Source organism: Taudactylus pleione, unplaced genomic scaffold (assembly GCF_031769625.1).
Source record: "Taudactylus pleione unplaced genomic scaffold, aTauple2 ptg000085l, whole genome shotgun sequence".
NCBI classification, from domain to species: Eukaryota; Metazoa; Chordata; class Amphibia; order Anura; family Myobatrachidae; genus Taudactylus; species Taudactylus pleione.
This window is the reverse complement of record NW_028284487.1, coordinates 15,059,759-15,203,937: the sequence shown is the minus strand read 5'-3', so window position 1 is coordinate 15,203,937 and position 144,179 is coordinate 15,059,759. Positions and strand designations below refer to the sequence as shown.

General features: G+C 42.6%; 2 protein-coding genes across 3 annotated transcripts; both read right to left on the bottom strand.

The window, feature by feature from the left end:
* Positions 1-23,751: 23,751 nt before the first annotated feature.
* LOC148532067 (speedy protein C-like) lies at positions 23,752-77,136 on the bottom strand. Its single transcript, XM_088468290.1, has 4 exons — positions 77,113-77,136; positions 76,217-76,302; positions 26,386-26,545; positions 23,752-23,862 (listed from the first exon to the last, which is right to left on the bottom strand). The coding sequence occupies exons 1-4, from the start codon at positions 77,128-77,130 to the stop codon at positions 23,752-23,754; spliced, it is 375 nt and encodes a 124-aa protein (XP_088324416.1). The 5' UTR covers positions 77,131-77,136.
* A 15,583-nt stretch (positions 77,137-92,719) lies between these two features.
* LOC148532066 (galanin peptides-like) lies at positions 92,720-123,619 on the bottom strand. Of its 2 annotated transcripts, XM_088468440.1 has the most exons (9): positions 123,534-123,619; positions 116,252-116,372; positions 114,071-114,360; positions 110,521-110,601; positions 106,026-106,080; positions 104,664-104,735; positions 98,559-98,645; positions 94,525-94,602; positions 92,720-92,932 (listed from the first exon to the last, which is right to left on the bottom strand). In XM_088468440.1, exons 3-9 carry the CDS (start codon positions 114,152-114,154, stop codon positions 92,871-92,873), a joined length of 519 nt encoding a protein of 172 aa, XP_088324566.1. In that variant the 5' UTR covers positions 114,155-114,360; positions 116,252-116,372; positions 123,534-123,619; the 3' UTR covers positions 92,720-92,870. The 2 variants fall into 2 exon arrangements, with proteins under 2 accessions (XP_088324566.1, XP_088324567.1); XM_088468441.1 differs by lacking the exon at positions 104,664-104,735.
* Between the last annotated feature and the right edge of the window lie 20,560 nt (positions 123,620-144,179).

Here is a 144,179-nt window from a genome sequence, read left to right as displayed (position 1 = left end):
CAGTTGGAGAATAAGGGAAAGGTGATGCTGGCACAGTTGGAGAATAAGGGAAAGCGCATGCACAGTTGGACAATAAGGGAAAGGTCACGCATGGACAGTCGGAGAATAAGGGAAAGGACACGCTTGCACATTTGGAGAATAAGGGAAAGGTCATGCTTGCACAGTTGGAGAATAAGGGAAAGGTCACGCTTGCAGAATTGTAGGATCAGGGTAAGGTCACTTATGCACAGTTGGAGAATCAGGGTAAGGTCACTCAAGCACAGTTGGAGAATAAGGGAAAGATCACGCAGGCACAGTTGCAGAATAAGGGAAAGGACACGCTTGCACAGTAGGGAAAGGTCACACATGGAGAGTTGGAGAATAAGGGAAAGGACACGCTTGCACAGTTGGAGATAAGGTAAAGGACACACTTGCATAGTTGGAGAATGAGGGAAAGGTTGCACATCCACAGTTGGAGAATAAGGAAAAGCATACGCTTGTACAGTTGGAGAATAAGGAAAAAGACACACATGCACGTTGGAGAATTAGGGTAAGGTCACTCATGCACAGTTAGAGAAAAAGGGAAAGGTCATGCAGGGACAGTTGGAGAATAAGGGAATGTACACACTTGCACAGTTGGAGGATAAGGGAAGGGTCACACATGGAGAGTTGAAGAATAAGGGAAAGGACAAGCTTGCACAGTTGGAGATAAGGGAAAGGACATGCTTGCACAGGTGGAGAATAAGGGAAAGGTTGCACTTCCACAGTTGGAGAATAAGGGAAAGCATATGCATGTACAGTTGGAGAATAACGAAAAAGACACGCATGCACAGTTGTAGAATCAGGGTAAGGTCACTCAAGCACAGTTGGATAATAAGGGAAATGTCACACATGCACAGTTGGAGAAGAAGGGAAAGGAGATGCATATGAATTTGGAGAATAAGGGAAAGGACAAGGATGCGCAGGTGGAGAATAAGGGAAAGTTCACGCATGCACAGTTGGATAATCAAGCAAAGGTCATGAATGCACAGTTGGAGAATAATGGAAAGGACACACTTGCACAGATGGAGAATAAGGGAATGTACACGCTGGCACAGTTGGAGAATAAGGGAAATGTCACTTTTCCAAAGTTGGAGAGAAAAGAAAAGGGGACACTTGCACATTTGGAGAGTAAGGGAAAGGATACGCATGCACAGTTGGAGAATAAAGGACACGCATGCACAGTTGGAGAAAAAGGGAAAGGAGACACTTGCACAGTAGGAGAAGAACGGAAAGGTTGCACATACACAGTTGGAGAATAAGGGAAAGATTTAGCTTACACAGTTGGAGAATAAGGGAAAGATTGCGCATGCACAGTTGGAGAATCAGGGTAAAGTCACTCATGTACAGTTGGAGAATAAGGGAAAGGTGACGCAGGATTAGTTGGAGAATAAGGAAAAGGATACATTTGCACAGTTGGAGAATAAGAGAAAGCTCACGCGTGCCCAGTTGGAGAATAAGGGAAAGCACACGCATGCACAGTGGAGAATATCGGAAAGGACACGCATACACAGTTGGAGAATAAGGGAAAGGTCACTCTTGCATAGTTGGAGAATAAGGGAAAGCACATTCATGCACATTTGGAGATTCAGGGTAAGTTCACACATGCACAGTTGGAGAATCAGGATAAGGTCACTCATGCACAGTTGGAGAATAAGGGATAGGTCACTCATGCACGGTTGTAGAATAAGGAAAAATTTACGCATGCACAGTAGGAGAATCAGGGTAAGGTCACTCATACACAGTTGGAGAACAAGGGAAAGGTCACGTTTGCATATTTGGAGAGTAAGGGAAAACACACGCATGCACAGTTGGACAATCACGGTAAGGTCACTCATGCACAGTTGGAGAATAAGGGAAAGGTCATGCTGGCACAGTTGGAGTATAAGGGAAATGACACGCATGTACTGTTGGAGAATAAGGGAAAGGAGACAGTTGCACAGTTGGAGAATAAGGGAAAGGACACACATGCACAGTTGTAGATTAAGGAATGGAGACACTTGCACAGTTGGAGAATAAGGGAAAGGTAACGCATGCACAGTTGGAGAATAAGGGACAGCACACGCATGCACAGTTGGAGAATCAAAGTCAGGTCACTCATGCACAGTTGGAGAATAAGAGAAAGGTTACACACTTGCACAGTTGGAGAATAAGGTAATGGAGACACTTGCACAGTTGGAGAATAAGGGAAAGGTTTGCACATACACAGTTGGAGAACAAGGGAAAGGTCATGTTTGCACAGTTGGAGAATAAGGTAAAGCACACGCATGCTCAGTTGGAGAATCAAGGTAAGGTCACACATGCACAGTTGGAGAATCAGGGTAAGGTCACTCATGTACAGTTGGAGTATAAGGGAAAGGTCACGCTTGCACAGTTGGTGAATAATGGAAAGGAGACACTTGCACAGATGGAGAATAAGGGAAAGGACACGCATGCACAGTTGGAGAATAAGGGAAAAGACATGCATACACAGTTGGAGAATCAGGGTAAGGTCACTCATGCACGGTTGGAGAATAAGGGAAAGGACACGCATACACAGTTGGATAATAAGTGAAAGGAGAAACTTCCACAGTTGGAGAATAATGGAAAGGACACGCATGCACAGTTAGAGAATAAGGGAAAGCACACGCATGCACTGTTGGAGAATCAAGGTAAGGTCACTCATACACAGTTGGAGAATAAGGGAAAGGTCTCGCATGCACAGTTGGAGAATAAGGTAAAAGACACACATGCACATTGGAGAATTAGGGTAATGTCACTCATGCACAATTAGAGAAAAAGGGAAAGGTCACGCAGGGACAGTTGGAGAATAAGGGAAAGGACACACTTGCACAGTTGGAGAATAAGGGAATGGTCACACACGGAGAGTTGGAGAATACAGGAAAGGACACGCTTGCAAAGTTTGAGATTAAGGGAAAGGTCATGCTTGCACAGTTGGAGAATATGGGAAAGGTCACGCTTCCACAGTTGGAGAATCAGTGTAAGGTCACTCATGCACAGTTGTAGAATCATGGTAAGGTCACTAATGCACAGTTGGAGAATAAGGGAAAGGTCACGCAGGGACAGTTGCAGAATAAGGGAAAGTACACGCTTGCACAGTAGGGAAAGGTCACACATGGAGAGTTGAAGAATAAGGGAAAGGACACACTTGCACAGTTGGAGAATAAGGGAAAGCATATGCATGTACAGTTGGAGAATAACAAAAAAGACACGCATGCACAGTTGTAGAATCAGGGTAAGGTCACTCAAGCACAGTTGGATAATAAGGGAAAGGTCACACATGCACAGTTGGAGAAGAAGGGAAAGGAGACGCATATGAAGTTGGAGAATAAGGGAAAGGACAAGCATGCGCAGGTGGAGAATAATGGAAAGGTCACGCATGCACAGTTGGATAATCAAGGAAAGGTCGTGCATGCACAGTTGGAGTATAATGGAAAGGACACACTTGCACAGTTGGAGAATAATGGAATGTACACGCTGGCACAGTTGGAGAATAAGGGAAAGGTCACTTTTCCAAAGTTGGAGAGAAAAGAAAAGGGCACACTTGCACATTTGGAGAGTAAGGGAAAGGATACGCATGCACAGTTGAAGAATAAAGGACACGCATGCACAGTTGGAGAAAAAGGGAAAGGAGACACTTGCACAGTTGGAGAAGAACGGAAAGGTTGCACATACACAGTTGGAGAATCAATGTAAGGTCACTCATGAACAGCTGGAGAATAAGGGAAAGGTGACGCAGGATTAGTTGGAGAATAAGGAAAAGGATACATTTGCACAGTTAGAGAATAAGAGAAAGCTCACGCGTGCACAATTGGAGAATCAGTTAAAGCACACGCATGCACAGTGGAGAATATCGGAAAGGACACGCATGCACAGTTGGAGAATAAGGGAAAGGTCACTCTTGCATAGTTGGAGAATAAGGGAAAGCACATGCATGCACATTTGGAGAATCAGGGTAAGTTCACACATGCACAGTTGGAGAATCAGGGTAAGGTCAGTCATGCACAGTTGGAGAATAAGGGAAAGGTGACCCTTGCACAGTTGGAGAATAAGGGTAATGTCACTCATGCACAGTTGGAGAATCAGGGTAAGGTCACTCATGCACAGTTGGAGAATAAGGGAATGGTCACTCATGCACAGTTGGAGAACAAGGGAAAGGTCATGCTGGCACAGTTGGAGAATAAGGGAAATGACACACATGTACTGTTGGAGAATAAGGGAAAGGAGACAGTTGCACAGTTGGAGAATAAGAGAAAGGACATGCATGCACAGTTGAATATTGAGGAAAGGAGACACTTGCACAACTGGAGAATAAGGGAAAGGTAACGCATGCACAGTTGGAGAATAAGGGAAAGCACACGCATGCACAGTTGGAGAATCATGATAAGGTCACTCATGCACAGTTAGAGAATAAGGGAAAGGTCACACTTGCACAGTTGGAGAATAAGGGAATGGTGACACTTGCACAGTTGGAGAATGAGGGAAAGGTTTGCACATACACAGTTGGAGAACAAGGGAAAGGTCACGTTTGCACAGTTGGAGAATAAGGTAAAGCACACGCATGCACAGTTGGAGAATCAAGGTAAGGTCACACATGCACAGTTGGAGAATCAGGGTAAGGTCACTCATGTACAGTTGGGGAATAAGGGAAAGCACATGCATGTACAGTTGGAGAATAAGGGAAAAGACATGCATACACAGTTGGAGAATCAGGGTAAGGTCACTTGTGCACAGTTGGAGAATCAGGGTAAGGTCACTCATACACAGTTGGAGAATAAGGGAAAGGACACGCATGCACAGTTGGATAATAAGTGAAAGGAGAAACTTGCACAGTTGGAGAATAAGGGAAAAGACACGCATGCACAGTTGGAGAATAAGGGAAAGCACACGCATTCACAGCTGGAGAATCAAGGTAAGGTCACTCATACACAGTTGGAGAATAAGGGAAAGGTCTCGCTTGCACAGTTGGAGATTAAGGTAAAGGTTGCACATACATAGTTGGAGAATAAGGGAAAGGTCACGCTTGCACAGTCTGAGAATAAGGGAAAGGAGACACTTGCACAGTTGGAGAATAAGGGAAAGAACATGAATGCACAGTTGGAGAATAACGGAAATGCTGCACATACAGAGTTGGAGAATAACGGAAAGGTCACTCATGTACAGTTGGAGAATAAGGGAAAAAAGATGCTTATGAAGTTGGAGAATAAGGGAAAGGACATGTATGTGCAGTTGGAGAAACAGGGAAATGTCACTCACGCACAGTTTGATAATGAGACATAGGTCATGCATGCACAGTTGGAGAAATAGGGAAAGGTCATGCTTGCACATTTGGAGATAAAAGGAAAGGAGACACTTGCACAGTTGGAGAATAAGGGAAAGGACATGCATGCAATTTTGGAGAATAAGGGAAAGGTCATGCTTGCACAGTTGGAGAAAAAGGGAAAGGAGACACTTGCACAGTTGGAGAATAAGGGAATGGTCACTCATGCACAGTTGGAGAATAAGGGAAAGGTGATGCTGGCACAGTTGGAGAATAAGGGAAACCGCATGCACAGTTGGACAATAAGGGAAAGGTCACGCATGGACAGTCGGAGAATAAGGGAAAGGACACGCTTGCACATTTGGAGAATAAGGGAAAGGTCATGCTTGCACAGTTGGAGAATAAGGGAAAGGTCACGCTTGCAGAGTTGTAGGATCAGGGTAAGGTCACTTATGCACAGTTGGAGAATCAGGGTAAGGTCACTCATGCACAGTTGGAGAATAAGGGAAAGATCACGCAGGCACAGTTGCAGAATAAGGGAAAGGACACGCTTGCACAGTAGGGAAAGGTCACACATGGAGAGTTGGAGAATAAGGGAAAGGACACGCTTGCACAGTTGGAGATAAGGGAAAGGACACACTTGCATAGTTGGAGAATGAGGGAAAGGTTGCACATCCACAGTTGGAGAATAAGGAAAAGCATACGCTTGTACAGTTGGAGAATAAGGAAAAAGACACACATGCACGTTGGAGAATTAGGGTAAGGTCACTCATGCACAGTTAGAGAAAAAGGGAAAGGTCACGCAGGGACAGTTGGAGAATAAGGGAAAGTACACACTTGCACAGTTGGAGGATAAGGGAAGGGTCACACATGGAGAGTTGAAGAATAAGGGAAAGGACAAGCTTGCACAGTTGGAGATAAGGGAAAGGACATGCTTGCACAGGTGGAGAATAAGGGAAAGGTTGCACTTCCACAGTTGGAGAATAAGGGAATGCATATGCATGTACAGTTGGAGAATAACGAAAAAGACACGCATGCACCGTTGTAGAATCAGGGTAAGGTCACTCAAGCACAGTTGGATAATAAGGGAAATGTCACACATGCACAGTTGGAGAAGAAGGGAAAGGAGACGCATATGAATGTGGAGAATAAGGGAAAGGACAAGGATGCGCAGGTGGAGAATAAGGGAAAGGTCACGCATGCACAGTTGGATAATCAAGCAAAGGTCATGAATGCACAGTTGGAGAATAATGGAAAGGACACACTTGCACAGTTGGAGAATAAGGGAATGTACACGCTGGCACAGTTGGAGAATAAGGGAAAGGTCACTTTTCCAAAGTTGGAGAGAAAAGAAAAAGGGGACACTTGCACATTTGGAGAGTAAGGGAAAGGATACGCATGCACAGTTGGAGAATAAAGGACACGCATGCACAGTTGGAGAAAAAGGGAAAGGAGACACTTGCACAGTTGGAGAAGAACGGAAAGGTTGCACATACACAGTTGGAGAATAAGGGAAAGATTTAGCTTACACAGTTGGAGAATAAGGGAAAGATTGCGCATGCACAGTTGGAGAATCAGTGTAAGGTCACTCATGCACAGTTGGAGAATCAGGGTGAAGTCACTCATGTACAGTTGGAGAATAAGGGAAAGGTGACGCAGGATTAGTTGGAGAATAAGGAAAAGAATACATTTGCACAGTTGGAGAATAAGAGAAAGTTCACGCGTGCCCAGTTGGAGAATAAGGGAAAGCACACGCATGCACAGTGGAGAATATCGGAAAGGACACGCATGCACAGTTGGAGAATAAGGGAAAGGTCACTCTTGCATAGTTGGAGAATAAGGGAAAGCACACGCATGCACATTTGGAGATTCAGGGTAAGTTCACACATGCACAGTTGGAGAATCAGGATAAGGTCACTCATGCACAGTTGGAGAATAAGGGATAGGTCACTCATGCACGGTTGTAGAATAAGGAAAAATTTACGCATGCACAGTAGGAGAATCAGGGTATGGTCACTCATGCACAGTTGGAGAACAAGGGAAAGGTCACCCTTGCACAGTTGGAGAATAAGGGAAAGGTCATGCTTGTTCAGTTGAAGAATAAGGGAAAGGCAACGCTTGCACAGTTGGAGAATTAGGGTAAGGTCACTCATGCACAGTTGGAGAATCAGAGTAAGGTCACTCATGCACAGTTGGAGAATAAGGGAAAGGTCACTCATGCACAGTTGGAGAGCAAGGGAAAGGTCATGCTGGCACAGTTGGAGATTAAGTGAAATTACACGCATGTACTGTTGGTGTATAAGGGAAAGGAGACAGTTGCACAGTTGGAGAATAAGGGAAAGGACATGCATGCACAGTTGTAGATTAAAGAAAGGAGACACTTGCACAGTTGGAGAATAAGGGAAAGGTAACGCATGCACAGTTGGAGAAAAAGGGAAAGCACATGCATGCACAGTTGGAGAATCAAGGTAAGGTCAGTCCTGCACAGTTGGAGAATAAGGGAAAGGTCACACTTGCACAGTTGGAGAACAAGGGAATGGAGACACTTGCACAGTTGGAGAATAAGGGGAAGGTTTGCACATACACAGTTGGAGAACAAGGGAAAGGTCACGTTTGCACAGTTGGAGAATATGGTAAAGCACACGCATGCACAGTTGGAGAATCAAGGTAAGGTCACACATGCACAGTTGGAGAATCAGGGTAAGGTCACTCATGTACATTTTTTAGTATAAGGGAAAGGTCACGCTTCCACAGTTGGTGAATAAGGGAAAGGACACACATGCACAGTTGGAGAATAAGGGAAAGGAGACACTTGCACAGATGGAGAATAGGGGAAAGGACACGCATGCTCAGTTGGAGAATAAGGGAAAAGACATGCATACACAGTTGGAGAATCAGGGTAAGGTCACTCATGCACAGTTGAAGAATAAGGGAAAGGACACGCATACACAGTTGGATAATAAGTGAAAGGAGAAACTTGCACTGTTGGAGAATAAGGGAAAGGACACGCATGCACAGTTGGAGAATAAGGGAAAGCACACACATGCACAGTTGGAGAATCAAGGTAAGGTCACTCATACATAGTTGGAGAATAAGGGAAAGGTCTAGCTTGCACAGTTGGAGAATAAGGGAAAGGTCACGCTTGCACAGTCTGAGAATAAGGGAAAGGAGACACTTGCACAGTTAGTGAATAAGGGAAAGAACATGAATGCACAGTTGGAGAACAATGGAAATGCTACACATACAGAGTTGGAGAATAAGGTAAAGGTCACGCTTGCACAGTTGGAGAATGAGGGAAAAAAGATGCGTATGAAGTTGGAGAATAAGGGAAAGAACATGTATGTACAGTTGGAGAATCAGGGAAATGTCACTCACGCACAGTTGGATTATCAGAGATAGGTCATGCTTGCACATTTGGAGATAAAAGGAAAGGAGACACTTGCACAGTTGGAGAATAAGGGAAAGGACATGCATGCAATGTTGGAGAATAAGGGGAAGGTCATGCTTGCACAGTTGGAGAAAAAGGGAAAAGACATGCATGCAATGTTGGAGAATAAGGGAAAGGTCATGCTTGCACAGTTGTAAAAAAAGGGAATGGAGACACTTGCACAGTTGGAGAATAACGGAAAGGTTGCACATACACAGTTGGAGAATAAGGGAAAGGTCACTCATGCACAGTTGGAGAATAAGGGAAAGGTCATGCTGGCACAGTTGGAGAATAAGAGAAATGACACGCATGTACAGTTGGAGAATAAGGGAAAGGAGACACTTGCACAGTTGGAGATTAAGGGAAAGGACACGCATGCACAGTTGGAGAATAAGGGAAAGGAGACACTTGCACAGTTGGAGAATAAGGGAAAGGTCACTCGTGCACAGTTGGAGAATAAGGGAAAGCACACGCATGCACAGTTGGAGAATCAAGGTTAGGTCATCCATGCACAGTTGGAGAATAAGGGAAAGGTCACGCTTGCACAATTGGATAATAAGGGAATGGAGACACTTGCACAGTTGGAGAATAAAGGAAAGGACACCCATGCACAGTTGGAGAATAAGGGAAAACACATGCATGCACGGTTGGAGAATCAAGGTAAGGTCACTCAAGCACAGTTGGAGAATCAGGGTATGGTCACTCATGTACAGTTGGAGAATAAGGGAAAGGACATGCATGTACAGTTGAAGAATAAGGGAGAAGACATGCATGCACAGTTGAAGAATCAAAGTAAGGCACTCATACACAGTTGGAGAATCAGGGTAAGGTCACTCATGAACAGTTGGAGAATCAGGGTAACGTCACTCATTCACAGTTGGAGAATAAGGGAAAGGACATGCATGCACAGTGGTAGAATAAGGGATTGGTCACGCCTGCACATTTGGAGAGTAAGGGAAAGCACACGCATGCATAGTTGGAGAATAAGGGAAAGGTCACGCATACACAGTAGGAGAATAAGGGAAAGGACACGGTTGCACAGTTGGAGAATAAGGGAAAGGTCATGCTTGCACAGTTGGAGAATAAGGGAAAGGTCATGCTTGCACAGTTGGAGAATAAGGGAAAGGTCACGCTTGTACAGTTGGAGAATAAGGGAATGGAGACACTTGCACAGTTGGAGAATAAGGGAAAGGACACGCATGCACAGTTGGAGAATAAGGAAAAGGTTTTCCCTTGTTGTTGGAGAACAAGGGAAAGGTCACGTTTGCACATTTGGAGAATAAGGGAAAACACACGCATGCACAGTTGGAGAATCACGGTAAGGTCACTCAAGCACAGTTGGAGAATAAGGGAAAGGTCACTCATGCACATTTGGAGAAAAAGGGAAAGGTCATGCTGGCACAGTTGGAGTATAAGGGAAATGACATGCATGTACTGTTGGAGAATAAGGGAAAGGAGACAGTTGCACAGTTGGAGAATAAGGGAAAGGACACACATGCACAGTTGTAGATTAAGGAAAGGAGACACTTGCACAGTTGGAGAATAAGGGAAAGGTAACGCATGCACAGTTGGAGAATAAGGGACAGCACACGCATGCACAGTTGGAGAATCAAAGTCAGGTCACTCATGCACAGTTGGAGAATAAGGGAAAGGTTACACACTTGCACAGTTGGAGAATAAGGTAATGGAGACACTTGCACAGTTGGAGAATAAGGGAAAGGTTTGCACATACACAGTTGGAGAACAAGGGAAAGGTCACGTTTGCACAGTTGGAGAATAAGGTAAAGCACACGCATGCACAGCTGGAGAATCAAGGTAAGGTCACACATGCACAGTTGGAGAATCAGGGTAAGGTCACTCATGTACAGTTGGAGTATAAGGGAAAGGTCACGCTTGCACAGTTGGTGAATAATGGAAAGGACACACATGCTCAGTTGGAGAATAAGGGAAAAGACATGCATACACAGTTGGAGAATCAGGGAAAGGAGACACTTGCACAGATGGAGAATAAGGGAAAGGACACGCATGCACAGTTGGAGAATAAGGGAAAAGACATGCATACACAGTTGGAGAATCAGGGTAAGGTCACTCATGCACGGTTGGAGAATAAGGGAAAGGACACGCATACACAGTTGGATAATAAGTGAAAGGAGAAACTTCCACAGTTGGAGAATAATGGAAAGGACACGCATGCACAGTTGGAGAATAAGGGAAAGCAGACGCATGCACTGTTGGAGAATCAAGGTAAGGTCACTCATACACAGTTGGAGAATAAGGGAAAAGTCTCGCATGCACAGTTGGAGAATAAGGTAAAGGTTGCACATACACATTCTGAGAATAAGGGAAAGGAGACACTTGCACAGTTAGAGAATAAGGGAAAGAACATGCATGCACAGTTGGAGAATAACAGAAATGCTACACATGCAGAGTTGGAGAATAAGGTAAAGGTCACGCTTGCACAGTTGCAGAATAAGGGAAAGGAGACACTTGCACAGTTGGCGAATAAGGTAAAGAACACGCATGCACAGTTGGAGAATAATGGAAATGCTGCACATACAGAGTTGGAGAATAACGGAAAGGTAACTCATGTACAGTTGAAGAATGAGGGAAAAAAGACGCGTATGAAGTTGGAGAATACGGGAAAGGACATGTATGTGCAGTTGGAGAATCAAGGAAATGTCACTCACACACAGTTGGATAATCAGAGATAGGTCATGCATGCACAGTTGGAGAATAAGGGAAAGGATACGTTTGCAAAGTTTGAGAATAAGGGAAATGACATGCTGGCACAGTTGGAGAAAAAGGGAAAGGTCATGCTTGCACATTTGGAGATAAAAGGAAAGGAGAAACTTGCACAGTTGGAGAATAAGGGAAAGGACATGCATGCAATATTGGAGAATGAGGGAAAGGTTATGCTTGCACAGTTGGAGAAAAAGGGAAAGGAGACACTTGCACAGTTGGAGAATAACAGAAAAGTTGCACATACACAGTTGGAGAATAAGGGAAAGGTCACTCATGCACAGTTGGAGAATAAGGGAAAGGTCATGCTGGCACAGTTGGAGAATAAGGGAAATGACACACATGTACAGTTGGAGAATAAGGGAATCGAGACACTTGCACAGTTGGAGAATAAGGTATAGGACACGCATGCACAGTTGGACAATAAGGGAAAGGAGACACTTGCACAGTTGGAGAATAAGGGAAAGGTCACGCATGCACAGTTGGAGAATCAAGGTAAGGTCATCCATGCACAGTTAGAGAAAAAGGGAAAGGTCACGTTTGCACAGTTGGAGAATAAGGGAATGGAGACACTTGCACAGTTGGAGAATAAAGGAAAGGACACGCATGCACAGTTGGAGAAAAAGGAAAAGGTTGCACATACACAGTTGGAAAACAAGGGAAAGGTCACTTTTGCACAGTTGGAGAATAAGGGAAAACACATGCATGCACAGTTGGAGAATGAAGGTAAGGTCACTCATGCACAGTTGGAGAATCAGGTTAACGTCACTCATGTACAGTTGGAGAATAAGGGAAAGGATATGCATGTACAGTTGAAGAATAAGGGAAAAGACATGCATGCACAGTTGGAGAATCAGGGTAAGGCACTCATGCACAGTTGGAGAATCAGGGTAAGGACACTCATGCACAGTTGGAGAATCAGGGTAACGTCACTCATTCACAGTTGGAGAATAAGGGAAAGGACATGCATGCACAGTGGTAAAATAAGGGATTGGTCATGCCTGCACAGTTGGAGAATAAGGGAAAGGTCACGCATGCACAGTAGGACAATAAGGGAAAGAACATGCTTGCACAGTTGGAGAATAAGGGAAAGGTCATGCTTGCACTGTTGGAGAATAAGGGAAAGGTCATGCTTGCACAGTTGGAGAATAAGGGAAAGGTCACGCTTGCATAGTTGTAGAAGAAGGGAATGGAGACACTTGCACAGTTAGAGAATAAGGGAACGGACATGCATGCACAGTTGGTGAATCAGGGTAAGGTCACTCATGCACAGTTGGAGAATCAGGGTAACGTCACTCATTCACAGTTGGAGAATAAGGGACAGGACATGCATGCACAGTTGTAGAATAAGGGATTGGTCACGCCTGCACAGTTGGAGAGTAAGGGAAAGCACACGCATGCACAGTTGGAGAATAAGGGCAAGGTCACGCATGCACAGTAGGAGAATAAGGGAAAGGACACGCTTGCACAGTTGGAGAATAAGGGAAAGGTCATGCTTGCACAGTTGGAGAATAAGGGTAAGGTCATGCTTGCACAGTTGGAGAATAAGGGAAAGGTCACGCTTGCACAGTTGGAGAATAAGGGAAAGGACACGCATGCACAGTTGGAGAATAAGGAAAAGGTTGCACATACACAGTTGGAGAACAAGGGAAAGGTCACGTTTGCACAGTTGGAGAATAAGGGAAAACACACGCATGCACAATTGGACAATCAAGGTAAGGTCACTCCTGCACAGTTGGAGAATAAGGGAAAGGTCACTCATGCACAGTTGGAGAACAAGGGAAAGGTCATGCTGGCACAGTTGGAGTATAAGGGAAATGACACGCATGTACTGTTGGAGAATAATGGAAAGGAGAGAGTTGCACAGTTGAAGAATAAGGGAAAGGACACGCATGCACAGTTGTAGATTAAGGAAAGGAGACACTTGCCCAGTTGGAGAATAAGGGAAAGGTAACGCATGCACAGTTGGAGAATAAGGGAAAGCACACGCATGCACAGTTGGAGAATCAAGATCAGGTCACTCATGCACAGTTGGAGAATAAGGGTAAGGTCACTCATGTACAGTTGGAGAATCAGTGTAAGGTCACTCATGTACAGTTGGAGAATAAGGGAAAGGACATGCATGTACAGTTGAAGAATAAGGGAGAAGACATGCATGCACAGTTGAAGAATCAGGGTAAGGCACTCATGCACAGTTAGAGAATCAGGGTAAGGTCACTCATGCACAGTTGGAGAATCAGGGTAACGTCACTCATTCACAGTTGGAGAATTAGGGAAAGGACATGCATGCACAGTGGTAGAATAAGGGATTGGTCACGCCTGTACAGTTGGAGAGTAAGGGAAAGCACACGCATGCACAGTTGGAGAATAAGGGAAAGGTCACGCATGCACAGTAGGAGAATAAGGGAAAGGACACGCTTGCACAGTTGGAGAATAAGGGAAAGGTCATGCTTGCACAGTTGGAGAATAAGGGAAAGGTCACGCTTGCACAGTTGGAGAATAAGGGAAAGGTCACGCTTGCACAGTTGGAGAATAAGGGAAAGGACACGCATGCACAGTTGGAGAATAAGGAAAAGGTTGCACATACACAATTGGAGAACATGGAAAAGGTCACGTTTGCACAGTTGGAGAATAAGGGAAAACACACGCATGCACAGTTGGACAATCAAGGTAAGGTCACTCATGCACAGTTGGAGAATAAGGTAAAGTCACTCATGCACAGTTGGAGAACAAGGGAAAGGTCATGCTGGCACAGTTGGAGTATAAGGGAAATTACACGCATGTACTGTTGGAGAATTAGGGTAAGGCACTCATGCACAGTTGGAGAATCAGGGTAACGTCACTCATTCACAGTTGGAGAATAAGGGAAAGGACATGCATCCACAGTGGTAGAATAAGGGATTGGTCACGCCTGCGCAGTTGGAGAGTAAGGGAAAGCACACACATGCACAGTTGGAGAATAAGGGAAAGGTCACGCATGCACAGTAGGAGAATAAGGGAAAGGACATGCTTGCGCAGTTGGAGAATAAGGGAAAGCTCCTGCTTGCACAGTTGGAGAATAAGGGAAAGGTCATGCTTGCACAGTTGGAGAATAAGGGAAAGGTCACGCTTGCATAGTTGGAGAATAAGGGAATGGAGACACTTGCACAGTTGGAGAATAAGGGAAAGGACACGCATGCACAGTTGGAGAATAAGGAAAAGGTTGCACATACACAGTTGGAGAACAAGGGAAAGGTCACGTTTGCACAGTTGGAGAATAAGGGAAAACACACGCATGCACAGTTGGAGAATCAAGGTAAGGTCACTCATGCACAGTTGGAGAATAAGGGTAAGGTCACTCATGTACAGTTGGAGAATAAGGGAAAGGACATGCATGTACAGTTGGAGATTAAGGGAAAAGACATGCATGCACAGTTGGAGAATCAGGGTAAGGCACTCATGCACAGTTGGAGAATCAGGGTAACGTCACTCATTCACAGTTGGAGAATAAGGGAAAGGACATGCATGCACAGTTGTAGGATCAGGGTAAGGTCACTTATGCACAGTTGGAGAATCAGGGAAAGGTCACTCATGCACTGTTGGAGAATAAGGGAAAGGTCATGCAGGGACAGTTGCAGAATAAGGGAAAGGACATGCTTGCACAGTAGGGAAAGGTCACACATGGAGAGTTGAAGAATAAGGGAAAGGATATGCAAGCAATGTTGGAGAATAAGGGAAAGTCATGCTTGCACAGTTGGAGAAAAAGGGAAAGGAGACACTTGCACAGTTGGAGAATAATGGAAAGGTTGCACATACAAAGTTGGGGAATAAGGGAAAGGTCACTCATGCACAGTTGGAGAATAAGGGAAAGGACACGCATGTACAGTTGGAGAACGAAGGAAAGGAGACACTTGCACAGTTGGAGAATAATGGAAAGGACACGCATGCACAGTTGGAGAATAAGGGAAAGGAGACACTTGCACAGTTGGAGAATAAGGGAAAGGTCACGCATGCACAGTTGGAGAATAAGGGAAAGCACACGCATGCACAGTTGGAGAATAAGGGAAAAGTCATGCTTGCACAGTTGGAGAATAAGGGAATGGAGACACTTGCACAGTTGGAGAATAAGGGAAAGGACATGCATGCACAGTTGGAGAATAAGGAAAAGGTTGCAAATACACAGTTGGGGAACAAGGGAAAGGTCACGTTTGCACAGTTGGAGAATAAGGGAAAACACATGCATGCACAGTTGGAGAATCAAGGTAAGGTCACTCATGCACAGTTGGAGAATCATTGTAAGGTCACTCATGTACAGTTGGAGAATAAGGGAAAAGACATGCATGTACAGTTGGAGAATAAGGGAAAAGACATGCATGCACAGTTGGAGGATCAGGGTAAGGCACTCATGCACAGTTGGAGAATCAGGGTAAGGTCACTCATGCACAGTTGGAGAATCAGGGTAATGTCACTCATTCACAGTTGGAGAATAAGGGAAAGGACATGCATGCACAGTGGTAGAATAAGGGATTGGTCACGCCTGCACAGTTGGAGAGTAAGGGAAAGCACATGCATGCACAGTTGGAGAATAAGGGAAAGGTCACGCATGCACAGTAGGAGAATAATGGAAAGGACACGCTTGCACAGTTGGAGAATAAGGGAAAGGTCATGCTTGCACATTTGGAGAATAAGGGAAAGGTCATGCTTGCACAGTTGGAGAATAAGGGAAAGGTCACGCTTGCATAGTTGTAAGATCAGGGTAAGGTCACTTATGCACAGTTGGAGAATAAGGGAAAGGTCATGCAGGGACAGTGGCAGAATAAGGGAAAGACATGCTTGCACAGTAGGGAAAGGTCAAACAAGGAGATTTGGAGAATAAGGGAAAGGACACGCTTGCACAGTTGGAGATAAGGGAAAGGACACACTTGCATAGTTGGAGAATAAGGGAAAGGTTGCACATCCACAGTTGGAGAATAAGGGAAAGAATACGCTTGTAAAGTTGGAGAATAAGGAAAAAGACACACATGCACGGTTGGAGAATTAGGGTAAGGTGTCTCATGCACAGTTGGAGAAAAAGGGAAAGGTCACAAAGGGACAGTTGGAGAATAAGGGAAAGGAGACACTTGCACAGTTGGAGTATAAGGGAAAGGACACACATGCACAGTTGGAGATTAAGGGAAAGGAGACACTTGCACAGTTGGAGAATAAGGGAAAGGTCACGCATGCACAGTTGGAGAATAAGGGAAAGCACAGACATGCACAATTGGAGAATCAAGTTAAGGTCATCCATGCACAGTTGGAGAATAAGGGAAAGGTCACGCATGCACAGTAGGAGAATAATGGAAAGGACACGCTTGCGCAGTTGGAGAATAAGGGAAAGGTCATGCTTGCACAGTTGGAGAATAAGGGAAAGGTCATGCTTGCACAGTTGGAGAACAAGGGAAAGGTCACGTTTGCACATTTGGAGAATAAGGGAAAACACACGCATGCACAGTTGGAGAATCAAGATAAGGTCACTCATGCACAGTTGGAGAATCAGGGTAAGGTCACTCATGTACAGTTGGTGAATAAGGGAAAGGACATGCATGTACAGTTGGAGAATAAGGGAAAAGACATGCATGCACAGTTGGAGAATCAGGGTAAGGCACTCATGCACAGTTGGAGAATCAGGGTAAGGTCACTCATGCACAGTTGGAGAATCAGGGTAATGTCACTCATTCACAGTTGGAGAATAAGGGAAAGGACATGCATGCACAGTTGTAGGATCAGGGTAAGGTCACTTATGCACAGTTGGAGAATCAGGGTAAGGTCACTCATGCACTGTTGGAGAATAAGGGAAAGGTCACGCAGGGACAGTTTTAGAATAAGGGAAAGGACATGCTTGCACAGTAGGGAAAGGGCACACATGGAAAGTTGGAGAATAAGGGAAAGGACATGCATGCAATGTTGGAGAATAAGGGAAAGGTCATGCTTGCACAGTTGGAGAAAAAGGGAAAGGAGACACTTGCACAGTTGGAGAATAACGGAAAGGTTGCACATACACAGTTGGGGAATAAGGGAAAGGTCACTCATGCACAGTTGGAGAATAAGGGAAAGGTCATGCTGGCACAGTTGGAGAATAAGGGAAAGGACACGCATGTACAGTTGGAAAATAAGGGAAAGGAGACACTTGCACAGTTGGAGAATAAGCGAAAGGACACGCATGCACAGTTGGAGAATAAGGGAAAGGAGACACTTGCACAGTTGGAGAATAAGGGAAAGGTCACGCATGCACAGTTGGAGAATAAGGGAAAGCACACGCATGCACAGTTGGAGAATCAAGGTAAGGTCATCCATGCACAGTTGGAGAATAAGGGAAAAGTCATGCTTGCACAGTTGGAGAATAAGGGAATGGAGACACTTGCACAGTTGGAGAATAAGGGAAAGGACACGCATGCACAGTTGGAGAATAAGGAAAAGGTTGCACATACACAGTTGGAGAACAAGGGAAAGGTTACCTTTGCACAGTTGGAGAATAAGGGAAAACACACGCATGCACATTTGGAGAATCAAGGTAAGGTCACTCATGCACAGTTGGAGAATCATTGTAAGGTCACTCATGTACAGTTGGAGAATAAGGGAAAAGACATGCATGTACAGTTGGAGAATAAGGGAAAAGACATGCATGCACAGTTGGAGAATCAGGGTAAGGCACTCATACACAGTTGAAGAATCAGGGTAAGGTCACTCATGCACAGTTGGAGAATCAGGGTAATGTCACTCATTCACAGTTGGAGAATAAGGGAAAGGACATGCATGCACAGTTGTAGAATAAGGGATTGGTCACACCTGCACAGTTGGAGAGTAAGGGAAAGCACGCGCATGCACAGTTGGAGAATAAGGGAAAGGTCACACATGCACAGTAGGAGAATAAGGGAAAGGACACGCTTGCACAGTTGGAGAATAAGGGAAAGGTCATGCTTGTACAGTTGGAGAATAAGGGAAAGGTCATGCTTGCACAGTTGGAGAATAAGGGAAAGGTCACGCTTGCATAGTTGTAGGATCAGGGTAAGGTCACTTATGCACAGTTGGAGAATCAGGGTAAGGTCACTCATGCACAGTTGGAGAATAAGGGAAAGGTCATGCAGGGACAGTTGCAGAATAAGGGAAAGGACATGCTTGCACAGTAGGGAAAGGTCAAACATGGAGAGTTGGAGAATTAGGGAAAGGACATGCTTGCACAGTTGGAGATAAGGGAATGGACACACTTGCATAGTTGGAGAATAAGGGAAAGGTTGCACATCCACAGTTGGAGAATAAGGGAAAGAATACGCTTGTACAGTTGGAGAATAAGGAAAAAGACACACATGCACGGTTGGAGAATTAGGGTAAGGTCTCTCATGCACAGTTGGAGAAAAAGGGAAAGGTCACGCAGGAAGAGTTGGAGAATAAGGGAAAGGACACACTTGCACAGTTGGAGAATAAGGGAAAGGTCACACATGGAGAGTTGGAGAATACGGGAAAGGACACGCTTGCAAAGTTTGAGATTAAGGGAAAGGTTGTGCATACACCTTTGGACAATAAGGGAAAGGTCATGCTTGCACAGTTGCAGAATAAGGGAACGGTCACGCTTCCACAGTTGGAGAATCAGTGTAAGGTCACTCATGCACAGTTGTAGAATCAGGGTAAGGTCACTAATGCACAGTTGGAGAATAAGGGAAAGGTCACGCAGGGACAGTTGCAGAATAAGTGAAAGGTCACGCTTGCACAGTTGAATAAGGAAAAGGACACGCATGTAATATTGGAGAATAAGGGAAAGGTCACCCTTGCAAAGTTAAAGAATAAGGGAAAGGATATGCATGTACAGTTGGAGAATAACGGAAAGGTCACGCTTGCACAGTTGGAGAATATGGGAAAGGACACGCATGCACAGTTGGAGAATCATGGGAAGGTCACGAATGCACAGTTAGGGAGTCAGGGAAAGGTCAGAAATGCACAGTTGGGGAGTCAGGGAAAGGTCACGCATGTGCCATTGGAGAATCAATGGAAGGTCACACATATGCAGTTGGAGAATCAGCGGAAGGTCACGCATGTGCATTTGGATAATCAGCGGAAGGTTACACATGTGCATTTGGAGAATCAGCGGAAGGTCCTGCATGTGCAGTTGGAGAATCAGTTGAAGATCACGCTTGTGCAGTTGGAGAATCAGCGGAACATCACGCATATCCAGATGGAGAATCGGCGGAAGGTCATGCATGTGTAGTTGGAGAATCTGCAAAAGGTTACACATGAGTAGTTGGAGATTTAGTGGAAGGCCACGCATGTGCAGTTGGAGAATCAACGGAAGGTCACACATGGATTTTTCCTATGTATAGGAAGAATATGGGAGCCCAACAAGGCCACCATTATATACACTAGATCAGTGGTTCTCAAACTCTGTCCTCAGGACCTCACACAGGTCACATTTGCCAGGTCACCCGGCAGGTGCACAGGTGTATTCATAACTCACTGTTACACATTTTAAAAGATCCACAGGTGGAGCTAAATATTTTGCTTGTGATTCTGTGAGGAGACCTGGAAAACATGCACTGTTTGGGGTCCTGATGACCAAGTTGAGAACCTGTGCACTAGACAACCAACTGCATTAAATATAGGATCTTTTTTTTTTCTTAACACAAGATGGGAGAGATAAGGGATTTTGAACCTCATGAAGAGTCGGTCGAAGCGGCCGCTCGGTCGTATGGGAAAAGGGGCCAGATATGCAAATGATTCCCTCGCAAGTTGCGTCCCTAAGTTCGGATCGGTAGCTAGCCAACCAAGGGGAGGAAGCGGCCGGAAGACAAAAAAATACGCCCCCTTCTCGTACGCATTACACGTCATCTCTGGGCATATAAGGATTAATCGAGACCATCGGGAGCCATCGGAACTTGTCGTAGAGCTTAAGGTTGACCATACCCTCTCTTAAGCTCTACGATCATGTCAGTGTAAAAACCTCCCATGTCACATGTGCCATGACGCTACTTTGTTAATTATACACTCCCATAAACCGTATGCACTCCCATAAAACGCCGTTCGCATAATTAGGCACGCCTGTGTTCGGATCTCCACTCCCCTGTTTTCAAGCACCTTCCCCTGTTACCACCCACAAACGCCTCAATATGTCACTCAAACAACCGACCTTGCTGTGTTCAAGGAGAGAGAAATTTCTGATCGTAGCAGCTAGTTTGCGCACGTGCATTGTGAACTTTACGCATGCGCAGTATAGCAAACAACGGTGGCGTACGACCGTGCAGCCACTTCGACCGACTCTGAATGAGGTCCTTAGATCTGTAAAAATTGTTATTTTTTGTGTCCTGCTCTAGTTATGCCCCTTTTACACTGGAGCTAAAACCCGGGTTATTGCAGGGTTAACTCGAGCAGCTCACTGGTGTAAAAGGGGTGACGGTTGGATCGCTGGGTCGAGTGACCCGGCAATCCAATCCAGGTAAATCGCAGGGTTTAACATGGGCGTAGCCCTTGAAACCCTGCTGTGTGTACGGCGCACTCCGGGTCTTGATGACCTGCATTGGTCCGGCTTCAGTGGTGCTTGGAGATGACGTCATCTCCAAGCATCCACTTTCACACCAGAAAAGCCGGGTCTATGCAGACCCGACTGCGGTGTGAGCGGCGCCAACTCGGGAATATCCCAAGTCGGCCCCGGCTAAATTCCGTCTCTGATCCGGATAGGAACCCTGTTCCAACTCCGGGTCAGACCCGGAATTTTGGTGGAAAAGGGGTATAAGTGTCTGCCCACCGTCCCCCATGACCCTTTCCATCAGGTACAAAATGCTTTGCTCCTGGACTTCCCACCTAATTTGTGATTGCAGTCACCTGTGTTGAACTAGTTAATTGATGAGAAGGGTGTTTCACCACAGGTGTCTGCAGTGCAGTCATAAATTAAAAGGGAAGTCCAGGTGTAAAGCATTTTGTACCTAAAAGAATGGGTCATGTTGGAGGGTCTGTAAGACAATAACTAACTACTAAGGGGACACATTGTTTGAAAGAGGAGACTCTTCTCTTTCAACACTCAGTGCCCCATGTGTGTGTGGGCCAGTATCGGGGAGATAGGGCACAATGTGCCCTTCCTCCATCTTTGAAAACTATTTTTTCTGGAGCGCTGGGCGATATTGTCTGGTGATTACAGGTGTTCACCAAACAATAACGACTAAAGGGGCCACATAATTTTGAGCGACCCTACATTTACAGGTGTAATTATGGGCATGATAGGGCACATAGTGCCCTCTCCCCATATGTGAAAAATATGTTTTCTATAGCATAGGGCAGCGGATTAAGACTCTGGGGGGCCCTAAAGAACAATATATGAGATTCGGCGATTGGGTCCTCATGCACATTCTTTCAGCATGCACACAAAAAGGTGGCATGGCTACGTGTCACACTCCTATTTCCTGTCACGCTGGGAACATGCTCACCGCTTCCCCAGACAAATGCAGTGAGCCAGTATAGGGTCCCCGCAGCAATACTCAGTCACAGGCAGGTGCAGTAAGCTTGGCCTGTGGTTTCTGGATTCAGGATACAGTGGGTCATAAAACAGGGATCAGCAAAATGTTTCAGCCACTACTGTGACCTATTTCAAGCTGTATAGCTCCCAAATCATTGCTGGCCATATAAATAGTATGCACTTTGTGGTCATTGGATGTCAATTTCTCTTCAATTGATTCATTTTCTGCACTTAATTATAAGGCACGCATGTGTAAGTGCAGATCCAAAGGCTTTTGTTGAGAAAAAAAATAACACTCTTATTTGTATGAATAAATATTATTTTAAGAGCTGGAAAACTTGATTTTGTTACCCCAATAGGACACAGCAGCACAGTTTTTTCTTGTTTATTGTATGTAATGTGGAGCGGGCAATTGCCCCTTTACTACTGCTGCAGCTGTGCCCTTATACCTCTGCTATGTCAGGCGCTGGGTATAAATTGTTTAAGTTCATATTAATTTGTATCTGTATCTACATTTATCTTTATCCTCTATACTGAAAAATACTAATACATTTGTATATTGTAGCTGAGAAAACATATTTATTATATTGATGTTAAATATTCTTTTCCTCCTCCTTCAGCATTATACGTGGTAATTCTCAGCAAGCCATAGGGGAAATAAATTGGTGGCAGTGTTGGTTACATAGTTGTCATTGTTACATAGATGATGACGTTGGTACAAAGTTGATGACGTTGGTAGAAAGTTGATGGTGTTGGTGCAAAGGTGATGGCATTGGTACAAAGTTGATGGTGTTGGTACAAAGTTGATGGTGTTGGTACAAAGTTGATGGTGTTGGTACAAAGATGATGGCATTGGTACAAAGTTGATGGTGTTGGTACAAAGATGATGGCATTGGTACAAAGTTGATGGTGTTGGTACAAAGATGATGGCATTGGTACAAAGTTGATGGTGTTGGTACAAAGATGATGGCATTGGTACAAAGTTGATGGTGTTGGTACAAAGATGATGGCATTGATACAAAGTTGATGGTGTTGGTACAAAGTTGATGGTGTTGGTACAAAGATGATGGCGTTGGTACAAAGATGACGGTGTTGGTACAAAGGAGATGGCATTGGTACAAAGGTGATGGTGTTGGTACAAAGATGATGGTGTTGGTACAAAGTTGATGGTGTTGGTACAAAGATGATGGCGTTGGTACAAAGTTGATGGTTTTGGTACAAAGTTGATGGTGTTGGTACAAAGGTGATGGCATTGGTACAAAGTTGATGGTGTTGGTACAAAGATGATGGCATTGGTACAAAGTTGATGGTGTTGGTACAAAGATGATGGCATTGGTACAAAGTTGATGGTGTTGGTACAAAGTTGATGGTGTTGGTACAAAGATGATGGCGTTGGTACAAAGATGACGGTGTTGGTACAAAGGAGATGGCATTGGTACAAAGGTGATGGTGTTGGTACAAAGATGATGGTGTTGGTACAAAGTTGATGGTGTTGGTACAAAGATGATGGCGTTGGTACAAAGTTGATGGTGTTGGTACAAAGTTGATGGTGTTGGTACAAAGATGATGGCGTTGGTACAAAGTTGATGGTGTTGGTACAAAGATGATGGCATTGGTACAAAGTTGATGGTGTTGGTACAAAGTTGATGGTGTTGGTACAAAGATGATGGCGTTGGTACAAAGATGACGGTGTTGGTACAAAGGAGATGGCATTGGTACAAAGGTGATGGTGTTGGTACAAAGTTGATGGTGTTGGTACAAAGGTGATGGTGTTGGTACAAAGGTGATGGTGTTGGTAGAGAGGTGATGGCATTAGTTGGTGTGGATCGTCACTAGATGGCAGGGCTAATTTTCTTATTTTTTCCTGGATGCCTTATTTTTCCTTCTTTTTGCCCGGATGGCTGGATGTTGATGCGGGTCTTTCCGTTTCCTTTCCCAGGCATAGTGTGGGTCATTTCTCATAATCTAGTAAACATAAAGAAAACTGTTATCCAGCTATTGAGGGTCACATTCAGCTCACGGTCTGCTAGTTGAACTTCCGCACTCTATAATAAAGGCTCACGTCTTGTTGGACCCTGAATCTGTTTTTATAGCCTGTGACTGTCAGATATGTAACACATTCTTGAGCTGATGAAGAGTTGACCTAAAAATTAGCCTAATTCACTATTAAAAAAGTCACATGTAAAATATCATATTTCCACCCATATGTGAAGCTTGACATGCATTCTGCGCAGCAACAGTAACATAGGCACCTGGATTACACCAGGCACACATCACAGGCACTTACAGTATGTCCCATTTGCACCCATTCTTAAAGTAAACCATCTCCTTTATGTCTAATAAATGCATACACTCTTAGGTATAGGTACAGCTGCTAAAACCTCTCAAGAGGAAGTATCTGTGTACCTGGACACACCATGCTGCACTGCAAGGGGTGAACAAACATTTATTGGTTTTGCATGCAGGATAAATACTGGTTGCATAAAATGCTGAACAACGGGGGGGGGGGGGGACTATCGGAGGAAAACACCAGTCAATCACAAACAGTCTGCAAGTCCAGCTTCCATCATCATCAGCATCATACTTTACTGTACTTGGACAAAGTTATAACTCCATTGCCCCCTAATGCAGGAGGAAGGCATAGGTGGATATAGCATGTGTGCACCACTGTTCTGGGTACTCTCAGAGAAAATACATGCAAGACTCACTGTGGAAACTGGCGTAGTACTCGCTCAGCATCAGCCACTGGACTAGGAACCACCTTTGTAGGGTTGTAGAACAATGTGACATCAGCTAAGAATAGGCTGGCCACCAGTGCTCTGCAAAACACTGACTATAGCAGATTTGCCGACATTTAGCTCCCGGGCTTACACAGCAAGGGGGCGTGGTGCGGTCAAAGGGGGCACGACCTGGCAATGACTCATCATTGGGGGCGGAGCATGGGGGCATGACAGCGCAATCGCATCATCATGGCTTTGCCCCCTCTTTACAATGCCGATATTAATGGTACTGTGGAGCAGGGGGCAGAGCCACGATGACGCGATTTTTGGGAGGCTCCTGGCCGAATCAGGAGAGTAGGCAAGTATGTACTATAGTTCTTACTGACAATAGGGAAATGTACGAGGACAGCATCTATTTTATATTTAACCTCAGAGTAAACCTTTTGCCCTATGCCCTAGTGACAATATGCACAGCCCTTATAGCCAATGCTTTACCCTATAGACATTTAGAGCATGATGCTGGTAAACACAAAGGGGCCCATGTATCAACAGTTTTTTCACAATAAATGCAGTAAAAACATTTTCCCCATTTTCTTTGTGATATTTAATTACGGCTTTATGCATCATTACTGATATGTAGGAGATATTGCCAGTATCTCCTACATTATCATAACATAGGGAATGTATTGCATAATATCACTGGAAGCATAGAATACTATTGTTCTTGTGATATTATTGAAATGTATGTAGCTCAGGAAAAATATAATTTTGTAGTTTGCATGCGATTGATTACAGTATCTTGAGCTGCCATAATCTGTCTTTTATAACAGAGTCCAGAATGAGGGAGATCTGTCCTCCCTTGTCCTATTCCCCTGCTGTCTCCAGTTGTCTGCATTATAGCAGACTCTCCAGTTGTAAAATAAAAAAGTAAAAAATAAATAACAATCTTATTAAAATTATTATTTACCTATTTTCTTTTAAGACTTACCTCTCCACCCTTTCCACCGCTGTTCTTGGAGCTCCAGCTCTTCTGTGACATACACTGCGCATACCGGAACTGTGATCAGCGCATGCGCAGTGGTCATCTGACTAACGAGGATAACTCACAGCTGTGGTAAAGCAGCTTTGAAAGTCATAGGGACATTGCCGGGACAGCCTTTTATGCAACAGCTGTTTCAGCTGACCATTCTTATTACATTCTGCTGAAAAATAATTTCTGATTGTCTTGATTCGCAATGATAAGAATATAGGGTGATTGGGCTGACGATTGTATAGGTGCATATGCAGTAGCGTTGCAGGAATGTTCACCAAATAATGGCTTATAATGCTCCTGCAATGGTCATAATCGGGAGGTTGCATCTTATGGGCTGTTTAATATTTGTCAGCTCAATCTCCTTATCCCATAGAAGCCTGCACACACTGAGCTATATCTGCACAGTGTGTAAAGGCCTTGAAGGCAGCTGACAGGGAGCATTTACCCAATCAGCAGAGTGATGGATTAGGTGTGTACTCTACCTAGCTTAAGGCAGAGACTCCATACCCTACATCACTGATCACACATCAGTAATAACTAAGTTATATATGTTTTTGTGCAACACACAAAGCTCATTACCCTTCCCAAATGCTCTAGAATGGGATTATGTTGGTTGGAATGACATGTCTAACAGATACATTACACATTACACTGCTTACAGAGGGGTTTTCTTGATGACTCCCATTATGGTCCATGAAATTCTCCTACATTTACTTATTCTAATAAATTACTCACCACTTCCAGTTCTTCACGTGCAACAAATGTCCTGTGCTGCATCCTCACCCAAAACCTGTTCTTCAACATGTCAAACGTCTCGAGTGGAATAGGAATGTCAGCATCACAGTACATTGTAAAGTAAGAGAAATTCTCCTCTTCCATTTGATTAGCCAGGAACCTGTGGAAACAGAAGACCATGAGAAGTAAGTCTTTGCCATCTAGCCATCAAATGTGCAAATTATGTCTTAGTTTCCATTAATAGGACCTACCATGTCTGTCACAGGTCCCATTATGTTAAGTACAATGCAATAAAGTAGACTGTGGTGTGGAAGGGGGAAGAGGGTGTGTGTATCACTGGGTACAGCCCTTTGCTGGTGATAAAGTGAGGAATCATGTTTTAAAGCATGATTCCATTTTGTGTTCAAATGCTAAGAAGAAATGATATTCTGTGTGAGACATTGTGCCTGAGTAGGGCCTCAACCCTTATCTATCTAGTCTAGCTCTTAGGAATGTATTCATATAGAAATAACTTATGTTAGACAATTTAGACTATAGTAGAGTGTATTCATCCTTTGTATTCAAGTCTGAGTTATATGACAGCAAAGATAAGAGATTATATGGTCCTATTGAGAACAATGGTATATGTTGTCAAGAGACTGCCGTATACCAACGATGTATTGTTTCTAAGATTAGACATAGCTAATAAATCCCTTGAGAGAGGTCATAGATTTATAGATATAGATAGTAGTACCAATATTTATTTACTGATAACTTAGGCAATACCGCCATCTACTGATGATGTATGTAATGCATGGAGTATGCTAAATATATTCATATATATTTTAATTAGGTAGATAAGAAAATTTGTAGCACATGTGCAGAATAGATTTCTTTTTCTCTATGTTAATTTGAGTGCTATAAAATAATCTGCCCAAAATAAAGGCAGAGTGGTTTTGGAAACACACAGGTCTTGTTGTTTCCCATCATTCTCTGGCCATAAAATGCATTGTGTTAACTGCTGGCTGACCACTGTATGTGAGCTGTGGAGGATAAAGGGTCTATTAAGATCAGCGTTATCAATTGGAGGTCCCACCGAGATCTCCAGATTGTACCTTTGACGGACATCTAGATACGAGGACACGGGAACACAGACTCTAAAACTGCGCAGTGAGTAACTTTTGCTCTGACTCTGCTCTTCTGTGTCTTCCTATCTGCTCTGTCATCAGGTATGTATCTCGGGGTACTTATTATAAGCTTCAGTCATCAGTTTGCTTTGTATGTGCTCTTGTGTATTTAAGGCGAATGATTGTGCGAATGAAATTTTGACTGAATAAGCTAAATTGTTTTAAAAGTAATTTAATGGATGGTATAGAGACAGATCCAATGCTGCTGTTGTGACTAATGCTGGGCAGCAAAATTAGGAAGCATGTCTATATATATATTGTACTTATTTAGCTGCTAGTATTCAGTCATATTCGACTTATGATATAGATCTGTTATAAGTGTATGAGAATAGTTACTGTGGTCAGGCCAGGAGGTATTAGAGGATATTTTCTTAATTCTGTAATGTGAAATAATCTGTGATTATACCAACCTAACTAACAGTGCTGCAGCTAGGCAGAAGTATGAAGTATAACCTAAATGTATGTATTGTCATCAGTGTGTGTGTTCAGCTGTATTAGCTAGCAGACAATGAGGTCCTTGTGTTGTCAAAGATATATATTGCAGATAAGGAACAGATAGTATATTTCTCAGTAGCAAAGGCAGTGTTATTGTCATTGTAGGTTGCTATTTTCCATGCGGTAGACTCTGGTTAGAAGTGGTATCAGATCTAGTAAATTAACTTCACAGGGTCAGATTTCTTCCTGGTTAAAAACATACTTAGAGGTACTTAAGTATGGGGAACACAAAGTCATCCCTTGGGTGTGGAGATTCTCAGGACAGCCATGGACATAATGATGTATATCCATGGTGAGGAATCTTTGATGGGAATGCGGATATCATTTCAGTGAGCGGGTATCTTTAATAAGAGCACCCTTGACTCGGTAAACTGAATGATATAAATTATTTCAGTGAGTGGGTGTCTCTAAAGAGGGCACCCTTGATTCGGTTAAGCTGAATAATTTATAATTAAAGCATCATCGGTATGTGATGTGCAAAGGACTGACCCAGAGGCTTGATTTGTAGATTGATACAAGGATTTGGTAGAGTGTGAGAAAGTTAGGAAAAAAATGGAAGAACAAAGATCAAGGATAGGATTTTAATGTCACTAACAATACTGAGACTACCTTCAAAAGGAAAAGTAGGAACTCCTAATACCAATACTGGACTTGAAAAAGAAATTGCAGTCTCTGTAATTCACCAGATGATACTTTCTGTACAGTGTGCAAAACCCCTCGGTCAGTAGAATACCTGTAGCTCACAGAGACTTATAAAGGCTATTAATGATTGAAGATGTCTAAATTGTGGATTTTGAAATGTGTCAGGAGATACCATATGTCAGAGTTGTGGTTTACCCTGATATGAGGTTTGTCCCTTCTGTAAAAGCAATGACTGTTCTAAGATAATTATAAAAATATATTTAGGCAGACTTAAGGGGTTCTAACCAATATACCTGGAGATGCAGATGTAACAGCAAATATGTGCACTGGTAAATTTGTGTTTTTTATGAAAATGTATTACCATATTTCTTTTAATAGGGGAATGTCAGGTTTCATATAAAGAAGTGTTTTCTTTTCAAAATGTATTTTCAGAAGTATTGGCACTACTAAACCATTTGCATAAATCTATTTACAGTTTCAGATTTTTTATAGTAGTATTGCATTCATTTGTTTTGGTTTTTGGAATGCATCTCGTACTTTTTTGTTTTTGTTTTTAGAGTGGTTAAATGTATTATGGATGGCTACACTATTTTTGTTTTGTTTTATTTTATTCTAGTGAAAATATTGAATTTCTACTAAGCGAATTTGTGTTTGCTGATAATAATGGTATGTCTGAAATGCCTAGTGTTACAAAGGTAACTAGTTGTAAGAATATGCATTTGTAGTGGAGAAAAAAAAAAGATGTACTGTGTAATGGAATTGTTGTACGTATGTGAGAATGCTTATAATTGTGAAGAGTATGTTATGAAATCTCAGCTTAATCCGACATATTTGGGAACATCTATACAAAGTTGTAATCTGATAGTTTTAAAGGCAATTGTTTTTGATTCAGATTAGGAAATTTTGCTATTGTGTGTTTATGAGAATTATGATAGTCTCACTTTAAGAGATTCTGAAGGGAGGGGTACTGAGCTTTCACAAGTAAAAAGTTGAAATATAGGGAGGTGTGTGAAGTTACACAGATAGAATTTGACACTGAGATTAAGCAATGTAATCACACTACAGAATATATGAGTGATTGTGTGATGAAAATGTCTGATGATTTGAAGAAAAAAAGGAAAATGTTGAAACCCATGAATGCAGAGAATATATTCAGAAATTAAAGTAAAAATTGAATGCAAGTGGGATTTCTGACAAAATGCCATTGGTTTTTGTTACTCCAGAGATGAATGATGGTATGTCTGAATTATAATTACCAAGGATTGTCCAGCTTGCAATATGTGGTTGACTGAATGAAAATCATAAAGTATTTGGTACCCATTAAAAGGGGTGGAGTCAAGAGAAGGGGTGGATTTGTTGCCTGTCTCATTGCTCAATGAGACATGGGAGTTGCCAAAGCCAGGGGGTGGTGGTGGGTAGGCAGTATTGCAGTCATAGACCATGCCCCTGAGACAAGCAACGATGCCTGTGAGAAAATTACATTTACATGGTGTGGGACACAAGCTGCAATTGTAGATTTAATGTAACACAAGGTAAAAAAAATGTGGAAGTGGTGATTTTCAGTTATCCAAATGAGGCGTCAGTGAGAGAAACACACTGACACTGATGAAAAACAATGGGTCATCACATATAGGGCCTGATTCAGACCCACTCGCGAGCGGCTGTCCGCTCGCAAGTGGGTCGATGTTATGGACTGAGCATGTGCACGACGGAGGGAGCTCCGTCGTGCGCATGCGCCAGACGCGACGAGCGAAGGAAAGTCCTTCGCTCGTTGTGTCCGATCAAAGGGGGCATGCTGTCAATGTTGATTGACAGCACGCCCCCTTTGGTGGGCGTGCCGGGGGCGTGCCTCCCTGACGGGGGCATTCCCATGGGAACGCCTCCCGTCAGAAGCCGGCCCACTGACATCACTAGTGATGTCAGTGGGAGTGATTTTGGCTCTGATAGAGCCAAAATCACTCCGGAGCTTGCGGTTGAAAACCTCAACCGCAGGCTCCGGCTCGCAATTTCGATGGTCGCGATGGTCTCGACCATCGCGGCCATCACAAAGCACGCTCGTATAGCCTGTGGGTGGTGACCCACAGCTATACGAGCGTCCAGGAGGACGCTCCATGAAAATGGAGCCCGGCCCTCATTCAGAGCGTGCGCTCTGCTCAGAGCGTACGGCTCTGAATGAGGGCCATAGTGCTGTACAATTTTACAAACTGACTAGTAATTAGCTAACATAGGTGTTGTGAAATAGGAATGAAATTCAGATTCCAATGTACTTCCTGACAATACCTTATCAGTTAATGTTTTTTTGAAGCAGCTGAAAGTTGTACACTGAGATGTTACTTGCTGCAGCGATATCAGCAGAATAAAATGTTTCTGCACATGTAGAACATAGGCAGGAGAAGGGTTAATCAGTACAGGTCTACTATGACTTAATACTCTGCTGACATAGGCCCTGATTCAGACCCACTCGCAAGTGGGCGTACGCACGTTCGGCGTACGTAAAAAAATATTTAAATTCAAGCACTCGCTCGTATTTTCCTACGCAGCTAAAAATCCGCCCCAAACTCAGCCGACCCCTCCTCTGACTAACGAGCGTGCCAAATAGCGAGCGTACATCCCCGAAATGGCTTGAAGGGAACGCACGCACAAGTACAAACCGGAAGTGGGACTGTCAGATTCCGATTACCTGCTCGTTTTTTCGGCCTACCTCCCTCAATCGTATCATGCCAATCAATGTATTAATTAGCTTAATTGTTTTTTTTTTTTCAACACAATGCAATAAACTTTAATCTTGTCCGTGTTTGTATTTGCTCGCAGAATACGTACGGCTGAAACCTTCGCTTTTATTGTTCAAAAGACATGTTAGCCCCAATTAAACAATTGTTCTATTTGTTTGTCTCCCCACAATTTTTCTGTGGTTCATTTCTTTATTTAAATTTGCTTACCCATGTCACTGCATCAAGCCTATCATAACTCTCAAGAGATTTCTGGCCCTGTCGAACACATGACTCATACACTAACCAATAGAATTTGTCCTGTTAATTTCCCAAATACATTAGCCAATCAAATTTTTTTGGGGTGCTTTATTAAAAATATTTTGTCAAAAAAACACCATTGCCATCATGAGATCCGCCGCATTCACCAGGCGCGAACTGCTGGTGCTGACGGAGGTGATGGACAGGAGGATCACCAGTCAGCCTCCACCCATCTCCAATAGGCGCAAGCGTTCCGCATATGCGGAGGTACGTCGACGCCTGCGCTCCTTCGGCTCACGCCGACATATTGGCCAGCTGGAGCGCAGGTGGTCGGACCTGCACCGGCGGACGCCCCGCTTGCTGGCATGCTTTCGCATGCAGATTGCGGAAAGTAAGTGTTCTGGACTGTGGTTTTCAAGTTTATCTTGTGGGCCCTAACTGCGTGTGCATGTTTTCATGTCTGTCCTATTGAGTCATTGTAGTCATATCTGCATGTGCATGTTTTCATGTCTGTCCTATTGAGTCATTGTAGTCATATCTGCATGTGCATGTTTTCATGTCTGTCCTATTGTGTTTTTTTTTTTTTTTTTGGTTTCCTGTTGAAACTAACCACAATTTTTTTGTCATTTTTTAGGGGCACAGCAAACACTACGGCGGCATCGCCACACAAGACGCCGGTCCCGGCCCCTCTCTCCAACCCCCAATTCCTCTATTACCCCCTCCTCCCCAGACCCTGTGGCCGAAATTTCAGGCCTACTTCCCCTCCAGCCCAATTCCCCCTCTCCTCCATCCGTCCCTCCTCCAAATACCCCCTCCCAGGATCCCGAAAACACCTTGCCCCTCGGGTTGGGGAATGTAGCCACCTCCGAGGTGGTCCAGGGTGTGGCTTCTGGCTCTGTCGTTTTGGAGAACGGTATGTTTTTAAAGTTTATTTTGGACACCACAAACTGTTTGTATGTAATCATGTGTCGTCCCCATTTTTTTTGACTTTTTGTCGCCTTAGGGTATTTTTGGGGGTTGTCTTTACCTGTTCCTGCTGATGTCACCATACACATATCACACCTGTGTGCCTTTTTTTAGGGCCCTTGTATTTTTGCCCTTAGACATTTTGGGGTGCTGGGTTTTATCCGTGTAATGTTTTTTTGGCCCACAAGCTTGTAAGTTTTGGTTTGCTTGTTTTGTGTTTTTTTACAATGTTGCTTCATTATCGATTTATTAATCCCCAAACTTTTGTCACCCACAGAGGAACAGAGGCGTCGGGAAGAGATCGTGAATTGTGTGGGCCGTATGCGGGAGCAGGTCACCGGGCTTATGCAGGGCCTTGACCATCTGTTGGTCCTCCTTAGGAATTAGTTTTTTTTTTATTTTTTTACAAATTGTTTCTTAATAAATCTGTTTTAAATCAAGCTCTGTCTCATGCGTTTGGAGTAAATCCAAGATTCTTTACACTGACATAAGTAGACTCTTCAAGCAAGGTTTGCCACAGAATCTCACTACAGATTGTGTGTTGTATTTTGAATGCAAACAGGCACAAGAAACACCTCCCAGTACCAATGTCATTTTCCTTTTTTGTGGTGGTCAATATGATAGTTTACACCATTTTTCAGGTTCCTATTTGGTGGCCAAACTGCTTAGGACAATCTTACGAAGGCAACTGATTGTACACGATTCCTTGTTGTGTTGGTTAGTACCCCGAAAACATATTACATTTTAGCTCCACTTGCTTCATTACTGGGTTACCCCTTAGGTAAAATTAACGTTTGGGATTTTGTTTACACTTGCTTCTAACGTGCCCAAAAAGGAAACAAATTACACTCTCCAAATATTTATTCACAACAGAAATCAAAATACAAAGTGGTCACTCACAAACAAAACACACAGTGCAAAAGTGTTTAAGCGCTTGTGGTGATCTGAGCGGACAAACAAAACAAACATACAAATAACACATATATGTTTATGCTCTTTTGTTACTAATGAGAGTGGCAGCTTGCTGGTATCTTATCAGCGTTGCTGTGGGTGGGAGTCCGTATGCCCGTTCCTCTCCTAACTGTCCCTTACTATACCTCAGAGTGTCCGGTGATAGCGGCGGTCTTCTCCCTTGCACGGGGTGCCTTCTCACTCCGGAACACGACTCTGCTTGCAGTGCTGTAAATGCGGCCGCGGCAGCCGGGTATCTGCAGGCTCTAGCGGTGAGGACTGTTCCACGTGACTCCAAACTCTCCTGCTCCAACGCGTTTCGGACCTCGCTGGGTCCTTTGTCAAGTGATAATCAGAAAAACACCACATACCAAAAACACTAAACAAACACACAACAAATCAAGAACTGGTTGACGAAGGTCCATGCCCACATGATTTCAAAAATATGGCGTTGCAATATTGGTGTCAGAATATATTCCCGAAGTTTCAACAGAAAGGTTTTTGAAGGGTAGCAGGAAGTAGTCATCGTGGGAGTGCCAAAGATTATGCAAACAAACAGAAGATGGTGCAAGAATTAATATAAAAAAAGATGAACGTTAAAAAACCGTAACACATTGGGTATACACACTGTTATTTGATCAATAATTACCTAAAATATCGGGCCACCACATCATCGCGTATGGCCCCCCCACATACTGACCTCCGACCAACCTCGGGGGGGCCATCCTCAGGTAAGGCATCCTCTGGCTGCATTGGAACACCACTCCTTATGGCGATGTTGTGAAAGATCCCACACAGGACCACAATTTTCGAAACCATATCCGGCAAATACATGAGCTCGCCACCAGAGCGGTGGAGGCATCTGAATCGGCCTTTTAAAAGGCCGATACAGCGCTCCACCACTTGCCTGGTGGCTGTAAGTGTGGTATTAAACTCACTTTGTGGACCTGGTGTGGGAGCCAAATAAGGAGTGAGCAGCCAGGGCATGCAAGGGTATCCACTGTCTCCTGTGAAAAAGAATAGACAACATCAGGATCACTGTGTATCAAGCTTAACATTGTTATGTACTAAAGGTCTCCACTTACCCAGAAGCCACGCATCACCAGCTTGTAGGTTGGTTAATTTGTGCCATATCCCTGATTGCCGGATGACAAAGGAGTCATGTGCACTTCCTGGTAATTTTGCATTCAGGGACAGGATCTGGAGGGAGGCATCACATACCACCATTACATTCAGGGAGTGATAGTGTTTCCTGTTTCGAAATATGGCCTCCAGCCATGCTGGAGGCTGAAGTGGTATGTGAGTACCATCCACAACCCCTATGATGTGTGGGAAGCCAGCTATTTGGTAAAAATTGGCCTTGGCCACACTAAGGGCACCCATATCCAAAGGCATTTGAATAAAATGATGGAGGTGCTTGAAAAGTGCCTCCATCACTGCCCACAGGATCCGGGAAAAGGAGGATTGTGAGATGCCCGCCACTATTCCCACCGTTGTTTGAAACGATCCTGAGGCACAGAAATGTAACACCGCCATAAATTGCGTAAGTGGTGGTATTGCTGTAGGACTGTCAATTTGCCGCTCAAGATCACTCTCTATTAATGAGAGAGTGTCTATGATGATTTTGGGAGGAAGACGGTAGCGTCTTAAAACCTCATCATCGGGCATTCCAAAAAGGGTGACACGTGTTCGAAATATCTGGGGCCTTGCACGCCTACGATGACTACGCCTGGGACGAGATTGAGGTTGGTCGGCTTCCGGGAGCATGGCCAGAACAATCCGCCCAAGATCAACCTGAAATGGCAAGATTGGAATGTAAGGCTTTGGACCCACCCCAAAAGAAAATTAAAAACAACTTAGCTTGATGATACCATCCATTGCTGCTTACATGCCGGGGTATTGTCATGATACGTCCAAACTGAAATTAATCACAAAAATAATTTGACAAATTTCACTCTGTGCATTTTTGTTTCTAAATTTTGTGCTAGACAAAACTTAAAATATGCGAAACACACATTTGGCAAAAGAGCAAAACGACATTGCACACAGTACATCAAAATGGATTGAAATGTTTGCCAAAAAAGCGAAAGGGCAACCACAAAAAATTTTACAGGATTAATAAGCATTTAAAAATGCGCTAATTAGTTCGCAAATACAAGTCACAATAGTAAGTAGTAAAAATGCGCTAATTAGTTCGCAAATACAAGTCACAATAGTAAGTAGTAAAAATGCGCTAATTAGTTCGCAAATACAAGTCACAATAGTAAGTAGTAAAAATGCGCTAATTAGTTCGCAAAAACAAGTCACAATAGTAAGTAGTAAAAATGCGCTAATTAGTTCGCAAATACAAGTCACAATAGTAAGTAGTAAAAATGCGCTAATTAGTTCGCAAATACAAGTCACTATACAAACTGAGAAAAATGCGCTAATTAATTCACAAATACAAGATAAAAAATGGACTTACCAAGAGCAAATATATAAGAGTCCAAATCAAAAGGTCTTTGGGTCCGAAATTAATAAAAAGCTAAAATATATGAAATTATGGATCCAAAAATTAAAAACAAGAAGAAACACAATGAGACAACAATTGATCAAAAGTTAGACTTCACAAAACTTACCAAATCAAGAAACGAGGCCAAAAAAACAAAAAACAAAAAAGAGAACGGAAAATAAAAACGCAAATCTACCAAACAAAATAAACTCCAACCGCCAACTCCTTTATCCGCAAACAAGAAACTCCAGCCAAGGTAACCTCCAACAATCCAAAAACGCCACCTCGACTCGAGACACACCAAGCCATAAATAGTGTTTCGTTTCCCGCACAAATTAAGGAGGGATCATAGGAACGCACAATCAATGATGCGGCCGCAAAATAAGGACGCATGTATAAATACGTCACGAAAACACATTAAAATTCTGGTGTATTTCTTGTTTGGACCTCAGACATGGCGACAGACCAGGGAAACAATGCCCAAGAGTCAGGCGGTAAGTCTTTCATGCATTTTGTATCAATGATTAATTTGAAACATAAGATTGGGCAAGTTGTGATTTTGTGAAATATGAATATTTACACAAATAGGTGAGGAGGATGACATGGAAGAGGCTGCTGGGCCCAGTATTCCGGCCAAAGCTGCCAAAAAAAAAGGCAGCCACATTTCACAAGAAAGGAGATGGAGGTTTTGATACAGAAGTGTGTGGACATCCTGCCACAGGCAGACAGGAATATGAGTCTAAGCCAGAAGGGGAGAATGTGGGAAGAGGTAGCCGTTGCTGTCAATAGGGTGGGTGATTATGTCCGTCTAGCCCGGGATGTCAAACGGCGGTAAGTAAACACTTGCCCCCCCTAAAAACAAACACCATTTTAAACAAAAGGATAATGGCTTCCATTTTTTCCCACAGATGGGGCGACTTCAAATATCGCCTAAAGCAAAAACTCGCGGACAGGGCTAGGCATGCAAGGGGGACAGGTGGGGGTCCCACCCCTGTGTCATTGGAGTTGACGGATTTAGAAGAGCTGGCACAGGGGTGTGTGCAGGCTGTGGAGGTGTTTGGCGTGTCCAACATGGATACGGACATGCCAGACTTTGCGGCTCCTCATGTTGTCCCAGGTAAATCTTTTGATGTCACCAACTCTGAAATGTTATTGTGCCAATATGTAGATTCTAATGTGAGTCTTTTCTCTTTTTTCCTAACAGAGACACAGGCGGATGAGTCTGCTCCAGAGGGGAGCCTTGGCCGCCAAATTTCTGCTGGCTCGGCAGGGGAGGAACCAGTACATCCGGCTGAGGACCCTGCAGAAGCCAGTCCAGGGCAATCCCCCTCGCAGGCAGTGTCCCTCCTCACAGAACTCAATTTCAAATCGGATTTCCATACGGAGATTCTGCAGAGGATGGACGCCAGTCTGCTACGGGTGGCTGAGGCCCTGGAGCAAAATGCTGCGGCCAACGTGACCATTGGTCAGGCCCTGGCGGAAAATACCAGGGCCAACATCCGCATCGCCAATGCCCTGGAGCAGCTCGTTCGCCAGCACATGGTGGAGCCGACCTCCCTTCCTGCCGGAACAGCAGGATCCTCCACCTCTGGCACAACATCAGCCAATCCTCCAAATGTGCCTAGCCCTGTGCCTAGTCCAGAGGCCACAACATCTGCCTCTGGACAGGCCAGCCCGATGACATCCCGGACCCGGTCTGGCGCCCTCCCTCCCCCCAAACGGGTGAAAAAACGGTGACAGCAATGGTGACTTTTCCCACAATCCTTCTGTGCTTGGCTCATATTCCTTTCTGGTCAAAACTTCCCTCTCCTTTCTTGTGAAATGTTTTTAATTTTTTGTTGTATGTTTATGTCAACAGTTATGTTGGGCCAATTTGTTTGATTTTGGGACAGATCTGTGCCAAAAAAAGATGTCCCCAAATTTTTTATTAATTTTTTTTTTGTTTGAGCAATAAATTGACACCAAAAATCTGACATTGGATTGTGAAATTATTGTACAAATGGGTTACATTTAATCCTGGACCAAAAGGCAAAAACTGGCAAAAAAAAAAAAATAATAAAAAAAAAAAATGGGCTCTTTAAGGAACGTTTAAAAATTCATATAACGAGGCAAATTCAAGAGGCAAAAATAAAATGGTGAGAAAATTAAAACATGATGACATTATTGTTACAATAGGCCCTAACCACCAAATTGAGGGCAAAATAAACCCCCACAAATGTACGCAAATTGATTGTGTCATCCTGACATTAGCAGCTCTGATTTCCACCTGCGTACGGTTTTGTGCTATCCCAAAAAACTGATTTCAAAACACATACCAAGCCGGTTTTCAATCCAACACTAATTGCTTTTCAGCCCTCCCGCGATTAATCGCAACAACATCGTGGAGTCCCGGGACGGAGGAGAAGGCCATCGCCAATGTGGTCGAGTAATCCAGACCCTAAGCTGTGCGAGCATTTTGAAGGGAAAGAGGATCATCCAGTGACGTATGAGTCGGTCCGAACACATTTTACGCTCGCATCTGCTAATGTATGTACGCCCCAAAAACGCCTCGCCACGCCTGCGTTTTTCCATCTCCACCCCCGTCAACACCCAAAAACGCCCAGTTCTGTCAATCACATTTGACATTTCCCTTCCTGTACGCTATTTGACGAACGAGACCAAAAAAGCTCGCAATCTTCCGTACGCACATGCGCAGTGTTACACCGACGCATGCACGGTTATTCAACATCGGAATGCAACGAGCGTACTGCTGTTTGCGAGTGGCTCTGAATGAGGGCCATAAAGACTAAGTGTTTCAGTTAGTAGAGCCCAAAGAGATAAGAATTTTTAACAGTATTTATTGTTCTAAATGTACTCCTTAGTGTGTCTATGTTGTACACATGGACAACAAAAACAATATAAACACCACTTAGCTGCCAGATTCACCAAGTATGGAGTAACATTAATTTAATATCACTATCAAAGGATGTATAGGTTTGAACACAGCTATTCTATTACAGCTGTGTCCAAAAAGAGGGGAAAAATAATGATGCAGATAATAGTGCAGGAGATAGCTGTGGGATAGGAAAATAAAACAACCTTACTTTTTAATTTTTTCACTCATGACCATGGTTGTTTTGAATCTATACAACTTTTTTTTTTTTTGATAGGACATGTTATTATGTAAAGGGTGTGTTGCACACGGATTATGCAGTTTGTATTGGATTTTTGTTTGCTGCTTTTCAATAGCCTAAAAATTTAGTTTAATTAAGGTCGAAGCACATACCAGAGAAATTATTCCAGAGGTAAAAGGGAATGCCTTAGTACCAAGCCGCCAAGTAGGCTGCAGTAAAACCCCTACCTGATAATTTAAAACTGGTGGTCATAAGACCACAGACATTGGACCTGGACCTTCTTAAAAAGTTGCAAGCTCCGGATCCACGGACAGAAGTAGAAACTTGGAAAAGACTAGGTGCATGACTTCAGGGTGATGGATGGATGGTTGAGCACCATCTCTGTCTGCCATGTGCACTATGTGAGGTTCTGACTTTGTTGTGGACCCGGGGTGGTGATAGGAGCAGACACAGAAGCAGACTTAAATGAAAAAGTGTTTTTAATAAGTGACTTAGAAGACATGGGAATGGCAAATAAAAAGTCCAGGTATAGCACTAAAGTGTACTTGATAACTGTAGTGGGGGTTAATGGGAAATGTCCATATAGTGACAGACAGGAACAGTCCAGTATACAAATATGGTGAGCTGTAACAGAATGCAGATATGATGAGCTGTAACTGAATGCAGGAATGATGAGCTGTAACGAGTGCAGGTATGGTTAGCTGTAACAAATGCAGGCTGAGGTAATGAAGTCCAGCTGGGAGTGAAGGGGGGCAAGGTGCAGGGAACAGCAGGTTCAGGTACTCAGGCAGGTGAAAAGGTATGTGGAGGGTGCAGGGTAAGTCCAGCAGGTTGGAGCAGGCAAGGTTCAGGCTAGAAGCGTATAACAAGCAGGCAGGTAAGGCACAGGTACTCTCTCTCAGCCGCAACTGAGAAACACGTTGCACTGGCAAAGGAAGGAAGGCTCTGGACCTTCCAAAATACTCAGTGCTGTGCTGTGACTGGCTGAAATGAGCACATGACCTACCAGGATTGGACAGCTGGAATCACATGGCCGCAGGCAAGATGGCGGCGCCCATGCCAACGGAACAGAAACACCGGCAGACTTCACCAGGCCTAGTGACAATGTGCCCACCCAGAACCATGCGCAGCCAATGCCCCACGCCAAACACCAGCACCGCTGCCAGAGACCCCCCGCCATAACGACCTCACAGGTAATACCTGGTGACTACCATGCCAAGAAACCTTGGCCGTGACACACTGTTCCCAGTCTTAGCCCAAATACTTAATGGAAACACTCACCAGAGATGCTATGGTGAGAATAGCCAAGATGCGCTGGATAGCCCCAGGCTTCAGTCAGACCACACAGGCCTATGTTGCAGGGTGTGTAAACAGTGGTTTGCACAAACCAGGAAAGGTGGTCAAGGTACCAGTAAGAAGGTACCCCACAGACATGTTATCCCTTCTAGAGATTATAGATTGACTTCATCCAGTTACTTAAGTGTTCTGGACAGAGGCGGCCCTAGCCAATTTGGTGCCCTAGGCAAAATTTTGGGCAGGTGCCCCCTAGCAGATAATCGCACCACCAATTTTAAAGTGGGTACACAGCTGAAAGATATATCTGCAGATTATGGTTCTTCATTCACAGTGAACAACCATCTTCTTCGGTCCCCCTGGCGACCCCCTACCTTCCGGCTTCTACAGCAAGTGTACACACTGCATGATGAGCAGATATATCTGTCACCAGCTGTGCAGCGATATTTCTGTGAATTAAATTCAAGTGAACGGTCGATGTTACGATGTTATATGCTATCATATATATTATATAATATAATAATATACATATTATTATATATATTATCATATATTGTTAAATGTGTACCCAGCATAAGACCAGACACAAGGAAGTGTGTGTGTGTGTGTATATATATATATATATATATATATATATATATGGGAAAAACGGAGGGCACTCCACAGGTCTCAGCAGCAACAGTAAAACAAACCAGACAGAGCCTGTAGTATATGCCAACTATTCTGTGCATATATATATATATATATATATATATACACACATATACATAACTATACAGTATACATATATATATATATCTATACACACACACACATATATATACTGTATACATATATATATATATATATATATATACTGTCGAAGCTGAATAATTGGCTGAGACAAGTTCAGTTTAAAATTTAATCGTGGCGACGCCATCTTGCGAATGGCCGTAAGACTCCATTTTGGAAATGAGATCGCAAGACACCATTTTGTGGCCAGTGTCAATTCAAGTTATAACTCAGGAGCTAAGAACAGATGGCAATGTTTTTGTAAATCTACCAAGGGCAACTGGAAAAACAAGCTTTCTGAGTAAAACTAAATAAGAATAGACAATGGGTATTTTTACATACAAATTGGGAATCCCTGGATGCAGATAAAGTATAGTTGTGGCAATTGTAATATAATCCAGGCATTGATCTACACAATTGGATTTGTCTGAATCCTAGACAGGATGGCCCCAAACTCCACAGTTTGAGGTGGTAATACATTTGCATTTCACACAAGAGTCTGTGAGAACAAAAGAGGTTTTGTTTTCCTTTGAACACACAACAGGTGGGGGCCTGCTGACAGAGGGCATGTAGAACTACAACCCTCAGCCATCCACACTGCTGGATGTTCACTTCGTGTATGAGAGATTATGCACTTAAATCTCACCCATTAATAACTAGCGTCCTTATACCAAACCCTGAATACCCACACACTACATATTCGCACACAAGGTTCCATTAGCATCAAATTGTATGATTCAAGTTGGTTAAGTTAGTTTAAATGCTAAGAAATAGAGGTTTTTGATAACTAAGGTATTATACATGATAAGCAAGGTGTGTTTGGTTTCGTTCTGATGCGTACACTTTTTACAGCATCCCGGTGTTATCGGTGGAGAGATCGCATCATGCAAACTCAAGTTACGGATCGCAGAACTTACAAGCAACAAAATGTTTAGCTGATGGAATGTTACAGGAGGCGTTACTAGAAAGACCCCTGTTGTCGGAGGCAGGGAAAGTCTATTTGAAACAACCGGTAAAATGTGCCGTAACATATGCTTCTCCTCTGGGAACCAGTGAGATCAGCAGTAAGTTTTCCCTTTGTCCTGTTTCAGTCTGGGGGGGAATAAATACATGTGTCCAAATACTGGTTTGCCAGTCCATGCTGAAGGTTGTATGTACTAGGGGTCTCTAGTCTGAGGTCTATCTCTGGGTCCGGAGGCGCAAGCGTATGTATACTGTACTTGGGTCTGTATTATTTCCTTTTTACGCCTAAATTATGTATGTATAGATTGCGTGTAACTGACTGTACTTTTACCTGAATAATACTTGTGCGTTGGAACCACAGATTCCACTCCTGTCTTTATTTGCGGTCATACTGCGTACGCAATTAGTGTGGTGTTTAGAGGTTTATAGGAAGGTTTTCAGAAGGTATAGGCAGGGGTATATAGAGGTTCATTTCTAATATTGTTAGTTGAGGGCTCGTGAAGAAGTCACTTACCTGCTCACACGGTACATACGGTCATCGATATTTCAGCAAAGGGTGGAGTGGCCACATGCAGGGTTTGCCTGCAACCGCTTTGTGCTGAAAGATCGCTATCCGTCTCCGTGTGAATTAAGGAAGCTGACTAGAATCCAGGGACAAGAGAGGAAAAAGTTTGTTTTCCTCTGTTGATAGAATCTTGTGTTTAGAGGGGTGCCGCAGTATTGCGTACACGGCTAAAACGCATTTTTGCGTACGCAGTTAGAAAAGTCATTATACGGTTGTGTGGTAGTCGCATAATTGTGTATGCGGCCGTTCGCACAATAGCGTATACGCACTTCCGGTTCTGCTGCTACGTGTTTGAACAAAGCCATTGAGGTTTACATTTTTTTTTTCTATTACCAATATCTGGGTTAAACGTGTATTTTTCTGCGCAGGAAAAAGTGTGTAACAGTGAGTGTATTGTTGGTAGGGGTAATTTATTCCCTAAAGTTAAGGGCTAGGTGCAAGGGTTAGCCTAGTCGCTCGGTAAGCAGCTTTACCATTCTAAACACAGTAGCAGGTGTACATGTTGTCTTTGTTGTATAGAGGTGCGTGAGAGTGGCCGACATATAAACTCTCATAGGTCTGGAAGTTACCTTACTAAAGCTTATCCGGGTCTGGAAGTTGCCTGTTTCAAAACTTATCTAGGTGTGGAAGTTGCCTTATCAAATCTTATCCAGGTGTGTGGACGCCGCCGACTTAAATCGTTCACAGGTAAGTGAAAGTATCTTGATTGTCTTTCACCAGCTTAAATTTTTATTGAAAAGTGTAGGAGTTGTCTCAGAATGGGAGCCACGCAAACAGTAGAAATGTTAGGCAATGATGTGCTGCTAATATGACGAGGAAGAGTGTTAGACCGTTTCCCAGAATTGGTAGTTTTCACAAAAATGTGTTAGATAATGTCCAGGATCAAATCAGTATGGTGCGATCCCGAGAGAAAAAGATTAAGTATTTTGAATGTTTAAAACTATGGCAGCATGAAGGAGATGCTTGGCTTAAAAATGTGCAAACGACGCAAACTAGCATTGCGAACGCATTGCCAGAAAATACATCCACGACGCTGAGTTGCAATACGGGCGAGCCGCAAATTGGCGCCCACGTGCAGCAAAGTAGCATCGTGGAGAGAATTGCCAGCAGTTCACGCTCACCTCCCCCACCTTATGTGGATGGAGGTGCAAGTACAGTTACCAAAAATACCAATAAAAATGTAACAAGTAATTTGTACCCCCTCTTAAGTAACCATAAAGAAAATGTTTATGATGTAGAAGATGAGCCTATTGTAATGTCTGCCATTTCCCATGCTGTGCAAATGATAGATGCTGCATCACCACAATCACGGGTGGTGCCGCCATCTCCATCGGTAACAGCAAGGGAAGTGTTAATACACTCTGCACCCATTGAGGAAGTTGTTAATACCATACGTAGCAGCAGCAGATTAAACCCCCAGCCAGGTAACCAGGTCAGAGGTAGCAACGCTGCCAGTCTGCATCCCATTCGGACAATAACTGTTCCGAATGGAAATGCGGATGCAAACGGTGTAGTGCCCACTAGGGAAGTAGTAATGCATTGTCCATGGACAAGGGCAGAACTAAATTCCATCATAAATGATTTCCCTGATCCAAAAAAGGAATTAGCCAAATCTCAAAGATTTTTTGAGAAATTTGGGTAGTTCTCATGAGCCCACTAATAAAGATTGACGTGTAGTGTTAAGGGCCTGTCTACCACGCAATACCGACGTGACAAAATTTATCACAGATTGTGGTATTGGATGGCGACGTTCCCTTAACAGACCAAGTAAACCAAGGTAACATTTCCCGCATTGTGACTCAATTGGTTGTATATTTTCCAGTAGTAGTTAACTGGAACAAAATCTTCACAATCAAACAAAAAGAGAGTGAAACTGCAGAAGAATATTGCGACCGGGCTCTGCAGGCTATCACCCAGTACACTGGGATAGAAGAGATTAAAGATAGCATTCACCACAGGGGAATGATAGTCACGATATTAATGGATGGGTTAAAAGAGAATTTAAAAACTCGGGTTCAGACCTCACAGCCTGGCTGGCGGGGACTTACAATAGATAACCTCATAGAGTCTGCCATAGAACATGACAAAAACATCTCAAAAAAGAGGGAGACCCAGAGCGAAAAATTAATGGCTGTCAGTATACAAGCTCTGGAAGGAATGACAATTACATCACCACCAACCGACACACCTGCACCTGAACAATTACACGTCCTCACCAATCCTACACCACAGCAAACACATCCTTACCCCACATATCATACACAACCACAGGCCTCATACTACCCACAAACTTCATACCTCCCACAATACCCTTATCCTTCACATCCTTACCCTCCCTATCCTTACCCATACCCACCATCTGTCCCTCTTGCTCAAATCCCACAACAATCTTTTCATCCACCCCGTTCAAAATTATGTTTTAACTGTCACCAAGTGGGACACATAAGTAAGTACTGCAAAGTGAAGAACACCACACAGGAACACGAGTTTCCCATGGGTTCAGAGGTAACCCCAGTATCTTCTCCCAGGCCTTATATGACTGTTTATAATCTTTTCAACCTATCAATGGATCTGTTCTAATGTAAAATGTGGATGATTTATTGTTGTATTTTGGGTCATGTTTAAATGATATTAAACTGTTTTGCTTTATCTCCCACTCATAGGACACAAGGTTGCTAAGGATAAATGGCAGCCATGCCAGGCTGAGGTCGACTACTCGGAATACTATCCAACCCAGTGGCACAGGCATTATTTAGAGCAGTAGCTATTCATAACAAGATTTAATTGCAGGAACCTGTATGCAGATACTATATCCCTAGAATTATTAAAAATTATAGGGGGACTTATTTTATAGGTGACATTTCCAAGAACATGTGTAAGATGATGGGTAACAACACTGAGATTATCCCAGATTGTCTTTTCCTTTATTTGCCCCCCTTTGAGATACTGTCCAAACAGGCAGCCTCATGTGAAAATATGATAATGAGGTTACTGTGCAGGGTCTCACGAAGATGAATGAGAATAACCGAAATTGAAAGTGTTATTAACTAACATGTCTAATGCAAACTGTCATGATGTCAAATCTGGAAGAATTTGTTATGATCCAAAAATTTTTTTAGCTCAGGTTATTTGACTGATCGGTGGAAAGGTCCGTATCTGACGATACAGCATCCTCAAAGGGTGGCCGGGGAAGATACGTGGGTCCATTCCACTCACTATAAGGAGGTTAACCAACCGGTGGAGATACAAGGCAGAGACAAGGCCGATAACGTGGACCTGTCGATTGCGAGCTTGTGCCGGAAGGATTAAAAAGGTGACGGTGAGATATCTGAGCTAAAGAAATGTGTAGATCAGTGCTTCCAGCAATGGAGTGGTCTGCTGTGGTCATCCTAGTTCTTTTTCTTTCCAGAGTTTTATTTTTTTTTGTCATGATGATCTGTTTGGGGATGCTCGGTGTCTGTGATGGGGGACTGATAAAGGAGATGTGAGCTTATGGCGGAGCTGATGAAGTGGAGTCAGGAGGAGGAGTGCAATGCCAATCAGGGGAGTGTCTGACCAGTCTTAGTACCGTTATTGAGAGAGCTGTCATTCCGGATACTCGGGGAAGGTGTGAAGGGTTATCGTCTGAAGATTCCTGTATTTGTGAGTTTTGTGGGTCCCTAGTTGATGAGAACTGTATTCAACGGTGCCAACCTAAATATAACCCGTACTGGGGAGCGTATCCTTTAGAGGATTATCACAGCATGGTAGGCAAAGTGTTAAATCAAACCGATTGCTGGGTGTGTTCACATGTGCCACAGGGACAGCATAATGTAGGGTTGGTGCCATTTCCGCTGAATATCACGGAAATTTTAGAATTACAAAAATTACATTGGATGGAAAATTCCTCTCATCCAAACCGCCTCATTTCAAACTCTATCAATTTCAAGTAGATAAATCACTTTTGTGTTTAAACATAACCAACCCCAATAAACCCGGAGGTTGGGAAGTGACGGGGAATAATCAGATGATGACCTTCTCACAAAGAGCTGATAATGAGTCCATAAACTATGATCTGCTACGCTCAATTAAATCAAGTGGGAAATATTTTAGGTACCGGTATACATTGAGTTCCACCAAAGAAATGATTGGTAAAGTACCAGATGGTTATTGTGCTAAAATAATATAACCAGAAACTTGCATATACCAGATGGAAGAGCCTGAGATAGGATTGTTTGCAAGAGAAATGTGTTTAATGATAATGATGCATACCATTCCTTATATTCTCCCTGATAATGTATATTTTATATGTGGAAGAAAAGCGTATAAATGGCTCTCCCCAAGTTCCGAAGGTTTGTGTTATCTGGAAAGAGTAGTCCCAGAAGTTATGACCCTCACACATGTTGAAATGTTGGGAATACATAAAAACACACCGTCACCATATCTTCACACACAATATGAACACAGAGGCAAGAGAAATATGATACCTGGTGATATGCATAAAGCCGCTCAGTTAATCAGTGAGATAACTGGCTTCCAAGTTTTAGTCGCCCTGGATCCCACCAGAATTGCTAGGGGTACATTACATTTTAGATATATCCAGGAACTTGCTAAATTAATAGGTAATATCACCGAGATGTATGATGACACATTCAGGTACACGGGGAGAGAATTGCAAGCGTACAAGAAAGAACTAGTGCAACACAGGCTAGTGTTGAATTATTTAACCGCTGTTACTGGAGGGTATTGCGTAACGTTAGCCACCCAATTTGGAGTAAAATGTTGCACTTATGTCACCAATGATACCAGTGACCCTAAGGAGGTGATAGACCAGAAGATGGATGAGATTCTGCAGCTAAAGTGAGAATTTCGTAAGAACCATAACGCATCAGTGGCTGAAGCAGGGGAAAAGATAGAAGGATGGGTGTCATGGCTGAACCCAGTTAAATGGTTCTCGGGTCTAGGGGAATGGGTCCAGGAAGTGATCGCCAGCATAGGCAAATTCTTGATCCTTATACTGATTGTCATCATAATAATTGGCATATGCGTCCGGTGTGTTCCTATTGTGCTGAAGTGTGGAAAATGTAAAAATAGAGTAAAACGAAAGAATGAAATTATGATGGTGGTCAGAAATGATAATATGTATACCGAGGTAGATACAGAACTGCATTACAACCCTGAGCTAGGAAGTACCATCATTTAAATGAATAATATTTAGACATGCATAGAAGATATTATTGAAATGTTATTTATAGAACACCTCAGATAATGTAAAGTCTCAAATTCCCCTTCAAGACTGCTGTTATAAGACTGGTGCATTCCCACATCTGTCACATGATCTCCCAAGATCCGCGGTGTGCGTATAATAGTAGTTTTATGCCCCCGCCTAGAGACACATTATCGATGGATTAAGAACCACCTTGTGCCATCCCATAATAACACCAAATAATATGTAAATGTAAGCCTAAATTTAATTCTAATAGCAGATTGTGATAGCATGTTGTTTGCTATCAAAGGGTGGACTGTCAAAGCTGAATAATTGGCTGAGACAAGTTCAGTTTAAAATGTAATCGCGGTGACGCCATCTTGCGAATGGCCGCAAGACTCCATTTTGGAAATGAGATCGCAAGACACCATTTTGTGGCCAGCGTCAATTCAAGTTATAACTCAGGAGCTAAGAACAGATGGCAATGTTTTTGTAAATCTACCAAGGGCAACTGGAATAACAAGCTTTCTGAGTAAAAGTAAATAAGAATAGACAATGGATATTTTTACAAACAAATTGGGAATCCCTGGATGCAGATAAAGTATAGTTGTGGCAATTGTAATATAATCCAGGCATTGATCTACACAATTGGATTTGTCTGAATCCTAGACAGGATGGCCCCAAACTCCACAGTTTGAGGTGGTAATACATTTGCATTTCACACAAGAGTCTGTGAGAACAAAAGAGGTTTTGTTTTCCTTTGAACACACAACAGGTGGGGGCCTGCTGACAGAGGGCATGTAGAACTACAACCCTCAGCCATCCACACTGCTGGATGTTCACTTCGTGTATGAGAGATTATGCACTTAAATCTCACCCATTAAAAACTAGCGTCCTTATACCAAACCCTGAATATCCACACACTACATATTATCACACAAGGTTCCATTAGCATCAAATTGTATGATTCAAGTTGGTTAAGTTAGTTTAAATGCTAAGAAATAGAGGTTTTTGATAACTAAGGTATTATACATGATAAGCAAGGTGTGTTTGGTTTCGTTCTGATGCGTACACTTTTTACAGCATCCCGGTGTTATCGGTGGAGAGATCGCATCATGCAAACTCAAGTTACGGATCGCAGAACTTACAAGCAACAAAATGTTTAGCTGATGGAATGTTACAGGAGGCGTTACTAGAAAGACCCCTGTTGTCGGAGGCAGGGAAAGTCTATTTGAAACAACCGGTAAAATGTGCCGTAACATATGCTTCTCCTCTGGGAACCAATGAGATCAGCTGGAAGTTTTCCCTTTGTCCTGTTTCAGTCTGGGGGGGAATAAATACATGTGTCCAAATACTGGTTTGCCAGTCCATGCTGAAGGTTGTATGTACTAGGGGTCTCTAGTCTGAGGTCTATCTCTGGGTCCAGAGGCGCAAGCGTATGTATACTGTACTTGGGTCTGTATTATTTCCTTTTTACGCCTAAATTATGTATGTATAGATTGCGTGTAACTGACTGTACTTTTACCTGAATAATACTTGTGCGTTGGAACCACAGATTCCACTCCTGTCTTTATTTGCGGTCATACTGCGTATGCAATTAGCGTGGTGTTTAGAGGTTTATAGGAAGGTTTTCAGAAGGTATAGGCAGGGGTATATAGAGGTTCATTTCTAATATTGTTAATATACACAGACACACACATACATACATATATATATATATATATATATTAGGGGTGAGCGGGTTCGGATTTCTGAAATCCGAACACCCCCGAGCCCCCCCGATCCGAGTCCGATCCGAGTCAGGCTCGACTTTTCCCGCCTGACTCGGATCTGAAATCGAGGCAAAACGTCATCATCCCGCCTTCCGAGTCTCGCGGGTTTTGGATCCTATATAAGGTACCCGCATCGGCGCCATTTTCTCACTCGGCTGTGGACAGTGAAGAGGGAGGGTGGGAGTTAGGGCTGTGTAGTGTAGTGTAGTGTAGTGCTGCTGTTGTCCACTACTTCAAAGTCCATAGGGGCTGGCTGTGTTGTGCTGTGCTGCTGTTGTTAATAGGGGCTGTGTCCACTACTTCAAAGTCCATAGGGGCTGGCTGGACTGTGTTGTGCAGTCAGTTCTCCATAGGGGCTGTGTCCACTCCAAAGTCCTGTGCAGTGTCCCAGTCCTAAAGGGGTGCTGTAGTGTTGTCCAGGGGGTGCTCTGTCCATCAGGGGTGCTCCACCCAAGTGCTAAAAAAATAATATATTTTCTGTGTTTGTGAATTGTGTGCGCAGTAGCCGCACGTGCATCAACAAAGTAGTGCCAAGCGTGCGCCTGTGTCATAAGTAAAGGGCCGGCTGGAATGACCGTTAAAGGGTGCTGTAACCCCCGAAAGTACACTCCAATCCAAACCCCAAAAAAATTATTTTCTGTGTTTGTGAATTGTGTGCGCAGGAGCCGCACGTGCATCAACAAAGTAGTGCCAAGCGTGCGCCTGTGTCATAAGTAAAGGGCCAGCTGGCTTGACCGTTAAGGGTGCTGTAACCCCCGAAAGTACACTCCAGTCCAAACCAAAAAAAAAATTATTTTCTGTGTTTGTGAATTGTGTGCGCAGTAGCCGCACGTGCATCAACAAAGTACTGCCAAGCGTGCACCTGTGTCATAAGTAAAGGGCCGGCTGGCTTGACCGTTAAGGGTGCTGTAACCCCCGAAAGTACACTCCAGTCCAAACCAAAAAAAAAATAATTTTCTGTGTTTGTGAATTGTGTGCGCAGTAGCCGCACGTGCATCAACAAAGTAGTGCCAAGCGTGCACCTGTGTCATAAGTAAAGGGCCGGCTGGCTTGACCGTTAAAGGGTTCTGTAACCCCCGAAAGTACACTCCAGTCCAAACCAAAAAAAAATTATTTTCTGTGTTTGTGAATTGTGTGCGCAGTAGCCGCACGTGCATCAACAAAGTAGTGCCAAGCGTGCGCCTGTGTCATAAGTAAAGGGCCGGCTGGCTTGACCGTTAAGGGTGCTGTAACCCCCAAAAGTACACTCCAGCCCAAACCAAAAAAAAAATTATTTTCTGTGTTTGTGAATTGTGTGCGCAGTAGCCGCACGTGCATCAACAAAGTAGTGCCAAGCGTGCGCCTGTGTCATAAGTAAAGGGCCGGCTGGCTTGACCGTTAAGGGTGCTGTAACCCCCGAAAGTACACTCCAGTCCAAACCAAAAAAAAAAAAATTTTCTGTGTTTGTGAATTGTGTGCGCAGTAGCCGCACGTGCATCAACAAAGTAGTGCCAAGCGTGCGCCTGTGTCATAAGTAAAGGGCCGGCTGGCTTGACCGTTAAAGGGTGCTGTAACCCCCAAAGTACACTCCAGTCCAAACCAAAAAAAAAATTATTTTCTGTGTTTGTGAATTGTGTGCGCAGTAGCCGCACGTGCATCAACAAAGTAGTGCCAAGCGTGCGCCTGTGTCATAAGTAAAGGGCCGGCTGGCTTGACCGTTAAAGGGTGCTGTAACCCCCGAAAGTACACTCCAGTCCAAACCAAAAAAAAATTATTTTCTGTGTTTGTGAATTGTGTGCGCAGTAGCCGCACGTGCATCAACAAAGTAGTGCCAAGCCTGCGCCTGTGTCATAAGTAAAGGGCCGGCTGGCTTGACCGTTAAAGGGTGCTGTAACCCCCGAAAGTACACTCCAGTCCAAACCAAAAAAAAAATTATTTTCTGTGTTTGTGAATTGTGTGCGCAGTAGCCGCACGTGCATCAACAAAGTAGTGCCAAGCGTGCGCCTGTGTCATAAGTATAGGGCCGGCTGGCTTGACCGTTAAGGGTGCTGTAACCCCCGAAAGTACACTCCAGTCCAAACCAAAAAAAAAATTATTTTCTGTGTTTGTGAATTGTGTGCGCAGTAGCCGCACGTGCATCAACAAAGGAGTGGCAAGCGTGCGCCTGTGTCATAAGTAAAGGGCCGGCTGGCTTGACCATTAAAGGGTGCTGTAACCCCCAAAGTACACTCCAGTCCAAACCAAAAAAAAAATTATTTTCTGTGTTTGTGAATTGTGTGCGCAGTAGCCGCACGTGCATCAACAAAGTAGTGCCAAGCGTGCGCCTGTGTCATAAGTAAAGGGCCGGCTGGCTTGACCGTTAAAGGGTGCTGTAACCCCCGAAAGTACACTCCAGTCCAAACCAAAAAAATATTATTTTCTGTGTTTGTGAATTGTGTGCGCAGTAGCCGCACGTGCATCAACAAAGTAGTGCCAAGCGTGCGCCTGCGTCATAAGTAAAGGGCCGGCTGGCTTGACCGTTAAAGGGTGCTGTAACCCCCGAAAGTACACTCCAGTCCAAACCAAAAAAAATTTATTTTCTGTGTTTGTGAATTGTGTGCGCAGTAGCCGCACGTGCATCAACAAAGTAGTGCCAAGCGTGCGCCTGTGTCATAAGTAAAGGGCCGGCTGGCTTGACCGTTAAAGGGTGCTGTAACCCCCAAAGTACACTCCAGTCCAAACCAAAAAAAAAATTATTTTCTGTGTTTGTGAATTGTGTGCGCAGTAGCCGCACGTGCATCAACAAAGTAGTGCCAAGCGTGCGCCTGTGTCATAAGTAAAATGCCAGCTGGCTTGACCGTTAAAGGGTGCTGTAACTCCCGAAAGTACACTCCAGTCCAAACCAAAAAAAAAATTATTTTCTGTGTTTGTGAATTGTGTGCGCAGTAGCCGCACGTGCATCAACAAAGTAGTGCCAAGCGTGCGCCTGTGTCATAAGTAAAGGGCCGGCTGGCTTGACCATTAAAGGGTGCTGTAACTCCCGAAAGTACACTCCAGTCCAAACCAAAAAAAAATTATTTTCTGTGTTTGTGAATTGTGTGCGCAGTAGCCGCACGTGCATCAACAAAGTAGTGCCAAGCGTGCGACTGTGTCATAAGTAAAGGGCCGGCTGGCTTGACCGTTAAAGGGTGCTGTAACCCCCGAAAGTACACTCCAGTCCAAACCAAAAAAAAATGATTTTCTGTGTTTGTGAATTGTGTGCGCAGTAGCCGCACGTGCATCAACAAAGTAGTGCCAAGCGTGCGCCTGTGTCATAAGTAAAGGGCCGGCTGGCTTGACCGTTAAAGGGTGCTGTAACCCCCAAAGTACACTCCAGTCCAAACCAAAAAAAAAATTATTTTCTGTGTTTGTGAATTGTGTGCGCAGTAGCCGCACGTGCATCAACAAAGTAGTGCCAAGCGTGCGCCTGTGTCATAAGTAAAGGGCCGGCTGGCTTGACCGTTAAAGGGTGCTGTAACTCCCGAAAGTACACTCCAGTCCAAACCAAAAAAAAAATAATTTTCTGTGTTTGTGAATTGTGTGCGCAGTAGCCGCACGTGCATCAACAAAGTAGTGCCAAGCGTGCGCCTGTGTCATAAGTAAAGGGCCGGCTGGCTTGACCGTTAAAGGGTGCTGTAACCCCCGAAAGTACACTCCAGTCCAAACCAAAAAAAAATTATTTTCTGTGTTTGTGAATTGTGTGCGCAGTAGCCGCACGTGCATCAACAAAGTAGTGCCAAGCGTGCGCCTGTGTCATAAGTAAAGGGCCGGCTGGCTTGACCGTTAAAGGGTGCTGTAACCCCCGAAAGTACACTCCAGTCCAAACCAAAAAAAAATGATTTTCTGTGTTTGTGAATTGTGTGCGCAGTAGCCGCACGTGCATCAACAAAGTAGTGCCAAGCGTGCGCCTGTGTCATAAGTAAAGGGCCGGCTGGCTTGACCGTTATGGGTGCTGTAACCCCCGAAAGTACACTCCAGTCCAAACCAAAAAAAAAATTATTTTCTATGTTTAGCCGCACGTATATATCAAATCGATATAACATAAATGGAGGACCAAACTTTCTCCGATAAAAATAAAATAGAGAAAGATCAAGAACCACTTCCTCCTAGTGCTGAAGCTGCTGCCACTAGTCATGACATAGACGATAACATGCCATCAACGTCGTCTGCCAAGGCCGATGCCCAATGTCATAGTAGAGGGCACATACAATCCCAAATGGCAAAGTTCAGGAAAATGACCTTGAAAAAGACATTTAAATCAGCTGAAGAGAAACGTAAACTTGCCAATATGCCATTTACGACACGGAGTGGCAAGGAACGGCTAAGGTCGATCCCTAGTATGTTCATGACTAGTGGTTCAGCTTCACATGACGATGGAAGCCCTCCTCCCACTAAAAAAATCCAAAGAGTTAAGCTGGCAAAAGCACAGCGAAGAACTGTGCTTTCTAAGAAGATATCACAAATCCCCAAGGAGAGTCCAAGTGTGGTGGTGGTTGCGATGCCTGACCTTCCCAGCACTGGACGGGAAGAGGTGGCTCTTTCCACCATTTGCACGCCCCCTGCAAGTGCTGAAAGGAGCACCCACAGTCCACTTGCTGATATGCAAATTGAAGATGTCACTGTTGAAGTACAACAGGATGAGGATACTGGTGTAGCTGGCGCTGAGGAGGAAGTTGGCGAGGAGGATTCTGATGGTGATGTGGTTTGTTTAAATCAGGCTCCGGGGGAGACAGTTGTTGTCCGTGGGATGAAAAAGCCCATCACGGTCATGCATGCCTGGGCAGAAGACCAAACATTCCACCTCTTTGGTCTGGCAATATTTCTATCCAAATCCGGACAACAACTGTCTTGCCATATGTACCATATGTAAAGGTGAAATAAGTAGGGGTAGGGACGTCAACCACCTAGGAACATCCTCCCTTATACGGCACCTGCAGCGCATTCATAAAAAGTTACTGTCAAGTTCAGAAACTTTGGCTAAGACCGTAAGCAGTCCAGGGACACCTAAATCCCATTGTCCTGTTGTATCCAAGCGCCTGCAAACCACACCGTCAACTCCCTCCTCGTCAATTTCCTCCTTAGTCAGGATCGGAAGTAGTCCTGCAGGCCATGTCACTGGCATGACTGACTCTCCTATCCGGGATTCCTCTGGAGGATCCTGCATTGCTATGCCTACTGCTGCCGCTGCTGCTGTTGCTGCTGCTGGGAGTCGTTCATCATCCCAGAGAGGAAGTAGGAACACCACTACTTTTACTAAACAATTGACCCTCCAACAGTCCTTAGCGAGGAGGATGAAGTACGACAGCAGTCATCCTGAAGCAAAACGTATAACTGAGGCCTTGACTGCTATGTTGGTGTTAGACGTGCGTCCGGTATCCGCCATTAGTGCAGTGGGATTTAGACAATTGATGGAGGTAGTGTGTCCCCGGTTCCAAATCCCGTCTAGATTCCACTTCACTAGGCAGGCGATACCGAGACAGTACAGAAACGTCAGAAAAAGTGTCCTCAGTGTCCTGAAAAATGCCGTTGTACACAATGTCCACTTAACCACGGACATGTGGACAAGTGGAACAGGGCAGACTAAGGACTATATGACTGTGACAGCCCACTGGGTAGATGTATCACCTTACGCAGCAACAGCAGCAGCGTCACCAGTAGCAGCATCTCAGAAACGCCAGCTCGTTCCAAGGCAGGCTACGCTGTGTATCACCGGTTTCAGTAAGAGGCACACCGCCGACAACCTCTTAGAGAAACTGAGGGAAATCATCGCCCAGTGGCTTACCCCACTTAGACTCTCCTGGGGATTTGTGATATCTGACAACGCCACCAATATTGTGCGGGCATTACATCTGGGCAAATTCCAGCACGTCCCATGTTTTGCTCACACAATAAACTTGGTGGTGCAGAATTTTCTGAAAAGCGACAGGGGCGTGCAGGAGACGCTTTGGGTGGCCCGAAAAATTTCAGGCCACTTTCGCCATTCAGCGACTGCATGCCGAAGACTGGAGCACCAGCAAACACTCTTGAACCTGCCCCGCCATCACCTGAAGCAAGAGGTTGTGACGCGGTGGAACTCAACCCTCTATATGCTTCAGAGGATGGAGGAGCAGCAAAAGGCCATACAAGCCTATACATCCACCTATGACATAGGCAAAGGAGGGGGTATGCACCTGACTCAAGCGCAGTGGAGAATGATTTCCGTGTTGTGCAAGGTTCTCCAGCCCTTCGAACTTGCCACATGTGAAGTCAGTTCAGACACAGCCAGCTTGAGTCAGGTCATTCCCCTCATCAGGCTTTTGCAGAAGCAGCTGGAGAAAGTGAAGGAGGAGCTAAGACGGAGCGATTCCGCTCGGCATGTGGGACTTGTGGATGAAGCCCTTCATTTGCTTTGCCAGGATTCCAGGGTGGTCAATCTGTTGAAATCAGACCACTACATTTTGGCCACCGTGCTTGATCCTAGGTTTAAAGCCTATGTGGTGTCTCTCTTTCCGGCCGACACAAGCCTGCAGAGGTGCAAAGACCTGCTGGTGAACACACTGTCAGCTGAAGCGGAACGTGACACGTCAACGGCTCCTTCTTCATTTTCTCCCGCAACTGGGGCTGCCAGGAAAAAACTTAGGTATCCTAAGCAACCCGCTGGCGGTGATGCAGGGCAGGCAGGACCAAGTTTGGACATCTGGTCCGGACTGAAGGACCTGGCAACAATTTCTGCCATGTCTACTGTCACTGCATATGATACTGTCACCATTGACAGAATGGTGGAGGATTACATCGGTGACAGCATCCAAGTAGGCATGTCAGACAGTCCATACCTGTACTGGCAGGAAAAAGAGGCAATTTGGAGGCCCCTGTACAAGCTGGCTCTAGTTTACCTGAGTTGCCCCCCCTCCAGTGTGTACTCCGAAAGAGTGTTTAGTGCAGCCGGGAACCTTGTCAGCGAAAGGCGTAGGAGGTTGCTTCCACAGAATGTGGAGAAGATGATGTTCATCAAAATGAATTATCAGCTCTTCCAGGGAGACCAGCCTCCAGAAGGTACAGAGGGACCTGTGGTGGTGGATTCAAGTGGGGACGAGTTAATACTTTGTGAGGATGAGGATGTACACACTGAAGAGGGTGAGGAATCGGTGGATGAGGAGGATGAGGATGACATCTTGCCTCCGTAGAGCCAGTTTGTGCAGGGACACATTAATTGCCAGCTTGTTTTGTGGGGGCCCAAACGAACCAATCATTTCAGCCACAGTTGTGTGGCAGACCCTGGTGCTGAAATGATTGATTTGTTAATGTGTGCATGTCCTGTTTATACAACATAAGGGTGGGTGGGAGGGCCCAAGGACAATTCCATCTTGCACTTCTTTTTTTTCTTTGCATTATGTACAGTTTGGGGCCTAGTTTTTCTAACTGCCATCCTGTCTGTCACTGCAGTGTCACTCCTAGATGGGTCACGTGTTTGTGCCGCTCACTCGTATCACTTAGCATAGTCATCCAGCTACCTCGGTGCAACCTTTTGGACATAAAAACACTATTGTGAGGTGTGAGGTGTTCAGAATAGACTGGAAATGAGTGGAAATTAAGGTTATTGAGGTTAATAATAGCATAGGAGCAGAGAAACCAACAAATTCTGTGATTTTAGCTGTTTTTATGCTTTTTTAAAAAAAAATACAGATCTAAAACACAAAACCCAGAACCCAAAACACGGAAGGGTGGTTTTGGCAAAACCAATCCAGATCCAAAACACGAAGAAAGATCCAGATCCAAAACCAAAACACAAAACACGAAAAGTGGCCGGTGCACACCCCTAATATATATATTATATATATATATATATACACTGTCAAAAAAATAAAGGGAAGACTACAATAACACATCCTAGATCTGATTGAATGAAATATTCTTATTAAATACTTTGTTCTTTACATAGTTGAAAGTGCTGATACCAAAATCACACAAAAATTCTGATTGGAAATCAAATTTATTAACCCATGGAGGTCTGATTTTGGAGCCACACTCAAAATTAAAGTGTAAAAACACACTACAGGCTGCTCCAACTTTGATGTAATGTCCTTAAAACAAGTCAAACTGAGGCTCAGTAGTGTGGCCTCCATGTGCCTGTATGACCTCCCTACAACGCCTGGGCATGCTCCTGATGAGGTGGCGGATGGACTCCTGAGGGATCTTCTCCCAGACCTGGACTAAAGCATCTGCCAACTCCTGGACAGTCTGTGGTGCAACGTGGCGTTGGTGGATGGGGAGCGAGACATGACGTCCCAGATGTGCTCAACTGGATTCAGGTCTGGGGAACGGGCGGGCAAGTCCATAGCATCAATGCCTTCATCTTGCAGGAACTGCTCACACACTCGAGCCACATGAGGTCTAGCATTGTCTTGCATTAGGAGGAACCCAGGGCCAACCGCACCAGCATATGGTCTCACAAGGGGCCTGAGGATCTCATCTCGGTACCTAATGGCAGTCAGGCTACCTCTAGCGAGCACATGGAGGGCTGTGCGGCCCCCAAAGAAATTCCACCTCGCACCATTACTGACCCACTGCCAAACCGGTCATGCTGGAGGATGTTGCAGGCAGCAGAACATTCTCCTTGACGTCTCCAGACTCTGTCACGTCTGTCACATGTGCTCAGTGTGAACCTGCTTTCATCTGTGAAGAGCACAGGTCGCCAGTGGCGAATTTGCCAATCTTGGTGTTCTCTGGCAAATGCCAAACATCCTGCACGGTGTTGGGCTGTAAGCACAACCCCCACCTGTGGACGTCGGGCCCTCATACCACCCTCATGGAGTCTGTTTCTGACTGTTTGAGCAGACACATGCACATTTGTGGCCTGCTGGAGGTCATTTTGCAGGGCTCTGGCAATGCTCCTCCTGTTCCTCCTTGCACAAAGGCAGAGGTAGCGGTCCTGCTGCTGGGTTGTTGCCCTCCTAGGGCCTCCCCCACATCTCTTGATGTACTGGCCTGTCTCTTGGTTGTGCCTCCATGCTCTGGACACTACGCTGACAGACACAGCAAACCTTATTGCCACAGCTCCCATTGATGTGCCATCCTGAATGAGTTGCACTACCGGAGCCACTTGTGTGGGTTGTAGACTCCGTCTCATGCTACCACTAGAGTGAAAGCACCGCCAGCATTCAAAAGTGACCAAAACATCAGCCAACAGTAACTGAGAAGTGGTCTGTGGTCACCACCTGCAGAACCACTCCTTTATTGGGGGTGTCTTACTAATTGCCTATAATTTCCACCTGTTGTCTATTCCATTTGCACAACAGCATGTGAAATTGATTGTCAATCAATGTTGCTTCCTAAGTGGACAGTTTGATTTCACAGAAGTGTGAATGACTTGGAGTTACATTGTGTTGTTTAAGTGTTCCCTGTATTTTTTTGAGCAGTGTATATAGATATGCATATGTGAGTGCCCCAGCGTTGCCCCTCTTCCAGCCTGAGCTAACTTACCGAGAGACTCATTCTTGTTGGTTGTCTTTGGTCAGCCAGGCAGGAGTGGGAGTCGACGGGGCTGTCCTGAAGTCCTGGGCTGTGCAGTTACTGCCTGCAGTGCCAGGTGAAGTGGTGCCTGCCTAGTCTATGGGCGCTGGGCAACGGGCCAGGAAAATGGAGGTGGAGCCGTCTCACGGCTCTGCTCCACAAAGGATGATGGGAGGAGTGGCCGCGGCCGGGCATGCACAGCATCCCCGGCCTCCAGCAGCCGCCGCCATCTTCCTTGTCCTTTGTAGCCAGAATGAGCTTCTATGCAGAAGCTCATTCTGACCTGGCTCCCACCTGACCGCTGCGCTGCCAGATCGGAGCTGTGCTCCGATCGCGGTGGTGGCATGGGGGCAGCTGCAGAGCCGTGGAATGCCCTTAGGCATTCCAGATGCCCTAGGCATTTGCTTAGATTGCCTATGCCTAGGGCCGGCTCTGGTTCTGGATATGCATTTGTTCTGGCGTGTACGAACCTGTTTTCAAATTGACCATGGCCTTGTAGGGCAACAAATGCTAAGACAATTATAAAGAAACTGTTGAAAGAAGCTGTATGCAGATTTGGCATACCATAAGTAAATTTAAAATGACAGAGGTATCCATTTCATAGGAGAGATACTAGGATGTATACTGTCAGAACTAGGGATTTTCAGTCAGACAATTCTATTCTAGTTAGAACAGAATATTATTTTCCTCAGTAATTGCAGCATGAAGTTGCAGATTTGACACAGTAGGTCATTCACTTGCAACAAGAACTAACCAAAATATACCACCAGGTATCTGCCTCTATTCCAGATACCAATTTTTTAGGAAAAACCTGTAATCTGGAGCCTGGACAATCATAAGGCAACACTGAGGAAAAGATTGGACCCACGATTCGAAGGTCCTTACCAAGTCATGTTGACTACAGTGACCTCAGTAAAATTGGCTGGCAAGGATATGTGGATTCATGCTTCCCATTTGCAAGAAAGTTACAAAGGAAGTATTATCCAGTAATCATTCATTATTATGTACAGATATAACCTCATAGGAACAAAGTCTGATAAAGGCCTTTGGGGATGCATAATGTGTTTTGCTATGCTAATGGTGGTTATTGTAACTTTTATTTGGTCACTGATAATTGATCCTATGAGATATGATAGATGTCAAAATTGTACACGTGAGATAAATACTGACAGTAGAGCTAAGAGGGAGCTTACTGAACCTTGGGCAAATTCTTTTGTACAGTCACATTACAAAGCAGCCAAAAGTCTAGCACTAAAGAACTGTTGGATTTGCACACAATCACCAATAGCAGCAACATCCATGAATTGGGTAAGAGTCCCTCTTAATATGACTGAATTATTAACCCTTGATTTTGGAAAAGAAGAAGAGTTCAGTAAGGCATTTGCTCAGAAGTCTGTGCCTCTTATGATGATTGCTATGACACTAGATCCAGACTTTTGTTTTGAAACATCCATAACTAAAAAGAGTTCCATAATCACAGGGTGGGGTAATGGTAATATAGATGAAGAGACTGTAAGTTTAAAAGCAACCCACTTACAACTGGGACACGTAAATTGTGCCCATACTAAGGTAAACTTTACTCAGACCTAAGGCTATAAAGTTTTTAGTTGTGATTATGATAATGATGGTAGTAGGAATTTCATCACTAACTGGGATGCGAATACAGATAGCAGAGACAGCCCAGGAATGGTGCAATTGGCTAAATGTAACTCATAAATATGAACAATCCCAAAACCAAACAGGTATAACCCCAGACCCATAACTAGGGAAAAATGCATTGATAAACTTTCAAGTAGCAGTGCATAATATTCCGTACATGTTACCGGGAAGTATAAAGTATCTATATGGACGAAAGGTATATAAGTGGCTTCCATATGGTGGGTATGGTAACTGTACTTTAGGCCAGTTAATACCTACAGTATAACCCTTTATACAGATCACCTAATGATATACAGAAGCTACAACCGAGGAGTAAGAGAGATGTTCCAAGGAACCTAATAGATATATCATGGGTCAACAGGTGTTCCATAAAGGAAAAAAAGTATTTTCACTTATTATAGATTTAGTCAAATTGTTAGATAACATTGCTCAATTGTATGATTGTAAAAGCCGCCTGTTGTAATTATATTAATGATACATATGAAGTGGATGAGACCATTGAAGACCACTTATCCCAAGTTAAAGAGTTAAAGAATCAGTTTGCCAAAGATCATCATGAAGATGAATAGTTCTCTATGTGGTTCTCATGGCTGAAACCAGGAAACTGGTTTAAGGGCATAGGAGGCTGGTTTATGGGAATATTACAGTTAATTGGGAAAGGATCGTTATTGCTACTAGCCATTTAATAAAAGTTTTAATTTGGCTGATTAAGAAAATACTTACACTGAAATGTTGTTCTTTTAAAGATAAAAAGAAGACTCATAAAGAACCTGCAATAACTGGATTGGCTTTGGATATTACTACCCCATTGTACCAGACAAAGACTTACTACTGTGAAAAGTGCCACACAAGACAACCAGAGGGAATTGGTTAATGTCTTGATTACAGTTAATCAGTATTGGACTTTTAACACGAACTTTGAAACATATTTTGCTTCATTATGATTCATGCTTTTTATACTCTATCGTTTATATATGATGTTTTTTATATATACATATTAGTGTTCACTCTAGCTCCGGTGCGAGGCAGGGCGCCAGAGCTAGAGAGGGCATGTTCGTAAAAGGAGGAACAAGGGTGTAGATTTGAACAAAGAGAAGGAATTTGTGGAATCATGTTTTAAAGCATGATTCCATTTTGTGTTCAAATGCTAAGAAGAAATGAGATTCTGTGTGAGACATTGTGCCTGAGAAGGGCCTCATTCCTTATCTATCTATTGTAGCTCTTAGGAATGTATTCATATATAAATAACTTATGTTAGCCAATTTAGACTATAGTAGAGTGTATTCATCCTTTGTATTCATGTCTGAGTTATATGACAGGAAAGATAAGAGATTATATGGTCCTATTGAGAAAAATGGTGTATGTTGTCAAGAGACTGCCTTATACCAACGATGTATTGTCTCTAAGATTAGACATAGCTAATAAATCCATTGAGAGAGGTCATAGATTTACAGATATAGATAGTAGTACCAATATTAATTTATTGATAAGTTAGGCAATACTGCCATCTACTGACGATGTATGTAATGCTTGGAATATGCTAAATATATTTATATATATTTTAATTAGGTACATAAGAAAATTTGTTGCACATGTGCAGAATAGATTTCTTTGCCTCTATGTTACTTTGAGGGCTATAAAATAATCTGTCTGTCCAAAATAAAGGTAGAGTGGTTTTGGAAACACACAGGTCTTGTTGTTTCCCATCATTCTCTGGCCGTAAAATGCATTGTGTTAACAGGTGGCTGACCGCTGTATGTGAGCTGTGGAGGATAAAGGGTCTATTAAAATCAGCGTTATCACTAGTGACAGTGCTGTAGATGCTGCTTTCTTGAAGGCAGGTGATATAATATATAATATACAGTATCGCACGCAAGGGATGGGGGATTTGAGTACCCAGAAACCCACCCTGGCCAATTTTTTTCAGAGATGGAGACAGCCTTGATTTTGTCTCTGCACCAGCCGCAGGCCACCCACCACGATCAGAGCTGCCCGGACACTGCCTGTTTAGTTGTCAGCGCTTCCATGTCAGGTGGCTTTCATATCACCTGATGTGGAAGCGCTAACAGCTGAACCGGCAGGGTCCGGGCAGCGTGCTAAAATTACAGTCCTCACAGAGGCACCTAGGAGGAGGTCTGCAGCTAGCAGCAGAAAACACACGTGTGTGCAGGGCCGGATTAAGGTTTGTGGGGGCCCTGGGACAACTAAATTGTGGGGGCCCCCACCAAGCCACATTGACCTAATCCTACTCCCCCCCATGTTAAATACACACACATACACATATATATGTCAAACTTAGTATATATATATACTGTGTATAACATACTAACACACACACATATATAGTATACACACTGATAATGGGTGTTTTTTTCCTTCTTTCTTTTTGTACAAACTAGGGGAGAGCGGGTTCGGATTTCTGAAATCCGAACCCCCCCCGAGCCCCCCCGATCCGAGGCAGATCCGAGTCAGGCTCGACTTTTCCCGCCTGACTCGGATCTGAAATCGAGGCAAAACGTCATCATCCCGCCTTCCGAGTCTCGCGGGTTTTGGAACCTATATAAGGTACCCGTGTCGGCACCATTTTCTCACTCGGCTGTGGACAGTGAAGAGGGAGGATGGGAGGTAGGGCTGGCTGGGCTGTGTAGTGTAGTGTAGTGCAGAGTAGTGCTGTGCTGCGCTGGGCTGCTGTTGTCCACTACTTCAAAGTCCATAGGGGCTGGCTGGACTGTGTTGTGCAGTCAGTTCTCCATAGGGGCTGTGTCCACTCCAAAGTCCTGTGCAGTGTCCCAGTCCTAAAGGGGTGCTGTAGTGTTGTCCAGGGGGTGCTCTGTCCATCAGGGGTGCTCCCCCCAAGTGCTAAAAAAATAATATTTTTTGTGTGTTTGTGAATTGTGTGCGCAGTAGCCGCACGTGCATCAACAAAGTAGTGCCAAGCGTGCGCCTGTGTCATAAGTAAAGGGCCGGTTGGCTTGACCGTTAAAGGGTGCTGTAACCCCCAAAGTACACTCCAGTTCAAACCAAATAAATAATATTTTTTGTGTGTTTGTGAATTGTGTGCGCAGTAGCCGCACGTGCATCAACAATGTAGTGCCAAGCGTGCGCCTGTGTCATAAGTAAAGGGCAGGCTGGCTTGACCGTTAAAGGGTGCTGTAACCCCCAAAGTACACTCCAGTTCAAACCAAAAAAAAATTTATTTTCTGTGTTTGTGAATTGTGTGCGCAGTAGCCGCACGTGCATCAACAAAGTAGTGCCAAGCGTGCGCCTGTGTCATAAGTAAAGGGCCGGCTGGCTTGACCGTTAAAGGGTGCTGTAACCCCCAAAGTACACTCCAGTTCAAACCAAAAAAATAATATTTTTTGTGTGTTTGTGAATTGTGTGCGCAGTAGCCGCATGTGCATCAACAAAGTAGTGCCAAGCGTGCGCCTGTGTCATAAGTAAAGGGCCGGCTGGCTTGACCGTTAAAGGGTGCTGTAACCCCAAAAGTACACTCCAGTTCAAACCAAAAAAAAAATTATTTTCTGTGTTTGTGAATTGTGTGCGCAGTAGCCGCACGTGCATCAACAAAGTAGTGCCAAGCGTGCGCCTGTGTCATAAGTAAAGGGCCGGCTGGCTTGACCGTTAAAGGGTGCTGTAACCCCCAAAGTACACTCCAGTCCAAACCAAAAAAATATATATTTTCTGTGTTTGTGAATTGTGTGCGCAGTAGCCGCACGTGCATCAACAAAGTAGTGCCAAGCGTGCGCCTGTGTCATAAATAAAGGGCCGGCTGGCTTGACCGTTAAAGGGTGCTGTAACCCCCAAAGTACACTCCAGTCCAAACCAAATAAAAATATATTTTCTGTGTTTGTGAATTGTGTGCGCAGTAGCCGCACGTGCATCAACAAAGGAGCAGCGCCAAGCGTGCGCCTGTGTCCCATAAGTAAAGAGCCGGCTGGCTCATTTCTTAAAGGCTGGTGTAACCCACAAAGTGCACTACTCTCCAGCAAAAATAAAAAAATATTTTCTGTGTTTAGCCGCACGTATATATCAAATCGATATAGCATAAATGGAGGACCAAACTTTCTCCGATAAAAATAAAATAGAGAAAGATCAAGAACCACTTCCTCCTAGTGCTGAAGCTGCTGCCACTAGTCATGACATAGACGATAGCATGCCATCAACGTCGTCTGCCAAGGCCGATGCCCAATGTCATAATAGAGGGCACATACAATCCCAAATGACAAAGTTCAGGAAAATGACCTTGAAAAAAACATTTAAATCATCTGAAGAGAAACGTAAACTTGCCAATATGCCATTTACGACACGGAGTGGCAAGGAACGGCTAAGGTCGATCCCTAGTATGTTCATGACTAGTGGTTCAGCTTCACATGACGATGGAAGCCCTCCTCCCACTAAAAAAATCAAAAGAGTTAAGCTGGTAAAAGCACAGCGAAGAACTGTGCTTTCTAAGAAGATATCACAAATCCCCAAGGAGAGTCCAAGTGTGGTGGTGGTTGCGATCCCTGACCTTCCCAGCACTGGACGGGAAGAGGTGGCTCTTTCCACCATTTGCACGCCCCCTGCAAGTGCTGAAAGAAGCACCCACAGTCCACTTGCTGATATGCAAATTGAAGATGTCACTGTTGAAGTACAACAGGATGAGGATACTGGTGTAGCTGGCGCTGAGGAGGAAGTTGGCGAGGAGGATTCTGATGGTGATGTGGTTTGTTTAAATCAAGCTCCGGGGGAGACAGTTGTTGTCCGTGGGATGAAAAAGCCCATCATGGTCATGCCTGGGCAGAAGACCAAACATTCCACCTCTTTGGTCTGGCAATATTTCTATCCAAATCCGGACAACAACTGTCTTGCCATATGTACCTTATGTAAAGGTGGAATAAGTAGGGGTAGGGACGTTAACCACCTAGGAACATCCTCCCTTATACGGCACCTGCAGCGCGTTCATAATAAGTTACTGTCAAGTTCAGAAACTTTGGCTAAGACCGTAAGCAGTCCAGGGACACCTAAATCCCGTTGTCCTGTTGTATCCAAGCGCCTGCAAACCACACCGTCAACTCCCTCCTCGTCAATTTCCTCCTTAGTCAGGATCGGAAGTAGTCCTGCAGGCCATGTCACTGGCATGACTGACTCTCCTATCCCGGATTCCTCCGGAGGATCCTGCATTGCTACGCCTCCTGCTGCTGCTGCTGTTGCTGCTGCTGGGAGTCGTTCATCATCCCAGAGAGGAAGTAGGAACACCACTACTTTTACTAAACAATTGACCCTCCAACAGTCCTTAGCGAGGAGGATGAAGTACGACAGCAGTCATCCTGAAGCAAAACGTATAACTGAGGCCTTGACTGCTATGTTGGTGTTAGACGTGCGTCCGGTATCCGCCATTAGTGCAGTGGGATTTAGACAATTGCTGGAGGTAGTGTGTCCCCGGTTCCAAATCCCGTCTAGATTCCACTTCACTAGGCAGGCGATACCGAGACTGTACAGAAATGTCAGAAAAAGTGTCCTCAGTGTCCTGAAAAATGCCGTTGTACCCAATTTCCACTTAACCACGGACATGTGGACAAGTGGAACAGGGCAGACTAAGGACTATATGACTGTGACAGCCCACTGGGTAGATGTCTTACGCAGCAACAGCAGCAGCGTCACCAGTCGCAGCATCTCAGAAACGCCAGCTCGTTCCAAGGCAGGCTACGCTGTGTATCACCGGTTTCAGTAAGAGGCACACCACCGACAACCTCTTAGAGAAACTGAGGGAAATCATCGCCCAGTGGCTTACCCCACTTAGACTCTCCTGGGGATTTGTGATATCTGACAACGCCACCAATATTGTGCGGACATTACATCTGGGCAAATTCCAGCACGTCCCATGTTTTGCTCACACAATAAACTTGGTGGTGCAGAATTTTCTGAAAAGCGACAGGGGCGTGCAGGAGACGCTTTGGGTGGCCCGAAAAATTTCAGGCCACTTTCGCCATTCAGCGACTGCGTGCCGAAGACTGGAGCGCCAGCAAACACTCTTGAACCTGCCCCGCCATCACCTGAAGCAAGAGGTTGTGACGCGGTGGAACTCAACCCTCTATATGCTTCAGAGGATGGAGGAGCAGCAAAACGCCATTCAAGCCTATACATCCACCTATGACATAGGCAAAGGAGGGGGTATGCACCTGACTCAAGCGCAGTGGAGAATGATTTCTGTGTTGTGCAAGGTTCTCCAGCCCTTCGAACTTGCCACACGTGAAGTCAGTTCAGACACTGCCAGCTTGAGTCAGGTCATTCCCCTCATCAGGCTTTTGCAGAAGCAGCTGGAGAAAGTGAAGGAGGAGCTAAGATGGAGCAATTCCGCTCCGCATGTGGGACTTGTGGATGAAGCCCTTCATTCGCTTTGCCAGGATTCCAGGGTGGTCAATGTGTTGAAATCAGACCACTACATTTTGGCCACCGTGCTCGATCCTAGGTTTAAAGCCTATGTGGTGTCTCTCTTTCCGGCCGACACAAGCCTGCAGAGGTGCAAAGACCTGCTGGTGAACACACTGTCAGCTGAAGCGGAACGTGACACGTCAACAGCTCCTTCTTCATTTTCTCCCGCAACTGGGGCTGCCAGGAAAAAACTTAGGTATCCTAAGCAACCCGCTGGCGGTGATGCAGGGCAGGCAGGACCAAGTTTGGACATCTGTCATGTCTACTGTCACTGCATATGATACTGTCACCATTGACAGAATGGTGGAGGATTACATCGGTGACAGCATCCAAGTAGGCATGTCAGACAGTCCATACCAGTACTGGCAGGAAAAAGAGGCAATTTGGAGGCCCCTGTACAAACTGGCTCTATTTTACCTGAGTTGCCCCCCCTCCAGTGTGTACTCCGAAAGAGTGTTTAGTGCAGCCGGGAACCTTGTCAGCGAAAGGCGTAGGAGGTTGCTTCCACAGAATGTGGAGAAGATGATGTTCATCAAAATGAATTATCAGCTCTTCCAGGGAGACCAGCCTCCAGAATGTACAGAGGGACCTGTGGTGGTGGATTCAAGTGGGGACGAGTTAATACTTTGTGAGGATGAGGATGTACACACTGAAGAGGGTGAGGAATCGGTGGATGAGGAGGATGAGGATGACATCTTGCCTCCGTAGAGCCAGTTTGTGCAGGGACACATTAATTGCCAGCTTGTTTTGTGGGGGCCCAAACGACCCAATCATTTCAGCCACAGTTGTGTGGCAGACCCTGGCGCTGAAATGATTGGTTTGTTAAAGTGTGCATGTCCTGTTTATACAACATAAGGGTGGGTGGGAGGGCCCAAGGACAATTCCATCTTGCACCTCTTTTTTTTCTTTGCATTATGTACAGTTTGGGGCCTAGTTTTTCAAACTGCCATCCTGTCTGCCACTGCAATATCACGCCTAGATGGGTCACGTGTTTGTGCCGCCCACTCGTGTCGCTTAGCATAGTCATCCAGCTACCTCGGTGCAACCTTTTGGACATAAAAACACTATTGTGAGGTGTGAGGTGTTCAGAATAGACTGGAAATTAGTGGAAATTAAGGTTATTGAGGTTAATAATAGCATAGGAGCAGAAAAACACACAAATTCTGTGATTTTAGCTGTTTTTATGCTTTTTTTCAAAAAAATACAGATCCAAAGCACAAAACCTAGAACCCAAAACATGGAAGGGTGGTTTTGGCAAAACCAATCCAGATCCAAAACATGAAGAAAGATCCAGATCCAAAACCAAAACACAAAACACGAAAAGTGGCCGGTGCACACCCCTAGTACAAACAGGCCATTGCCAGCTCGTGTAATCCCAATATATCTGAAGCAAATTATTCTATTTTTCATATAATAACTATCAGGTTATAAGTAACATAAATATATGAACTTCGCAAACTGTTAACCAGAATTATATACCTTTTAAATCATTTGGATAATTTCCTTTCATAAAGCTAACGATGCACACAAAATGTTATAAGTAAAATGTTTTTATATTCCTCAAATCAATCTTCATAAAATCAATGCTTATTAAAATACAGTATAGACGATACAAAGATGAGAGAGAGAGAAAGAGAAAGAGAGGAAATGGCTGCTGTGTGAGATTATGTGTGGGGGTTGTTGGGACCCTTTGTCCTATTGTTCAAACCGCATGGTCTCTGAACACAAACTCCATTTTGAATGTCAGAAAAACCCTCATTGAAATATCCCATAATGCCATAGTTAATTAAATATGCAAGCTGAATATCATATGCCAACACATGAGGCAAACACTGCACCATTTAATATTCCAACATGTACAACACAAGCTGATTACAATATACAACAATACCATCCTACAGCAGACCTCAGCCAGTACTCACTAGACAATGGGGAGGGGGAAGGGCCAAAATACATGCTCTTCCTTTGTTCACACCACATGGAGGTAGCCATCTTTAACAAACTGCAGATTACCTTTCTCACGGTAATTATTACTTATACCAATCTATTTGAACTATAAAATCCCCAAACTATGATAGTACATAACTTCACAATGCTATCACAATATGGCTAGCAATACGCAACTCCCATGGAACCACAATCACTAGCTGAATTCAACCTGACAATATTTCAGCCAGATTCCATTATATAGTATAAACTACTAAACAGTGTACATTACTTATAAACTTAGTACAATGTAATTGACCACTACCGAGTTACGGGTTTCTTCATCACCAGCTGATATCAAACAATTATATATCTACAGATTGCAATATTTTACCCAATTTCCATCTTACTCTTAACTACACAATGATAGTCAGACCACAAGAATACAACACGCACTAAACCTATCTCTCTCAGACAGTGCTATTGTAAAAGCACATGGTGGACGAACTACAGTCTCCATTAAACACATGTGAATAGACAAAGACTACACCATATCATCCACTGTATGCTAACACAGATTTATGAATTCCCTTACCAAACTACAAACTTTTACATATTGTCTACTACAGATTGAGACAAACTTGCTACAAATCCACTAACCATTCAAGGCATATTCAAAGCATTACAGCTTGATAACCTGGCCGTTTACAAAGATTCCACTATGAACCACAATATTAATCACTACAAACTATCTATATAAGCTATAAACAGATTAATACAAACTAGTTATAGATATCATATAGGCTATCTAATGTACAGTTTACTTAGCCATTATGAGTAGATATCTCCAGGCCTCCCCTGGGGAATGAAGCTGCATTTTGACCTTCTGGGGGGGAGTCTGCTCTGCCTGGGTCTCCCTGGTGTGTCCTTGCCAGAATGTGTGTTTCTCCAAGTGTGTGTGCCTGCATCTGTGAGAGACCCTTCCTGTGTCTCTGTGAGAATCCTATTACCTGATAGGTGTGTTCAAAAAGGGGGTGTTTCAATCCTTTACTTTGAAACTCATGTCCAATCACCTGTGAGGAAGCTTCAAGAGGAAAAAGCCTCTTGTCGGGGGTATGCTGTGGAGTTGAACACCTTAACAAATGCTAATTAGATTGTAGTATCATTTAGCCATCTCTATTGATTGATTGATATGCTGGAATAACCAGTTCTGTGTAAACTTGTTTGGGACCTGACTATCTCTGGAATATGTGAATTAGACATATATATATATATATATATATATATATATATATATATATTTGATTCTAATTGTATAAGGAATTATTATTATTGATTTTAATATACACACTGTAACATATCCCCCTGTTGTGAGTTCAATGACATCTGACAGTTGAACTGACATAATCTTGTGTATTATCACTATTTTAGTGTATGTGTTATGTGTATGTTCGTTGATCGTACAGGTGGTGAGAAGAGAGAGAATTCAGTTTGGAGAGAATCATAACAATGTAATTTTCACAGTTCAAAATAAAAGATAATGAAAGGGCGGAGAAGTAATGGTCCTCTCCTGCTTCGCATATGTAGATGGAAAAAACCTTGTTTGATTGTATGTAAGGATAAAAAATCTTTCATATGTGAACCAAACCCTTTCCAAAGTTTTATTAACATTTGGAATCAAAAGCCTATAGTTGTCATCTTCGCCACATGGGATGAGGGCGCACTTCTGGAGTGTTGTCATCTTGGACATCTGCTTTGGTCCTTCCGATCTGTTCCATCTGATCATCTTAGGGTTCGTATAGTCATCTACCAGGAGTATCATCTGTCTGCAGCTGGGCCTTGTCAGCATCTAAATAAGAATTTGAGAGATATCAGTACTTTTGAATGTCTCCATCTTTCCTACCAAATCTGATGTCTTGTCTTCCATCCGATCTGTCTGCAGTCTTCAGATATCCTGTTGTTGACTTGATTTGCCTACATGGACGAAAAACAGATTCTCCGTGCGTTAGCGGTTCCTCCCCACCCACTGTGATAGTTTAGAATTTTGTCTGCTCCATATTGGAGTTAACAAAAATCACATATCATTAACATTGACGAGTGTTACAGACTCAACTTTACATCGTTTTCTCCACTAGATGGCAATCAAGATCCTACAATGCCTTTGTTTTTCTCATTTTCTATGAAAATCTCCAAAAAAATATCCCTAATCTGGGAAATTCTAAATTTCCAACCTTCAAATACCCATATAACACCCCCCCTTTTCTCCTGACAATAATCTGTGTATTAATTGTTGAGGAGAATCAGGGAAGTCTTGGGCCGTTTGATCTACTTTAACCTGCATTCAAGTGTTGCGAGAAAATAGAAAGAAATGTTAGTTTACATAATACAGACATGCCAATATGTACCTAATTCCTATCTATTCCAAACATGCAAACTGTTAATAGATATACCGAATTACTTATTAAGAACAGAAAATCACCATGTGGAACATGTTTAAATATAAGACCATTTTAAATAACTTTAAATGTAATTTTTATTAATTGAAAACCCTTAGTAATTCCAGGCATTACCACCTCTGCTGGGAAATGGATGTGCATTTCCCCTTCTACTACTCCTCCTCCTAGGACCTGAGAGTGTCCCTACTGGCCACTAGAGGTAAAACATCAAAATTACATCAGTTGTTTTGGGGGAAAAAACTTACATTCTGCTGAGTTATTGTCACTGCAGCAACTTCAAAACAGTATGATCATATGCATATTTTTATGATCTATGGCAATCCCCCTGTTCTGGTGAATGAAACCTCCACCATTGGGTTATCCATAATACCTACACCACAATTTAACTAGATTTTACAGGGATTTATGAACACAACAATATCACGTTTGTGCATGTTACTATCAATCACTTGAGATCTCTAAGAACTATTCCTTATGAACTGTTACCAATTACAACAGTTCCGATGTCATTTACCACATAAGTCACTTCATGAGATATACACAGTATTTTCAGCTATTAATATTTCCAAGATCCTACAAAAAAGACCTTGTCCACCCATCTTCCAATTCCTATGAATTTGGTCAGGGGTTATAATACTTACTTATTAACACAAGGGAATTTTTGAATCCTTTACTCCGACTTACATATTTATACCATTATACTTTACCTGTATACACCTGGGATTTAAAATGAGCAGGATTTTATACCACCTGTCTGTTTTTAACCCATATTATACCATATACAGTCTTAAGAACAATTGCATATACCATAAACATTGCTATAAGCATAAAGGTTAAATCAATTATCACCTGTAATCAGTATCATAAGGATGTCTCCTTATTTACCGCAGTAATGACAAATCTAGATTTCCTTATTTCTGCTTTTCATGTGATATCCCTACTTCTAAGGAACATCCCATGTCCAACGCTCTGAGTATTATGCATATCACATTGTCTCTTAATATCTATACTGTAATGTATATAGCTGTCTAAAAATCATATTTCCTGCAGTCATATACCTAAAGGAAAACAATTATTTAAACATCCTAACATCTGTGGCATCTTAAATGAAATGATCCATTTTTACCTTTATTAAAGACTTCGCCGACCTGCGATTCAGTCTATTTAAACTCCATATTCTGCTTAACAATATATATATAACGATTATTACAGGACTCATTGCAAACCTGCTATATGATCCAATTAATCATACCCTGCTTAGCAATACATCACCAGATTCTAAGCTTCACACCGGTGTCACCTATATATATCTGTCACAGAACTAAATAAATGGGTTAAACACATATACCGCCCTTTGTGAGTTCCTTAATCTATTTATGGAAACCCATATCTATCTGAGTTATGACTAGTATACAGGGTCAGACTGGACCATAGGGGTACAGAAAACCTCCAGTGATCCCCATTGTTCCAGTCTGACACTGCTGGTGTATTACTTTTTCCTGTCCGTATTTATTGGAAATGAAGTCCTCAATCCTTACAAGATTGGAGAATTTATCTTACAGATCTGAGATCACCCAGCGAGAGTAGCTAATTCATGCCATTCACAGGTTCTCAGTGCGCGCTTCTCTGCTCAATATTCTTACCGCGTCGCTAAATGCAGTTTCTGCACAGACAACTATTAAAGACATGCTTCTGTAGGAAGTAACGGTTAGAATTAAAACAACAGAATGCCTTACATCATAAAGAATAATTGCTTTACCATTATTATGGGACACTTCAAAAATATCCATGACATCTCAGATATTCATATCTCTCTGAACCTTGCTAACCTTTCCATACAGTTTTCTTACGTATCCTGTCCTATGCCACCAGACCCCAGACACCGGGTTGTCATCGCTTATGCTCTATGCATGTATAGCGACCAAAGTTTCATGTGAGCTAAACATGCAAGCTTTCACAGGGCCACTAACCGCCCTAATATTCTTTGACAAAACACATCAAGTTCTTGATTATCTTAAACAATGTATTATGCCTATTACGCAAACCTACAAATCATAACTGTAAGATTATATGTGGTTTACATGCGATCTAATACACAGATAATACAGTATAACACACCACATGTCATAACTTACTCAGAAGTGGATTTCTTAACCTGAAATAAATCTATAAACTGCTGTATTGCAAGGATTTTTCAGAAGCACATACAAACTCCACACAGGTGAGTACATACAAACTCTACACAGAAATCATGTGTACAGCACAAATTTCTGTTATGCAGCCATGTGTGTGTTCAGTAATGCCATATTACACAGATCCCTGTTTTCCGAGATTGTGTATAATCCCCCCTTTTGTTCACAAACAGACATTGAGAACAACAGAAGGTCATGGTTCACACTGGTGCTGAATATCAGCTCCTGCATAAATCATGATTATTCTACCAAACATAAAATTTGCCAATTGTAACGTTTGTGACATTCTTAGAACACCTGACTCTCTCTGGAATATGTGAATTACACATATATATATATTTGATACTAATTGTATAAGGAATTATTATTATTGATTTTAATATACAGACTGTAACACACACATAAACACATACAAACACACTAACATATATACATTCACAATATACACACACTAACACATATATACACATTAACACATACATACACATATATACACACATACTGTATATACAATAGCACATACACATATATACACACAAACACAGTACACACACTTATTTGTATCCAGCAGCTTCAGGTTGCTAATGGGGCTGGGCACCTCACATCATTTGGCTCCACCCCCTCACATTGTAATGCCGCTATTCGCGGTTGATATGGGGGTGGGGCTTGTCATATTGGCCCCGCCTCCATTACGGCCGGTGAAGAGGGGAATTGGTCCATCAGGGGTTGGGGTTTCTAAGTACTCAGAAACCCATAGGCAAATGCAGGGGGGGTTTCCGGTTGCCTGGAAACCCCCCTTCCCAGCCCACACTATGAACACAATATAAATAGTAATATAATAGAATATTACTAATGCTACATGTTCTAAGTATCACAAATGAAATAATTAGCACCACCTGTGGATCTTTTAACATGTCAGGCAGTAATAAATACACCTGGGCATCAACTTGGAGATGTAGAAAACATGCACTGTTAGGGGTGCACTGCTATAGACCATCAATAGGGTTAACTAGTAATACCAATACGATTTGCGGTTGATATGGGGGTGGGGCTTGTCATATTGGCTCTGCCCCCATTAAGTCCGGTGAAGAGGGTAATTGGTCCATCAGGGGAGGTTTCTAAGTACTCAGAAATCCCCCCTGCATGTTCAAGTGTGGGGGCACCTCTGTGTGTGGGGGCCACGGGATGACCACCCCTGTTGCCCCCCCTTAATCCGGCCCTGTGTGTGTGTGTAAGTATCCTATGTGCGTGTATGCTTGGTGTGTGTGTTTGTAAGTATGCTGTGTGTGTATGCTCTAGCATATGTTTGTATGCTGTGTGTATGTATGCCGTGTGAATGCTATGCAGCAGGCGCCGCACATGCTCAGACAAGAACGGGGGCCAGCAGAGTGGTAACTAACTATTACAGCTCTGGATATATATCTCTGTGGCAGCTGGGTATATCCCCTACAGGGATTATATAGCCCCAATATCTCACTTATAGCTCCAGTGTCATTTGGGCTGTTTAGTAAATGCATATAATCCTTTATTGTTCTTTATTGTTGAACATACAGTAATGACTGTAGATGAGTAAACAGCCCCTGACTTGCCTAAGAAGTTCTCCAGGACATTTTGGGCCTATTCATCAAAACATAATTATCAGATGTGATAATTATGGTTTGAACTCACTGCAAGTTCAAACTCAGTTTAGGAGGCTTTCATCATGCCTCCTGCCCTAAACTATCACTTCCGAAAAACTGCTGTGTCTACGAAGCAGTATTTCGTAAGGGAGAAACTTTTCCCTGCCTGTCTTACACAGGCTGCTGAATTCACTGCCCCCCCGTATGATCCACCCCCTCCCACGGGTGTATGATCTGGGCACCCCCCTCCCCCCGCGGGTGTACAACCTGGAACCCCCTCCCCCCGCAGGTGTACAATCTGGCCCTCCCTTCCATCCCCCACAGTGCTGGTATCCGACCCACCTCCTTCGTGCCGCTGCATCTCCTTAACCCGGCTCACCTATATTCTTTCGGTGAGCTGGGCCACATGTCGGCTGTGCAGACACAGCAGGGAGGGATCTGAATAGATCCATGTGCTGTGTGGCTGCCATGTAAATCTTCACAGGCTACCGTGTAAACAGCAGCCTGTGAAGATTATCGGAGGCTGAACGCCATCTCAGAGTGATGTTTAGTAACACCATCAAGTTCCAAAAAAATGCTTTTTCGGAATTTGATGAATGGCCCTGACACTTATTTTTTACAAAAGTATGTGAAAATGTTAATTTTTACATGCTTTTGTGAAAAATAAGTGATGATGAATAGGCCCCTTGGTCTCCAGATATACAGTATCTGACTAATCAACAAATAAAAATACTTACAGAGCGCAGAAGAAATTGATGGAATTATACTCGCTCAGGGTCAGGTGGGCTCTCTGGAAGTAGGTGAACACCATGGCCAGTAAGTACTAGGATAGAAATACCAGTTACAGCGTCAGAATGGAGAAATACATATGTACATAGCCCAGCAGTCCTATCTACCACTGTTCAGCTCCCTGTAGCTCAAAAGGGAAACTATTGGGGGCATGGCTGTGGGGTTTGGTGAAATGGAGGATCTAATGGGCTGTTTCTGAGTCATACCCAAAATGGCTGTAATTGTGGGCTGCTGCGAAAACCTGCAAAACTGCCAGAGCCAGATTAACAACAGGGCCACTAGGGTGGTTGCCCAGGGCCCCCCACACATCGCTACACAGGGCGGCCTCTAGGGGTGTTCGACCAATGCGGTCGAACAGGGGCACCACCCATAGAGGGTGCACCCCTCCCCAACATCCCGATTTCAGCAGGACAGTACTGTCCCGCTGTTCCACCCGTGCACGTGGCATCCATTCAGTGACGGGAGAGAGGCTGGGGGAAGACCAGCTAGTGAGGCTCCCCCCAGCCAGCCTGACATTATTTGGAGGCATGCCATGCGGGCATGCCTCCAAATAACATCACATAGGGGGTGTGACTATGGTGATTAGACCACGCCCCCATTTTCAGTGATGTTGGGGTGCACTATAAAATATTTGCATATTTTCAGATAGCAGATGAGTACACATTAGCAGCTGTGACGGCATTAGCATACTACTCTGATCAGGCCCAAGTCCAAAAATATTAAACATGACCTTTCACTGTTTTCGTTTGCATTACCCTGGTGATAGGTAATATCAGACTGGCTACTATATATTACACACTACAAATCTAAGATAGTAATGGTGACGTAACAGTAAAATAAATACCTTGTCTGACATTCTCATGGTCTTACCCAATTTAAGGAATGCTTTGATGGTACTTTCTTCTGCAAACAAAAAAATAAAATATTGAAATCCTATATACTATAATGGGGAATATTTCTATACTCATTTCCTACAGGTAACAGAACATAAGTTGGTGTTGCCCATAGAAGCCATTTGGACATTTACTCTCATTTTTAAACCACTAGGAAATGACAGAATCTTATTGGATGAAAGGTACACCTGCCTTCCTACAGTTACCCATAACGTACTCATCATGCTATTAATGTAGTCATGTAACATATTAGACAAAACTTTGCTAGGGAAATTTGTCATACTAATGTTGGATCAGGACTGCTGGGTAGCTGGCAGAGGGCTGACTCTGGGCACAATATAGGACAGGTGGGGATGGATTATATGTGCTCTTTAATCTGTTATCACAGGAACACAACAGGGACCAGCATATCAAAGGCACTTCCAGGATCTTAATAGTGATGATAATTATTTGCTCAATGCTTATAAGGGCTGTAACTTTAATTACCTACATATACACAAGGCAGTGATGTTAATCCTCTCTGTACTGCCATTTTTCAGTTATCTGAGATCTATCCGGGGCTTCATGTATTTCTAATAAGAAAATTATCATTGCATCCCTTATAAATATACAAGAGGGCGATATTGTGTAATACACTGATCTGTTGTACCCATTCTACTTTACACAAATAACCCCTTACAGGAGCTTGCCCTTCCTCTTACAAGTTCCTGGCAATCAGGGATAGATTGTTAAAGTGGCCCTGGAAAAAATTATAAAAGTGACCTCAGTTAGGTGGGACCAGTTCACCTGTGGGCATTGCCAACACAAATGTAGGTGGGGTTAGAATAACATTTTCCTAACAGTATACAATACAAATATAAATCACATCATTTCTGCCTAACTGTACCCAAAACGTACAGCATCATACTGACATACAATACATAGATCACCCCAGTGGACCACCATAGAATACAGAGTGCATGTGCAATACAGTCAGAAAGCTAGTGACCACAATATAAATGCAGGTGTGTTGGGACCATTTAAACACTGTTTTCTGGGCATCCATAAATTAGCCTTTGCGTTCTTACTCGCAGTAGGAGAGCTCTCTGTGTGTCTGGAGAATCGCTATGTCTGCGACAGTGTAATCTTACTGAGAAAGCAAATGGCCACTTTATCTGCATTTGATGTTCCCGATTTTGTGCACGAGTAGCGGATGTGAGAAGCTGTCAGTGGGCGTCTCTAAGCACTGGATGGCGAGTGGGTCATTAGCATATTTTCGCAATTGTAATCCGTGAGAGATTGCAGCTGCGATGGCATTTGCCTCCACATCTGAATCAGGCTCATAGTCCCCAAGTTAATTATTTTATTTTCTTCATAATATTTGACATAAGCGTTAACTACTCATAGTCATTATCACAATGTTTTTATCCCCTTACAGTATCCTATAAGCTACTATAGATAGTGACTGGCTCATTGTACTTTCCCAGTGTCCATTTCTCTGCCACTCACTCACATGCACCAAGTATTGTATCCAAATAAAAGAAATGTAAAAATGTGGTTTATCTTAAAATCCACAATTAATTGAAATAAAGATGTAAAAAAAATACATTTAAAAAGTTTAAATCGTAAAATATCTAATTTATTTTTATATATAAAATAATAAAAAACTTAGGCCCTGATTCAGAGCCGGTCGCTATTTGCGCTCGCTCGTCCAGAAAATAGGGGTGGCTATTCAAATGAACCGTTCGCTGATTGCGGTCTGTTCACGCCTCTAGGTCTGAACGAGCGAACAAAACTTGCGGTCGTTTTTTGGGAAACTACGCCCCCTGGCCGCTCGCATCCGACATCATGTCCGCTATTTATTAGATTAATCGAGTACATCGACCAGGGTATGAACTGCTCGCTATTCTTGTGGTTGGTTTTTGCTACCACAATTTTGCGAGCAGTTCTGGCTAAAAAAAACCAAGTGACGTGGTCAATGACGCTGCTGTTTCAATTATGCACACCCATAAAGCGCCCGTTTTGACCTTTAAGCATGCCTGCGTTCTGATTTCCACTCCCCGTTTTCAAGCACCTTCCCCTGTTACCACCCACATACGCCTCATCCTGTCACTCAAATTAGCAGGCATTCGCTATTTTGCGAGCAACCAATCAGGTCCCAACTGTCAGTTTTCAAATACAGCCTGTAACATGACAGTTGGGAGCTGAGTGGCTGATCGTTTATCACGCTCCACTTTACCACTTTCCAGAGCTTAGTACATCTCCACCATAGTTACATATCTATCAAATATGTCACAAATTAAGATATTTAACATAAATTAGTGATTGAACATTATAGTCATATGCATACCAGTTATCCTGCATTTAGGACTATTGAAAGAAATTAAAGTTCACATCTTTTAGGTCCCTGACACATTGGTGTATTCCTGCAGTGTTCATAGAGGGTATGAGCAGAGGGTATGACTGCTATAAGGCCAATGCTGGGTTACCATTCCAAGGCACCTTGTTTTACTGTTGACAGAACTGGGGCACCTTCTAAACATACTGTACATGGGTTCGATGCATGCTCTGTGATATCCAAATCATGGCACCGATCTTGTCCCACAATTTTACCATGGACCCAATGATGCAATGTTTCACACCTCTATATCAGTAGTAGCGTGTCTGGTACTGTCTGCTACAGTGTATGAGGGGGGCCTAAGGGGAATTTACTAAGGCCGGATTTACTATTCAGCAGCTTGGAGGGTGACTAAAACCACCATCAATGTGCAGCTTTTAATATTTGCTAAACTGCTGCAAAACTACCAGAAAGTTATGTGGAGGATTAATAAATATATTATTAGTGCAATAATCATTGACTGAATAAAAGGGAAAAAAATATATAATTACCTTATAAGGGCATTTAAATCTGATTAATATATGAGTAGCCTAAATACGTGATTTATTATATTAATAAACCAAAATTATTTAGTAATTGTATAAGGTTTGTAATATGATTGATATTGGGGCCATTTGTTTTATTTTTGACAGATGCAACTATTACTATTTTATGCCACTATAAATGGAGACCACATCATAAAGTATTGTTTTCCCCATCATCAATACATTTGTTTCCTTTACCAATCATTCATGTTTCCAGCTTAATATACTTAATAAATGGTAAAAATTCAGTTGGATCCCTAAGACATTTAGGGGATTATTCATCAACACTTAAAATTGTTAAGTGTTAAATTAGTTTAGAATTCGCAGTTATGTTTTCTAAATTTTAGGTTGTATTCATCATGTTTGACCCCATAGGCAAACGCAGGGGGAGTTTCCGGATGCCTGGAACCCCCCCTCCCCAGCCCATAACCCAGAGGTTCCCAAACTGTGCGCCGTGGCACCCTGGGTTGCCTCCGGACACTTGCAGGGGTGCCTCAGGTTGGTGGTCCAGCACCAAATCAAATGAATTACGGTCAATGTAATGTAATTATGTGAACAAACAGAAGCGCAAACCTGTCCACCACCACATAAGTGAACCTAAGGATGACAGGTCAGCACAATTTACTTCACTTTACTACTTTACTACATTTTTTTCAGAATTTCTCAATAACAAACTTTTTGGCTTAGGGGTGTCGTGAAAACAATGCTGATACTCTAGGGCGCCGTGACTCAAAAAAGTTTGGGAACCACTGCCATAACCACAATAGAAACAGTAATATATCAGAATGTTACTAGTGCTGCACGTTCGTCTCAGTATCGCAAATGAAATAAATAGCACCCCCTGTTTATCTTTTAACATGTGTCAGCCAGTATTAAATACACCTGTGCACCAACTAGGAGATCTTGAAAACATGCACTGATAGGGGTGCAATGCTATAGACCATCAATAGGGTTAATTATTAATACTGTATAATACACTGTTCAGTGCATAAGAAGACCAATATGTACATATATGCCCAGGACAGTTCTAGGTTCTTCTGCTGCTCCCCCAGACTCCTGGACTTGCTCCCATGCTCTGGAATGGTGCCCACATATGAAATAAAAACATTTAGCTCAGACAGGATGGCCCTACTGCCACATTTAATGCTTACTGTGATCACTGGTCCTGGATATGCTGGAGTTATGGCACACAATACACTATGTATGACACATATAATGGCTTACTGTGATCACTGGTCCTGGATATGCTGGAATTATGACGCACATTACATTTTCTATGACACATGTTAAAGCTGGATAAGTGCTAATTATGCCCACTTCATGAACTGGCCACACTCACTCTAAAATCAAGCATTTGGAAACCCCCCTCTAAAAATCCTGCGTTTGCCACTGACCTAGATAAGTATCACATCCGAAAAACTGCCATTTCTGCGTAAACAGTTTTTCGGATAGTGATACTTTCCTACTCTGATATCACTTACTTAACGCTGCCATACAGCTGCAGAGCGCATGCGCAGCCTGTTCACTGTGGCGGGAGCGGTCAGCAGAGCGGGAGCACCAGCCACAGCAAGAAGTGATGGCTTGGTCAATGTAAGCCCCTGCGCCGGGCGCAGTCATCAAGTGTGTTTGGCGGGGACCCTGTAATGCTGCAGCGGTGCATAGCTAATAACAATGCTGCCGTCGGGCCCCGCAGATCAAGAGAGAGGGGAGACATGAGGAGATCCCGATTCAGCACTGGCGGGGGTAAGATTTGCCCAGCTACAGATGGGCAGACAGCAGCCGCTGACAAGAAGAAGGGAGGGGGAGCGCGCTGCTACACAAGCTGCCGTGCAGTCAGAGGCAGTTTCAAAAGGTGAATGCCATCTCCAGATGGCGGTCATTTACTACATCAAATACCGAAAATGTTATATTTTTGGGGTTTGATGAATACAGTAATTTCCACATTGCCATAGTAATGTATGGGGAGTGTGAAAATTAACGGAGACTGACTTAACGAGGACATATTAGTCACATCTCCTGCATTAAGTCTTTTAATGAATACTACCCTTACTTAAATATTAGCTAAAAAATGAAACTTAAGGGTTGATGAATAGGTCCCATATTCAATAACAATAATGCCCTCATAAGATAACAATGAATCTTCTTTACCTCTTATACCATAATGATTTCAGGCATAATAAATGTATGAGCCTCCCTGGTAGCTGTTTGGCAGATAGTGATGATAGAAAGCTGTTTGGGCTATCTCGCCTATCAGAAATACCTTATATGTTTAGTTGGTATTTCTGGCATTTGTTTGGTGGTTCACAAATCCGCCACTTGACAAGTACGGTGGTTTCTATTCTATACTGGTGAAAAGGCAGGATATCAAAAAACTCTATATATACTCCAAAGGATCATATATCAGGTGCACTTTAATAAAATCAATTACAAACAGCTGATTCAGCAACTCTCAAGAAGGAGCGTTTGGGGACACTCCACAAACAGAATTAACAAGCAATATCACAATAAAATAATATGAAAGAGAGCGCTACAGTATAATCTATATTTATTAAAGCATTTATTACTCTAAACAGCAATTAGCAATAATAAAAACAATAAAGTGCATAAAGCCTATAAGGCTCAATCATATAAAAATATCAAGAGATATATGATCTATACCAGCTATACAGAAAAGAAAAAAGAGTCTTTTTAAAGGAAAAAATCATCCATAATCAGTTCAATGAACAATTATATTCCCAGTTAATTGGCACAGTGATGATTTATTTGTAAATCCAGGTATCCAGCGATTTAATTAGGAATCCTGAAAATTAAGTTCTGCTGACTGCCGCCCGCTCGCCGACTAGGCAGAGAAACAGGCTAAATGCAACTCATGATGACAGTGCCTCCAGGGCATGTATTGCAGCAGATTCCGCTTATCAGCACTCACTTGCCGGCGTACTCACAGTCTCTATCCGGTTTTAGTGTATAAGGTCACCCATCTCAAGACCCCTGGTTCAGCTGTGAGATGCAGTGCCACTCGTGCCGCGGTCTCAATATTTGATGTCGATGCAAATGGAGTCAGCCTTAGCTTCATCAACTGATGCACAGGGAAAATAATAGCTAGTATATCCAAGTCCTTAACGCGTTTCTCCGTTGTAATTATAACGGTTTCATCAGAAGGTAGATCTCACTGTGTCAAGGATGGGTATTTAAACCCTAATTCAACCAATCACCAGTTTAGTAGAACACTTAATAGCACTTAATAATCAGCATAATTAAATATAAATCAGCTGTATAATCATTAATCAATACAAATAAACATAAGATATATATAGTTTAACATTAAAAAATACATATATATAGTAATGATGGCATCGCCGATGTATATAGGTGATAACATATGTATCTCCAAACAAACTCAATTCTATCCAAATAATCTTTGTCTGGCTGAGATATAATTAATTTGTTAATCAGCAGTCTCCCAGGACTGAATCAATTATAAATGTTAGAAGCAAGTAAATACCTCTTGATTTAACAACAGACCAAATGGTCTAGTGGTCTAATGCACAAGTCAATCCCCACAGAGACCTAAGTTTGAATCCAACTCCAAAAGCATTAACCATTCTAATACAAAAATACAGTATCATTTAAAATTATTCTTTTTGTATAAATATTTGTATAAACACCCCATTGTTTCTAAATTAGGGTGCCACTTGCTTCCAACAATTAAGGAACCAACACTGAACTATTATCCATATAGTTTATCAAAATATCAGCCCAAGGTTGACATGATGAATAGTGCTTAAAAAAAAAAAAAAAAAACATCAATAAGGATTGGTGGCCTATCCAGATACATAAGATCATAGAAAGAACACCTCAACCATAATGAACCTAAACCAATAACTGTTATATAAGTATAGTGAAGATAACATTAACAAATTACAAATATTATTGAAATATAAAAAATAAAAAAAAAATAAAAACCATGCTGTCTCAAATGAAACAAAATAAATTATATATTTTATCAAATATTAACCAATAATCATTATGGCTAGAATACTTCAGAGACCACAAATGCCAGGTAGGAACCCAAGCCTAATCACCTATATTATTAAGCTCAATATTGTCATTAAGACCATCTGGATATAAGGTGCCCAAGGAAAAGATCCAGAATGCTTCTCTCTTACAAAGATGATTAAGACGATCACCTCCCCTGTCCGTCAATTGAACATGTTCAACACCCTGAATCTTGAGGACTTTGACATCAATTAGAATTGTCAAACCTTTGATGTTCTTTGCAGTATTAATTGTAGGACTTCCTATGTCATTTATGTTATCTCATGTATTTGTGGAGTTCAATATGTGGGAAGAACCACTCGTTTGCTCCACACAAGATTCATGGAACATAGAAGAAATGTCCTAAGAGATATGAAAACTCATAGTTTGTCATCTCATGTTAAGTACAAACATGCAGAAGATATCAAAGTCCTCAAGATTCAGGGTGTTGAACATGTTCAATTGACGGACAGGGGAGGTGATCGTTTTAATCATCTTTGTAAGAGAGAAGCATTCTGGATCTTTTCCTTGAGCACCTTATATCCAGATGGTCTTAATGACAATATTGAGCTTAATAATATAGGTGATTAGGCTTGGGTTCCTACCTGGCATTTGTAGTCTCTGAAGTATTCTAGCCATAATGATTATTGGTTAATATTTGATAAAATATATAATTTATTTTGTTTCATTTGAGACAGCATGGTTTTGATTTTTTTTTTTTTATACAATAATATTTGTAATTTGTTAATATTATTTTCACTATACTTATATAACAGTTAATGGTTTAGGTTCATTATGGTTGAGGTGTTCTTTCTATGATCTTATGTATCTGGATAGGCCACCAATCCTTATTGATGTTTTTTTTTTTTAAGCACTATTCATCATGTCAACCTTGGGCTGATATTTTGATAAACTATATGGATAATAGTTCAGTGTTGGTTCCTTAATTGTTGGAAGCAAGTGGCACCCTAATTTAGAAACAATGGGGTGTTTATACAAATATTTATACAAAAAGAATAATTTTAAACCAAACTGTATTTTTGTATTAGAATGGTTAATGCGTCTGGAGTTGGATTCAAACTTGAGTCTCTGTGGGAACTGACTTGTGCATTAGACCACTAGACCATTTGGTCTGTTGTTAAATCAAGAGGTATTTACTTGCTTCTAACATTTATAATTGATTCAGTCCTGGGAGACTGCTGATTAACCAATTAATTATATCTCAGCCAGACAAAGATTATTTGGATCGAATTGAGTTTGTTTGTAGAAACATATGATATCACCTATATACATCGGCGATGCCATCATTACTATATATATGTATTTTTTTATGTTAAACTATATATATCTTATGTTTATTTGTATTGATTAATGATTATACAGCTGATTTATATTTAATTATGCTGATTATTAAGTGCTATTAAGTGTTCTACTAAACTGGTGACTGGTTGAATTAGGGTTACTTTAAATACCCATCCTTGACACAGTGAGATCTACCTTCTGATGAAACCGTTATAATTACAAGAACGGAGAAACGCGTTAAGAACTTGGATATACTAGCTATTATTTTCCCTGTGCATCAGTTGATGAAGTTTAAGGCTGACTCCATTTGCATCGACATCAAATATTGAGACCGCGGCACGAGTGGCACTGCATCTCACAGCTGAACCTGGGAGCTTGAGATGGGTGACCTTATACACTAAAACCGGACAGAGATTGTGAGTATGCCGGCAAGTGAGTGCTGATAAGCGGAATCTCCTGCAATACATGCCCTGGAGGCACTGTCATCATGAGTTGCATTTAGCCTGTTTCTCTGCCTAGTCGGCGAGCGGGCGGCAGTCAGCAGAACTTAATTTTCAGGATTCCTAATTAAATCGCTGGATACCTGGATATACAAATAAATCATCACTGTGCCATTTAACTGGGAATATAATTGTTCATTGAACTGATTATGGATGATTTTTTCCTTTAAAAAGACTCTTTTTTTCTTTTCTGTATAGCTGGTATAGATCATATATCTCTTGATATTTTTATATGATTGAGCCTTATAGGCTTTATGCACTTTATTATTTTTATTATTGCTAATTGCTGTTTAGAGTAATAAATGCTTTAATAAATATTGATTATACTGTAGCGCTCTCATTCATATTACTTTATTGTGATATTGCTTGTTATTTAGGCAGGATATCAATTTGTAGTTTTGAGTTTTGAAAATTGTGGTTTTGCTGCACTTTTGTGGCTATTTTGGTCTATAGTAATTTTGTTGGTTTCAAAACCACCAACAAAAAGACAAAAAGGACACACATGCCTCGGGGGGTGCTGGGTGGGCTTCAATAGGGTAACCCCAGCTGAAGATGGCATTACCCACCGCATACAAGCCTGGTGCATGTGAGAAATGTGGTCAAACCCGCATTTTTGGGGTTTGACCGCATTTCTACCGTTGCTGCATCCCACCAAATATCTTGTCAATATAGTCATTCATACTTTTGTATTACTTCAATTTAGTGTTATAAAGCACTCCTCACCTCAAGTTTATTCTTCTCATGATACCTTTATCTTCCTACACTGTCTTCAGGGCTATCCACATGTCATATGCTGACACCTTCCCATGAATTATGGAATAATCATTTTGCTCCACACTCAAGCCTATGGTTTCCATGTCTTGATCCACATCATCAGGTTTAGGATTGCCATCTGGATAACTGGTGGTCTTCCACAACCTCTTAATTTAAGTTGCATCTCCATAGCGAACTTCCATGTTCGCTATGGAGATGAACCTCTCAAATTTGATCATGATCATGCTGGGTGCTGCTGCTGTGTACATGCTGTGTGCTGAACCAAACAAAAGACTCACTGTGTACTTCACACTCAGCGTACTGTGACGCTAGTGGTACCTGGGCCCATGACCTGTTGATATGTTCTATTGGTTTAAAATCATAGGAGCTTAACAATAGGCACCAGCGGAATGTGAATATGGACTTTAAGCCACAACAGTGATCGTTAACCAGGCTTGCAAGTTTATTGTAGGAATACAGTGATACAGTGGTACAGACAGTAATGACATCTGCTCATGTAATCATGGTGGGATTAAGGGGAAGATGACAGGGGCGGTCGCACTGGGGTCCCCACACACAAAAGGGCCCCCACACAGGGTTGTTGTGACCCTTTAATTATCGAGAACAGGTGCCCAGCAGCACCTGTTCCCGGACAGGGGATGCCGCGGTTGTCCTGCATGCATGCATAGTGAGTACACACAGCACTGAGCGGCTCCCTAGTCCCCTTATCAGTGTCATGTGACACATCATGTCCGTGATGCTGATCGCTGATGAGGGGACTTGGGAGCTGCTTTGCGCTGTGTGCACTAACTCTGCATGCAGAAGTTGAACACATGTCTGGAAGGTGAGTACTCAGGGGCCTTGGGCTGGTCACTGTACACAAAAAGGGTAGTACTATAGGGCATATTGGGCGGGGGCAATGGGGCGTAGGGTGCCCATTTTATTGTAGGGAGCCCCCACAACTTAGTAGCCCTGGTGCCCCCGCAAGCTTTAATCCAGCCCTGCATGTAATCTAACTTTTTACCACCCACTGCTTCACTAACTGGTGACTTAAAATAATCATTTATTCTATTGCAGAAACTTTAAGTTAAATTGAAGCATTAAGTAAGTTGTAATTTTTTTTTGTTGTGTCAGTTTGTATTATGCTGTTTACTGTATGTTAAAAATATTTATATTTTTAACTACTGAAAACCTCCTTGTTTCACATGACAAGTAACAAGCAATATACCCCTATTTGTAGAGTGCAGCGATACCATTGTATTATATTTGGATCTTTTAATCTTTCTCGGTAAGTTTGGTGATTCAGACTAGGGATGGACAAACGGCAGTCCCGTATCGACTTTTGGATCAATACAGTATCGGCAACACTGTATTTAATAACTGCAAATATGATTGATCTTCTCCAGGATCAATATCAATATCGCACATGTTCAGTTAAGGAGTTGGTAAGGTCACGCTTGCACAGTTGGAGAATAAGGGAAAGGTCACGCTTGCACAGTTGGAGAATAAGGGAAAGGACACGCTTGCGCAGTTGGAGAATCAGGGGAAGTTCACACATGCACAGTCGGAGAATTAGCGGAAGGTCACGCATGCACAGTTGGGGGAGTCAGGGAAAGGTCACGTATGTGCAGTTGGAGAAGTAGCGGAAGGTCACACATGTGCAGTTGGAGAATTAGGGAAAGGTCAAGCATGCACAGTTGGAGAATAAGGGAAAGGTCACTCATGGACAGTTGGAGAATAAAGGTCAGGCATGCGCAGTTGGAGAATAAGGGAAAGGTTGAGCATACACAGTAAGAGAATAAGGGAAAGGTCACTCATGCACAGTTGGAGAATAAGGGAAAGGTCACACTTGCACAGTTGGAGAATAAGGGAAAGGTCACTCATGCACAGTTCTAGAATCAGGGTAAGGTCACACATGCACAGTTGGAGAATCAGGGTAAGGTCACTCATGCACAGTTCTAGAATCAGGGTAAGGTCACACATGCACAGTTCTAGAATCAGGGTAAGGTCACTCATGCACAGTTCTAGAATCAGGGTAAGGTCACACATGCACAGTTGGAGATTCAGGGTAAGTTCACTCATGTGCAGTTGGGGAATAAGGGAAAGGTCACGTAGGGACAGTTGGGGATTAAGGGAAAGGTCACACATGGAGAGTTGGAGAATAAAGGTCAGGCATGCTCAGTTGGAGAATAAGGGAAAGGTTGCGCATACACAGTTAGAGAATAAGGGAAAGGTCATGTATGCACAGTTGGAGAATAAGGGAAAGGTCACGCAGGGACAATTGGGGAATAAGGGAAAGGTCAAACATGGACAGTTGAAGAATAAAGGTCAGGCATGCACAGTTGGAGAGTAAGGGAAAGGTTGCGCATACACAGTTGGAGAATAAGGGAAAGCGCACACATGCACATTTGGAGATTCAGGGTAAGGTCACTCATGCACAGTTGGAGAATAAGGGAAAGGTCATGCTTGCACAGTTGGAGAATAAGGGAAAGGTAACGCTTGCACAGTTGGAGATTCAGGGTAAGGTCACTCATGCACAGTTGGAAATCAGGGTAAGGTTACTCATGCACAGTTGGAGAATAAGGGAAAGGTCATGCATGTACATTTGGAGAATAAGGGTAAGAACATGCATGTACAGTTGGAGAATAAGGGAAAGGTTGCGCATACACAGCTGGAGAATAACGGAAAGCACACAGGTAAGATGATTGGTGCAAGCATCATGATTTTGGAATAGATCCTTGATACATCATGTCTCCTATAATAAAAAAAATTGCTATGTATCGGGCATGAAGATTAATCTTATTGAAATATCGTTCTTTGATGTCCATCCCTAATTTAGGCAACAAAGAATTTATGTTGTCATTTTATTTATGACCACTCTGTAGCTATGAGCTCCACAGCTGACCGCATGTTTGTTATCACCAGTGACCTATACAGGGGAATCAGTTCTTCTCTCTTTCTGCTGCTATTTCTTCTCCCAAGCTCCAGCCTAGAGGAATCCAGCTCTAATGCAACAGGATACTGTACTGTCTCCAACTGGTCCTAGGGGTGAGCCTGCAACCTCTCTCTCTCTCCTTAATAACTATACTGTGCTCCTGTATTACAGAATCCAGCTCTGATGCAACAGGATACTGTACTGTCTCCAACTGGTCCTAGGGGTGAGCCTGCAACCTCTCTCTCTCTCCTTAATAACTATACTGTGCTCCTGTATTACAGAATCCAGCTCTGATGCAACAGGATACTGTACTGTCTCCAACTGGTCCTAGGGGTGAGCCTGCAACCTCACTCTCTCCTTAATAACTATACTGTGCTCCTGTATTACAGAATCCAGCTCTTAGGGGCCAGGCCTCTTGCCTGTCTCCAATTAGTCCCATGTCTTAGCTTTCCTGCCTCTAGCAGGATGTACCACAGTTAAATACTGAGCTACCTACTGGGATTCAAATTAGTATGGTCATCGCATTATTAGCATGTTGGGGTTCGATTTTCGACATTTTTATTGACTACATCAGAACTGTATACTAGTCGCACACCATTTTTTGTGGGGGAGAAATATATAGTGCCATCTACAGTAGCTGATAATTATGACAATGGTACTAGATGTACTAAGATGTACTTAGAAAGCTTGCTGACAGTGGGGGGAATGGGAAAAATATTCACCTTTTCCCATCTTTGTTCAGACATTAACTTGTGCATTAACGTGCAAATGTGTCTGCCAATATTAGGGAGGGATTTATTAACTTACCACTACCTTTCTCTGAAGCCAGTGGGGGCTGCCGATATTACTCTGTGGTTAAGCTAAAAAAACAGGAGATAGAGGGCCTGATTCACTATGGATCGCTATTACGATCGCAGCTGCGATTAGGCACACAAGGGTTACTGTGAAAAATATGCCATTGAATACAAATGCAAAGCCGTCCCACAGCCAGCATAGAGACACCCACTACTGGTATCTCATATCCATAATACCTTGCAGTCCTGCGTATACATCGGGAACATCGAGTAATATCGGCCCTTGTGCACATTTAGAGCAGGTCTGTCCTTACTCAGCAATTTCTAACCTTGTCGCACGCAATACGTATACAAGCTTGCATATGCTGTCACAGTGGCTATTTTATGCACGTCAAGCAGACAGGCACGCGTACATCTCTCCGACCACTCCCTAGTCACCGCCCCCAAACGCTGACCTCCCATCACTCACTCTGCGATAGCTTTGTTTCTGTATGAGTGAGCGATCGCAAGGCTAACTCGCGCAGACGCACTGTGATGCATGCGCAGCACACATCATCCACCAATCTGCGTACACTGTTGCAGTTGCAATCCATGATGAATCAGGCCCAGAATATGATAAGAATAGAACTTCTCTTCCTAAACTGACTTATTAACTCCCACTGCTGGGCAGGATCAGAACATACAGCCCAAAAGAGTCTTTCCAGGTTGGTAGGCTTTGCTTCCCCTTTTGGTTTTGGAGAAAACACTCAATAGAGACAGTGTCAGGAACAGAGCTACTGGCGGCAATGAAGGGGCCCGCAGCCGGCGGCATTGTCAGCACTACTAATAAAGTGTCAAACTGACTCATTACAGTACACCGCGGCTGGCCACAGTCCATAACAAAGAAGGAGATGGTCCAGCTGGGAGAGGAAGGCGCTCCCCCCCCAGTCCACCATGTTCAGCAACCACAAATCAAAATGCTGGGTGCGCACTGTGATGCATAATATGCTAGTGGCGTGCCCGGCCCCAGTGGCTGCACCTTTCATCCTGTACCCAGCAGCAGCTACTCCTCCCACAATGTGTCGGGAGAGACATCATGCCGACCTTATGTCATGACGTCTCATCTGATGATCATCTGCTGCTGCACCAGTGAGGAGCATGAGCTGTCTATGAAATGAGTAGGTTACCATCGATGGCAAAATAGCAAGTAGCTATGCTAACATCGATGGAGGGAATCCATCTGGTTCTCCCCCATCGATGGCAAAAGCATTCGACATCGGCCATAAACCGTTGATGATTATGAATCATCTATTGTCGATGGCCATCCTTAGAAAGGAGCTGACTGAGCAGCACTGTGCAACAGCCGGTAGCACCCGCCCCTAGCCTCTCCCAGCCACAGCAAAAAAGAGGAACAGTTATTGTAAGTTAAAGAAGGGGATAGTGATATAATCTATAAAAGGGGCAGGATGGTGGTAATGTGAATTCAATATATAAGTGTGGGTAAATGGGCATACAGTATGTAAGGGGGTGATGGGAATACAATGCTTAAGGGGTGGTGATGGGCATACGATATACCGTATAAGGGGAGGTAATGGGCATACAATATATTAGGGGGGTGATGAGCATACAATATATAAGGAGGGTTATTGGCATCAGAATATTACTCTCCACATGTCCCATTATAATGCCATCAGACCCATTCACATGTCCTTATGAGCCATAAGTCTCCTTCACATGTCCTTATGAGCCATAAGCCCCTTTCACATGCCCTTTATGTGCCATCAGTTTCCCCCCCCAATGCACCTTATACGCCATCACACTCCTCCTTATGCTCTTTATGTGCCATAAGTTCCTTCCACTTACAGCTTTTCTTGAATAATATTGCCTGGCGTATAATATTATCATAATGCAACAGTCTGAGCATTAGGACTAACTTTTTTTATATATATATATTAAATATAATGTGGGGAAGGAAGGATGGGGGGTCGCTAAAACTCTCTCTTGCCCAGGACACCTAAAGGTCTAGCTTCAGTTCTGTCCATCCCTTTCCTCCTCATAGCAGAGCAGCGGGTGAAAAGATGCCGTTCGCATGCACCTGCTAACAGGAAGACAGCCTATCAGGTTAACATAAGCTACAGTATGCTAGATATAATATAATGACCAATAAGAGGCGACTTAAAAGCCATTAACACCAATATAGATTCTAGGGTCGATCCCCTGTCAAGAGGTCTAAGCTTTATATAGAAATGTAGTGAGAGTGTCATATGTGTATGGTTATACTCGTACAAGGACATTTAGTCAATTCAGATTAAGTTCATCACACATTTTTTATAGGAAATACGTCAAACAGCAGCTGCTATTTTTTATTGTATGGCTTAATTTTACTTAAGCGAAAATACATTGTAGTAATCATTGGGATATATTTATAAGTGGAACTTTCTGAACATTAAATGAAAACAGTTATTGGATAAGTCATCATTATGCAATCAAATACAAAGGATTTATTTCTTTCAGGACTGGTTTGTTTCTTCTGAGGACATGGGTGAGCTTAAGTTATCAAATGCTCCAGACTCTGCAAAGAAGAGAAAATAGAGATTGAATAATGTTAGTATGAAAACAGAAAATGTACTGGTTACAAATAATGACCAAATCACATGGGGACAAAATTAATCCAGGTAAAGCTTTTCTTTTAATATGCTGCGTAAAATGAAATATTGTAGAACTTCACTACGTGATTACAAATCAGTTGTAATTACTGAAATTTGGTACAACCTCTTCCACAATTTCCTTTAGTAAGTGAAATAATGGTTACCTGCCAAAAGGTGTGAGGGTGCGTAACCTGGATGAGAGGAAGGTAATACCTGCATTAAGGACTATAGCTATAGGGGTGCACAGTGTTCTGCAGTTGGTTGCATGTGACCACAAAGCATTTATCAAGGCTTGTATGCACTTCCTCATGGCTGCCTGTGGGGAACTTGCAGATTACCTATGACCGATGACTACCCCTTATTGGACAGATCTGCAGTATCTCGGTCTGATCTGACAGTCAGCAGCTGGTGCATCTCTCTCATATGAAATAGAAGGATAGTCTGCAGCAAGTTTACCTGTCTGTCAGCCAGAAGAGAGTGTTTAGGTCAGCACTTCTATTCTACAGTACCAAGTGGGCAAATGACAGTGGCCACATAAGGCCTATCAAGCTAGGTTTTTAAAATAGTTCTCCTAGATTTCATTTACATTTTATCTATGTAAAACTGCTTTAGTGACACACTGGCCTGAATGTAATTAAGGTCTGTAGCTAGGCTACACAAGCTCACAGGGCCTCATTCAGAGGCGGTCGTAGGATGCAAGCAGTCGCTCACAAACAGGGCGGCCGCTTGCATCCTGAACGGCCGCCTCCATGTCGGTCGTTAGGCTGTGGGTTAACACCCACAGCTCTAACGACCGCTAAGGGAGATGGTCGCGATGGTCAAGACCATCGCGACCATTGGGGCTTACGACGAGACCCTAGGCTAGGGTCTCGTCAGCCTTAAGCCCCAGGGAGCTTCCTGCTCTGTTTGAGCAGAAAGCTCCCCACTGACGATGTCAGTGGGGATGCCCACAAAACGGCAAGCGTTCCGAAAGGAACGCCTCCGTTTGGCCGGGCACGCCCCCTGCCCACCCAGCAAACGGAGCGAGCTGTCAATCAACATCGACAGCTCGCTCCGTCTGCTTCGAGCCCGCTAACGACGGGTGATCCGTCATTAGCGGGGGCTCGCGCATGCGCACGACGGAGCAGTCTCCGTCGTGCGCATGCCCTGTGGACCAACATCGAGTCGGTTGCGAGCGTCTGAATAAGGTCCTCAGTCTCTTACTGTATAACTCACTGAACTATGCACTCCTTCAGTGCCACAACTTAGCCACTGTGCACGGCGCTCGGGCAGCTAAGCTCCTCGATAGTAAACTAACCAGGAGATGGTAGGTCATTTTGGAAGAACACTAACTGATATACTAAACACTTTAAGAATATTCTTTTCCTTTAGTTGATTGATCCCATGAGATTATAGTCACAAAATTGCCCCTGTTGCCCTATTCTAAAGGCAGAATTTCAGAGCTCTGGCATAATGACCCATATTTCACTTAGTTATCCATGTCAAGATCATACAGGATTTAGTAGGATGTTCTTACCTTTCAGATGTAGGTAAGTTAAAAATTCAATCAGTGTGCGCAGTACATTGTCATCGGACAAAGTCCTAAAAAAGTTTCCTAGGAATACAAAATTTTTTTTTTAATATACATGAATGTGTCCTGTGTATGTAGTTTATACATGTGCAAAACAATGTTCCACCTACAGTACAGTAAGCTACAATGTGCAGTTTTTGACAATGAGATAGAGATGGAACAGTGGGCCTAATTCAGACCCGCTCGCGAGCGCTCTACGCTCGCAAGCGGGTCGATGTCGCCCAAGTGCACATGCGCACGACGGAGGCGGCTCCATCGTGCGCATGCGCGAGACCCGAATAACGACGGCCAAGCCGTCGTTATGGGTATCGCACCAAAGGGGGCGTGCTGTCGATGGTGATTGACAGCACGTCCCCTTTGGAGGGCGTGCCGGGGGTGTAGCTGCCCAGACGGAGGCGTTCCCATGAGAACGCCTACCGTCTGGGGCCAGCCTCACTGACATCACTAGTGATGTCAGTGGGAGTGCTTTTGGCTCTGATAGAGCCAAAACCACTCCGGGGCTTGTGGCAGCGAGACCCTACCGCAGGGTCTCGTCGCAAGCCCGATGGTCGCGATGGTCTTGACCATGGCGACCATCATTTTGACCGCTCGCTATAGCTGTGGGTGGTCACCCACAGCTATGCGAGCGGCCAGGAAGCCGCTCCAAAAAGGAGAAGGGACGGCCCTGATTCAGAGCGAGCGCTCTGTCAGAGCGTCCGGCTTCAGGACCTGTATCTACTGCAGTAAATTGCATGCTTGGCTAATGATTCAAAATCCCTCATTTGTCAATGAGTGATAAAACTTGTTTCGTATGATAGATGGTGCTCCAGCCAATCAGCTCCCAACTGTCATGTTTCAAACAGATGACAGTTGAGCTGATTGGCTGGAGCACCATCTATCATACACGAGTTTTATCACTCGTTGTGAATGATAACACTCGTTGATAAAAGAGCCCCTGAAACGGGAATCTATGTTATTGTAAAACAAATGGCTGATTATTTTAGGATAATAAGCTAAGGGCAAACAATTAATCATTCTGTGTCATGGCACGCCATTCACTGCAATAAACGTTGTGTCACATTTCCTGTTCTAGAGAAGTCAGCAGTAGCACCTTGCCCCTCTCTGTCTGACCTTTAGTCTACCTAATGCCACTCTGATCTGGTGTGATGAATGGCCCTGTGGGGTATAAATCTTATTTCTTACCAGTCTTGCCCAATCACACTATTCCCATGTACTATAAGCAGTGCTAACTTTATAGGACGAGGGCAGCCAGTATTTCTTACAGGATGACATGCCGAATACTAATAAAGCAACTGTGTCATATAACAGATCCTATAGTGGTTTTCATAGTTGAAGATAGTGAAGGTCGTGTTTGATAAAACTCAACCAAAATAATTGTTGAAACATAACAGCTACTTAGTACATACACAGAATAAAAACATAAAATGATGAATAATAAAATTACATCTGCCCATTGTATTCTGGTTGTAAGAACAAGTAATCACATTTTTATTCTCTGTAACAAGGGTCATAGTGAGGTTAAATATTGTACATATCTCCAGTTCTATTAAGGTCTTTTAATTATCCCATCATGCTTGAACAGCAACTATTAGAGTCCATTAGCTTGGCTCCACAAATATGAGTTTATTTCCCAGTGATATCTGAGAGTACCAAGCACAGTGGTACAAATATTGTGTCATTCTAATGTTACTGATCCAAGTGTTGAACAAATAAAGGCATCTCTTGCTGTGCAATGTCATATCACCATGGGGAGGAAATACAAGGACTCTGGATATCTGTCAGACTTTTCTATCTGCTGTGACGGCGCCATCTTTAATAAGACTTCGCCATATAGGGGGTGCTGCATGGGTGCTGGTGAATCTCTTTTGAGTGCAGCATGTGTCTGGGTACCCCTAGAACTAAGGGCCCTTGTACACGACCTGCACCCATTATAGTTGCACCACTGCAACTTTTACAATATTCTTTAACTTTGTTTAGCCACTTCTTAGCAAATATCAGGACGGGTTGGCCATTATCTTAACTCAGCACCTAATGTATATGCACATTGGTTTATCACTCTCCAGTTTATCATTTTTCAGAGCTTAGTACATCTGGCTTTATGAGATACTCCTATGAAATTCTTGTGTTTTTAAGGTTTATAGAGGTCTATTTATCAAGCAGTGAAAAGTGTGGCTAAGTGAACCAGTGGAGAAGTTGCCGTAGCAACCAAACAGCTTTGAAGTAGCATTTATTATTATTATTATTATTATTAACAGTTGCATATATAGCGCAGCATATTCCGTTGCGCTTTACAATTGGAAACATTTATAGAACAAAACAGGGTAATAACAGACAGACATAGAGGTAAGAGGGCCCTGCTTGCAAGCTTACAATCTATCAAGTACAGTCTATAAAATAATAGGTAGAAGCTGATTGGTTGCATTTGGCAATTTCTCCACTGGTCCACTTCTCCACACTTTTCACTGCTTGATAAATAGACCCCATAATGTATAAAAGTTTCTGTTGATTAATCCTTGCTTTACATCATTTTTTTATGTTTAAACATTAATTTTGTTGAAAAGTACCAATAAGTCTAAAGGTTTCATTTTATTGACCAGCTACATTTGTAATTCCGTGAATGGGTGGGTAGGGATCCCAGTACATTGCTTTGCCCCGGGCATGGGCGCCGAGAGGGTGGGGGAGCGGGTACATTTTGCCCGGTCTTGCTAGAGGGGCCCAGCGTGGCCCCCCCTCCCTCACAGCAGCTCAGCACACAGCTTGTGCTGGGCTGCTGTGTGAGACTACTCGCAGCTGCTGCAGCAGCAGGAGCAGTCTCCTATGGTTGCGGGGGGGAGCGATCACACTGATCACGCCCCCCACTGCTTAGCGCCGGGCTGGGAGGCTTACAGCACCCCCTCCCTGGCACACAGCGCCAATACGCGGCGCTGCAAAAGTTATATATATATTTTTCAAGGGGGCATGGCCACGCCTCCTGCGATTAGGCCACACCCCCTGCTTTTAAGATTGCCCTGTCTCAGCTAGCTAAATATATTGTGAACAGCCGCATATTTAGGTTAAGCTGTTAGATCCAGTTTCCTATAATATAAAATAAGTTTGGAGAGAAAATGTGTGTACTTTTATCTCATGGAAACTAGCAAACTATAAATACTGGAGACATCATGGAGACAGATGATACCAGTATAGTCACCTGCCCTGGCAGAGAAGGCTCATTTCACATGTTTTCCACTACATTTTGCAGCGTGCCACATAAATGCATATAGGCCATTTGGGTGTTAGTACATAACACTGTGCAAGGAGGAAGCCTGCGAGTTTAACAGATTCTGGGAAATATTTCTACCTCATATTTATATTAACCAAAAGAGAAAGGTAAAACAAATAATCTATTACAAAGGCACAAATACAACCTATTGAGCCCTGCAATCAACAACGCACAGTTCCAATTTAGACCCAGATCTGTTCCAAGGACAAAGTTTCTATTTGTACAACATTAACATATGTGGTATTAGCAATTCAATTATAATTATACACTTTTGGAACAGAGCCTGTTACAGTGATGCCCACCTCTAATATGCTTTCATGGGGAGTTTATCACATTATTAGAAGTAAAGTGCCTGCTTTCCTTATGTCAGACCTATCTGAATCTACTTGAAGCTGCACCCCGACATTTGAACTATGAACAAACATTAGTCTCACAGTTATCTAAACTCTTAGCAATAATAATAATCACCAATCATTTTCTAGATACTTATAAAACTTTTTACTATAAAGAAACAGAATCAAGTGTGTTTGACATCAACAATTATTATAAATCAGATCCTAAATTAGATAGAATTGAGAGTCTGCAAGGATTATTTTAAAACGATATTGATTCACGGGCAAGCACTATAGCCAGTTGAGCACTAGAGGGCGCTGTTTAGCTGATTCTGTTTTTGACTTTATTGAAGTCTGCTAGATGTTTGTATAATTACAGTAAATATTACCTGACTTTATATCCTCTTCTGGCTGTAGCTCACGTTTTCCAGATAATCCATGTTTGTCATTAAAAGATCTATGATTATCTATTGCATCTAGTAAACAAATTAATAGAAAAGGTTATTTATCTGACTCCAGAGTAACTTGTACTATACAAAGTATCATGACATAATAATTTAACATTTCAATAACTCAACATGCATAGTGTGACGGACTTATAAATGTATGCTACTAATGAGTGATAGAATTATACAAGAAGAAAACAACAACCGCATAAAGGTGCATTGCTTATTTGGGAAAGAACAACATATTGGTACAAGTTTTTGAAATGTAAATACAACATATAATATACAGTATGTGCAGGACGGCAGATGGTTATACCATTTATAAAATGTAACTACAGATTAACTCTTTATTTTCCCAATGAGCACAGTGTAGGCAAACCTCTCTAGAATGCACCTGTGGTCATTAGGTGGGAGGAAACACAATTGGTTAATCTGAAGCTCTTGTTTAATGTAGAGTTACCAGGAATCCATAATATTAGGGATGGCACAATAATCCCCTTGAGAAAATATAAATAATTTGATATTGTGTGTTTATCTTTTTATACTTTGTGTATTTATTTTTCTTTTAGACTTCACTTTGGTTAATAAAGAACATGGAAGTATGACTATTCTGCAATATATTATTTCTCTGCACATAGAATTGTGACTTGCAGTTGAATAATGAGCACCTGAAATGTGCTTTGGGTGACAATGTTAATGTTCTGTGCACAAGGCAGAGTAAGTGAATTGGAATAAAAAGTGAGAAACAAAATACACTTATGCAGATCTGAAACCACAAAGCTATGGTACTATAGTTCCTATAAAGCTAGCTACATACTATACATTATTAGTCCGATTTGCCAATAATCGGGTGATCAGCCATTTATTGTATAATGTGTATAAATGATCGTTTTAGCATTTCACCAATTGTTAGACGCATTCCTTCCATTATCCGATCAGTTGGTCAAGACCGAAAACCTAATTTCCCGATAACTTGCATTCTCGATAATCGGCCCATATTTCCTATGATTTTCTTGATTACCTCATCATCCTTGTGAGCGTACATATGCAATTCACTGTGAAATTTGCCAGTGTGTAGCACAGATTTAGGGACCGTCATTTTGATGAAAAATCGTCCCAATTAATATTTCCCAATCATTGAAAATCATGTATAATAGATTATTTTCGGCAGTAATCCTATACTGCACTAGAGGATATCCTGGTTAAAGTATACCATGACTGCTGACTGTGTGGGGCTCCCCTATAGGCAAACCCAAATGGACGGTCCTAGGGGCAACTGTGTGAGTGTGTGTGTGTGTTTGTTGGGGTGGGGGGGGGGGTTGTGCCGTGAATTGCATTGTCACTGCATTTTGTAGTTAGAGACAGGGCCATGATGACGTGATTCAGAGCAAATCACGTCACCAAGTTCTGCACTGGCAACTTCACTATAAAAATGGGCAGTAGGGTAGTCCATTAAGGCACACATCATTTATAGTTGATGGTTTAAAGCCATTTGTAGGAAGTCTTTGGTTTGCATGTGCAGAACGTTGCCATACATGCAGAACGTTGCCATACATGCGCATACCTCTGGCATTGGACTTTGGCGCCAATGTGTGTCATCATGTCACCTACATCAATGGCAGAAGAAAAACATTCACAGACCATCGATGGCCAAATGCAATCGCTAGTGGACAGGACAGGAGAAGACTGCCTACTTTCCTCAGATCCCAGGAGAGCTCCTCAATATTCAGGAGTTGTCTGGACATTCTGGGAGAGTAGGCAAGTACTAGGTATAACCAATTTAGTAGAGATGTGCGCGGAAGCTCGTGTTTTGGTTTTGGCAAAACCACCATCAAGTGTTTTGGTTCTTTTCTGTTTTGGTTTTGGATTTCTTTAAAATGAATATGTAATTTGGACCTGTTTACATTCAAACCAAATTCCAAGATTTGGTTTTTATTTACATTCGAGTTCTGAAATTACAGCAGACCCGAGCTGGGACTCAGTTCTACTCGGAACCTAAGAATTCAGGAGAACCAAACCGCTAATATATTTAGCAAAATCCCCACTTACAGTATAGGGGCTGATTCAGAGACACACGCAATGCCAATGTTCAGAAGTGATTTTTTGCTACTGTGAAAATCCTTAATAACTCCTATGGCGCATGCACTACACAGTGTGGGCCTGATTCAGCAGTATGCGCTAGTGCACTGCTAAACGCATATTCCCGATGTTGTAAATCTGCGCAGATGCCAGAACCTATGGGTCACCGCAGCCGGCCGATGGTACGCAGATTATCTGATACTGCATTGGACAACGCAGCTCGTATAAGTAATGCACAGGGGGCGTGATGTCTCCTGCTGTATTACCAAATCTGCAAGGATCACAATTGCCTGAGTGCATACATCATATATCTATAGCCTGAGTGCAGTTTTGCAACTATGATCCTTATAGAATCAGGTTCTGTGTACGCACAAAGGCGCTGTTGTGATTGAGACACGGTATCACAAATGTTTTGGAAAAGTGCTGGCCGGTGACTGGGCTGTGACTGGGAGGTGGCTAAACCAGGGCTCCACAAAACCCAGGGGCAGGTCGCCATGGCGACCAGATTTGGTTGTGTGGCGACCAGATTTTCAGCAACCCCCGGGCCCTGTAGTGCAGACCGCAAGCGCGGTCCACACTACAGAGTCACAAACACACAGCCACCAGCGGCGGCTGTATGTTTGTTATTGCAGCCGATGAGAGTCTGTCAGACTCTCATTGGCTGCTGCGTCGACCACTGAGTGAGCCGGCTGGAGCTCAATCATGAGCTCCGCCTACCAGCTCACCCCGCAGCAGGCTGGGAGAGACGTTATGACGTCTCTCCCATAGTGCAGAGCGGCCAGGAGGAGCGGACAGCGGCGGTCATCGGCAGGAGCATGGATCAGGTAAGTTGCGTTTTCTTTTTTTTTAAGGGGCACTGTGTAGGGGGGGTGGCCGCTACTGGGGACACTGTGTGGGCACTGCATAGTTTGGGTGGCCGCTACTGTGGGGGCACTGCATAGGTGGGGGTGGCCGCTACTGGGGACACTGTATTGAGAGTTCACTACTGGGGCACTGTACAGGGTGGGGCCGCTACTACGGGCAATGCATAGTGGGGACCACTTCTGGGGGCACTGATTAAAGGGGCACTACATAGGGGGACCACTACTGGGGGCACTATATATGGGGACCACTACGGGGCACTGCATAGGGAGGGTGGCCACTACTGGGGGCACTGCATAGGGGGGGTGGCCGCTGCTGGGGACACTGTACGGCGAGTGTGGCCGCTACTGGGGCACCGTATAAGGGGGGGTGTTACTAGGGCACTGTATAGGGGGGCGCTACTAAGTGCAGTGCATAGTGGGGACTACTACTGGGGGCACTGCATAGAGGGACTACTACTGGTGGCACTGCAGAGGGGGGACTACTACTGGGGGCACTGCATAGGGGGAACTACTACTGGGGGCACTGCATAGGGGGGGCTACTACTGGGGGCATTGCAGAGGGGTGCCCAAAGCATATTCTTGCAATTGTGCCCACCACTCTCTAGTTCGGCCACTGCCGGCGGTGGCTTTGCTTGCCCAGGATTTTTTGGCTGCGGAAGGGTGGTATTTCTGGGTGTTGGTTGCCTGGAGAGGCGGGTTAGCTGCTCAATAATGTGGCTGTGGGAGGGTGGTTTACCTGGGGTATCCAGTTAGTGGTGTGTCCATGGGGGTTGGTTGCCTGGGGTGTAGGTGCTCAGTAATGCTGCCCCGGGGGAAGGGGGGGTCTGGCTCCTACACTTTCATCCTGGCTCCTAGGTTTTAGAAAAATTTGTCCAGCCCTGGGCTGGACACAGGCACAAAGATGGTCCATCTTATGGGCATATTATGGGAGTGTTGCAGGGATGTCACTGAACTGTTTTCATACACAGACACTCAAACCCCCTTTCACACTACACCTTGGCCCTGGGAAATTCCCAGGTCGAGCCCGTTAACACTGAACCCGTGTCTGCCTTGGCATTCAGTGTGAGTCATTCAAAAGGGATTTTTTTTTAGCTCACAATAATGAGCTCATGAAAAGTGGGTTCTGGGTGATGGGTGGAGACAGCATTTTTGTAATCATTGCCGACGAGTTACTACTGAGTAGCCCAGAACTCCTGGTTTTCAGCGTTTTTTAGCATGAGACTGATGCAGCTGCTGACACTGTGCTACATTGCACAGTGTAATTTCAGAAGGAGAAGGGTGCCTCATCCTCACTCCAGTGAGCCATGGTGTCAGAAGCAGCCTCTGGCGCCTGCAGATGAGGTCATCTGCAAGCGCCCCAAACAGCCAGTCAAGTATTTTCAGCACAACATGGGTCTAAAAATCCTGGTTGCACCATTCACCCTACAGACGACCAGGGTTGATCCCGGGAATAACCCTGGTACCGAGCAGGGTCGTGGACTGGGCCCGGGCCTGGTCTGTTCACACATACAGTAGCTGAGACCTGGTTCGAGACGCAAGACCCAGCAATTTCCCAAGTTGAAAGGCTATGTCTAAAAGAGGTATTAGTGTAAAAAATATGTGAGGTTTTCATTACTGGCCAAATCTGTAAGATTTCAGCTTCTGGACATTCTGGCCCAAATATAATAGCCTGCGATTTGTGGGAACCAGCATGATTTCATTGAGATAGCCGCTAGATTTAAAGCAGCAATTACTTTAAGGTAAAACCAGGTTGGCTTTACCTTAATCAGCGTCGTAGCTAGACGGCAGTGAGCCCTGTGCAGCACTGCCGCCCCTCTCGCCCCCTCCTCCCACCCCCTGAGCTCTTACCCTAACTTCCGGGAGGAGGGAGGGCGGGACCTTCCGTCGATTTTTCAGTGGCGCGCACCACTGCCGGAGGTCTCTATCTGCAGACCTCCGGCACAGAGAAGTGTGTGGCCGGTGCCGCTGGAGGATGGCGCCCGGTGCACATGACCCCTCAGCCCCCCCTAGTTGCGGCCCTGCCTTAATACTAATTGACGCTTAAAATTTAGCGGCTATCTCACCAAAATCCTGTTGGTACCCGCAAATCGCAGGCTATTATATTTAGGCCTCTATATTGGAATAATAAGAATCTGCTTGCTAGAGGTATTTGTTATAGAGAATCAGTGCATCTTCACCTGAAAAGGGTATTGAGTTCTGGACATCTTCACATGAAAGATGTGATACAGTTCATAGAGCATATTTTATATACTGAAGTAAAGAATAAAGGGGGAGATATATAAAAGCTTGAAAATAGATAAAGTGGAGAGAGATAAAGTACTAACCAAACAGTTAGGAGCTGATTGGTTGGTACTTTATCTCTCTCCACTTTATCTCTCTCCAAGTCTTGACAGATCTACCCCAGTGAGAGCTAAGCCTGAATAAGAACAGAAATTAGAGTGGTTCAGGGTGAATAAGTCACCTCCATGTTAGATTTAGGTAATTTAAATCTTGCTCTTACTTTTGAGTAATTAGAAGTACAGATTAATGGTTAATTTCCCAATCTAGTAATGCACCTTTAAAACTGCATACACACACAACGATTTAGTAAATGAACGATTTTAGCAAACTATTTTCTTTCATTTTTTCAAGGGAAAAATTAACAAAAATCGTTTAATAAAATCGTTCATTTACTAAATGTAATGAGCGATTTTTTTGAACTACAAACGATTTTTACATATTCCCTTACTGAAAATCGTTGAGTTGGTCAGTCTGACTGAACTACAAATTACAAACTACAAATGTGAACGCGCATGAATTAAAATCGTTCATTGTTTTAACTCAGAAAGTGAACGATTTTTTTCAACGATTGAACGATAAACGATATTGTTATCGATAATCGTTCAAAAAATCGTTGTGTGTGTATGCACCTTAAAGAATAAGCTAAATATATTTGTTCTATGTTCTATCCATTTTCAATGGAATTACTGACCATTTTAAGGAAAGTGCACATATTTTATTATGATGTCATCAATTCTATTTAGGTATATTAAGCAATATCATTCTAAACTCATTTAACTTTAGTTCTACATTAAAAGTTGAATTGGCCCTCTCCTAACCTACTTACATTCCCCAGGTGACTCTTCTCTCCCCATTGCATTGGGCATTTCCTTAATCAGTAAAAACTGATCAATACGACCTGAAATAAAGGATGACGGCTATTAGCCAGTCTAACCAAGCTGGCATCTGGTAGTAACAGACCCACATTATGCCACTTTGATCTAGTTAATGAAAATGAGTTTACAGATTCACTGCAGGAGATTCAATTCTATTAGAGAAAAGAGTAAACCAGTTACACAATTAACCCTGATACGGGAAATATGGGTAATTGATAGCTTCATAAACACATGGGGTAATGTACCTATACATTACAGAGAAAACATTATGTTTTGAAGTTGTGCCCATGAAAACGGCTGTATTAACTTGTTTAGCATGTATTTTACATTTAGTTTGTGATTATAAATGTTTAGAATGTTTTATTTTTTCTTGAATGACTGTGGTCTGTGCTAAGGACACCTATATACGGGATGCAGTCAGGAAGCTGACGGCCGAAATGCCATCCGCTGGCTTCCCGACTGTCAAATCCCGGCAAGGTACTAATGACAGGCATTGAAATTTGGATGGGAAACTTAGGTTTAGGCTGTGGGGACAGGGGGATTAGGTTTAGGCACTTAGAGGGGGGTTAGGGTTAGGCACTAGGGGGGGGAGGCTAGGGTTATGCACCCCTAAAGGAGGGTTAGGGTTGGGGGGAGAATAGGGTTAGTTATACTTACCTTTTTAGCTGTCGGGATCTTCACCCCTGCTGGGCTTCCGCTGTCGGTATTACATACTACACTCCTAGATACATGTGTGGAGATATCACCTATTTCTCTCCATAGGCTTCATATTGGCTAGCCTTCTCATATCTGTCCAATGTCGCACTCCTGCATAAACATTGGTACCATCGATGCACATCGAGCAGTCATGCAGCATGTGCAGCAAGTCTGACCAGCTCTCCTCGCAAGTAGAGAGCTTTCATGCGACTAATGCAATAGCAATTGCTAATTTATTCACACCCATGGTATTTAAACAGACACGCCTGCATTCACTTAACTACCCCCCCCTGTAACCTCCCCCAAACGCTGACCACATGACATTCACTTTACGAATGATTCCTATGTGCGTATGTAATCGCAAAGCAATGACAACGCGTGCCCAGTGCGACTTATACGCATGCACAATGGCAAATAATTGCCCGATCTGCATAAAACGCATAATTGCGTCTGCTGCTGAATCAGGCCCTTACATCACAAGAAACGGGAAGGGTAACCTGTAAATGTGTGCCTAGCTGTGTTCCTTGTGTATCTGTCCATGTGAGCTGCTGTAAAGCCAACTGTCTGCTACAAAGTGAAACAGATTCTGCTGCCAAAAAATAGCTTTTGTCACTTACGTGGTCCTAGGAGGTATCCTGCACTGTTCACTGTCCAGCCTCGCTTATCTTTCCCCTAATAAAACAAGGCAATGACATTCACAGTCACAAATCAGTTAGCAAACAAAGTGATAGACACATCCATATTATATCATATTATATTGCACCAACTTAATACTTAGCGCTTTACAATTAGAGAATGTTTATACTGTACATCTCATTGTTTAAGTACAATTATCCAAAATCTCAGGGATTTCATTGTAAGAGTTCATCATGGTTACTTGTATATCCTGTTTATCAATCAATGGTTGGAAATATAATTAAATATATAATTACCGCAAGTAAGTTTACTATACCTATATTAACTTCTGAGGGAGGAATGACATTTGTTTAATTTGTTTTTGTTTAGAAATAGATCCGCTTTACTGCAGTGCTTGGAGCAATATTGAAACCTAGGTGTGATTGCATTACTCATGTTTAGCAATGTGCCCCCATGATTGGGTGATAAATGCATGTTGCATGCAGGAATTCTTTAGGCAAATGCAATTAATACTTCTCATCAGTACATACATTTCAATAAGATTTCCAATAATAAAGAATCAGATACCTTTGACCAATGTGCGACTTGTGCCAATTGCTGCTTGATTATCATCTGATTTTTGTGCATCTGCCTTAGAATAAGTACATACACTTTTTTCTCCCAGCAGCAACAATTATATGTCTAGCATACAACACACCACCTAGATTGTAAACTTAGACTGTGTCATCTTCACATTCTGTTTCATGTCATGATTTGGCGACACCCCCCCCCCAGTACCCGGGCCCCATTCAGCTCTCGGCAGCCCTGGGAATAAGCTTTTGTCTTTTTGTATTACTATGAAAGGAATATAATAATTTATGTTATCTGGAATCCTCATAACCAACCCATCTAACATTGTACTATGGGGCTGCTGTCCTGCCATATTTACCAGCCAGGAAATGGCAATTCAAGATGGCGTTACCCTATAGTAGCCTGTGGGCTACTATTTTGTAAATTCTTCCGGAAAGGGATCCTCTGGATCCCTCTCCATCGCCCCCTGGTGATGCATGTGCAGTGTGCGACGAGGACCTGAACCAGGAAGCAGTAGGATAGCGTTACGCTACCACATTGATTCCAGCTGTTTGCCAGGTTGGGATCGTATCTGAGCCAGTCTCCTGGCAAAAGACAAATAATACATTTGCTGAAATTTAAAAAAAAATTCACATTGTGAATTTCTGAAAAAAAATATCACATCCGCATTAAAAAAATGGGAGAACCATAGGAAGATAAACTGTATCCAGATATGTATCAAGATATGTAAATGCTAAATGTCTCTTTTATGTTTATTTTGTTTGCTTGCTGTTTGGTTTCATCAGTAAAACCCAATGATTGTACAGCACTAAAAAAAATTATAAAAAGTGTAGACGAAAGCAATTGTGCTTAATTCAGATTTTCTATGTATGTGCTGTACTTATTCCTGTTATGCCATATATCTTATTTATTATTCTAAATTGTATTTTAGTTGACTAATAAATCATTATATAATAACCAATAATGAATGACTGTGCAGTTTCAAGATCGTATAATCTTATCATCCAAATACAGTATTTCTAACTGGTTGCATTTTTATTGTGATGCGTTGGATGGACAGCAGAGTCTGTAATAAATGTCTCTTATGATATAAATGAATTAAGTGTATTTATTAAAGGAGCTAGGTTGCATCTGCATAAAACACTTCCATTATGCACAGGAACATTGATCAGATCTGCAGAATATAAAGTAGGTAAAGCCACACAACAGTAAGGTCTGCAGAAGGTTAGTGTGTTATGTTGTGCGTATCAGTATTGCTACATTTAGAAATGTAACTTAAGCTACAAAATGTACTTTTATTCTGCAACTTACAAACATTTTTAACTTTTTAAAAAGAGGTTTGTCTCCTTTATGCCTAAAATCTGTATACATATGTGTCAATTATCAGGTTTTAGACCCGATAATTGTAATTTCTTATCCCCGCTCTTTGTGGCAATAGCAAATAAATAATTGCAGAAATGGTCTTGTAGAAATCCACATCCCCCCCCTCCATTAGAGACTGGTTTAGGAGGATAGATTATTATATGGACATGGAGGACATAGTATCTTTTTCTAAAGATAGACCTACCGACTTTACTGCTATGTGGTCCCCTTGGCTGGTGTTCAAGGGCTCTACGCAATATTCCATGTTTAATGGCTTAAACTCTGCACGCGTATCTGTGTCTTTTTGATCCCTATACAATCTATTTGATATGCTATGATAAATCGCCCCCCTTGATCACCCGTTAATCTGCCGCTCAATTTCCTCTTTCCCCTCTGACTTTCCTTTCCCCGAACTCCCCTCTATATTGTTTATTATTTATTTTTTATTGTTTATTTTATTTTATTGTATATTTTTTATGTGATTTATCTATATTATATTATGATTCTGACTGTATACTATTCGAGATGGAAATATCACCTGTCAACATTTGTATTGACATGTTTTTGTTTTTTTTCTTCTGCTGTATTCCATCTAAAATGTCTGATCCTTTTTCAATAAAAACAATTTGCATAAAAAAAACATTAGCAGGAATGTACCTGTATCACAAAACACACACAGGTACAGGGGCTCTGAAAGGAGCACATCCCTGCAATGCAGAGCCATAACTAAGGTTTGGTGCCCAGGGCAAAAGGAAAAACAGCGCCCCATCCCCTCAAAAAAGCAAAAAAAATCTTATAAAAGCATGATAGAAATATTATATAGATATATAAACTCACTCAGGATCAAGAGATGATGCACTGGTAGCACTGCAGGCAAGCAAGGGCACACTGGTGGGCACTGGGCAGAGCACTCCTCCTGAGACACACTCACACACTCCGCGGTGCTACTCACAGTCACAGTCCACAGGTGACGCCAGAGTCTGGCATGTTTGTCATGCCGCCACATACCTGTCTGTCAGCCCAGCTCTGGCGCAGACCACTAGAACAGAGCAGGGTTTCATGCAGGACTTGGAGCTGGCAGTGGCAGGCAGGCAGAACAGCAGCCATCAGTAATCTGGCTGCTGCTATATGACGCTGCCACCGGCCCTCCCTCCGGTTCCCACCCACCCAATAAAGTGTCCTCCCTGCAGCTACTTCAAACAATTGCAGGCCCTGGCTCACCAGCCCCGTCCTTACTCCCATTAGCCAGTCGGTGCCTACCTTCTCGCCTCCTCAATGACCCTTTCACATCACATGGCGGCAGCCAGCGGTCTACTGCCAATGGGAGGTGGGAAGTTATTTTATAATGGGGGCCTATGGACATAGAGTGGTGCGAGAAAACCTCTAGGTATTTTTTTTTTTTAAATAATATTTAAAAAAATATTTTTTAAACTATGTTAAAAAAATTAAACAACAATTTCTGATTGGTTTTTCCAGGAAAAAAAATGTCAGTTAAGTGGCTAAGGATTATCAGATCTCTCGATATTTACCATGTACAAGCCACTGCAATGCAACTGATTGTTTTTAAAACTATTGAGATTCTTTACTCATTATAAAAGTTGCCTGACAATCTTTTTGAAGCTATCACTATATCAACTACCGTTTTATGAACAAATGTAATTTTATTTATTTTTGTATACATACTATGATGTCATAGATTGTTTACTGCTTATAGTTCTTTTCTACTATGTACATTTATTTGACTGCACATAATACATATTTATTAAAGTACGTCAGTATCATCAGAGCAATATATTGAGCTTTGTAATATGCATTTACACTATTTATTATTATTTGGAAAAAGAGTCATGATAATGCTTTATTTTTATTATCCTATATTTTTATTCTTATCTATATATCTTGGATCCCTGCTCCCCTTAAACTCCAATATTACACCAAGGAAAATTCTACTATATCTATTTGAATTATTCTTTATTAATACCATTTGCTTTCTTCTTTTTTAGGTGACAAGTTAAATAAAACAGCCAAATGATTCTGTTCATACCACTTTGGGTAATCCAGGTGCCTGTGGAGATGGAATTCTAGCAAATAATCTTTGTATTTCCTATTATAGATTTACAACACTAAGACAAAGGAATTTTTTTGACAAAATTAGTATTCATGCCACTTGAAATTTTGAGGTCAATCCATTGGTCTTTACTGTAATCAGGTTTCATCAACCCAAATATATCAATATATATCTGCAACGTAACTAAAAAGTGAGTACTCCCTCTAATCAATCTCTGGAATATAACTTTAAACATACATGTACCCTCTGGCTTCAGTTGTTGTATCTAGCTCACAATATTTATATTAAATACAAGTTATTCAATAATTATTTATTCAATTATTCGTAGTTCTACAATTTATTAATGTAATTCAAAACATTTTTGCTTTTAGAGCTAATTAGCTTTTGAATATCTAGTGAACATGATATAACACATATATTAGTCCTTCCTTATATGATATAATTGTGGTAAACTTTGTATTAGAATGTATACTTACTGTTAAAACTAGTCCAAATGACTGTGAGATAGTGGCACACAGTATTACAGATACCAACAGGAGACATGTGCACTTTTCCATCTGCCGCAAAAAAAATAATAGTGAACAAAAAAATAATGTCTGTTGTACATTAAAATACTGTTTAAAAATATTTTTGTATACTTTATAAGATAAGCAGCTTATTCAGTCAGGACACGTTAAATGTAATCAATAGATACCAATATTAAAGCATTCAAATCCATTTTAACCGATTCTGATCAATTTAAAATCAATGAAAATTGATCAATATCGATGTTGTGTTTCTGGGGCTAAATCACACATTTACTAACAGACAATTTTTATTCAGTTTTTTAAGTGTTATTAAATGTGTGATTTAGCCCTATAAACACAACATCAATGTTGATTGATTTTGATTGATTTTCATAGTTTTTCAATTGAATAAAATCGACCTTAAGTTAATAAACCACAAAATTTTGTGTGATCACAGAATGACTAAATACGAAGTAAAAATGAGATTAATTGAGCATGTAGATTCCAATAATGGAAAATGATAACTGGGTTTCTCTTGGTATCAAAGAGTAAATAATACGTATGGCAAACAGTGTAACTGCATGTCTGGAGAATGCTGCCAGATTGTAACTCATCCCAATCCCATACAGAATGTTCTCCATGTTCCTGACACAGAGGCTGTGCAGCATTTCTAGTTCACCACTCATCTCAGCACAATGAGCTTGTATATGGAATGCAGATACAGAGGTAAGCAGAGTTCTTCATCAGCAACCAAACAAGGAGAGTGTACAAAATAAATCATATTTTCATCCAGATCCTGTAATGCCTTACTTGGTGACTCTCCTGGAATATCTGAGACTCCCAAATTGTGGGATACTGTCCTGGATTTCCAGGAGAATAGATAAGTTTCCTAGAGAAGTGGGCAGTCTTCAAGCTTAGTGACGCAATTTGCATTGTATTACATCATCATGGTGACACAATGTTGCACATTTCATTGGTTGCTCTCTATGGGCCTGCTTCAGATGTGGACGCTAATGCAATTGCAGCTGGCATCCCGTACACATATGCTGTGCAAAAATATGCTATTGAGATGCCCACTGGCAGCTTCGCAGATCCAAGCAAGTGCGTACAGTCACGTAGCGGTGGTCACAGATCCTTCACTAAGCTACCATCTGAGTAATGGTGGTGGGAACTGAGACATTGGAACCATATGTTCTGCCAAACGGGATGGCAGATGTAGGTAGATACATGCCCCAAAAGCGGTCACGACATACCCACGTTTTGCCACCACTCCCTGTTACTTCCCACAAAATGGCCTCCGTCTGTCAATCACTAGCGAATTAATCCTCACTACAATGAACATCTGGTAATGTATGGGAGCCAATGACAATTAACCATTTGCTCACAAACACTGGAAAATAGCCAAAAATGGTTCAGACAAATTGGTTAAAACACATAAATGTAACCAATTTGAACAATTGTTTTTTGTCTGTTTTCTAGTGTTTAAGATCATATGATCGATTGTCATTTGCTCCCATACATTACCAGGTTTTCTTTCCAACCAGCCAGATTGGACAGATATCTGACAGATAATTGTATAGTGTATGCCCAGCGTTAGTCGCAATCCGATGTGACAAAGCCGCTTAATGAGACTACACTGATTTGATATGCGACACGTGTACATCTGTGTGCAAATGAGTATGAATCTGTGTACTACGAAGCAAGGACCGCGGCTTTTTTTCACGCCAAGTTCTGCTCTGCTTCATCTGCTATGTTCTACATATTTATAACTGATTCCTGTGCGGTTAAAGTCGCAGGCCAGCATCTCTGTTACAGTGGTGTTACACTGCGTCTGCCTTGTGTATAAGAGGCAAAGCCTGGCTCACTCACGCCGCATGGTATTGAGGCTAGGTGTATGAGGACACATCCGTATTTCCCCTGCATGCACAATATATCTCATTGCAACATGGTTTGTCCAGGTGTATCTGCACCCCTTTAGCTGAATTTGCTCCTAATTCTAAGGGGTATATTTACTAAAGGTCAATTTTAAAATGATTTAAACCGATCTAAATTGATGTTGTGTTTCTGTGGCTAAATCACACATTTTCTAACACTTTAAAATGGACCTTTAGTAAGTATACCCCTAAATGTGGCCCTTAATGCCAGCCTTGCAAAGTATATTATATATTGCTAATTCACAGACGATCTCAATAAATGTAATAAACTTATGTAACAATATCTGTATTAAAGGAGACTTCTTCATAACTTCAATAATCATTATTACCCCTTGTTTATAGCATAAGAACTATCATATATTCTACGGTCATTTATAAGTATATTAGCAATCACTGAAAGCTTCATGGCCTATCTGAAATCACTCTACCTACGGTCTCCTTCCTGGTGACGTAATATCCTTATGTGTACAGTACTAAACACTTTTCCATGAATACTATATACAGTAAGTAACTACTATGATTACCTTCCCTATATGTAACATAGGGCAGGCAATGTGCTGCAATATATTGTGGCATTCTTTCCATCGCTGATAATAAAGGTGATATTTTTCCTACCGATCATGATTCTCCTTCCCTTATAATAAGTTGAAGTGTCTCTCAATCTGAAGTAAAACATTTTATAAATTCTTATGCCATGCAACTTGATTTTTGTCTTTGTACTGTATCCAGACATAATAAACCATTATAACTGTAGCACAGAGGTCTGGAAAATCTCTCTCTATATGTTTTCCCATATGAATTCCATTTTTGCATTTAACAAGTGCTGTAAGTGTCAGTCTCTGTCTGATTACTCCTCTTCTATTCAGTTTCTATACTAGAGCACACAAGTGTCACACAAGTTTAGTATAGAGTATATATTTTAGTATATCTTAATTATGGTATTAGATATGATATAGATATTATGCAAAATGCTATGCATAGTATAGGATTAGCCAGTATGTAGACTTGCCTGTTCTTCAGTGGATCGGCTTTTGCATATAAATTGAAAATCACTATTTTCACTTTAAGTCACTGACACATTTTTGCTATTAATGTATAGGTACAATAAAATGTATTCTCTCTCTCTCTCTCTATAAATATATATAAAATAAAATGTATAAACTTTTATAATGTACACAGCATGTCACACAATGCAGTCCTCCTGTAAAGATACAACCACAGATAATACATTGTCTGTGCTATGCTGAATACAGTAGGTCTGCGCTCTGTAAATAATGATGCTTAGCAAATTCTAGCATAGAGATAATCAGCGAAAAACATTTGCAAATAAAAATACATAATCTCATGCATAAAAAACAAGTGAAAAGGCAAAAGGAGAATGATAAAATCCTGCTAGTGATGCAGGGTGATTGGAGAAATACAGCTGAATGAACTAAAGTGCAACAGGATTAATGAAGTTAAAAAGAAGAAAAACATCCGAACATACATTTTAAAGAAAAGAAACACTCAATCTATAGAAAATGAAGGAAAATAATGGACAGCGAAGGAAAGAAAGTGAAAAGGAAGGAGGGAAGGGAGACCCAAACCTTTATCTGACTTGGGGAGCTGTGCTTGTAGTCTCTCTCTCTTGTCTCTTGCAGAACAGTGCTACAGGTGCTCCCAGCTAGCATATAGTAGTACTATGAAGACTGCTCCAAAAACACAGCAAGAGTCTCACTGCATTGCAGGATATGCAGGTCTCCCCAGTGCGTTATGTTAAGCAGCTGGAAGGAGTCTATATTTATGGTCAGCATCAGGTACATATGGACTTGTCTCCCTCCCGAAGATGCATGTGACGGTCTCAGACGTCACTGGATCATTTCCACTCTACAAGTCACTACATTAAGGCAGGGCAAAAATTACAGCAATTCAATTAAAGGTACTTTGAAGCAATATGAAGGCAAAAGACAGATAACAGCCCTAGTAATTATCTGTGATTATGGCATGGGTGGACAGTTTGTACCAGCCCAAGATGCTCCATCCTACTTGGCTCTTCTTCTTTGGGCACTTTATTCAGAACGTAATGAATGTGAAAATTATAATATTTTTAGATTGCTGCTGGTTATGGAAAGTTAAATATGTTTACGGCAGACGAGTATAAGAAAAATGATAAAGAATTCCATTTATGAATGATGTGAGCAGCTTGCCATGAATATTAAATAGGTTTTAAGAGGTGCTGGGGTTTTTTCAATGCAGCTCAAAAGTTGTATAAATGCTTACACACAGAATGGCATCACACTGGACAATAAAGATTGATGTAGGCGATATTTAATAATAAGTATTAAAATAAAGTAACTAAAATGTCAATAAAGATTTTTTCTTGTAGGTTTTATGATCAAATGTATGTCTGAACATTAAAATAAATTTTATAAATTTAATTTAATAAATGTAATAAATGCACAATATGTATTTAAATATGTCATGATAAATTAAGGGATGCAATCTTCTGGTGATGGAATCAATTATGTCATTATTTTTCTTGGATTTTAGTTACTGTGGTATTCGTGTAATTATTGGTTTTATATTTGTTATTTAACTTAATAACCAAATACGTGCATGAGGGATATTCATTTAACTTCCATCCAATGGAGTTAACTGATGTAATGGTCATCCTGCAAATAACATTTTGCTTATTAAAAGTGGTCAGTGTATTTCCTAGAAACGCAGGATGTGGGTGTAAGCCATTATCATTATGTACTTATACGAAATTACATGTTTCTTAAGTAGGAAACTAAGAAATATAGATATACATGGAAACGGATGGGGGTACAGAGGTCATCAGTCGCAAAAACATATTGATTTACAAATAGTTGGCTGAAATCTGTTTCTAGCAGTACATTGAGGAGCTTACCACCAGAATAGACTGTATCATATTGATACTTGCACAGCTTGTTCTAACATGTGTCTTACCAGTGTAACCTGTCTGACTACTGATGTAATAAAATGACAACGTCCATGTAGCATGACATGAAACTGGACCTGTCACCTACTGTACACTAGGTGGAGGCAGCCATTTTGTGTGCTTACTAATATTCATGAGAAGGTGACCATTATACTGGATCATCTCACAAAACAGGTTGTCTCACTGTGTTCTCTACTGAAATATTTTTGTTATTAACCAAATTCAGAGTAACACAATAGTCAGGTCTCACCATTGCCGGACTCTAACATAACTGCCTACAAGGTGAAGCTGTCAGCCTGAAAGCAGCAGATATTTGTATCAATCTATTTGCTGTCGACACTGAAAGACCCCATCTAGGAAATGTAGTAAGGTAAGACCAACTACACTGTACATGCATTATCGGGCTACCATTACCAATAGAACATATTTATTAATTACTCTTTAAAGAGCATAAACAATACATTTCTAATTGTAATTTCATGACTGTTCTACAATATACCCTACCAGATCCTGATGCACATATATGCAAATTAATTGGGACCAGAGAACTTTAAAAAAAAATATATAATTAGGTTCATAGGCATGGGGGGTGGGGGGGTGGGGGGGTCCGGTTCCCTTGAAACCCCCCTCCCCAGCCCACACCATGACCACGATAGAAATAGTTATATGTCATTTTACTAGTGCTGCATGTTCTTCTCAGTATCACAAATTAAATAATTAGCACCACCTGTGGATCTTTTAACATACACCTGTGCACCAACTAGGAGATCTGGAAAACATGCACTGTTAAGGGTGCACTACCATCAATAGGGTTAATTATTAATACCATATAATAATACACTATCCAGTGCATGACGAGACCAATATGTACATATAAGTCCATGGCAGTGTTAGGTCTTCTGCTGCTCCCCCAGACTTGCTCCAGTGCTCTGGAATGGAGGCCACATCTGAAATAAAAACATTCAGCTCAGACAGGATGTCCCTACTGCCGTATTTAATGGCTTACTGTGATCGCTGGTCCTGTATATGCTGGTATTATGACACACAATACACTATGTATAACACATTAAAGCTGGTTAAGTGCTAATTATGCCCCCCCTCACACACACACACCCATTCATTTGCGAGGTCATTACTGGAAGAGATATGTTTTTGGGATGCCTTTATACTTAATTGTAGCATTTTATGTTTATTGTTATTTTATTGAGATGATTGAAATTGTTTCTTACATTTTTTACATATTGGCCAAATTTCTAAATATATATGAAAAAAATATGGGAATAAGCAGTAAGCACAGAACGGAACTGGAATGTATGTTGGTGAGTTGCACTTCCAGTATGAATGGTGATGACTAAGGGCCTGTACTTCCATTGCAACTGGTGAAACTATACTTCACCATTAGTAATTTCAAGGAAAACGGTTGGTTTCAAGAGCGCAACAACATTTCTTAGAGGAACGCATTATGTGGTGGGTAGGGGCTGTAAATGTTGTACTGACTTACTGGACTGCCTCCAGGAAGGCATCATCGCTGGCCTAAGTTCATCCAAAGTGAAGTAGCAATTGCAACAAAGTATTGATCCAACACACCAGCTTCTGCGTTACACCTTCCCAGAATGCAGTGATTTACCAAGTACACACTGAAGACTACCAAGACTCTGCTTGCTTTAGGTAAGCACTGCATGCAGGATACAAAAAGGTTTTGCATACTTTTTACTCTGATCACTAGTTTCATTCAGTATACTTGTGGGTATATTTATCAAAGTTTGCATTTGGTATTATGTTCGATTTTCATACGATTTTGCATTTAGTAAATCTCCAAATGCAAATAGAATGGAAAATCACACAAAACTCTAAATTGAACTTTGATGAGTATACCCCTTGCTCTGAATATCAAACAGACCTACATTGCACAAAGCACCTTTAGATTACTTTGCCTAAGCCTGCAGACTTGCCATTCTTTTTTTATGTTGTTTTTAGCTGGGGGGTTTTTTCCACAAATTTTCAGGATGTCCTTTCCTGTCATGTATGTTCAGTTTGAACAGATTTATTCATTCATATGTTTTATATTTTATGCTTGTGTACTGAACCACAGCTTGTTAACGTTTTTCTGTTATTACATTGTAATACCATGCATATTTATCTAAAAGGATTGAATACCACCAATTACATACCAATAAAGTTTAAAACAAAAAAAGCGAAAACAAAACACAAAAAACAAAAACAAGGAAAATAATAATAAATAATAAAATTAAATAAAATAAATAAGTAAAATAAATAAAATACAGCTCCGGGTTCAACAAAAGCAAGCAAAGGAGAAGCAACTCCACCCTATTAAATTGAAGGGCCAGTCAAATTATGGACCCCGAGGGTACCGCCTACCAACAAGAGGCTTAGGAAGGGTGTGCTGCAATTATATTATTAAAGGTGTTCAAGTCCTTGAAATCCAGCCAATGAAACCATGTTTTCCTAAAAGCTGTGTAGTTGTCTTCTGTAGAAGACAAAATATCTTCCATTTCCATGTAGAAGTCAATTCTATTGAACCAGTCTCTAACCATTGGAGGAGAGGAGGAGCACCACTTTACCGGGATAACTGACTTAGCTGCATTATTTCAATGGCACAATAGGGACTTCTTATATCTCGAGATGGGGTGGGGGATAGGTGAAACAGCCAAAACAACATCAGATGGAACCGGATCCCCAATTATAATTGCAGAGAGTTTAAGGACTTCTGACCAAACGGACGGAGGTGAGAGCATTACCACCATATGTGGAACAGATTGCCAGGGGCATTTAAGCACCGCCAGCATGTTTTCGGCATGCCTAATCCCATTTTTGAAAGGACATCTGGAGACCTATACCAGCGGGATATCAACTTGTATTGGGTCTCCCGAACACCAACACTAGGAGAGCAAGCATGTGCCAAACAAAATATTTTAACCCAGTTGGCCTCCCCCACCTCAGCGCACAACTCCAAATCCCATGTTTTAGTAAAGTGTGGAAGACGGATACTCGCATCATCCGAGAGAAAGTTATAAATTAGAGAAATAGTATGAGTAGGGGGCAAGGGACCGGCACAAAGGAGTTCAAAAGGTGTTAAGACTGTATGGAGGGTGCCGGAAGGGCCAAGAGAGAGAAGGAAGTGGTGAACTTGGAGGTATCGCCAGAATTCCCCTTGAGGGAAGGTCCAATTACCTTGTATGTTGGCAAAGGATGCCACTTTATCCTCACTCACCAGCTGTCCAATTTGAAAAAGACCTCTGTCTAACCAACTAAAAGCTCTGAGGTCCAATCCAGGAGGAAATGTAACATTTGACAAGAGAGACAAATACGGGGAAGTCCGAGAAGAGATGGAGGGGTTCTTTCGGATAGACTTCCAACAGGACAATGTAGGGTGGGATGAACTGGGGTGTATCGGACAGCACGGAGCTATTAAAATAGGGACAGCAGTGACTGCATTTCAATCTGCACCCATTGCTTTTGTATATCAGTTTTCCACAATTCCAGGATTCTACTGAGGAGACATGAGTGATAATAACCCTGAATATTAGGGAGCCGGAGGCCCCCTCTATGTGTTGTCCTGTACATCAGGTCTAATTTCAGGCGTGGTCTCTTACCTCCCCACACAAAATCTCTAAAGAGGGCCTGAATATCCAAAAACCATCACTGGGGAATCTTGATGGGTAGAGTTTGTAGAAGATACAGAATCTTGGGGAGAGAATTCATTTTCAGTATACCTAACCTCCCAAACCATGAAAAGGGATGAAGCCTCCAAGAGTGTAGATCCGAATGTATTTTAGCTAAAAAGCTTTAAAAATTAGCTTTAAACAAGTGACCTAAGTCTCTGGTAATGACTACTCCAAGGTATTTTAATTGGGAAGCATGGCAAGCAAAAGGAAAAGCAGTTTTGAGTTCTGCTAACATCAGCCGTGGCTCGGATCCCGTCGGATCCCCCTCCTCACTCATCATTTTTTTTAGGAAACACATTTTTTATTAAATTTACCAACAAATCAATCCTTTCTTTCCCTGCCTTCCACACTCTACATCCCTCGGGTCACTGATCTAGTTCTTCATTAATGAAAAGTTGCTGCCACTCTGTTTCCTAGATGTGCCATGTTGGAAGTTGAACTGCCACAGCCACTGAAATCTTCTACATGCGGTTGATGTATGTAAAAAATGTCCAGAGTTTATTATGGCCACAGACAGCATCAACTCATTGCACCTTTTATTTAAAAAAAAATAAATTTTAAACCACCAAAGAGCTCAACTGGGGCAAGGACCAATGTGAATGAGTAAATATTCTTTGTAATTGTCTCCTCTCCTCTCTCATAAATTTGCTTCGGAATAAAAAAATGACCCTTCCTTTCCCTGCCTTCAACTACATACATATTCCATCTCTCTTGGGCCCTGATCTAGTTCTTGATTAATGAAAACATTCTTGGGTTCTTTCTATGGGATTTATTAAACTGCCATCCTGTCTGCCAATGCAGTGCTATTCTGTTTCCTAGGTGTGCCATGTTTGGAAGTTGAACTACAAAAGCCACTGAAATCTTCTATATGCGGTTGATGAATGCCAAAAATGTCCAGAAATTTTTATGGCAACAGACAACATCTCCTGCATGCACCTTTGATTTTTTTTTTAAAAAATTGGGACTACCAAAGAGCTCAACTGGGGCAAGGACTGATGTGAATGAGTAATGTTCTTAATATATAAATAACAAATGTCCTGACTGACTGATTCATCAACACCCAGCCCAAACCACTGGACCTAGAAACATGAAATTCAGGGAATATATGCCTGCCATGACATAGACACCCATTAAGAAGGCATTTTTTGAAATTCAACTCCTAAAGGGTTGAAAAGGGCTAAAATGTTTCCTCCCTCTGTGCAATGTCCTGCCCAAACCTCTTGACCTAGAAACATGAAATTCTAGGAGTATATTCCTTCCATGACATAAGCACCCACTAAGCAGACATTTTTCGAAATTCGACCCCTTAAGGGGTGAAATGTGGTAAAATATTTTCTCTCACCCAAGGTGATTGGGTGACAAAGCAACATGTCCCAAGTGCTGTGGGACTGTAAGCACATTGTCTGGTTCGAGTGGCGGCTTTGGTCCCGTCGTCCAGAAGGGAGGCGCCCAGCATAGACATAATCACTCTACTCCCGTCGCCCGGGCAATCGCTACAGTATAAATTAACAAATGTGTAAAACAAAATACATAATATAGCATAAGAATAAACAAATGATGTTTACCACACAATTTATAAAAAGAGGTAGAGCTTATCAAAAGCCACAGCAACATCCCTGTTCAGATGTGCACTCATAATGTTACAAGCACAATGCATATCATAAAGCAACAACCATGTACTACAGCACATTGTTATCAGTTTATATATCAAAAATACAACATGTAATAAATGTAATGATCGTTATATCAATTTATATAGCAGAATAGAAATAGCCATACCAAAATAGCCTTACCATGGTACCAGAAAAACATTACTAAAACTCTTATCCTAGACAAAGCAATGTAGTCACAAATTTTTATTTAGTCCTTTAAGCACTAGTGTATCTAATCTGTATATCCAATGTGACTCACATTGTAGCAGTTTTAATGCTCTATTTACCACTCCGGATGTTTTGGGGATGTGGTCAATGATGTGGTCAATGATAATATATCTGATAGTAGACAAATTATGTCCAGCTCGTAAAAAGTGTCGGGCTACCGGCTGATCACTAACCCCACTTTTAATTGTATCCCGAATGGCCGAATGATGCATAGCCATACGTTCTCTTAGGGTCCTTTCGGTTTTCCCTACATATGACAGCCCACAAGGGCATGTAATAAGATAAACAATATAGTGGGTAGTGCAGGTAACCCTATGGCAAATATAAACTCTCTTCCCACTCAAAGGATGACATAAACTATTTCCTACTGTTAGGTAGCGACAAGTTAGACAATTTCTACACTTGAAGCATCCATTTTTGATCTTAAAAAATGTGTGGAGGGTGATTCATCCCATCCAGTGATGTCAGTTTTCAGCACCCATTCTCTCACATTACGGCCTCGTATGTAGCATGGCATGATTCTTTTGTTACTTCATTTCAAGTAAGTATCAGATGCAACAATCGGCCAGAATTTCTTAGCAGATTGTCTACAAGTTTTAAAGTGGCTTACCCATGGCATCCTGGTCTCATTACTCTTATGTTATTATTACTTGTACATAGAAGTTGATAGCGTGAAATACAAAGTGCTTTTCTCTTGCCGGTTTAGGATGGAAACTCATACAATGTAAAATTGTGTTTCGATCTTTCGGCTTGTTATATACAGCCATAGTTATTCTACCATTATTCAAGCTCACCTGTACATCCAAAAACTTAGCAATATTGTACATTTATCCCAACAATACGTGAACTTTATGGGACTGTCCGAAGAATTATGTTTCTTCATGAAGGCAACAAATAGGTCACTCAACCCTGTCCAAATAAGGGATATGTCATCTATGTACCTGGCATAAATAAAATGATGCCAGATATACAGAAAAAAATATCTTGTTCAGCCAAAAACATGTATGCATTGGTGTACGATGGGGCCACATTGGACCCCAATGCACAGCCAACGAGTTGCAGGTAAATTTTACCACCAAAAAGGAAGAAATTCTTGGTCAGAATCATCTCCAATAAATCCTGTAATAAACCAACACTAGGTCCTTCATAGACATCACTTTCAGTTATTAATTTATTCACAACTGTAAGGCCTTCAGCATTCAGCATGACCAAGTATAAACTGCTTATGTCTATACTACACAAAATGCTGTCCACTGGAATCTCAACTAAGCCATTTAACATATTTAAGATGTTGTGTCTAACAAAAAATTGGGATATGATATGCTCTACCTTTTTTATATGTTATGTAGTAAACATCATTTGCTTAGTCTTATGCTGTATTATGTATTTGTGTTTTATACATTTGTTTATTTGTTGCCCAGGCGACGGGAGTAGAGTGATGATGTCTATGTTGGGCGCCTCCCTTCCAGACGCCGGGATGCGCTCATACACGTGGTGTTTGGTGGTGGTATAAGTAAGTGTATTTTATTGCATTTTTTGTACCCTGATGGAGCAATAAATGGACTTTGAAACATCGGTAACTTACATTGATTAATGTGAGTTCATTTACTCGAGTGCCGCTGTCCAGGCTGCGTATATATATATATATATATATATACGCTGGAATAATGAAATAGGTGTAAGCGGTGCAATTAACTCATATAAGTATGTGTTTGACTTCTGTAAGAAGTGACAATAGTGATGAATGAAAAAGGTGCAAGAAAGTAACAGACTCCCTCTTAAAGGTGGCGGCTCTGTTCTTCCAAACGATGGTATATTCACAAAACCATCAAAGAATATTCGTACAAGGGTGAAGAAAGTAGCACCTTCAGTACAATGTCTAATTGAAAAAACCTTTCTGTGATACAAACAAATCAAAACTTTTGCGGTTAGTTCTGTGGATTTCCAGACGTCCTCATAGACACATCTGAGGGATCTCCATACGATATCCCACGATATAGCAATATAATGAAAAAACCATAAACATAGTGTGGTACTGATATATGTCTCTGCGTATGTGCTCTCATGCAGAAAAAAGTACAATAAACAACACAAGTGAACCAAAAATAAATTCACCAATAATGTATGAAAAAGGTACAAATGATAAAAGCACTCCACTCGTGCTTAGAATATACTCACAACACCTATTAGGAGACCCAGAGTGCTATTCTCGTACCTGAGATATTCACTCAGGATCAGGTACTTATAAACCTCTGCGACTGGTCACGTCATATGGTGGATGTTCATACATACAGTGGCGGATTTACCACAAGGTAATACAGGCGACCGCCTAGGGCCCGGTGGTCCCAGGGGCCCCGCCTGCCAAACGCCGCTGGCAAGTACAGCTGAAAACACCGGCCGCTGGAACTGCACTGACCGGGCGGGGGAAGGACATACTAGTTATTCCCATAGACAGAAGCAATATATGGCTGCCGGGGGGGGGGGAAGTGGTGGAACAGGAGGGGATCTAGCTGCTTCTCAGTACCCCGTACTGTGCGCATACCGTGCCTCCTGACCTCTCTTCTGTTGGCCGGGTGCTCACTTCCTTCCTGGGCCAGAGGAGAAGATAAGGTACCAATGAAACTGCAGTCTGCTGAGTCTGACCACGCCCCCTGGGATTACTGTGACATGTGAGGATCCTAGCAGCTGCCTTGTTATGTAGTTGCACTACAGTCAGTGCACTTCCTGGACACCTCTGCTTCACCTCCTCCCCGTGCTACTATCAATTAATAGGTAGGTACAGTGTTTGTTTACCCCTTTCCCAGTGTGTATGATCCCATCACCCACTGTCTCTCTCCAACCCTGTTTATAGGTAATATATCTGTGACTTTGTTGGTGTTCCAGTGCTGTCCCCTAACTGTCCCTCTGTTTCCCCATCTGTCTTTGTTTCCACCCCCCCATTATATAATGTGATAGATATATATATATATATATATATATATATATATAATGTATATGTGTGTGTATGTATTATATATATATGTCTGTGTTTATATGTGTGTATATATACATATATATATATGCATCTGTGTGTGTATACATAATATAAATACACACACACATAGATATATATATATATATATATATATATATATATATATATATATATCAAAGAGCTCAGCACTCAAGATCCTGCAGTATAAATAAAGAAGTAAATGAAAATTATATATATATATATATATAAATAAAATGTACTTATATATTTATACTGCAGGATCTTGAGTGCTGAGCTCTTTGAGATATATATATATATATATATATACATACTGTACAGACACCTACATATATATATATATTATGTATACACACACAGATGCATATATCTGTATATATAAGACGACAATCACAGCAGCATATAACTTAGCAACTTTCAGTGCCTAATATGTGTGGCACTTACGTCACGACAAGGCAGAATACAAGTGTCTTACCTTATATAGGCACATAAACACCATATATATCATTTTTATTTGGTAATTTATAATATTTTTACTATTTTTTTAACAATTTTTAACGTCTTATATATTTATTTTTTGTAGAACCTGCTGGATGCTCTAGTCAAGGCTTTTAGTTTAAATTTGTGCAAATGTGATCATCAGAGCCAGGCTACCCATGCGCAGAAGGGACTATACATGGCGGTAAAATCTATAGAGTTAAGGAGCGTACACACTAGACGATATGCTCCCTGAGTAATATCGTCTAGTGTGTCCCTGGCAGGGTGTGCTCAATGTCGTTCATGACAATGAGCACACCCGCTGAACGATATCATTAACAATATCGTTCAGCGCCGGGCTCTCTACCCCATTCCCCAACATGCAGCAACCTGACAACATCGTCAGGTTGGCCTGCATGTTTGCCGGATGAATGTTAATGACGAACGACCCGTGGGAACACGCATCGTTAGTCGTTCGTTGTTATCGTTCATAGTTTTGGTGTGAAAAATGGACGATATTGTGAACGACTGAACAATAATGATATCGTTATCGTTCAGTCATCCACTTTATCGCCCAGTGTGTACGCACCATAAGTCGCTTATTACTAGCCAATAGCGTCAGGGAGCTGAGCATCGCTCAGCTGTCCTGGCTTTATTTATATGTTAAATTGAATTAATAGAATATTTTCTGTCTCTGCAATATGCATCAGCAGAAAATCTTAATACTGTCTCAAACAGTAGATATACCCATAAGGTAGAGTGGAAGCGGATGGAGAAGGTGGGGGGCCCAAACTTGCACTGTGCCTAGGGCCCTTTGGGGCCTAAATCCGGCTCTGCATACATAGGAGAGGATATAAGAAAATACAAAGCCTCCAATCATGTGGTATAATAATAAACACATGCTTTAATAATATACAATAAAGACTCGTACAAAAATAAGAACAATAAACAGCCTATCTGTCCAGTAGCTTAGAGTTGACCGTAGGAGGTACTAACCAACGCATTTCATCCCTCTATACTGTTTGGGGACTTCTTCAGGCCCTTGAGCATTTTCAGCCTATACAATGATCCCAGCACATGGTCAAAAACATATGTGCAGGATTTTTACAGTCAATTTAGTATACACAAATTTATATTTTAAGAGCCATAATGAAATACAATGTAGCCTGTATCTGATAACAACAGATGTGTCCACGTACACCTATTATCAAATTGTGCAAAATAGCACTGTTTAGCAGCCGCAGGCATTGCAACTTAGCCGTCTGAAAACACTAATCCTAAGTACCTAGTTAGTAACTAAATTAACTAAGATGCAAAATTGAGTAAAAAGTAGACAATGGAGGAAACTAGAGATGTGCGCTGACCCCCGTGTTTTGGTTTTGGATCTGGATCTCCCCTGGTTTTGGATCTAGATTGGTTTTGCCAAAACCTCACCTCTGTGTTTTGTTTTTCGGTTTTGGTTTTGGATCTGGATTTTTTCTTAAAAAATCATAAAAACAGCTAAAATCACATAAAATAGGCCTATTTTTGTTCCTACAGTATTATTAACCTCAATAAAATTTATCTCCACTCGTTTCCAGTCAATTTTGACCACCTCACAGCTCACTATATTGTTTTCATCCAGTTTTGGCCCAAAATTTGCACCAAGCTAGCTGACTGACCAAGCTAAGCAGCAGCAGTGGGCGGCACAAGCACATGGCAGTTCAACTTCAAACATGGCACATCAGAAAACACTTTTATTATTCAAGAGAGACCTGAGGCAGTTGGAGTATGTATGTAGTTGAAGGCAGGGCAGGGACAGGAAGGATTGAATGGTAAATTTAATTACATTTTTTGATTCCGAAGAAAATTTATGAGGGAGGAGAGGGGGAAACATTAACAAAAAAATGTGATACATTCACATCAGTCATTGCCACAGAAAAATCCTTGAGCATGGCTGCTGCTGGGAGTTGATTTTCTCATCCCAGAAGGGGACCAGGAAGACTTCTAGTAGTGCTTTCCACATGAAAAAGCATTTCCCAACCTGTACAGGGACATTAAAAAAAACATAGTTAGTGGCTTCAAGCGTAAGATCTATGATTTAAGGCATGGGTAGTCAACCCCGGTCCTCAAGAGCTACCAACAGTGCATGTTTTCCAGGTCTCCTCACAGAATCACAAGTGTAATAATTAATTCCACCTGTGGATCTTTCTAAATGTGTTGGTGAGTAATGAATACACCTGTGCACCAGCTAGGTCTTATGGAAAACGTGAGTTCTTAAGGATTGAGGTTGGCTACCCCTGATTTAAGGCCTTACGTTGTGTCTTTCTTGAGAATCCTGCGCCTGCTTCTGCGGCTAGGAGTGGATTTTCATCCCAGAAGGGGACCAGGAAGAGTGCTTTCCAAAAACAAATAAACAATTGACTTAAATAATCCTTTGCAAACCTTCTGTAAAAGCATTTCCCAACCTGTACAGGGACATTAAAAAAACAGAGTTAGTTAGTGGCCTTCAAACTGCCATTGCTCCGATTGTCCACTTAACCATATCAGATATGTGAACAAGCGGAACAGAGCATTAAATGAAACATTTCAGATTTAAGGTTTAAGTCTTACGTTGTGTCTTTTTTGGGAATTCTTCAGCGCCATGCCTGTTTTCTGGGAATGGATTTTCATCCCAGAAGGGATGAAGACATCGTTTTTGATTCCCAACGGACACAGATCTGAAGAGAAAGAGATACATGTAAATAACTACTGGAAGGAAAAAGAGGCAATTTGGTGGTAATTTTAGCTTTACTAAAGTTTCTAAAAATTTAAAGTGTTCATGTTGCCCATAGCAACCAATCAGATCCTGTCTGTCATTTTCTAGAATGCAATAGAGAAATTAATGATAACTACAATCTGATTGGTTGCTATGGGCAACATGAACACTTTTCATATTTAGAAACTTTAGTAAATAAATAATATACCCGTTGGAGGCCCTTGCTTTACTTGATCTGCCCACCTTCCGGTGTGTACTCAGAAAGAGTTTCCAGCACAGACGGGAACCTTGTCAGTGATCGGCCTGAGACTACTTCCCCAAAATGTGGAAAAGATGATGTCCATTAAAATGAAATACAAATTCTACGAAAAAGACTTTTACCGTCAATTACATGCAAACATTACACAGGCACCTGCAATGGTGGATTCCAGCAGGGACAAATTAATATTGTGTGAAGAAGATGATGTATACATCACCCCAGATTATACCATCACCCAAGCCTATATCGTCATCCCATCCTGTGTTGTGTATATAATAAATTACAGCTGCGCTCCCTGTTAGATTGGGGATTCATTGTCCACTTTAGTGGATAAATCTCAGGTGCACAACTCCAAATTATTAATAATATATAAATGCAATAAAATTTTGCAATCAATAGAGGTTTTTAGCATAATCTTGGCCAAGGTTATGGGCCTACCCACCATATCCAGGTAACCTTAGTAGGGTAGGTCCCTAACATACTACGATTCAAATCCAGAGCGCAGGACACCCCCAAACTAGCCCATAACCTTGGCCAAAATTATGCTAAAAACCTCTATTGATTGCAAAATTTTATTGCATTTATATATTATTAATAATTTGGAGTTGTGCACCTGAGATTTGTCTGTTTTTGTGCCTGCAATTAGTCTCATCAGGTAGCACCTGCAATTATATATATATATAGATATAGATATGTATGTATATATATATATATATTCAGGCTGTGCAGTCCAGAAATCTTTCCCATATACTCCACTTTAGTGGATGTGAGCTCCATTTTAGTCCATATCATCACCACACCCCCTACACATCTTCTGACCTGGGCTACAGGAGAAGCAGCTGCACTCTGGAATACGGTTGCATGGAGTTGCCCCTCTGACTCACTGAAAGTCAGGTAGCGGGGCCATGGTTAGGGAGTAAGGACACTATAATCAGAGAAGGCAGTTTTAGCTCCTTTATTCCATTTTTTAAACCATATCCTCTATTTTCACCTTAGAAAATGTCTATGCAAATCTCAGCAGAGGCGTTTTGTGATGCCATGGTTAACATGCACACACACAGAAAAAAAACACATTGATTGATTTAATTTTTTGGGGCACTTGGTAGAGCACCCGACAGAGGCAGCAGCCTCTTGATAACCAACACGGACAGCACAGCACCCCTGTGCACCTACGCCAATGACAGGTGTGGCTAACACGCACACAAATTTTTTTTTTATTTTGGGGGGGGCAGCAGCCCCTTGACAGACAGCAGCACAGCACCCCTGTGCACCTACGCTGATGACAGGTGTGGCTAACATGCACACAATTTTTTAAGTTTTTTTTGGGGGGGCAGCAGCCCCTTGACAGACAGCAGCACAGCACCCCTGCGCACTGATAAAACAGGAATATGTGGACGTACGTATTCCTACAGCAAGTCACAAATATATGCATGCTTATGTAACTTTATTTTCCTGCACTGCAATTTAAAGTATATAGAAATGATTGAGAATATTTTTATTTGTTGTGCGAGTTGTGGTAGGCCGCATTTGTCAAATGGCCCCAGGCCTAGAGAGGATAAGGCCTTCCCTTTCCTCTCTAAAGTAAGCAAGTATGTGTCTAATGCAGCAGCCATTTTGTTTGATATTTTAGCTAAAAGAATGTTAAATGATGTATTCAAAAGTGTGTAGAGATTAGTGTTTTATTTCTCTGCAGGTGTGATTAACTGTGGAGATATGTATAGGTTAAACTGCTATATACATTGTTCTAGCAATAAGAATTATAGGTTTAAAATGTATAAGTTTTAATATGTGCAGAATAGCTGACAGCAACTCTCAGAAGATAGCATTTAACTGCAATAAGCAGAAATTAAGGCTAAATGGGCGACCATGTCAAATTTCTACATGGGAACAAAAAGATAATACGGAATTATGTCAATATATCTAAAGCACAGATGACCAATGAGGGCCTAGTACATAACAAATATTAATTAGATTAATTGGACTAATTAGATTAATTGGATATATAAACAAAATTAAATTACGTATAAATATGACCAGAGAGGGAGGGAGGGAGCAGTTGGAGAACAGGGGGGAGAGCACAGGAGCAGGTTTGGGGGTGCCGGTGCTGTTATGTATGTATGAAGTATTGGCTGACTGCTATTCTGTACTGGGTGTCACAAATTTATTTTACAAGTATTCCCTACAGCTGTTGGTATAACCTTGATTTTTTTGTTGTAAGTCTGCATTGGCAAAATATACAGTATGTATGATTAAGCTGTCTTTAAGTAAAAGCATTGTCATTTATTTTAGAATCTGCATTTGTGTGAATTATTTCAGTACTCTTTATAACAAGTAGGGTTTGTAAGTAATCCAGAACTATCGCGTTATCAGCACCTACGCCGGTGACAGGTGTGGCTAACACACACAAAAAAAATTGTTTCTTTTTTTGGGCAGCACCCCCTTGACAGACAACAGCACAGCACCCCTGCACACCTATGCCGATGACAGGTGTGGCTAACATGCACACAAAAAAAATTGTTTATTTTTTTATTTGAACACTGGGGGTGAAACCCTGAAAGAGGCAACAGCCCCTTGACAGACAGCAGCACAGCACCCCTGTACACCTATGCCGATGACAGGTGTGGCTAACATGCACACAAAAAAAATTGTTTATTTTTTTATTTGAACACTGGGGGTGAACCCCTGAAAGAGGCAACAGCCCCTTGACAGACAGCACCCCTGCGCACCTACGCTGATGACAAGTGTGGCTAACACGCACACAGAAAAAAAATAATTCACACTGGGGGGTGGGCGTAGAGCACCTCTGAAGGACAGAGCACCCCCTGGACAACACAGCAGAACAGCCAGCCCTTATGGACTACAGCCAGCCAGCCCCTATGGACAGGACAACAGCCAGCCCTTATGGACAGGACAACAGCCAGCCAGCCCCTATGGACAGGACAACAGCCAGCCAGCCCCTATGGACAGGACAACAGCCAGCCAGCCCCTATGGACAGGACAACAGCCATCCAGCCAGCCCCTCTATAGACAACAACCAGCCAGCCCTTATGGACAGGACAACAGCTAGACCTTCTATAGAAAACAGTCAGCCCTTATGGACAGGACAACAGTCAGCCCCTATATGGACAACAGTAGCCAGCCCCTATGCACTGCGTCAGCAACAGCACAGCACAGCTCCCAGCTCTCTCCCTCTTTACTCTCCACAGCCGGAATGAAAAATGGCGGTGATCACAGGATCTTTATAGAATCCAAAACCCGCGAGAATCCAACAGCAGGATGATGACGTTTTGCCTCGTTTTCAGATCTGAGTAAGGCGGGAAAACCTGAGCTGACTCGGATCTGAGTTGGATCCCCTTAGTTCGGGTGGGTTTGGATCTCTGAGATCCGAACCCGCTCATCTCTAGAGGAAACCGTATACAATCTAAGGTAAAAAGGCAAAAGATAGATACAATAGGAGTGACCCACGCTGTGCATCATTATGCTTAGTGGTCAGTCCAATTAGGTGCAAGTTGGGTCCTGCGAGATGTTCTCATGGTGAACTCACACTGCGAATTACAGGCCTGATTCCGATCTGGACGCAAATGCCATCGCAGCTGTGATCTTTCAATGATTGCAATTGCGAAAAATGCTAATGACTCACCCGCTGTCCAGTGCACAGAGATGCTCACTGACAGCATCTCACTTAGGGTTCTATTTACTACAATCCGCATATTGAATGCAGACTGTAGTGTGATATTACATTGCGAATTCAGGCAATATAACAGGGATTTACTACAAATCCCTTACAGGGACAGAGCTTGCGATAAAACTCTGGGCCTGATTCAGAGCCGGACACTCTGACCAGAGCGCTCGCTCTGAGTCAGGGCCCTCCTACAAGAAAATGGAGCGGCCTTATGGACGCTCGCATAGCTGTGGGTTACCACCCACAGCTATAGCGAGCGTCCATGATGTTGGTCGCGATGGTCAAGACCATCGCGACCATCGGGCTTGCGACGGAGACCCTGCGGTAGGGTCTCGCTGCCGCAAGCCCTGGAGTGATTTTGGCTCTATCAGAGCCAAAATCACTCCCACTGACATCACTAGTGATGTCAGTGGGGCCGGCTTCAGACGGTAGGCATTCCCATGGAGGTGGCGTTATTACCAGAGGGCTTCCCCCGGTATTTTTTCACATTTTATTTTTAGTAACTCCGGTCAGATCACATTTCCCATTACAGTTATGGGAAATGCGATCTGCTTTACTAAAAATAAGTGATACTTAGGGGTTGGAGTAGAATTTTACGAATTCTACTCCAATTGCCCTGTAATAACTATAGGTGAAACTAAAATAATGTGAAAAGGGTGTGAAAACACCCTTTTTCACATTATTTTAGTAAAAATAATGTTGATAAATAGAGCCCTTACACTGCTCATGCACAAAACTGGAAAAATCGGAAACATTGACTGCAGATCAGGTGGTCATTAGCCTTCTGAGTAAGTCTAAGACATAGCAGGTTTCCAGACACACAAAGTGCTCTTCTGCTGTGAGCAAGTATGCAGTGGCTAATTTATGGATGTCAGAAAACAGTGATTAAATGGTCCAGACACTCCTACATTTCTCTACACATCCCCTGTTACCTCCCCCAAACGCTGACTAACTGTCATTCACTCCACGAGTGAATCCTCTGTGTGAGCAACATCTCAGTTCAATCGCTGCGCATGAGCAGGGAGGTTTATACGTATGTGCAATGGCTAACAATCACTCAATCTGCGAAAAAATCGGCATTAGTTTATGGTTCGGAATCAGGCTTTACATTTGCAATCCAACTGCAAACTCGCATTTATTTGACAGAGAAAATTAGCATTTTTTTGTGAGCACTCCTCTGAGCAGGTGAAAAGATAGGAAGAATCTTTACTTTAAGGTAAAAATGTTGGGACACAATGCAGAACCTCTAGTACACCCCTCAGAATGAATGATCATGCACTTGGAGGGGTTTAAATAGCATAATTTGGTTAATAAGGACGTCAATTTTAAGGTCAATTTCTATAAATATTTAAATGATGGGTTAAATAATGTGGGACAGGTATGTGGAGGTGTAAATGATATGGGACAGGTGTGTGGAGGTATAAATTATGTGGTACAGGTATTTGGATGTATAAATGATGTGGGACATGTATGGTGAGATGTAAATGATGTGGGACATATATGTGGAGGTGGAAATGATGTGGGACATGTATGTGGAGGTGGAAATGATGTGGGACATGTATGTGGAGGTGTAAATGATGTGGGACAGGTATGTGGAGGTGTAAATGATGTGGGACAGGTAAGTGGAGGTGTAAATGATGTGAGACATGTATGTGGAGGTGTAAATGATGTGGGACATGTATGTGGAGGTGTAAATGATGTGGGACATGTATGTGGAGGTGTAAATGATGTGGGACATGTATGTGGAGGTGTAAATGATATGGGACAGGTGTGTGGAGGTATAAATAATGTGGAACAGGTATTTGGATGTATAAATGATGTGGGACATGTATGGTGAGATGTAAATGATGTGGGACATATATGTGGAGGTGGAAATGATGGTATGGTGAGATGTAAATAATGTGGGACAGGTATGTGGAGGTGTAAATGATGTGAGACATGTATGTGGAGGTGTAAATGATGTGGGACAGGTATGTGGAGGTGTAAATGATGTGGGACAGGTATGTAGAGGTGTAAATGATGTGGGACATATATGTGGAGGTGTTAATGATGGTATGGTGAGATGTAAATAATGTGGGACAGGTATGTGGAGGTGTAAATGATGTGAGACAGGTATGTGGAGGTGTAAATGATGTGGGACAGGTTTGTGAAGGTGTAAATGATGTGGGACAGGTATGTGGAAGTGTAAATGATGTGGGACAGGTATGTAGAGGTGTAAATGATGTGGGACAGGTATGTGGAGATATAAATGATGTGAGACAGGTACAGTGAGATGTAAATAATGTGGGACAGGTATGTGGTGGTGTAAATGATGTGGGACAGATATGTGGAGGTGGAAATGATGGTATGGTGAGATGTAAATAACGTGGGACAGGTATGTGGAGGTGTAAATGATGTGAGACAGGTATGTGGAGGTGTAAATGATGTGGGACAGGTATGTGGGGGTGTAAATGATGTGGGACATATATGTGGAGGTGGAAATTATGGTATGGTGAGATGTAAATAATGTGGGACAGGTATGTGGAGGTGTAAATGATGTGAGACAGGTATGTGGAGGTGTAAATGATGTGGGACAGGTTTGTGAAGGTGTAAATGATGTGGGACAGGTATGTGGAAGTGTAAATGATGTGGGACAGGTATGTAGAGGTGTAAATGATGTGGGACAGGTATGTGGAGATATAAATGATGTGAGACAGGTATAGTGAGATGTAAATGATGTGGGATAGGTATGTGGAGGTGTAAATGATGTGGGACAGGTATGTGGTGGTGTAAATGATGTGGGACAGATATGTGGAGGTGGAAATGATGGTATGGTGAGATGTAAATAACGTGGGACAGGTATGTGGAGGTGTAAATGATGTGGGACAGGTATGTAGAGGTGTAAATGATGTGGGACAGGTATGTGGAGATATAAATGATGTGGGACAGGTACAGTGAGATGTAAATAATGTGGAACAGGTATGGTGATATGTAAATGATGTGGGACACTTATGTAGAGGTGTAAATGATGTGGGACAGGTATGTGGAGGTGTAAATGATGTGTGACAGGTATGTGGCAGTGTAAATGATGTGGGACAGATATGTGGAGGTGGAAATGATGGTATGGTGAGATGTAAATAACGTGTGACAGGTATGTGGAGGTGTAAATTATGTGGGACAGGTATGTGGAGATATAAATGATGTGGGACAGGTATAGTGAGATGTAAATATTGTGGAACAGGTATGGTGAGATGTAAATGATGTGGGACAGGTAAGTGGAGGTGTAAATGATGTGGAGGTGTAAATGATGTGGGACATGTATGTGGAGGTGTAAATGATGTGGGACATGTATGTGGAGGTGTAAATGATGTGGGACAGGTGTGTGGAGGTATAAATAATGTGGAACAGGTATTTGGATGTATAAATGATGTGGGACATGTATGGTGAGATGTAAATGATGTGGGACATATATGTGGAGGTGGAAATGATGGTATGGTGAGATGTAAATAATGTGGGACAGGTATGTGGAGGTGGAAATGATGTGAGACATGTATGTGGAGGTGTAAATGATGTGGGACAGGTATGTGGAGGTGTAAATGATGTGGGACAGGTATGTAGAGGTGTAAATGATGTGGGACAGGTGTGTGGAGGTGTAAATGATGTGGGACAGGTAAGTGGAGGTGTAAATGATGTGGGACAGGTGTGTGGAGATGTAAATTATGTGGTACAGGTATTTGGATGTATAAATGATGTGGAACATGTATGGTGAGATGTAAATGATGTGGGACAGGTATGTGGGGGTGTAAATGATGTGGGACAGGTATGTGGGGGTGTAAATGATGTGGGACATATATGTGGAGGTGTTAATGATGGTATGGTGAGATGTAAATAATGTGGGACAGGTATGTGGAGGTGTAAATGATGTGAGACAGGTATGTGGAGGTGTAAATGATGTGGGACAGGTTTGTGAAGGTGTAAATGATGTGGGACAGGTATGTGGAAGTGTAAATGATGTGGGACAGGTATGTAGAGGTGTAAATGATGTGGGACAGGTATGTGGAGATATAAATGATGTGAGACAGGTACAGTGAGATGTAAATAATGTGGGACAGGTATGTGGTGGTGTAAATGATGTGGGACAGATATGTGGAGGTGGAAATGATGGTATGGTGAGATGTAAATAACGTGGGGCAGGTATGTGGAGGTGTAAATGATGTGAGACAGGTATGTGGAGGTGTAAATGATGTGGGACAGGTATGTGGGGGTGTAAATGATGTGGGACATATATGTGGAGGTGGAAATGATGGTATGGTGAGATGTAAATAATGTGGGACAGGTATGTGGAGGTGTAAATGATGTGAGACAGGTATGTGGAGGTGTAAATGATGTGGGACAGGTTTGTGAAGGTGTAAATGATGTGGGACAGGTATGTGGAAGTGTAAATGATGTGGGACAGGTATGTAGAGGTGTAAATGATGTGGGACAGGTATGTGGAGATATACATGATGTGAGACAGGTATAGTGAGATGTAAATGATGTGGGACAGGTATGTGGAGGTGTAAATGATGTGGGACAGGTATGTGGTGGTGTAAATGATGTGGGACAGGTATGTGGAGATATAAATGATGTGGGACAGGTACAGTGAGATGTAAATAATGTGGAACAGGTATGGTGATATGTAAATGATGTGGGACACTTATGTAGAGGTGTAAATGATGTGGGACAGGTATGTGGAGGTGTAAATGATGTGGGACAGGTATGTGGCAGTGTAAATGATGTGGGACAGATATGTGGAGGTGGAAATGATGGTATGGTGAGATGTAAATAACGTGGGACAGGTATGTGGAGGTGTAAATGATGTGGGACAGGTATGTAGAGGTGTAAATGATGTGGGACAGGTATGTGGAGATATAAATGATGTGGGACAGGTACAGTGAGATGTAAATAATGTGGAACAGGTATGGTGATATGTAAATGATGTGGGACACTTATGTAGAGGTGTAAATGATGTGGGACAGGTATGTGGAGGTGTAAATGATGTGGGACAGGTATGTGGCAGTGTAAATGATGTGGGACAGATATGTGTAGGTGGAAATGATGGTATGGTGAGATGTAAATAACGTGTGACAGGTATGTGGAGGTGTAAATTATGTGGGACAGGTATGTGGAGATATAAATGATGTGGGACAGGTATAGTGAGATGTAAATATTGTGGAACAGGTATGGTGAGATGTAAATGATGTGGGACAGGTAAGTGGAGGTGTAAATGATGTTGAGGTGTAAATGATAGCAATTGCGAGCCTTGCTATTACGCAAATGCAGCAGAAGGTGTATGACACCCACTGCTGCATTTGCGATCCAAGCACTGCGACGGAGGTTGCACGCTGGGATCACCAACGTGACCATCGGATGTTGATGGTCGTGATGTTGGATGGCGCCGGGCCTCCGGCCAGCTAGTAGGCCTCAGTTTACTCAGCCAGAGCCAGTGGCGTAACTAGGGTCTTTGGAGCCCAGGGTAAATTTAAAACTGAAGTGCTCCACCAAGTTTAGCGCGCCGTAACCGCGCGTCAAAAATGGGCGTGGTCAAATGACGAAAGGGTCGTGGCTATTGAAAATGGGGCTGGCCAACATGACACGCCACCAATTTCTTGTCAGTCTGGGAACATTCTTTTCTATTCCATACACACCTTACCTATATGGTAGTTTCTCACACTGTGGAACCTCTGAAGAAACACATCCTCCCTGGGATGACAGCGTCTTCAGTCGGTATTCAATATTCATGCAGGTCACATTGTCCGGAAGATGCCTGTTTGTGTAGGAATATTAACAAGGTCATCATCATACGATAGCAGTTCAACCAGACTCCTTCCCCCTGTGTAACTTCCTTCCCTCTGCGTCTCTCAGCCACACCATCATCTCACTGCATCATCTCAGCCAAACCATCATCTCCCTCCGTCGTCATCTTTTCTTAGCCACACCATCGCCTCCCCCCCTGCGTCATCTCTCAGCAGACCATCATCTCCCCCCGCATCAACTCTCAGCACACCATCACATGCCCCCTGCGTTGTCTCTCAACACACAGACACACTCACACACATACACACAGACATATACACACACTGCCATAGATACACACAGATACACACACACTACCATAGATACAAATTAACACAAATACACACACACTGATAATATACATACTGACATATACACACACACTGACACACACACACATATATATATATATATATATACGCACACACATACTGACACACTCTGACATATACACACACTCTGACACATATATATCTATATATATATATATATATATATATATACACATATACATACACACACACACACACATATATATACATACCAGTGATCGCGCTGAGCGTAAACATTTGTGGGTCCCGGGGACCCCTCACTTTAGTAAATTGAGGTCCTACTCCACTGTTTCTGGGTCCCATCATATATTATGGGGGGTGCGGGCAGGCAGCAGTTGCGACATAGCTGGGGGCAGGTAGCAGTTGGGGTAGAGGGGGTTAAGGGCAAGTAGCAGTTGGGATAGAGCTGGGGGGGTAAAGGCAGGGAGAAGATGGGGTAGCGCTGAGGGTAGAGGGAAGTAAGGGCAGGTAATGCTAGGGGTAGGGAGGGCGTAGGTGCAAACAGCAGTTGCGACAGTGCTTGGGGGGCAGGGAGGAGACAAGGGGCAGGCAGGGCTGGGGGTAGGGTTGGGGCAAGGGTAAATATCAGCTGGTGCAGTACTGGGGGACAAGGAGGGGGTTACTGCATTTCACTGCCATTAGACAGAAGGGTCCCACCACACATTGAAAGCACCCTGGAACTGAACAAACATGTTTCAGCAAACACTAGCACTACACAGTAGGATCCCAGCAAACACTGGCAGCACCCTGGCACCAGACAGAAGGGCCCTATCACACACTAGCACCAAATCGAAGGGTCCCAAAACACATTGGCACCACTATGGCACTGCACACACTGGTACTACACAGAAGGGTCCCAAAACACAATGGCACAACCCTGATACTACACAGAAAGGTCCCACCACACACTGGTACTACACTGGCAGCACCCTGTTTCCAAACAGTAGGGTCCCAACACATAGTGGCATCGCAAAGAAGGCTCACAGGGGGAGCATCCTGGCACCACACAGAAAGTTCCCACCACACACACTAGCAGCTCATAAGCACCTGGCAGCCTGTTCTTGGGGCCCATGAACTCGGCAGACAATATTGGACACAGCTGGGGTCTGAGGATCCGCCCAGGAGGAGAAGGGGGGATCCGGAGTCACCTAGCCAGTAGCCACACAAGTGTCACATGCCAGCCAGTGTTGCATGCCAGTGCTACCCGCCTTATGTGCGCAGGGTGTCAGGGAACAGGAGGCAGGATTCGGTGCTGCAGAGATCTTAAGTAGAGAAAGCCTGGCAGCGTCACGTGACCGGGAGGCGGAGACTCAGATGCTGATTGGAGGAGAAGACGCTGCCGCCCATGGTGACTGGTGGGGTAGCTGCTTAGGATGTAATTGGCCCAGCTGCTGCAGTGGCGGGCACACAGCGTGTTCCTACAGGACCCGGTCATTTATAAAATGGAGTCCTTCATCGTCTGTAATGAGTATTTTGCGAACACACAAACACTGACACATATATACACACACACTGACAAATATACACATACACCATGACACATATATACACACAAAGCCTATACAGACACACACACAAAGCCTATACAGAGACACTTACACACACAAAGCTTATACAGAGACACTTACACACACACAAAGCTATTACAGAGACACTTACACACAAAGCTTATACAGAGACACTTACCACACACAAAGCCTATACAGACACACACAAAGCCTATACAGAGACACTTACACACACACACAAAAGCCTATAGAGAGACACTTACACACACAAAGCCTATACAGAGACACTTACACACACACAAAGCCTATACAGACACACACACAAAGCTTATACAGAGACACTTACACACACAAAGCCTATACAGAGACACTTACACACACAAGCATTTACAGAGACACTTACACCCACAAAGCTTATACAGAGACACTTACACACACAAAGCCTATACAGAGACACTTACACACACAAGCATTTACAGAGACACTTACACCCACAAAGCTTATACAGAGACACTTACACACACACAAAGCTTATACAGAGACACTTACCACACACAAAGCCTATACAGACACACACAAAGCCTATACAGAGACACTTACACACACAAGCATTTACAGAGACACTTACACCCACAAAGCTTATACAGAGACACTTACACACACACAAAGCTTATACAGAGACACTTACCACACACAAAGCCTATACAGACACACACAAAGCCTATACAGAGACACTTAGACACACACAAAGCCTATACAGAGACACTTACACACACAGCCTATATAGAGACACTTACACACAAAGCCTGTACAGAGACACTTACACACAAAGCCTATACAGACACACACACAAAGCTTATACAGAGACACTTACACACAAAGCCTATACAGAGACTTACACACACACAAAGCCTATACAGAGACACTTAGACACACACACAAAGCCTATACAGAGACACTTACACACAAAGCCTATACAGACACTTAGACACACACACAAAGCCTATAGAGAGACACTTACACACACAAAGCCTAGACAGAGACACTTACACACACACAAAGCCTATACAGACACACACACAAAGCTTATACAGAGACACTTACACACACAAAGCCTATACAGAGACACTTACACACACAAGCATTTACAGAGACACTTACACCCACAAAGCTTATACAGAGACACTTACATACAAAGCCTATACAGAGACACTTACACACAAAGCCTATACAGACACACTTACACACACAAAGCCTATACAGAGACACTTACACACAAAGCCTATACAGACACTTAGACACACACACAAAGCCTATACAGAGACACACACACACAAAGCCTATACAGAGACACTTACACACAAAGACTATACAGAGACACTTACACACAAAGCCTATACAGACACACACACACAAAGCTTATACAGAGACACTTACACACACACAAAGCCTATACAGAGACACTTACACACACAAAGCCTATACAGAGACACTTACACACACAAAGCCTATACAGGTGCGGGGGAGGGCGTGCGGGTACAATGCCCTGGCCGGCAGCGCCCCCCTCTGCAGGGCTTGCCATGGCACCCAGGGCATGTACCGCGCTTGCCCTGCCCTAGTTACGCCACTGGCCAGAGCAGATCCTGGGCTGGCCACTCGTGTAAAATGGGGCAGACATGCCCCCGTTTCGGGGAATGCCGGCTGCCCCTGCACCGCCCCTAATGCCTCTGCCTGTCAATCAGACAGTGACATTGAAGAGTCTGCTTGCGACTACGCAGGACCCACTCGCAGAATGGGTCCTGTGCACCTGTAGATTCCCGATTCCACTGCTGAATCAGGCCCTATGTACCATTAAATATTGTGGGATATTCCAAAAATCTGACATTTTTGGGGGTACCTGCAAATATTAAAGATCACCTAGATGTACTATGATGGGATTGCAGCAGATATCTCCAATATCTGCCGCGGTCCATTTTCATCCGTAACTGCAGCCCGCAAGAGACACTAGGTGTATGAGGAAACATTTGTAGCAAATGGAGTAAACGGTAATTTAGCTAAACCGCCATTTATTTAAAGTGTGTTAAATCCAAGTAAATTTTTAACGCTTCCTTTTCTCTTGAACTAGGATCTGGGGTGTAGTGAGGGTGGATCCAGTAGAGCATGAGCTCCGGGCGCCAAATGGACAGAGGGTGCCATCCAGGGTTCCGGAATTCATGGGGCACTGCACAGTATGATGGCCGTCTGTCAGTTTTATCTCGATTTGTTTGCTCTATATCCTAAATAAGTTACGGATCTGAGATCTGTTTCTCCATTTCATGTTCCTCAAGCTGCCCAGATTGCCTCTCCTCCGGCCCTCCTCTGTGATCATCTTCTGTCACCTCCCCTTTCCTGTCACATTGATTACATTCACTTCTCACCTTTAATTCTCTCCCCTCTCTACCATGTGATCAGCTTTTTGCCCCTCCCCTCTCCTTTATTATTGGCTTCTGTCACCAGCCCTCTCTGATCTACTCTTTGCCCCTCCCCTCTCCTTTCTTATTGGCTGCTTTCACCAGCCCTCTCTGATCGACTCTTTGCCCCTCCCCTCTCCTTTCTTATTGGCCTCTGTCACCTCCCCTCAATGATCAGCACTTTCCTCTCCCCTCCCCTCTTTTATCCCCTCCCTGTCTACTTAATAGTTATACATCTGAGGTCAAATCCTAAACTTCAATTATAAGGTATGAGTTTAAAAAGAGTCACTGCTTTGCTATTTAAAGTAATGGAGGTGTTCCCACACATGACCATACAGTGTTATTTGAAGGTCTATTTGAAAGGAAAATATTAGGAGACCTGAAATAATAAATAATAATAATAGACCTGAAATAATAATAATGGTGGTAGACAGAACATGATTAGTAGTACTCCCATTAATATATGTGCAATGTAAATTTGTAAAGTAGTAGCATAGTTAAGATAGCTGCTTGGGGCAGTAATTGCAGTAATAAGCTGTGCACCCTGTGGAATCTCACTCTAGCACATGTATTCTGTCAATTTAAATTAAATGATCAGAATCTATAATACAATCTGCTCTATTGACTAATAACAATGCTTCAAAGGAGATAAAAGTTAGATTCTAGGAGCTATAAATAAATAAAGCAATGCTAAAGGAGCTACCCCTTAATGTCAGACTCTATTCCCCCAATGGGACCTCAATGCCCAGCACAATACTGCCACAGTTTGCTGTTTTTCACTTCAGTATTCCCCCACAGGCTGGCCAGACCCCACTGGCACAGTTCAGTACAGGGTGGCGCTATGACATGCACTTTTTCCGGACGCCATGTTTCCACGCTACTCCACTGACTAGGATTTACTGTGAGTATTATTTTTTACAAAAATAAAGATTGATAAATAACGAGTTTATTCTTAAGTAGCAGAAAATCATCTTTGCCGGTACGAGTATGTTTCTAAAGTTGCTTTTTCAGTCAGTATAATGCATTTCAGAGCAGTGTGCTCTAATATAGAAATCTGTATTAAATCTACTTCCATTCACTGAAATACTACAGCTTCCCTGAATTCCCTCTTTCATTTCAGCATTTAAATTAAAATTTGTCCTATATTATTACAATGTCAGTATTTTTATGACCATGTAAAAATATTAAGGAAACTAATATTAACAGAATTTTCTGACTCATTGCGAGGAATGTATTTGAAAAAATGTCTCCAGTTTCTAGAGATGCCACTTTCTGGGTTCATTTGAAATGCTACTATTTTGTTACTACAGCTGTAAAACATATTGTGGATTAAATGGCTTTTTTGATAAATACATATTCATATGCTGAAGTCACTACGCATTTACGTAGCTGTAGCTAGTGTGCCTCTGAGTGCCACCCTACTCCTGAAGCGAAGATGGGTGTTAAACCTCACAATAAGAATCATTTTAACTTTCGGGTTCTCTCCTGGATGCAGTACGACCACCTGAGTCAGATTGTGTACTCTTGCAGGGTCGACTCAGAAACCTTCTACCTGACTTACCAAAGGGGATAAGCCACATTTATTGTTAGAGGACTGGTAAACTAAGGCCTGACACTGGGCAAAACGTGGGTAGCGTCAATTGTTTTCTACATTACAGCAAAGGAAACTGCTGTAGACCGTTAAAACAACAACAAGAAGAACAAGTACAAGTGCACATCTCCAACATTACTAATTATATATAATACATGTTGCCATAAAATTTAGCAATAAATAAATAGAGGTTTTAGCATAATCATGGCAAAAGTTATGGGCCTACCCACCGTGCCCAGGTAACCTCTGAGGGTAGGTCCCTAACATACTGGGGTTGAAATCCAGAGCACAGGACACCCCCAAACCAGTCCAGCTGAGCCACCCCAGGACATCACTCTAATGATAAAAGGTGAACTGTAGAAAAGTGTTAGATATAGTGTTAGGAGCAGCTATTGCTGCATATATTGGAAGCAAGGTGAAAAATAAAGATGTGAAAATAATACATATATAATAAACAAACAATAGAGGTGCTAAAGGTGCAAAAAAGGAAAAATGTGTTATAATGTGATGCCCTGAAGCAGCCCAACCAAAGCAATCCACGCCTCAAAAATCAACCCATGTCTGCACTACTGTATATAAATTTGTAGGACTTACCTAAATTTGCCTTTTATTAAAGTGCAGTCAAAATGCCAGAATCCCTGCTTAAAACCAATGGGGGACAGGTGGGGAGGGGTGCTAGACTAGGCTGAAGGAATCTCATGCCTTCAGGTGTACATAGGAGCACATTAAATAGAGTATGAGGAAAAAGGCCCTAGACTGCACACCCTTAATATATATAATTGGTGGTGCTACCTGTTGAGACTATTGTTGCAGACACAAAAAGAAAAAGTACAAGTGCACAACTCCAACATTACTAATTATATATAATACATTTTGCAGAGAGGCAGAGGTGGGCCCATGTGCAGCTTTCACGAGGGACCCCTCTTCTCTCCGCAGCACAGATGTGAGTGCCAGAGTTCCTGCTGATTTCTGTACTGTGCAAATCTCAGAGAAAATCGGGGCCCCGACATCCTCCCTGTAATTTTCACAGTGCTGACATGGGACTCTGGAGAGGTGCAGGGTGTGCGGTGTGGGACCCCTGAACCCAGGGCCTGTGTGCACTGCACCCCTAGTACCCATTATAGATAAGCCACTGCATAGAGGGATCCCTCAGATTCATCACCTGAAAATTTTTGCAGAAATGTAGCCCTTAAACTAACAGCACCTAAAGAGCAACTAAAGAGCTACCAGGGATAAACTAAGATGGACCTAAAGAGCTAAAGAGCAACTAAAGAGCTACCAGGGATAAACTAAGATGGGAGGAAGAGTCAGAGAGAAGTGGGAGGAAGAGGGAGAGTGAGAAATGG

Bases quoted from the DNA above. Each gene is read 5' to 3' on its own strand.
- LOC148532067 (XM_088468290.1), bottom strand. The intron at 26,546-76,216 runs GTAAGTATTTTT...CTGTTTCCACAG, and splicing joins ATCAATTTCTTCTGCGCTCT to GTTCCTGGCTAATCAAATGG. The intron at 23,863-26,385 runs GTGAGTAATTTA...TATGTTTACTAG, and splicing joins CACGTGAAGAACTGGAAGTG to ATTATGAGAAATGACCCACA.
- LOC148532066 (XM_088468440.1), bottom strand. From the start codon at position 114,154: ATGCTAGCTGGGAGCACCTGTAGCACTGTTCTGCAAGAGACAAGAGAG. The intron at 98,646-104,663 runs GTAAGTAGGTTA...TTTGTTTACTAG, and splicing joins AGAAGAGTCACCTGGGGAAT to ATGCAATAGATAATCATAGA. The intron at 94,603-98,558 runs GTAATATTTACT...TTGTATTCCTAG, and splicing joins AGAAGAGGATATAAAGTCAG to GAAACTTTTTTAGGACTTTG.